Genomic DNA, 101012 nt, shown 5'->3' on the forward strand with positions numbered 1-101012 from the left:
ATCGTTTTGGAAGGTCCTTCGCACACTCAAAAGATGTTCTCTGGCTGTTCAAAATGCTTTAAAATGTTCTCCTACATGAACAGTGTTCTATCATTTTTTTATTCACTATGTTCCACAATGTTCTAGACAGGTGCTCATTTTAACATGGTTCTAACATGTTCCCTTTCTGTTTACAATGACTTCCCCTTTTCACACCACTCTAGAATAGTTCCTTACTCAAGCTGCACTTGAGTAAAAACACAGGTTCATTTGATCTGTCAGTTCTCAGTGTAAAATTCACTGGCAGCTTGTTGGCGTTTGTTAGCAATTGTTGGTTCAATACGGCATCGCCTTCACAGAGATTAATGCCTGGTCTTTTAAAAGCCTTAAGTGATGAAATAACAGAATTGTTGTAGAAGGTGCTACATATCAAACATACATTCAAAACATCTAAACAGTTATGGACATGCCCTTAATCCTGATATAATGATGTGCATACTGTATTTCTATGGGATTTGGCCAAAACATTCAACTTCAAAAGCACTTCTGCTGTTTTACCATTTTTGAGAAAGACTTTCTGTGTACTACTGCTTTGACCATGATGTTAATCACGGGAATTTTCTTTGAATCCAAAGGTGCTAGAAGCTCCCTCTCCAGGAGAGCAGGCAGTGAACTGTATAAAATATGCTTGCTTTTTAAGGTTAAGTTGCTAAGTGGGTTAACTTAGCTGTGGTTTACTGCTCACATTATGTGTTTCTAATCATTTCAACATATGTGCGATCATATCGGTCACTTTATCAAAGGGCTGGCCCAGATGTGAGATTACAAGATTGTTTGATTATTACACTGTTTTTTTGTTTGTTTGTTTCTTTCTTTCATTGATATTCAGCCACCTTTTAAAGCCACAAACATTGCAGTCTCATATACAGTGTAGTTGCAAATTCATTTTACATAGATCTTAAAGACTCTTAGATTTGAAAGATTCTTAATTATTTTTTATTTTTTGGTGTAACCCCTAATATTTACAGAATTCTCTCCCTTATTATTAGTCATGTTCTATTCCACTCATTTAGTGAGTGTTCCCCTGATTGCGCATGGTGCCACAAGCCTCTGGAAGGTGTAGGCAAACGCTTCCTGCAAGAATCAGATTTAATGTCACCGAACAGTATAGCGTGTCAGAGGATAAGGCAAACTGCCCAGATCTGTCACATCAGCTGATAGACACTCGTGCTTGCTAGAACTCCTGTAGATGAGGGGAGTGGTGAGGTCCATCTTATCCACACAGGGAGTAGGACCTCTCTAGGATTTTTGGTCTCGGACAGATTAAGTATCACCTGCATTCGAACCTGTGGTCTCAGGTGATGGGGCCATAGCCCCTAAAGTGATGCTTATTTAAGCACTACCTTGAAGACTAGGCTTGCATCTGATCTGTATTTTCACCAGTATACACTACTAATAAATAAGTGCAATTCTGGGATGGATTTGTACTTAATGGACCTGCACCTGATTAAAAACTAAAGTAAAAATTACAGTAAAAAATCATTCATTTATCAAAATACAAAGTGTACAGATGACACAGCAGATACAATATACACTGAGTAATGAATCATAAAGACATGCAATTCAAATTAACAATAAATCCAAATATAGATTAGTTACAGAAAGAGCAATCAAAGGAAGCTGCTGGAAATACAATAAAACAAAACTACTGTCACCTTAAATGATGCAGTGGTTATATTTAGTTTAGCTTGAAGAAACAAAAAAGGAAATCAGTGGTTTTAATTTAAGTGAGACCCACATACACACACACACACACACACATTCACATTCAAACATTACATGAGTTGTTAGTATTCATTCAGAAATACCAAGTATACAAAGTATGTAAAGTGTGTAAAATGCCAGCCAGCCCTACATTTTATAGATTGTGACCTGTTCCATTACAGAGTACATTACAAATGTGCTGTAACAAAGTATAATTTCATTTCCCATAATCAACCTAGCCTTCTTGTTTCATATCTTCTTTTTGTATTTTTTGCATGATTCTATTTTAATTATTTTGTTTGTTTGTTTTTTAATCAAGCATTTGTTGTGTATAAAATGTATTATAATGTAAATTCATTTAAGTATTTCAAAGAAGTGTTCAAACAGATTTTGACTGACAGTATCTTTTCTACATGTACATCCCCCGATTAACTGCAGCGATTGCTGTGGCCTAATATCATTGGACATAGCATGGATGATGTTATATTGACAAATGAAATGTTTTGCAATTGTTAAACATTAAGACAGCTGGACTGCCTTACACAGTAGTCCCATATAATCACTTTGATTTTTGTGCAACCAGATGTTTCTGACTATTGTTGACTTATGTGGAACCCAATGGCCAAACTTTCTGCTCCAGCAAGTAGCGGGTGAACTTTGAACTGTATCTAAAAGAGCAATAAGTTATTTTCCTTAATCATTCCTCTTCACTTTATGAGACAGCTGTTATAATGACATCTAGTGCTCTGGATGTATCACTAAACAAATTTTGTGTATGGCTGCCCACTTATGTGCTAAAAATGAACACTTTTTTATATGACTACTGAAATAAAATAAAAAATTTAAATGACATAAAAATTGGAGAATGTTTGAATTTCAATTACAATTATGTTACTTACACATATACACAAAAGCTTTTAGACATTTGTACCCTTAATATTAAATTAATAATCATTAAATATTATTGGTTAATTCTTGGTGGGAAAAATGACTTATTGCTCCTTTAATTGTAGTCTAGCTCAGACTATATTGGTATAAATTTAGACACAATCCACAGAAAGGGACGACCAACATAAGACACACTGATGCCTTTTATTGAATTTTATTACATTTATGTTTACCCAAATCTAGTAAAACTCATGCTCATTTAGACGTATGAAAATGCACATTTCTACAAATTTTTATTTATGGCTTTCATCTGTGTAGTCAGCACTGAGATATATCCAAGCCACAGTTAATCACGCACATACTGTAGATGAATGCACTCACTCACTTACTTTAGTTAGGCCATGCTATCTCAGCTATTACATAATGCTACTGAAAATGACTTTTAAAAAAAAAAAACATTGACTTCATACTTTGAAAAGTTGCTATGCAATTCATGGTCCGATTTTGTTGCTTTTGATTTTCAACTGCTTCTATTTTTGTTGTTGTTCTGTATACTGTAAACACTGGTTTTATGATCATCCTGAATGCATTTCGCACCTCAACTAATGTACATATGTATTTGCATCAAAATATGGATGATTTTGGGGAATGGTCAGTGTTAATAAATTCTATGTACTGTATCTATTCATAATCTACACACTGTAGATGTCTTCTATAAAAAAGAACAATAATAAAAGTGTGTCTTTCAGTAAATGGACTGCTGCTTATGGAATACATTAGAAATGCAGATTCAGATATTGTGAGGTTTTCACATTGTGGGGTTTCTCAAGTAAAGCAGTTTTCATGAGCTGAAAGTGTTCTGATATCTGCCCAACACTGGCCCACTGACGATGCTTTGTCCATAGAGAATTGTTCAATCAGTGTAACATTTTTAAACATCATGTAAATTTTCCCACAAATCTCTATCTCTCCCACAACCTAAAACCTAACCCCAAGCCAATCTCAAACCAAGAACCAGCCTTAAATCCAGAAACTTAATATAAATATAAATCATACATATAATTTAACTCTAACCGGCCTCACAAACCAAAACCACTCTTTAATCAAATGAGAACTTAAACCTAACCCAACACTTGATCCTAGTCTTAAACTCAACGTAAAATCTGGGTCTGAAAATAATTCTTAAACCTAACACTCATATTAACTTACATTTAGTCTAAATAATGTTTATACAATACAATACAAGTCCCTAATTATCCTCCTGGCACTCTCCTTGTATTTAATGCTCATGTTAATGCTCATGTTTTTTTTCAGCCTTTGCTTTTTCCAGTGTCACATGTTTCACCAATGGGTTTTGACCTCCTTCAGGATGCTCCGTTTTATTATTATTCAGAGAGCTTAGCACATTTTTTCTGTACAGTCAGGAGACAACGACTTTTGCACTTGACCTTAACGGTATTTAAATCTGCTCCGACCGCTTATAGATTAGTCTCAGAGTTTTAAATTTTATTTTAATTTAGATCATTTGTTTCACTTGGTTATATCTGAACATGCTGTGAGTGGAAAATGCTTCAGTTAAATCACAAAAACCAGCCCGAGAAACACTTCACTTTTATCTAGAGTTTACTAAGGTTTATGCTAATCAACCAAAGTACAGATTTTTTTTTTGCCTTATGTGTGAATCTTATAGGTGGTTAGGGGAGAAAGGGGAGCGCTTGTTTACACTTTTTTTTTTTTTTGCATTAAACAGGTGCAACAGCAAGCCCGCAAACAGCAAACAAAGGAGATGCCAAGTTGGCGTGCTCAGAAACAAATAACCTCTAATCTGAGCCTGGCTTTATATGCAGCACTGCACAGCTGAAGCTGGTTGGTGCTGATTGTTACTGAGGGTTCTGGGAATTTGAGTCCTGAGACCCAGATCCTCCTGCTCTTCCCCTGCGCCGGCCAGGCCCCTAGCTGGTGGCTGGCTGCATTGACCGGACTCTCACAACAATAATGTTACCAACTTTGTCAAAATGTATGAGACCTTACCTGACTTTTGAAATTCTTCAGTGTGTGCTTCTGTGTGGGTAGACTGGTCTTCTCCCCTCCCCTCCACTGTGCACTGCTAGTCACACTATAAACTTCATAAGTAAGCTTAAGAGACTGGCCGATTAGTGTTCTCCTCAAACACACTGAGCTGCACAATGATGTTGATTTAGCAGCAGTTCGAAAAGAAACAGTGGCGCTTCATGTCATTGAGGAAGCATGTGCTGTTAACTCTCCCAGGGTTCCTGGCTAATGGCTGATATTTGCAATAATAAAACTGGGGAGACATTAAAAAATGCAATATAGAACAGAGATTTGTTCTATGCCTTGAATTGTAGTGTAAATATCATCAGTAAATAGTTAAAATCACAAAGGCATTAATGTTAACATTTGCACAAAATGAAAGATGCTTTTTGTTTCTATTCACTGACTTTGGAAAACATATTGCTTTAATGAACTATTGCACAACAAGTATTTGCTGAAGGTCTCAGCAATGAGCATCTCCCTTGTGTGTTCAGGACAGAAAGAGGTCAGTTTCTGGTAAGTCATGTGACTTCTGTTGAAGTAAAGCATTGCCAAAGTTTTGTTTTTTTTTTCAAATTGAAGAACCTCTGAGGGAAAACAGCTCATTTTGCTGAAGCTGTGGAGTAAGACCTGCAGAAGAGCCTAACCTCTGCTGGAATGAATCTTTTTTAATCTTTCAGAAAGACTCAGCATATATCAACATGATGTTAACCCTGTTTTTTGGGACTTTAATTCTTTTGGCAGCGGAGGCCCAGAAACCAATGTGAGTAACTCGATTTAATAATATCAGGAGGGGCATCTTCATACTATTGTAAAACATCATCGAACAATATGTCAAATGTATTTATGGGCAGTTAGACTGATTCTGACTTTTATTTATTTGTTCACCCTTGATTCAAATGACAAATTCTAACCGTAGTAAAAACTACAACACAATTCTCTCAATAGAAAATTCACATGCATGCTTTCATGAACTCCCACTGTTTGTTTACTGAACTGAACATGCTGTATACACTGCAAATTTATTCCAATATGTTAAACTCAGCAATAGTGAAACTTCCAGAATCAAAGTCCAAAGTGTTCCTCAAAGTGGACATGTTGAAATCCTGTACACATCTCTTATTCCACTCACCCTCCAGATGTCTCATAACTGCTCCAAACATCATCCATCTGGGGGTGGAGGAGACTGTGACTGTCCAACTGCATGGAGCCACTGATGAAGTCCATGTGAATCTGTACTTCCAACACATACGTGGTCAAGTGCTATCAGAAAAGAGAAGAGTGAGATTGGACAGCAGTAACCAGTACCAAGCCATAGTGACCCTTAAGGCATGTACAAGCATCCACGAGCAAAGGAGCAATAAATAATTTTCAGCAACAAAAACAGCAACATCTCTGATATATCCATATGTTCCACAAGGGCGGCACATTAGTGTTGCTATCACAAAGTTGAAGGGGACTTGGATTTGTGGGTTCGAGCCCCGCTCCGAATGATTGTTTGTGAGGAGTTGTTTGTGTGGTGTGTTCTCACTGTGTCTGCAAGGGTTTACTTCAGGTGCTACAGTTTCCTCCCACAGTCCAAAAACACAAGTTTGTAGGTGGATTGGTGACTCAAAAGTGTCCATAGTTGTGAGTGAATGCATGTGTGTGTGTCACCCTGTGAAGGATTGGCGCCCTCTACAGGGTGTGTTTCCACCTTGTGCCCAGTGATTCTGGGTAGGCCTCGAACCCACTGTGACCCTGAATTTGATATGTGGTTACAGATGATGAATGAATGTCCCACAATATTATTAATGATTAAATAGTACTCATGCATGATATTTTGCAAGTATTTTGAGCAAGGGTTTGATTTATTCTGTACACTTTCATGTAGCAAATCCAGCCTCCATATAAAATGATTCTCTGCCCCTGCAGGCTAACCTACCCGAGCAAAGAGACTTACGAAAGAATTTTGGAGATTTCTTACAACTTGTTGCTGAGAGTAATGTGTTTAAACATAAGAAGATGGCCAACATCCTTGTGTCCACCAGAAAGGGGTATATATTCATCCAAACAGACAAACCCATCTATAATCCAGGAGAATACGGTAAGAATGCTGTTCTGTAAGAGTGGTATGAAGTTTGTTGCATTATCTAATGCTTTTTAATCATGTAATATACTTTTTTTCAGTAAAATACAGGGTCTTCACTCTTGACAACTACATGCTGCCTGTAGATGAACTAATACAACTACAGATATTTGTGAGTATTGGGAATATAAAGGTGGTCAAGGATTATTCACAGTCAAGGTGGCCACTAAGCACAACGTTCAGAAGGTTTTAATATATTTTTACCAGATTTTGAGTAAGTGTGTGCATCCCAAGCCCCTAAAAGCTGGACAGAGGGGGTTTGCAGCATTTGCGCTGCCACACACTGGGGTCCCCAATTGGACTCCTAACAACCCGTCAAGATCTAGCACCATCGGATAAACAGATAATAAAGCAATCAGAGAGATTGGAGATAATTCCAGCCATATTTCAAACCAAAAATTCTTGTTTGTGTACATCCTTCCACTGTGAGGAGCTCCATACTATGGGTATGAAAAGACATGGAAGATTCAAGAAGCTCTTCCTGAAAAAGGAAAATAGCAAAAAATATAAAATATTGAAAATAAAGAACTTAATTTTTTTTTAGAAGCTGAAAGAAAGAAAAAATAATTTCCTAAATAAATTCTTGCAGATATCATTGGAAAACTGAAAATAAGTCTCCAGATGAGAGTAAGGCTGTAGTAAAGCCAAAGTGTGGAGGCGTTGTATGCTACATTTTTTTGATACTATATTAGTTGTTGATTATTCAGTGTAATTCACAGATAAATATGCTTTTGGATTTGCCTTATACTTATATATTATTCTATTTCATTAAATTATAATTAATTACTTTTTGACCAGGTTGACTGAAAGACTAAATAAATGAAGGGTTATTTTTAACCATTGCACAGTACAATGTAATGCTATATTAGTACATTGGTTGAAGAATAACTGATATTTTTCTACAGAACTCCAAAGGTCTTCAGGTTTACAGTCATACAATAAAATCAGACCAAATCCTGGAAAGGGGTATCACTATTCCAGATGTTGAGATGTAAGTGAGTTATTCATTTTAATGAGATTTAAACATTTTAGGCTAGATAAAAGTGTTTTTTTTTCCCCAAAGGACAACTTTACAAGAGAGGGTTTCTTATATACATTCTTATATATAGTTATATATTTTTAATTAATTTATTATAAAATATATTTAAATTAAGGGCAGCACGGTGGTGCAGCAGGTAGTGTCGCAGTCACAGCTCCAGGGTGACTGTCTGTGTGGGGTGTGGTGTGTTCTCCCTGTGTCTGCGTGGGTTTCCTCCGGGTGACTGTCTGTGTGGGGTGTGGTGTGTTCTCCCTGTGTCTGCGTGGGTTTCCTCCAGGTGACTGTCTGTGTGGGGTGTGGTGTGTTCTCCCTGTGTCTGCGTGGGTTTCCTCCGGGTGACTGTCTGTGAGGAGTGTGGTGTGTTCTCCCTGTGTCTGCATGGGTTTCCTCCGGGTGACTGTCTGTGAGGAGTGTGGTGTGTTCTCCCCTGACTGTGTGGGTTTCCTCCGGGTTCTCTGGTTTCCTCCCACGGACCAAAAACACATGTTGGTAGGTGGACTGACTACTCCAAAGTGTCCATAGGTGTGAGTGTGTGTCACCCTGTGAAGGACGTGTAGGGTCTGTTCCCACCTTGCACCCAGTGATTCCGGGTAGGCTCTGGAACCCACCCCGACCCTGAACTGCATAAGTGCTTACAGACAATAGATGAATGTTTAACATTTTTTATCAGTTTCTATTCATTCCTACATTGTGGAATTCTCACACAGTACAAACAGAACTGGTTCCCACAGTAGCAAATTATTTTTTTATATTTACACATTTACGGCTGTACCATAAATTGCTGTTGAATTTTCCACAAGCTCAAAATAGTGTCATTATAAATTAAAGAATGAATGATTTGGCTTTAATTATGAAGTGAATTCCATGTGTTTTTCAGGGCTGGCCACTGGAAAATTACTGCTTCATTTCCTAACTTTGCAAAGTCTGAAACTTCAGTGGAATTTGAGATCCGAGAATATGGTGAGTGTCATAAATATGAAGTGGATTGCAAAATACTAGGACACTTTCATTCAAGAAAGTCATATTTGTTGTGTAATTAAAATAAAAGACAGCTGAGTGTTTAAAACCATTGCCAGTTTCAAATATTACTTTTTATATAATTCTAGGAGGATTTGGCCAATTCCTTGAGCCTTAAAAAAAATCTTTGAGTCTTAATCAATTATAGCAGCATTGTGAATCTCTCATAGCAGCACAACACAGAATAAATCAACACCACCACAGTTGTGTAAACACTGCTGTGGTCAGTGGGACTGCAGATGTGCATAGTTCTGCAGTTTAAGTTTAGAAAAATATTGCTCATGTAATGTTTAGATGAAAAGTATTCAACCTGCTTGTCATTCACTCACACACACATGCATTCACTCACTCACTCAAATTTTATTATATGCTCCAAAGGGGGATTATTAGGTGCTTTTTACAGTGACATTGTGGGTCTTTGTTTCAAAATAGCATATCAGGTAGCATATCAACTGCCTTGTAATTAAACCTTAAATCTCCAATTCAGTTTTTTTTTTGTCTTTTTGTTTGGGAAAATTTTGGAAACTTAATTTAAAAACATTGTTTGTCCCTCTCCCATAAAATGCATGCTTTTTGTGTATTTTTTATTATTTTTTTTGACATTAGTGCAATGATACTATGTTCAGTTGATTTCTTTCACTTATTTCATACAAGAAACAAATAATTACTTCTCTCATTTTTACAATATAATGAAAAAAACAAAAAAAAACAAAAATGTAAATTATGTTCCAAATTATATTAAATGTGTCACTAACTAACCTCCCCATGTCTTCAGTTCTACCTTTGTTTGAGGTCAATATCGAGGCATCCAAACCTTACCACACTGTGAGCCATGATATATTTTCTTTCAGTATCTCTGCCAGGTAAGATTCTGTATTCTACCACATAGAAACTAATATCATCAGTTAGTAGTTAGCAGGCCATGTGAGTTATATATGCTTGGTATCCACAGATACACATACGGTAAAGGTGTGAGCGGTGTAGCATATGTGAGATTTGGACTGATTAATGAACAAGGAGAAAGGACATACCTACCTGGGATAGAAAAACAGGTTACAGTAAGTAAGACATCTCAATTTACACAAATAGAATATTTTATGATGTAATGTCAGTATTATTTTACATACAAATACAATCTTACAACTGCTTAATTCATTTTTTTAATTTATACTCTTTTCCTATTCAGTGTACTTCTTCATCTGATACCAGAACTGCAGATACTTGACCTTAACCCTATCCCTAACTTCAAAGACAATATAGAGTTTGATAACAGTATCAATATTATAATAGATAACATATCACTATAATGGAGTGTTTTTTTATTATTATTAAAGCATAAATAATATTCTTTAATGTACAGTTACACTACGTGCCCAAAAGTTTGTGAACACCCCTTAAATTAGCTAATTTAATTAGGGTTAAAGTGAATCTATTGCTGTCATTGGCATTGAACTGTACACACAGTTATATAAGTTGAATTGGATTGTTTTGGACTGTATTTTAGGTTGATGATGGCCATGCAGACCTTATCCTCTTTACTACAGAGTTACAGAGTGCTGCAGCGAATCAGAGCAAGGATAATATAGAGGGACATTACCTTTACATCGCTGTAACTGTTCTGGAAAAAGCAAGTGAGTTGCATTCTCTCCTGCAAGAAGATGATCATTTAATCATGCTTATTACTCTCACTAAACAATCTGTGGCCTTTAGGATGTTAATTGATAATGATTAGAAGGCACACAGACCTGCTATAACACTATGATCACCTTCTTGTCTCTACACTCATTATCCATCCATTATTTCAGCTGCTCTGGCATGTAGCTCTACAATAAAAATAATATCATTCACCACACACCAATCACTCACACACAAGCACCCCTCAATATGTGACCTGAAACACACAAACAACTTAAAACAGCCAAAAAAGTAGTTGCTAGGCCTTCTGGGAGCTTTCCTGAGTGTTCCCTGCACCACCTAGAGGCAGGTGTTGCCACAATATTATTATTTTATTAAACGTTTTGAGATTTTTCAACTTTGTCCATGATTCCAAATGTTTGAATTGCACTGTACACACACTACACTCTGAACTAGAAGCAAACACTATAATTTCTAGATATACTAGTTATCTACTGATATTTATCCCTTGGTTTACTGCAGGCGGAGATCTGGAAGAAGCTGAAAGCTCCTCAGTGAAGATTGTGGCCACTCCATATAGTGTTGATTTAGCAAAAACAAAGATATATTTCACTCCTGGAGGAACCTTCTCCATCCTGGTAAGTGTTCAGATCAGGTTTTATGAGGCTACATTGAGAGCACCGGAAGCCAAGAGAAACATTATTTTTACTTCTCTTCTTTCACCACTGGTTTAAGCTTAGTCTTGGATGAAAGAAAATGTAGCCCAGAAATTAACCTAATCTCTGCCGGGAAAAAACAACCCATAAAGTAAATGTTGTTACATTCTCCTAGTGCTTTTTCTTTTCAGTAAGTACTGTGAATATGAACTCAGGAAACTCCCTGAATATCCGCCTCTGTATTATTATTCTACAGGGCACCACCACCTACCCAGACGGCTCCAGAGTCCCACACTTACGAACAAATGCCACAATCATCATAAACCCAGCTGGACCAGCAAGCAGTTCTCTGACTGAGGAGAGCAGAGGGAACGATATGGGAGACATTGCCATCAGTTTTCCAGTGCCAAAAGAAGCTAAAACTATGTCTATAACGGTAAATTCGCTCATAATAACCAGGGATGGGGGAAAGGTACACATAACCTATACTTAAATAAAGTGTGGGCACTGTGTCAAGTCCTTGAATGTAGATCAAACAGGTCTCCTCTCAATCCTTGATCTATTTTTTAATCCAGATATTTACTCCTAGTTGTTTTGTTCTTACACTTTGCTGTTTTTATGAAGCAGGATGAAGATTTCTATTTACTCTTCAATTTACTCTTTTGGCAGGTTTCTGTTGAGGGAGGAGACGAGGAACTCATTGTTAGCAGTGCTAACATAATCTCCACTGCTATCATACATGTAGACGGCAGTTACCTGAGCGTGGAGGTTCAGCATCAAGTCCTGCAGCCTGGACAAAACCTGCGAGTCACACTCAGAGACATAACCACACCTGGGAAAACACGGCCTTCACACATCTATTACATGGTAATTCCTTGGGTATCTGTCCGATTTAACACATGTAAACAGGTGTTTCTCTTGTATATGTATTTACAATGCATATATATATATATATATATATATATATATATATATATATATATATATATATATATATAGATATAGATACAATGCACCAGATTTGACCTGATGTCAAAGCATATTTTGAATTAAAACTAAAGAATATTCTAAATTAAGCACGGGACATTACTGACCACAAGAGGGAGCTTTGCAGACAACTTGTAGTCCATGGCCCATTGGTTGAGAATTTCAGGTTTAGAGCTCTGACTGCTGTTATCATCTCTTTATGCAGGTTGTGAGCAAAGGGAGAGTGCTGGATGTCGGCAGAGTCCAGAGGACTGACCTGACCTCCCTAAGCCTGCCCTTCTCAGCAGACATGGTGCCCTCTTTCCGCCTGGTGGCCTACTACTACAATGGCGACAAAATAGTGGCCGACTCTGTGTGGGTGGATGTGAAAGATGTCTGCAAAGAAAGAGTACAGACAGACTACACAACATCCTTCAAAACTCCATATGATATGTTTTGCCATAATTCATCTCCAGAAATGATATTGTCAATAATGTCAATAATGACATTATTGGTCGTGTGTTTGTTTATGTTTTAGATAGAAATAGCTCCTTTCAATGAGCTGAGACCTGCGGAGCATTTTGAGGTGTCTGTCACAACTGAATTGGACAGCAAGGTGGCGCTGTCTGCAGTGGACTCAGCTGTGTACATCCTCAACAAAAAGAACAAACTGAGCCCTCAGAAGGTAACACCATAATAATACGGTTACTAGATGCTAATGTGGAAAATTACTTCAGTAAACACATAACATGAAGTCATTTTTTAGGAAATTTGACTCTCTTTACTGTAGTTACAGCTTCTTTTATGTAGTAGGTGCTTGGATATTTCTGTAAGGATTTGACGGCAGTCAGCCACACAGATATTTGATCCTGGTGTTGGATGATTAGTTGATCACAAATATTACTCCAGTTCTTCCCAGAGGTATTAGATGTAGGTGACTGCAGAGCATGCAGTTCCAGAGGCTCCACAGCCCTCTTTTATGTTTATTCCCTTTTGAGCTATGCTTTACATTGAATATAGTGTACTTACGGTCATGTGCAGCCGCTCTGTAGCTTTTCATTTCAGTCCATGCTTATGTAAGGAAACCGCACAAGCTATGGACAATGCAGCCCTGGTCTCAAATTAGGAATGAGGATCTGAAACCATTTATTGTTGTATGCTCCCTGGAAATCAGGAGTGGACAGTGCTTTACCATGCCTTTGCATGTCAAAGAATGTGATCATTGAATTGAACTGACATCGGAGTAACCTTTCCACAGATGTTTGAGATGATGAACTCGTATGATCTGGCCTGCTCTGTGGGTGGAGGAGAAGACTCTCTGTCCGTTCTTGAAATGGCAGGACTCACATTGATCTGCAGCTGTGAAGAAGAAACACATACTCCACCAGGTCTCATCTCTGAGTATTTTCAAAATCTAATATTACACACACTCAAGTAAATATTTGGGCTCACATAAACATTCAGACCTTCACTTTGAATCATTTCCCCCAAAAGGATTGGAAAACTCAGTATGAAGTATTCTACGGTAGTTCTAGAAGTGACTCAGTGCTAAGCACAAGTGGTTTTTCATCTGCACATTGATGCATGTTGTTTTGGGAAACTACTTTTAATTTTGAGTATGTATTTTACCAAAGTAACTAAACTAAAGGTTACCTGAGTATAGATTTAGACTTATCCTGCCACCTCTGCTAAAACCCAGCAGTAATTAACATGCTCAGTGTGATCAAGTCATTCTTTTTCTTCCTCCTGATTAGACCATAAGTGTTACAAAGAGTCAAGCCGGCATAAGAGGGATGTGGAGTTCAGCAAACTGGGTAAGGTCTGGATCTGCTATGGAAAGAAATGAAAATATTCTTGCGTATATATTTTATAAAAATAAACATGTGGCTGTGCTATTTGCAGTCAACAGCTTCAGGCATTCCGCCCGGAAGTGCTGTGAGGATGGAATGAAGCGGGGGTTGATGTTACATTCTTGTGAAGAGAGACTGAAGCAGACAAAACACCAGCCGGAGGACTGCAGACAAGCTTTTAAAAAGTGCTGCGAGGCTGCTACACTCCGGAGGAAGAAAGACAAACTGCAGGGCAGGAAACGCATGCTGGGAAGAAGTAAATATCTATTCCACGGTGTTAAAATAGGGCCGAATGTTTTGAAGAACTAAAAAACTGGATCTATAATTAAGAGAGAAAATGTGCAAATTGAGAACAGTGTCACATATGTCAAGAGTTTAAAAATGACTTTCACATTTAATTGCAGTCAGTCAGAAGTGTATTAGTGAGTGTTAGCTGCTGGTGTTGGATGGCAAGTGAAACATTAACACCACTCCAGCTCGTCCTAAATGCACTGAATGAGCACCAGCACTCCAGAGAATCAAGTCACCCTGCTCCACAGCCAAATGCTGGGGGACCTTATACTCCTTCAGCCAAGTTTGGTGATTTTAGTCTCACATGAGCATGTTCTACAGTATTACTTTAGACTCCTAATTGAAACATCTGAGCTCAGATTTACAAAGTTCTTGTTAAACTGAGTTGGAAACAGTAAAGTTTATAAAAGCAGGCATTATGAAAATTTATCGTGACTAGGCTTTTTTCTTATGTGAGCTTATGTAAGCTGTGTTTACCCGTCTTTCCTGATTTACGTCAATAATATTTTGCTGTAGTTTTACCCACAGACAGTGTGTGATTGCTATTATCTGAGCTGAAATGGAGATAAAGGGGAACTCATCAATTTGACAGATGTTCTTGTTTCACTTTCCTCCCTCGCTCCGTGCAGCATTCAGCGGCATTGAGGAGGAGGAGGATCTGTTCCAAGAAGATTCTATCCACCTCCGTAGCTATTTTCCTCAGTCATGGATGTGGGTTCTGTTAAAGCCAAACATCTCGGGAAATGTCAGGTACCACTCACCTTTGAGAAGACTTTAGGAAATATGACATTATAAATCAGTATTTCATCAGTGGGTTTGTGGTTGAGTTTAGTGCCATCAGTGGGTGGGAATTCACTCTGTGGAGTGATCATTTTAGTAGTGCATGTACTCATTTCTGGAGATTGAAAACTGTAGGATGAGTTAGTAGAAAAAGAAAAACTGTACATATATCAAGTAACAATGTAGTTGCAGTCTGCTTTGCCATGAAAGGTATTACATTATTTTTAATTACTATTTATGTTGGACCTTTTATTCTATAGTGTTACCAAAAAGGCTTAATGTTGTGTTCAAGAGGGAAGGGTCTCTGGTGCAAACCCTATAGTGTACATTTATAGCAGTTTGGGTCTCAAACATTTCCAGGTATTCCACTGTTGCTCCTGACTCTATCACCACGTGGGAGGTCCAAGCGGTGGGCATTTCTCCCACAAAAGGTACCCAGCCTGAGCTCAGTCACAACTCTAGCCATTATCTTTGAACTTTTGGAAATTCATTTCAGTGTTATATCCTTTCAGGTTTTTGCGTGGCGGATCCCAAGCCTCTAAGAGTCTTCCAAGATTTTTTTGTGTCTGTTAAACTGCCATATTCTGTCAAGAGGAACGAGCAGATTGAGGTTAAAGCTGTCATCTATAACTACAAGCAGCAGGATTTAGAAGTAAGGCCCTTCGTGATCTCTGATGACTAATGGTTCTCCATGTGCAACTAGAGGGTTCTGACCGTGCCTTCAACATGGTGGTAGAGAATATAAGGAATGCCAGACATCCAAAATATTTAATGAATGTAGGAATGAGTGACACATAAAAAAGAAGAACAGGCAAAATATGGGGTGGTGAAGGTTGTGGGGTGCCCGAGATTTAGCCCAACAAACAATGTCAATTATGTCAGTTGTGTAATAACTTTATATAGTGATGCTATTGTTTGATTGATCACATTATGAATCTACAACACCTTTAGTTTCAGTAAGCCCATGATGAAATTATTCTAGAGTAAATTGTGTGAGTGTGTGAGTGACTGAATGATACTGTAAAATTGTAGTTTGGTGTCCACCTCTTGGTAATGTAATAACAAAGCCTGTTAACATATAATGGCAACTACATCATGCTCATTTATTTAACCATTTAAACGCTCACCTGAAAACTAAGTCTCTGATACTGACACTGTTCTCCTCCAGGTGAAGGTGAAGATGCGGAAGGCTGAGGGTCTGTGCAGTGCTGGTGAAGGTGATGTGGTGCAGGATGTCTCAGTACCAGCAAAGTCTGCAGTGGCGGTTTATTTCACAGTGGTGCCTTTAATCATCGCCAAAATCCCCATCTCCATTGTGGCTTACGCCTCACCCAGCATCCGAGACATGATACAGAAAGAGCTCAGAGTCGTGGTACTGTAACTTACCTGTGATTTAACTGACTGTGACAATCATTCAAGTAGATGTAATGAAATTTTAAAAAAGCATTTTGCCGAATGAACTGTGTATTTGATTTTCAAATTAGGGGGAAGGTGAACTGGTCTCTATCCACACAGAGCATAACATTGAAGCAAAGAGTAAGACTTTTTTCTATCCACTGTTTATGACTATACAGAGACTATATTTGACACAACAAAGACCACTATTACTATTACTAACACAATAACCATTGCAATCAGAACTAGGAGAATAATGTTAGTAAACTAATTTTCTACAGGAGACAAACTGGAATTTGAAATTCCAGCCCCTGAAGATGAGGTCCCTGGGCAGGATTCCACAACCTTAATGAGCTTTAAAGGTGAGCTGGTATGGAAGCTGAAGGCATGAAGAAACAGACAATGTATCTTTCCTGTTTTATCCTGTGATGAGTAAGGTCGTAGACAGGAAGGTATGCCATCCAGACACTTTGTTTGGTCTGAATGAAATTACGGCAATTTATACAAAATTATAATCTTTTTTTTATGCCATCAGAGCATTTATTTACTTCTAATCTGATTGCTATTTGAATGTAAAGAGTGTTTTAAGGAATATTAGAAAAACTGTTTTTCAAGAAGGCGGCAAGGTTGCTCAGCAGGTAGGTGTCGCAGTCACACAGCTCCAGGGGCTTGGAGGTTGTATGTTCAATTCCCGCTCCGTGTGACTGTCTGTGAGGAGTGTGGTGTGTTCTCCCTGTGTCAGCGTGGGTTTCCTCCGGGTGACCGTCCTGTGAGTAGTGTGGTGTGTTCTCCCCGTGTCCGCGTGGGTTTCCTCCGGGTGCTCCGGTTTCCTCCCACAGTCCCATAAACACACATTGGTAGGTAGATTGGTGACTCAAAAGTGTCCGTAGGGGTGTGTGTGTGTCTGTGTTGCCCTGTGAAGGACTGGAGCCCCCTCCAGGGTGTATTCCCGCCTTGCGCCCAATGACTCCAGGTAGGCTCTGGACCCACTGCGACTGAACTGGATAAGGGTTACAGACAATGAATAAATGAATTAATTAATATTTTTCAAGAAATCACCTACTCAAGCTACAAGGAAGCTCAAGTATTTTAAGCTTTCCAGTGTGTTTGTGTTAGCAGCTGTTCATAACTAGTCAGTTCATAGATAAAAAGGCGGTGATAAGTTTTTTTCAGACCTCTACTCTATTGAACTGAGAGAGGGTTTCAACTTCTGGTGACCACACAGGACTCCTGGTGAATTAATCAGTCTCCTGTCTCGGTAACTAAAACAGAGATGTCTTGGATGTCTAAGAAGAGCTTCTTCTCATAGTTTGTCCAAAATAAGCTCAGTTTTTTATCAGAAGGGGTTTGTGGAAAATTTTTTTTAAATATTGTCTTTGCTGTCCAAGTTGCTCTCAAATCTTCACTAGAACAAAATATTCAAACATGTCTGTATTTCATGTCCCAATTACTGTGTTGTCTGGTTTTCACATTCAGAAAACTTCCAGGCACCACATCCTGGGGAAAAAAAAATCTGTGCCCACAATTGGCAGGTTTGGTTCAATTAAAAGGAACCCCTTCTGCGGTTTCTCCATTAGTGAAGTTCATTAGAGTAACAGTGAAGGCCTCAGCTAAGACCTCTGTGCCAGGAGCGAGCCTGACATATGTAGAACTCCAGGCAGTACAGCTTGGAAAATGAAAGTCAATCAGTTCCCTTCAGATTCACCTCACAGTGGTCAGAAAAACACATTGCATTTGCTTTTATTACCGTAAAGTGTCTGGTGTATGGTTCCAGGTGGAGTGATGGGGGAGTCTGTGGATAACTGTTTGAACCTGAAGGGAGTAGACAACCTCATCCAGCTGCCCACGGGCTGTGCAGAGCAGACCATGGTCAAGATGTCGCCGGCCATTAATGCCATAAGGTACCTGGACGCCACGCACCAGTGGCTGTCCCTGAAGGCTGAACGCAGGGAGGAGGCCCAGGCCATGGTCCTCGCTGGTGAGTGTCATGAAAGAGTTAAATAACAGAGTTTGCTACCACTGAATGGATCTTATAAGTAACACGCCCTTTACACAACAGGATACAACCGGGTTCTCACCTACAAGAAAGATGACGGATCCTATGGGGCCTTCCTAAAAACACCCAGCAGCAACTGGTGATTATTTTTACTTTGTTTAATCACTAATCAAACTATATAAAGGAGCACTTGAAAGGATTTTTTTTAACTCAAAAATACAGCTGATTGTGATGCTCCACTGACCTGTAATAGGGAGGATAGAGCCTCTGTTGCTGTTACTCTGGGTTCAGCACTGCAGAAACTGCATTATGTAACTTTCAGTAACCTCTCCCCATTTCAGGACAGTGCTGTTAAAGTGAATTACACTCTGTGTCCAGGATTTCACATCTAGGCTAGGTCCATAAAGGGTGACCTCATGTAGGATCCACAGTGTCTCTCTTCATACTGTGCTTCTATGATTATAGAATTGTATGTATAACAAGTCAAACATGTCTATGTCCAGAAGTGTCTACACAGTGGACATATTGTATTAACTCGTTTCTGACTGACCGCTCCAGGTTAACAGCCTTTATAGCTAAGGAGCTGACCAGAGCAAGGGACATTATTGCTGTAAGAGACCAATACATTCAGGAGGCTATGACCTACCTGATGTCCAAACAGAAAGCGAATGGAGCATGGGATGATCCAAATCCACTCTATGACAAAGGGATGAAGGTAGGAGAAAGTACTGAGAAAATCACATAAAATCATACGTTATTTTTTGACTATTCTCAATGCAGTAATAAAACCAGCTTTTACACACTGTGTCCTCAGGGTGGAGTTGGACAGGAGAAAGATGATGCATCTTTGACTGCTTACATCCTCTTGACAATGAAATATGCCAAGGAAGTGTATGAGATTGGAACAGACACAGAACTGGTAGTTTATGCAATTTTTTTGTAGTGTTCTCCCGGTGTTTGAGTAGGTTTCCTCCTGGTTGGTATGTGTGAGATTGTGAGTGACTGGGTGTGAATGAATGAATGAATGAATGAATTAATCTCTACTGTATGGTCAAATGTTTATAGACACCTGCTTATCCATAATTTCTTATGAAATGTATGGTATCAAAATATACATTTCACCTGCTTTTCTATGGTAACATCTAATCTACTTTACTGAGAAAGACTATATCAGCGGTTCCCAAAATGGGGGGCACAGAGCTATTGCCACGGGCTACATAATGTAACAATGCAATGAGGATTTCATTGCATTCAACCTTAAGAATAGCAGTGAAGGTAGGTGCAGGTACAGTTAATCCCATGCTTATCAATGAAGATTATAAAAGCTTTGTGCACCTTAAAGAAGCTGAAGTCACCAACTATAAGAAGTGTCCACAAACCACGGGGCATGTAGGTCTGTGTTGCATTGTAGTGGTGCAAAGATTTATTGTATTCGGAATTCCTAATCTCTTGCCCTTGTTTCTATATCCCTCTCTACCAGATAATGGCTATGAACAAGGCACGGTCCTATCTGGTGCAGAGCATAGACGGACTGGGCAAACTGAGTCCATACGCTGTGGCCATCACGGCGTATGCGCTGTCTCTGAATGAACCTCAGAACTCTGACTCCCGGAGAGCTCACAGGGTTCTGATGGAGGCTGCTAAGTGTGATACCAGTTACGGTTGCCATCTCTGAAATTTATAAACACTCTGCTGAACAGACATTCACAATACTCCAAAGTCCTGGCCCTTAAATATTGCAGTAGTGTTCCTGCTCTGTTATCTACGGTATCCGTTAGTAACAGGCTTCTTATAATTCTGTGATGCCTCAGTCGGCCAAGGCCAGGAGTGACACAGTGTGGTGCTAATCAACACATGCATTAGTGCTCCTTCAAGCGTGTTGAGCTATCAAAAAGATATTGTGTTGCCAGTAGTTTTAAGAGAAGCACAAGTTTACATCTGCTTTTCCTTACTGCCATAGGTTGTGAGTATATGACTCCGAGAAACAATACACATGGGGTCCACAGTGCCCCCAGCTGAGCAAAAAACACAACATTAAGGCTGAATTTACTTTATGTTTCATAGTGGACAGTGGAATATGAACTAATTAGATGTAATGCTACTGCTACTTTCTATGAGGCTAAATCTTGTGTCACTCTTTAGAGCGGTGTTTCTGGGACGTGAGTGGGACAGTGAAGGACATGGACAGTAAAGCAGATGCTATCTCTATAGAGGCCACTGCGTATGGTCTGCTGCAGGCCCTGACCATGCAGGACAAGGGCAAATCTATTCGCATCACCACCTGGCTGACCCAACAGCGCAAATTTGGAGGAGGATTCCGCTCCACTCAGGTATCTACAGCTGTAATTAAACCAGGGTTTCCTACTTTCATCTTCACTGAGAACACTTAGGAAATCTGGACATCAAACCCCTCATAAGAACAGATCTTACTTAGACAGGACTAGTGTGAGTCAGTTTGGTGACTCAGTAGTGTCCCTAGGTGTGAGTGAATGTGTGGGTGTGTGTCGCCCTTTGAAGGACTGGCACCCACTCCCGGGGGGGTTCCTGTCTTGTGCCCAGTGATACCGGGTAGGTTCTGGACCCACCGCGACCCTAAACTGGGTAAGGGTTATAGATAATGACTGAATGTATGAATAATTCAGATCAATAGCTTCCACAACCACCACATGCTCCAGACCCTGATCAGGATTACAGAAGATAATAATCCTCAAAAATAAATAATTTACAGATAAAATAATGGAGAGTGGGTCTTTGGAGTCAGTGTTTGATTTAAATAATGTCTTTTTTTTTTAAATCCTCTGCTCTGTAGGACACGGTGGTAGCCCTTGAGGCTCTGTCAGAGTTCAGCATTCAGGAAAACGATGTGGAGGACCTGGACCTGACGGTGGAAATGTGTCTGAATGGCGGGAAAACACAGAACATGCATTTAAACATGCACAACGCTCTGACCCAAAAAGCCGTTCAGGTCATTTATAGGACAACCTCTGCCCCAAGTAGAGGATTTGAATGTTTGCATCAATGCATAAAAAGATTTTTTATTTTTTTTTTCTAAACAACTTCTAAAGATCTAATAACTCACTCAACAGGTCAAAGATGTAGGCAAAGTAGCACTCAACGTAAGGGGACGAGGCAAGGGGACGCTATCAGTAAATAATCTCTACATCTACATCATTTACATCTATGTTTTCTTGATCCCATATTTAACATATTGTTTTTTATATATGTATTGTTTTTTTCCCACTTTGAACAGGTTCTACAAATCTACAGATCTCTGAGAAAGGACGAGTCGCACTGTGACCTTTTCGACCTCAGTGTTATAGTGGAAGGGGAGCTTGTGCTCAGTAAGTATCCAGGTTTTGAAAAATGTAAGTGCAATTTGTAACACAGAGATAAGTGCAACAGTGACATCTCTGAAAGTGTCAGAGAACTTACTGAAAATATCAAGATAAAAACTGTAAATTTAGTCATTTCATATGTTAAGGTACACCCTATAATCATCAATGTATAGCATGTTATTGGTGGGTTAATTCATTAAATGGTTAAATTTATTTACAAATATTTGCTGGAGCTGACAAGGTTAATTTTGACTGATGGAAGAGATAACATGAGGTCAATATCTGGCAAAATCTGAGGTTTAACAGTAGATGGATGTAGGTTCACTATTTGGCAACTAGTTGCCCTTTCTTACTTTTGTGTTATATCTGATTAACTAATAGATTTTTAACACTTATAAAAGTGTAGCCTTATACTGAAGTGGTACCACAGATGTTCCTTTAGCAACTGCAGAAGCCAATTACGCGCTCGTACATTTCCCACCACGCATGACTGGGGAATCATCAGGGATTTAACTTAATGGGCTTATGAGCTTAATGGGAGTTTGGATGTTTATGACATAAGCATAAATAATGGACAGTGATGTAAAGAAATTCTTTTTTTTTGGTTCTTCAAATATGGCAGTGTACATCTCCCCAACATTTTGCAATGTGAATTTCTCCTCAGGGTTATTCAAGAAACAATTATGAATAATGTCCAATAGCTATTAAACTAGACTGTAATTTAAAGGAACACTAGTATTTCTACCTTAAAATTACTGTTTCTAAATGATTGTGATGTGACACGCATCTGTAGAGGGAGAATAGAGCCTTTGTGGCTGCTATGCTGGGGCCTCTACTGGTTTACTGCTCTCAGCAACTTCTGAAACGTCTGAGGCGGCGGACCAGGCACATGCACAGATAGACACCTAGTGGTGCTCAAGCACCTGCCCCTTTCTGCTAGGGCCCTTTTTTCCCCATTCATCATCATTTACAAATAAAAATTACCCTCGCTGTCATAAATTCCCCCCAAATGTGTTTAGATATCTGACTGGCATTTATTTGAGTTCTTGTGAGAACTCTGCGTCACACCCACTGAAAAGCTTGCAATTTCATACAAAGAGCATCCATGCAAGTTAAATATCCTGTTTCCATGTGTTGCGGTGTTAGTTAGTGATAAGTTTTGTTGATAAAAGTGTTATAATCAGTTTTTGAGAGTTACTGAGCAGTGAGCCAGGGTTTGTGGCTACTAACTTTAGCTGGATTAGCTAGCCAACTTTCTCGCATTAGACATCAATTCTAGTAATAAGTGCTTTTTGCCAGTTGTGGATTAAATGACTAAAGTTACACTTTGTGTCGGTGCTTTGTTGAGGACAGTGTTATAAGATTTGAGAGTTACTGATGAACGAGGGCAAGTGGTAGCACCTCCTTACTTTAGCCGGGTTAGCTCAGATTTTGTGTTGGAAATTGATTATTTTTTGGTCGGTTGCTGTGGTTATAATGGCTAGCTCAACATCAGCAGAAGCCCAGAGAGCTGTTTGCGACTTATGTAAACATCACTCGATGAATGAGTGAGTGAGTCAGAGAGAGAGAGAGAGAGAGATTAAGACAGGGGTGTGTGTGTTTTTCTGTGAGTAAGAGACAGGGAGAGTGTGTGTTAGCAGAAGTTAGAAGAAGCGAGTGATAGAAAGGGAGAGAGAGAGATGTGTGTGAAACTTGATTTCACGACAGTACTCTAAATGTGAATTACACTCAGGTAGGGGGTGGTCATGAGACAAAAACCTTTTTACATTGTATTCCTTTAAGTCATTGTGATTGGCAAAGAATAGAAAATGCAGTCTACACTTTAACTTTGTGACATTCTGCAGAAACCACTGATGAGGAGGAGCAGTTGGATGATTATTACAACTACGAAACTTATGAATCGCTAGAGAGGAGAGATGAGCCCATCAGTCATGGAGACTGGTTTGATCTTCGCTCTCGTAGAAAGAGATATGCTCCGGAGCAGCCCAAGAAAGAGAACACACTGGTTTATACTGTGTGCTTGGGGTGAGCAGGAGTTCACATAAAACAGCACATACACATTTCAATAACTGACTTTCTTAAAGGCTAATCTTAATACTTAGAGATTACCACTTTCACTGAAAAGTGAAAAAAAAATTAGTTGGTAAATTTTGCTGGAGAAGTCGGTGGTGAAAATTTGGAAATGAAAAATGTGGTCAGTAGATGTTAGTGTGGGGCAGCATGGTGGTGCAGCTGGTAATGTTGCTGGGGTTGTGGGTTTGAGTCCCACTCTGGGTGACTGTCTGTGAGGAGTTTCAACTTTGCACAAAAAATGATCCTTTATTGCCCTCATTAGAAAATTCATTAAGATCATTCTTCAACTTCGGGAACAGGTAAAATCTCTGTAGGGTGGAGGGCTAATGTCTTTGAATCTACAGCGCGATAATCACATTTCTTCAACACACTTGTGTTACTCGGAATGGACTAGTTTCCATAGCAACTGCAACAAAACTAATGGTTTAATTAATGAGCTAATGTTTTCTTAATATCCCTCAGAAAGAGTCACTTCCTAGGACCTTTATAAAATTACCTTGAGCCCATAAACACCTATAATAACCGGATCCACTCCTCCTCCACTTGTAAAAACTGACCTGTGCTAATGCAGACCTATCCAAAGTGTCAAGCAAATGTTAAGGGAAAAGTTCACATGATGATTGGCAACAATACAACTTCTGTTCAGTTGCAGAACTATTTTGGAGCCAAAAATATTATATCATATTATTAGACAAAGAAACAAATAATAATCTAATAAATTCTGCTTGTACAAATGCATAAAAGCAATATCACCTTGAAACCATTGTTGCAGGTTGAAATCTGCAAATTCCAGCGGCATGGTCGTGGTGGACATCTCTCTCCTGAGTGGACTCACACCAAATATCCAGGATCTGGAAGACGTATGTTATTCTTACAGATAACTGGTGAGAGAGTCTATAAAGCAGTGTTGCAACCTATATTTGTTTTCTCTCCGTAGAACGTAAAGGGAACTGAGAAGTACATCGATCATTATGATGTCCATCACAACAAAGTTTTTCTGTATTTTAATAAGGTAATGTTTGGCTATTTACTGTTTTAGGGTATTATTTCTCCATTGTATTACTATAAATTACATGTTATCTACATAGTTTGGTGTTAGTACACAAGTTGAATCTGTTTACATGTATGGAGGGCAATACCATTTTTTTTACTATTATACCTTCTGCTTCTTCTCTACAGCTGACCGAAGAAAGGAATTGTGTCCGGTTCCGTGCAGACCAGATTATCCCTGTGGGACTTGTCCAGCCAGCAGCTGCGGTCATTTATGACTACTACAGTCCAGGTAATCGGCCAGTTCACTGCTTCAATAAAGATAGCGTAATCAGTGTTCACTCAGTGTTTTCTTCACAGACAGGAGATGCAGTGTGTTCTACACAGCGCCCAAGAGCAGCTCCATGCTGTCCAAACTGTGCGAAGCGGATGTGTGTACCTGTGCTGAAGGTGAGTGTGGCGTCCATCCGAGTCGGCATAAGGATCTTAGCTGCACAACCTGAATTTAAATAGCATTAAAACTTTCAGCAGTGAGAGGAACACATTTCTAAGCTGACCATATTAGTCCTGCTACTCTACACCTTCCTGACCACCCACAATTTACTTCACTGCAGGTGGCTGTCCACAAATGAAAGTGACTTTTAGCAAGAATATGAAAAAGTACACTCGCAGAGGTTATGCATGCTTTTCTCTTGTTGTGAATTACGGTAAGGACATTTCGTATATCAAATGATACTCCAGCATATGGTTTATTAACTGAGAAACAATGAAGGAATTCCCTTCTACAGCTTACAAGGTCAAGATTCTCAACTCCAGTGATGATGGCGTCTTTACAACATATTCCACATTAATCACTAGTGTCCTTCAGATAGGTGAGACTCTTACAATTACACTATATGTACACACAAAAATGTCACTGGACTTACATTCTCTAAACTAACACAAACAACAGGCAAGGATGCTATGATCCAGAGAGGTGCCTATCGAGAGATGGTCCAGCGAGCGACCTGTGTTGATGTGGACCTGAAGAATGATGCAGAATATCTGATCATGGGAAGAGATGACAGCATCACTGAAGGGAAAAACAAGTAGGTTATGTTCACTGCAGTGAGGAAATGATCATGTTACCATCTTTTTTTTTTTGTTGCTAATATTATTCAGCTTGCTTTTGAAAGATACTTGTGAATGACCTGTGTCTGATTGGTTGCTAGTTACTGTGCCTTGTTCATAAAGTGGTGGAGGCACTCATTAACTCTAGCATCATTTAGGGCTGGACAATAATTCAATATCAATGTATAATCGCAATATAAAATGTTTCAATAACAATTATATCATTTTTATACACATTTTCAATATTTCAGTGTACATTATTACATCTGCCACTGACTCACGTACTTTACAGAGCTCTGCCATCAGTTAATTACATTCAATATTAAAGTTAGTATAAAAATATTAAGATCACACAGTGGGCAGGGTGCCAGTCCATCACAGGTCATCTCACACTCACCCAGTCACTCACACAAGTTTTTGGACTGCAGTGGAAACCCACATAAACACCGGGAGAACACTGAACTCCTCACAGACAGTGTTCTGAGATGGGGATTGACCACAGGACCCGGAGATCCTGGATCTGTGTGACTCTGTGCTAAGTTTTTAAAGTGGGAAATAATGCATGCATTCACATTCACATAGAAGACCTTTGAGATAATGTGGTGTTTGTGTTTTTCAGGTTTAAGTACATTTTGAACAATAAAATGTGGATTGAGGAGGTGCCGCCAGAAAAGAAATGCAAGGCCTCCAGAAACCGGGTGGCGTGTCAAGATCTGAAGGACTTCATGGACCAACACGTTTTACAGCAGTGTTCGCAGTAGACGTCAGAGCAGAACAGGACAAATAGAGTGAGTGCGGGATATGAACAAAACCACTGGGAGGACAACACTTGGCTGAGTAAATCGTGTGCTTTTATTTTCAGTGCATATGACAAAGAAAAAAAAAGCGGTTTGTGGAACAGCACAGTTCAAAGTTCAGCAGAAGCATGGCATAGCTTTGTCGATGTTCGTGTTTGTCAATGTTGAGCACAAATAGGACCTTTCATATCTAAAAAGTAAATCTAGAGACTATAACTTCTGGAATGAACTTTTAGTCTTTGATGTTACGTCATAATGCATTACCTAACAAAGATTATAGCACAATGATATGTAGACACATGTGAGATTAACCACCGAGTCCCTGCATTGTTTTGACTGAAGCATTAAAAGTTTATATATGTCACAAGAAATGTCTTGAAAAGTTTTCCATGAACGAGCAGTACTGAGACTACGGCGTCAAATTTAAGTTGAAACTGAAAATAAATACGGTCTATTGAAATGTCTGCCATTAACGTTAGCCTGAGTAAAGATGTTATTTCTTATAAAGAACATTAAAATACAAAAAGCTTTTTCGGAATTCCAGTCCAGGTTTGGGTAGGGACCAGTGGTTTCAATGGCTTTTTGTAGGGTTAATCTAGGCTTAGGTCAACTACATTTGACTTCAAAAATTAAGCAACATACAGAGCATTTGAAGATTAGCTAAAAATCATAAGAAGTAGAACTATTTACACTTCTAATGACCTTTATTGTGGATCAAATTATTAGCAGATTGTTGGCACAAATCATGAGATTACTTTCTTACAAGAATGGTACCAATTAACCACAAATTTCTACTTGCTTGTTTTGTTGCTTTTCTCCTTTAAGATCACCAGAATGGGCAATGTCGTCTAACTCACAGAATCCCATTCATACTCATGCATCCAGTAGGCATATGGACATTACACATCTCAATTGGGGGGGGGTTAAGACATCAAATATGTCTCAACTCATCAGCTACATTTGGTAAACTATGTAAATTTAATATCCGTTCACTTCTTTGAAAGTAGAAGGCGCTGTACATTTCTTTTGTCACGTCATTCACATTTTGGATATGTTTTTGAGCGCTACGCTGAAGCGTTCCATGCATGAGCATCTACTGTGTCTATGTGAAGGCATTGGTTTTGCAAAATTGTAAAGGAATTAGAAAAATAACCCGTAAATAATAACAATGTGTACAAAATTGAAAATAAATTAACATATTTCCTCCTCTTCAGAAAGAGCACGCAACATACTTGAAAATTTGTGCTATTGTGGTGTGTGATTATGGCTAACACATTTTTCAGAAATAAGCAGAGCTTTTCAAGGCGGATGCCTGCTAAAACTAGAAGCTGCTCGTCCTCTACATGTGCATTAACAGCTAAGAACACTGGAATTCTAGGCGTGACCCTACAGAAAGAGTGCGGCTTTCCAAATGCATATACAGCAAAAAAAATCCCAAAAAACTGTCAAATGTACATCCGATATGATACAAATGCAGCAAAATATACAGCAGCAAGTCAATGCACATATAGTTTGATAGCTTTGATACGAAATGGCTTGCTTTCACAGTACATTTATAAGATAGATCACTGATAGGTTGTGAAATGTTGTTTCCATACCACTGAAAATTTCAATTTAGGTTAGTTCACACCAAGAGGGTTGATATTTTAGCTAAACCAACACATTCATAAAATACTTTAAATGGCGATAAAGTACTTTAAAAACTCAAAGAGTAGCTGCCCTCACAGGCACTGCTGTGAGTACTGTGACTATTATTACTCACTCATATTCCGCGATGTGATCTGGCCTGGACTTCAGTCAGAAATTCACAATCAATCCAAACCAGTGCAATAAGGATGTGTGATAAATACAGAGCTCCTGTCCAATTAGCATCAATTCAGCTCAGTTTAAAAGAGTTTGTTTGTTGTATCTTCTCCTTACAAGGTTACTTCAGTGGCTGAGACCTCTCCCATGTGCAAAATAAAACTAAATGCTAAAGATCATTGCACCTGTACATTTGCTGGGTCTTCCTTCTCTGGCACTAGCATCTGTTTCCTACTGCAAGTAGCGGTACACTTTGAAACAGTGGTTCCCAGAGTCTGCCACAGCAACGTGACCATCAGAGGTGAGTGCTAGTCCCTGGGGGCCATACAGAGGGTCCGCTGTTGTGTTGATGTATGACAGGAAGGATCCTGAGCTGTCAAACACCTGCAGAAAACATACAGTGTAGATCTTAAAGGCTGAGACACAGTCACCAATGCAGAGAGTAATGTGGTAGAACGTTACACATACTACAGTCATTTATCATTTTTAATAGAAATAACTAGCCTTTTTGGTAAGAGTTAGTGAGTGAGAGATTTAGTAACAGGCCTGTTTCCTCTCATACCTGTATCCTACTGTTCCCCCAGTCTGCAACAATGATGTTTCCATTGCCGTCCACTGCCACTCCTGTGGGAGCATTGAACTGACCGTTCCCTTCTCCATGAGAACCAAATTTAAACAGGAACTCCCCATCTGCGTTATAGACCTGAGCAGAGGAATCAGATTTGAAATGGCAGATCAAAAACCTAGGTCTGCAAAAGATTATTAATAAGCCAGCGAATGAAAAATATTCTTAATGAACACTAGATATGTCACAGTATAATCCACAGATTAATATGGCATAATAACCATAGGAGCAATAAACAAAAAGAGGTTGTTTTCCAACTCAGAGCTTAATGCTAACACCCAGTGACATGTGGAACAGCTGAAATAACAGACAGAGACAGCCATAGTTTACCTTAACAGAATGATTATGGAAATCTGTCACAATAATTTCATTCTTGTTGTTCACAGCCACAAAATGGGGACCTAAAGATAAAGTGAGGGGAGAAGTGAAGAGAGGAATGGAGAGAGAGAAATTGTAAATAAAATGTACGTTCCAGAATGCTACACAGGTCAAAAAGCAGCTGCTCTATTCTTTACATTCAGCTTTTTTTGGACGGGTTTCCTGGATTATAGAGATTCAACATTAAAAAGACTTATTAGCTACGGCTTAAGCTTAATCTGGATCCTGGAAACCTGTAATAAGCCTGCAGTATTTCCTTAAGCTTCTTTAGCAAAGACATTCATAGTGTACTTACTGAAGGCAGGGCCGGATTTACTGACTTTAGGCTCTGTTGGAGTGTTTGGAGCACTTTTGTCTGGAAAGAACATAATGAAGAATGTTACCAGATGATAATTCTCCATCATAGGAAACATCAGAGTTATCATAAAGAGATTGAATTGGCCAAATACAGGCACAGGCATCGTACTTTACCACAGTGTGGTAAATGTTAGGCTAAAGCTGTGTGAGTACGTGAGTGAGTGAGATTCAAGCCAGTTTCATGAGGTGCTTCATAGCAAAACATGAATTATACTCTCAAGCTGCCCTCCTACACCCTGCCCTCTCAGCAACTGCACCTGAACTGTGTTCATTTTGCTTAAGGTGACATGCCATATTCTGTGAATTTAGCGGTAAATAACCGGGCATTAGTTTTATTCTTTCTCAGGTTTAATTTTCTTTAAAAAAAGGCTATGACTAGGGCACTATGTTTAAACAAAACACCACTTAGACAGAAGGGCACTAGAGAGTGATCTTAGTTCAAAAATAGAGATGAGCATATATTTATATATAAATACACAACAGAAATCAACTCTACAGGACTCTGTATACATCTATGTGGTGTGCGTGCCTGTTGACTTCCAGTGATTACAACATTAACTTCATAACTCCACCGCTAAAATAAAGAACGCAGGCAGTTTTTGGACACTAACATTTCTTGCCTAACCAACTTCGTTTAGGATAAAAGGCAAAAGTGTAAATTAGTGAAATTCAGGAGAGAAAAATGTGCTCTCGCACTAAAACATGCTAAAACATCAAATCAGACTCCTGCTACATTGGTCCAGCAGATGATTTATGAGCATTTTACAGAACACTCCTGAAAAATTGAAGCACCTGTAAACTGCCGGTCTAACGTTCCCTTTGCTCCAAATTTTGTGACCAGTTTGCCGTTGGACTGGAAGATGAAGACGCAGCAGGCTTTGTTGTCTGCGGCGATGATGTGACCGTTCTTATCCACAGCGACTCCTTTAGGCCCCATCAGTCGGCCGGCCCCTATTTTACTCTAAAGGAGAAACAGAAGATACAATTCAAAAGCATTTTTGCAATTCTGGTAGTTAATATTTTAATAAAACGATTGTTGCTGATGAGGAAATGTGTTTTTGTAAGGTTTATGGACTAATTTCCAGTTAAAATGCCTATGACCAGAGGAAAGTGACATTAAACAGGTGGGTTGTTATAATTAAGTGACGTTTGGTGCAGCTGCATGAAGAGACTTGTAGAACTTGTAGATAAATGGACAGAGAAAGAGGGCCCTAGTAATGACCACAATGCACTAATAATCACTCACTTTAAACTTGCCATCAGAAGAGAAAATAGTGATCCATCGGTTGTCGTAGTCAGCTACGATGATGTCTCCATTCATGTCCACTGTGACTCCAGTGGGACGCTGCAGCTGACCTGGAGAACGACCTCTGACACCGAACCGCAGCTTAAACTGACCGTCATTAGAGAATACCTGCAGCAAAAGCACATAAACAAATATAGTATTGTTATGTAAAATATACAACTCAGATAACAACGTGTCCTGACACTTTCACTATAAACCCACTGTATAGAAAACAAAGTGAGATATATTGTGTTGAACCTGAATGCACTGGTTATTACTGTCGGCAACCACGATGCGACCGTTGCTGGAAGTGGAGATTCCCTGAAGGTTGGAGAATTCGCCCCTCTCTCGCCCTCTTGTACCTGAGACACACACATAACAAACACTTCTTTACATTGACCTGTGAATGTGTGTCGCCCTGCAAAGGACTGTCTCCCCCTTCAGGGTGTGTTCCTACCTAAATTTAATAATCCTTTCATTCATTCATCTTCTGCAACCCTTTCATCCAAACCAGTGACGTAATGGATCCAGAGCCTACCCGGAATTACTGGATGCAGGGAAGGAACACACCCCGGACAGGGTGCTAGTCCATCAAAGGGCATTAAAACACAAACACGACTTATTGAAATATATATATCTTGTATAAAATAATAAACATGGCTAAGTTGGAAAGTCATTCCAGTTTGGGTTGGGTAAGTGGTGGACATATATGAATAAGCACAACTAATATTTCACTCTGGGTTTGTTTCCTAATACAATAAGGAATGCTAATGTGTTGACACTTGCCCACTCTGTAGATGAGCTCATCTTCAATGGGGTTCTCCTTCTTCTTGGTGGTGCTATACATACTGGAGGGCCGGCGCACTGCCTTCTGTCTGACGTGGCCCCCTCCTCCTCCTCCTCCAGGGGACTTCACACGCCTCTTAACGTCATCTGGGGACTGAGGGGCATCACAGGGTTTAACAGCCCTCAGACGGTAGGGGCTGCCCCGGACGGGCTGACCATACAGCAGCAGAGAGAAGGAGAACTCCCCCTCGCTTCGTAGTGTGTAGCCCACGTCATATGTCCCATTCTTATTATCCGTCACCTCAGCCTCTGTGACCGAGCCGTCAGGTCCAGCGATCTTAGCCTTTAGAGCAGCGTTCCCTGTCTTCACCAGTTCGCCAGCCTTATCCTGGGTAGATAGAAACAGATATAAACGACCTGACTGGTACCTATCCTGTATACATATATATTTAAAATGTGATTTTTAAGGTGTAATATGGCATAAACAATACTTTACAATAACTGGCATAACTATTGTGTAGTTATAATTACGTTTATGTTAAGTTATAGTGACCCAGCTGCAGTCCAGATGGTCAGTAAACCTCACCTTAGTGGTGACAGTAACAGTGGTGGTCTGTCCCACGACAGCATGTCGGAGCCCCTCTCCTGTGGCCACGCTAGTGTGTCCAACCGCGCTCGTGGTCAGGAGGACCCCCAAATTCTGGATGGAGCGTCGCAGCCCTTCTGTCTCCACCAGGCACTGCAGGTGCCCGTTCTCATGCGGCTGCTCTGGGAAGGCGTGGCGTTCTAGAGCCCCCATCCTCTCGCCCATCTGCTTCTGTACCAGCAGCACCTCGGTGGCACTGCCGTGACTCAGAGCCTGCTCAGAGAAGCTGCAGCTGCTCAGGATGTTCTCCTTCCCCTGCAGCAGAGTAGCCAGCTGAGCCTGGAGCACCTACAAACCCATCAGACACAAATATTCAAAGTTTTACAACACTTACTTACTAGAATTTATTTGGGGGTTTAATACTGCTGCAGATGTGTTTATGCAATATACACACTGTGTGTGTGTGTGTGTTAAATGCAAAACGAATGAAGGTGGTTAAGCACAATTGTTTTTGGACTGTGAAGTGCTGGGAACTGGAGCACCAGAATCCAGGAAAGCTGGAGAAAACCCCTTGCAAACACATGGAAATCACCCCAAACTCAACACAGACCAAAGGCCAGGACTGATTCCAGATCTCAGAGACCCTGGAGCTTAATCTCCCACATTCCTTGTAATGTTCCTGTACCTTCTGTTTGGTGCTGCAGATGTTCTCCAGGTCAGTGATGAGTGTATTTTTGCGCTGATGCAGCGCTCGCTCCAGCTCCTCGAAGGTGCTGCTGATTTCAGTGATGGCTTCACTCTTCCTTTCAGCCAGCTGCCTGGAGATATCGTTCACCAGGTCGATAGCTGCAGTTAGCTGAGGGAGCCTGGAGCAGGAGGAAGATAAGGGATGAAGCACAGGCCTTTTCCCAAACTTCTGAGTTACTGCTGCAGTTAAAAGGCCATGGGGATTTGTTTTGCAGACATAAGTGGGCGTGCAATGAAGAACGATTTTCTTTTTTTTTTGCTGCCGCAACAACATTAGGACCAAATTATTCCGGTTATTACAGAGTGGATAATTAGCTTGGAAATTGCATGTTGTCTTGTGAGCAACATTTTATTGGTTTTCAAATATTGTGGTCACACTGGGTATCACAGCAGGTCTCAAAACACACATTAAACAGCTATTTGTCTATGCTCAAATGGCTTTTTACTCTTAGTAATTGCATTATGACACAGGAAGAGCAATATAGTACAGATTGAATTTTGTCTCAATGCAAAATTAAACTCTGAGGAAATGATGCACAAAGATGTTTCAGGTCAAAATTTGATGTGGAAATTTGTTTGTGTGTGTAGTTTTAAAGGATGTGTGTCTGCTTACATAGAGCAAAACCTCTTACTTCCAAAATGATACATTTAAAGCAGATGTAGAAAGAATAGCTTAATTTAAAGGAAAGGGATTTTTTCTGAAGCTAATGCAAGTATTTCAAGCATAAAATATTAATTCCAAGACTTTTTGGTAGAACACATTCTACAGAAACAGTTTGTCTTAGGCACGTTCTTGCATTTCCTCAGTGGTCAGCTTCTGACCACAGAGCCACTCCTGGCTGGATATTATTTGGGTGATGAGCCACTCTCTACTTGGCTCATCAACATAGCTGAGCCTGTGGTAACTGTTGCACAAACACTACTATGCCAGTGTTATTACTGTGCTGAGAAAAATGCACCTCCCATATAATATCAGGTCAAGAGCAGTTCTGTGGGCAGAAGCTGATCAGTGAAGACTGTGAGTGAGAGGGACTGACAAATTATGCTCTGTATATAGGTGCTAGTAAATGGAAGTTTATACATGTTAAGATATAGTGGATGGGGGAAATATAGTCTGGTTTAGGTTTTTATATTTATGTAACGATTTACCGTTATTATTACAGCAAAAAATATATCTTGTGACTGTGCTTTACATTTTATAAATCGTGTATATTATTAAGGTCCTGACCTGTTCCGAATGGTGTCCAACTGGTTCTTCAGCGCTGCTTTGTGCTGCTCTAGAACATCCCTCAGAGGAACAGTCACATGTTCCCTGTGTTCCCCCTCTGTACACTCCAGACACATTGCTGTCTCACATGACTCGCAGTAAAACTCCATCACCTGCAGAGGGCGCAGAAGAGCACCCTCAGGGAGTGGACAAACATAACCACACCAAACCAAATTCACTGCAAACCATGTGACAGATGTTATTAGAACAAGTGTAGTGGCTGTTACACAATTGATCAAAGCTTGAAGAATTTGTTTCCCTTTTTTTTATTCCAAGAGTCAATTTCTAGAATATTGTCCAAAATCTTAAATTGTTGATTTCAAATTTTGTATGAAAGCTAACATGCACTTCATTTGCTAATCCAGCTTCTTCATTCCACACTGTGTTGGTGTGTGTGTGTGTGTGTGCCGACCTTGCCCTCATGGTTGGGGCAGGAGAGCGGCTGGGCCGAGGTGGCTGCACTAGCCGACTCCAGGACATTACAGGCCTCCGGCTGAGAGCACTCTGACTCCCTCTGTAACACCTCCATCAGGTTAGTGATGAAGAAGTTGTTCTGCAGTGCTGCCACGCCCTTCTCAGGCAGAATTGACGTCTGTCTACATACTGGGCAGGACAGGGTCAGAGACTGAGGGGGGATGTAGTTCTGGAGGCATCTGCAGAAAACAGGGATGGAAAAGGATTTTTAATACAGAATTTGAATTTCATAGCATTAAAGTAAAGAACACAATTATCAGACATTTAGACAAACAAAATAATAAAAAAAAAACAATACTAACTTTTTAAGTGACTGTGTCTTTAATAATGTAAACATTTTATGCACTTTAAAATAAATGTACAGACCTCAAGACTACATCAACCTTAATGCTAAGACTTACATCAACCTTAAAGCTAAGCACTCAGTATCTACACCTAATGCTGCAGGTTCATGTGGTTTTGGTGAAAACCCACTCAACACAAACTGTGTTTATTCGCTGCCAATACTGAAAACACTTGGGCTGATAACTAATCCAATTCTCCTAGGATATTTGACTGATGTTTGTGGAGGGTAAGGCAAGGAAAAGACGAGTATCCCTGTTAGAGCTCGGTCACAGTATGCGGTGGTGGTGATGTCATAACGCAGCAATGCTGAGACTAAACCCACTGTCTGGAATTCAGCTCGCTCAGAAGGCTGGGCCACTTCTGCTTTAAATCAGGCTCTGTTTCTCAAGCTCCCCAACACTGGTAAACAGTTGCAGTTTAGCACTGAGAAAAAACTCTACGTCCATACAACACTTCACTGCATTTCTCACACACGCCACCCACTGAAATACAATATGTAAATATTCCTCTGGTAAATGTTGTGTAGAATTAAAAAAAGAAATATTATTTTATTATAATAAAACAAGAAATATTAAGTAATAATAATATGCTAAATTTAAGGTAACATTGAGTTTTGATTTAGATGATTTAAAAATGGTGATTTCACTTTTGGACACAATATTATCCCCAAGAACAGAACAAAACAATGCTTTTACAGCGCTTTTTCCTTGATAAAACATGAGGAATAAATTCTTCTTATCATGTTCAGACTAAACTTTCAGGTTGTGTTTTGGTGAATAAAATGATCATTTTAATACTATTCAACAGTTACCATAAAATCACAAAAGTGGACGGAAACTGTTGATAAAAACAAAATTTAAAAAAACTGTCAAATATTGTTGTACACTTTTCAGTTTTGTAACGTCACAAAACCAAAGATTTCAAATTATTTTTATTTGCAGTTAAACATCCACATATCTTCTATTTCAGACTCTTTTATTTGCTTTTTCAAGTTAATTCCACATAAAATGGTACATACAGTTGTATATTTATATATGAACGGACTCCCAGACAAACGTATCAGGATCAGGATTTCCAGACCATGTACCTTTCACAGAAGGTGTGCAAGCAGGGCAGGACTTTAGGGTTGTGGTAGTGCTCCAGACAGATGCTGCAGACCAGAAACTGTTTGTCTATCTGACGCACCACTGGACTGGTGCTGCCCGTCTCTCTCTTGGCCATGGTGAGAGGCATTCACAATGAGAGGTGGAGGAGGCACGCACACCTCTTAACCTACTGAGAGAGACAGAGAGGTCGTTGTTAGATGTACTGACACATTGAATATTGCAAAATATATGTATCCAAAGAACAGAGTTTATTGTATTGTCTACTTTGATTCCCTTCAGCATTAAGAACAAAGCTGGTGAGATCATAAACATTGATGAGATGCAAATACAAAAAACTATTGTCTCATCATGAAATCACAACTCAACTAAGATTAATGTGAGAACGTCTCTCCAGTCATACGTCTGTAACTATTACATCCAGCAGATACTCCACATAAACAGGTTGGGTTGATCACTGGATTGGATCATATTATGTGATGCTCTGCAAATTACTGCTCTACATCAAACGTTGTCTGGCATTGTTGATGAATCCTGCACAAGACATTTACTTTGTCCTAGTTCTTAGGTCCTAGTAATACATGAAGCGCTCCATGTGGGATTCTGAATGCCTTGAAACAAGACTACTACCTCCATAATGACCCTTCTTCCTCTGTTGCTAAGCCTATAAATAGGTGCCGTAAACTTCCAGCGGGAAACATGAGGCAATATCCAACAGTTCCTGCCTTTACTGTGAAAAATGGAAAAGGTCAGAGGTTGGGGTAGGACACAGTCAGGCGAAACATTACTTCCCCTTGCTTCACTTTAACCAAACAACTTACTTGACTCAAATAAAACCTGTTACATTTAATGTGCTCATTGCCATAAAGACCTTTGAAACACTCGCCACAATGATTCAGCATCCTACCACCAATCTCAGCACAAAATGCTTTCAGTTCTGCTAAGATGTCTGGTCAGGAGATAATAAATGCCTTTAAATCGAACCTATAGCCATTCTATTTGAGTTATTAAAATAAACTATAGTGTACATTAGTGCTGGACGATATGAGCGCAAATCAATATCACGATTAATTGTATATTTTACCACGATTACGATTATGAACGATTATTTTGTTTTTGTATTTTTGACCCTCATAGTTCAGGGACGAGGCTTGTACTGTAAATATGCTTTTTGTACAGTGTCATCTTATAATAGTCAAAACACAGCATGTCCAAATCACAGACGCTTTGTTTTTTTTTTTTTTTGGTACGAGCTGCTCGAGTCGCTTTGCCTCTGTGTTTAGGTTGCTTCCATGTGGCAGATAGGGGCACAATTACGTGACTACAGCTTGGTAGTGTGGTTTTAAAAAGACAGTACATGAACACACAGTGGGGACATAAAAGAATAAAATAATTCATAAGCAGAATCGCTAACTCATATGTAATCTCTAACTCTCACACCAGCCCACACCAAATGCATTCTCAGAATTCAGACTTTATTCACTGAATATTCTGACTTTATTCAGACATCTAACTCCATTTCTAATAGTACAACCCATCTCCCCACCTTGCCAACTGGTTACTACTAGCTTCCACATATGGTCAGGTTACACCTTTAATTTTTTCTCAACAATTCAGAATATGAACAAGTGAACATCTGTCATACAGATAGATATTGAATTTCCTCTACTGCAAGTTCGGTCTCAGGGTGGCTGTACAGCCTAAAGCAGTAGGCTGAGCTCCAAAGTAAAAGAGCAGAAGTATGACAGATCAAAAAAGGCAATACAATCTCTCTTTCCTACACACAGAAACAAATACAGGCCAGTCCAATAGAAACATCTCAAAAGATAAACAACGACTGTGTTTTTTTTTAAACTTCTGACTTTCAGATCAATCACATTAAAGGCTAAAAGAGCTTAAACAGATGAGAGAATAGTGATTATCTCTTGATTATTCCTCTTAATGGTTTATTTTAATATAGTCCTGAAGACAGATCTAGTTTAATTAGCATGCAGTTGTTTGCGTGCATTTATCTGATAACAAATGCTGTTTGCCATTTACAGGAATGTCTACTGAATTTTGCAAAAGACAAATCTGATGTATTATGAAATGTATTATGCATGCTAATGAAAAGGCCTAAGTATTAATGGTGCTATTACCTCCATTAAAACAGCAAAGGCATAAATGCTACATGAGTGAAAGGCATCTTTCACAGTTAAGCCCACTTCTTGGAGCTTGTGTGTTTTTATCAGGCTTGTGTTCCCTGTGGTGGCATGGAGACGCGCCACTGATCGGGGCTCATCATTGTGACACGGGCCACGTGCCAGCAGCCTTTTTGAGGGCTATTTTAGACCTAGAACACAGACAGGAACCATGCAATAAATACAGAAACCACTGCTGCTACATTGCCTTTTCAGACTGCCTGTAATGACCAGTTTAGCATGGTGATTAACAATGAACTGAAATTTGGATTTGAATTTATGTCTTCCATTCATTGTCCGTAGCCGCTTATCCAGTACAGGGTCGCGGTGGGTCCGGAGACTACCCGCAATCACTGGGCGCAAGGCGGGATTATACCCTATACCTCAGAGGGCAACACACACACACACACACACACACACACACACACACACACACACACACACACACACACAAACACACAAACCTACTGACACTTTTCAGTCGCCAATCCACCTTCCAATGTGTGTTTCTGGATCGTGGGCAGAAACCGGACAACCCAGAGGAAACCCACGTAGACACGTGGAGAACACACCACAGACAGTCACCTGGAGTGGGACTAGAACCCACAGTCTCCAGGTCCCTGGAATTGTGTGACTGCAACACTACCTGCTGAGCCACAGTGCTGCCCGAATGTGTCTGTGTGTGCCAGGAATATTTCACATTGGGTACTAAACTCTGATTATGGGGTCTTCCACAATGGTCTGCACAATGTATTGTACAGATATGCGGCAATTGTTTTTTGTTTCTTTAAGTTTTTATTATTTTACAAGTATAATTATGAACAAATATGTCCTTAAATGAGCTCTGCACCCACCACGACCCTGAACTGGATAAGCAGTTACAGATAATGAATGAATGAATGAATCTATACACTCTTATGAGGGTCATAAATCAATATTAAAGACTGAGGCTTCACGTAAGTAAAAAAAATAGTTTACCCCTCTTTTGAATACACATTTATTTAACACTTGACCAAACATCTCCATGTCACAGGAAGCTAGCAAACATATGCAGGGATCCTAGTGTGTATAGTTTTCAATTTAAGACATGGCTACAGATTATGAACAGAATAAATTTGGCCAAAACTGTTATTTGAAGACATGCGACAGACAAATTTTGATTGCTTATAAAAGTTGTGGTTAGTGCTCACAGCTATAAGGTTTTTACATTTATTTACATCCAACAAACGCATGGGAAATATGCAAATCAAAAAGTAGAATAATTATACATATTACGGCACATGAAAAGTCTTGTAAAATGTTTAGTACCTACAGAGGGCAGCAGAGAGTAATGTTTGTATACTTGAACAGTGTTTACGTTCTGTCAGAAGCTACACAGTAATAAAAGCTAAGAAGCAAAATCAGTCCGGCAACTTGAAGCTTAACAAAAAGAAAACAAAACAGGTAACTTTTTTAAATTACAAAACAAAACTAGTAAATAAAAATAAATAAATACATAAAAACAAAGCATGCAGATTACAAGCCAGACCGTTAATTTGCTTTGTGTCTAAAACGTACTCACTCCCAGAGACGTAATTATTCCCAGTCACAATATCAATAGAGCCAGCAGTAGACAATTTTTCCTTTGTTGTATTGGCTGCTTTGCTTCAGATACAGTTAAGTGGGGGTGACTGGGAGATTGGCAGGTCATTTGAATCTCCCATTTCATATCTAGTGTCTCTATTTGCTTTTGCTGTACACTGACGCTACACAAACTGAGCAAAGTGATCAGAAAGAGCAAGATACTACGGTACTTGGGACTAATACACTAATACTTTTAGCAAATTGAATCAGAGGAAAACTACAAATATTCATAATTATAATAATATAAATATTAAAATAATTCAATCTACTCTAGAGACGTATATTGTTGAAATAAAGATAATATTAAATAAAGATAACAAAATACAGCTTAAATTAATTAAAGCCACTTATTAATGAAACTAACTTCTATATAACCATATAAATTCCATTATGGAAACATTGAAGATGAACCAAGTGGAGGGCATCGGACAGCATGAATGACGATTATCTCTAAATACAGATTTGCCCAGGCCCCATCAGTTAGGGCAGAGGTTCCTAAACATTTTGAGCAAATGATCCAAGTACTCATTAGGAATATTTTCTGACACAAACCTTTTCACCCTATAAACAGTAATAAAAATCAAAGATTCCAGTGGACACTTGCATAAAGCTTCCTTAAGAGGACATTTATTTAGGGGCATGTTTGAGTTTGAGGTGAAATTAATTGCTAAACATATTAAGTAATCAGGGTTTGGAGCCTGTGTTTACATATGAACAATTTACATAAAAATGTGAGGCCTTAAATTCATCCCTTAAGCCTTTAACATGGAATAGATACTACAGCGGTGTAGCTAAGGAAGTGGTGCCCAATTTATAATTTTGGACCTTTTAAATATTTAGTAATCGGACCTAATATTAGTAACATCACTGTCCAATAAATCACATGTACCTCCACCATGGTTACTTCACAGGAGAAGACAAAAACATTCAGGAATTTGAATGGAACATAATGGAAAGAGGCTATAAAGCTGCTAATGTGTTTAAAGGGTGAAATATGAAAAATTAGGAAAACAAAATTGGTATATGTGCAGTAGCCTGAATTACCACTGACTTATTAGCCTAGTAATATGTAATCTCCCTGGATCAGAGCATCTGATTAATGCTGTAATGTAAATTTACTTGTAAATAAATGATTAATTATTAAAAGAAAAGTGGAGACTGATAGATTCCCCAAGGGACCCCTAGTTTGGAAATCCCAGCGTGAGTCTTTACTTGAACGTGCACTACCCATATTTTTAAAACAACATTTTCCTACAAGAAAAATCTGATAGCATTGCGACAGCAGGCCTTGCTTCAAACACCGTGTTAGACTCATTTTTCATTGGACTCCCAACCCAGAATCCCTCTGGGAAAGCAGGTGGTTTTTGAAGAGAAAACTAATACAAAAGGAAAACAAAGACTCTAAATCTTGTCATAAAGCTCCACAGACGTACGGCACTTGAAACAACAGCTATAGTAGTGTACTCCAATCTGTATTAATGATTGGGTACAAAGGTAATACAGGATATAAATATAATATATATATATATATATAAAAAGGTAAAACAGGATTGTGTATAAAGGTAATACCATGGCTAGTGTCATCACAGTAACTCCAGACAATATTGAAGTAACATTGCAAAATATTATTAAACTACTTTTACAACTTGATTGTAAATATTTGACTTGTTTTAAGTGACTGTATCTAGGCAAATTAGGAGACAATTGGGTCTGGTTTAAGAAAATATGCCTATACACTGTTAGACACTCTTTATAATGAGTGAATTCAACACCTCACTGTGCACGCAGCCCACACCTAGTTTTATAACCTCCACAGACAAGCGTGAAACTAACTGGGAGGTTCTAGAGCAGCTGCACATGAGTCAAAGGTCACAACGATTGATGCCAAGTAGCAAGAGGTAAAACATACATATGTTATTCTGAAAACTGCCAAACCACACTTTCTGTTGGTGTATTCTTGTTATGTCAAGTGGACACACCCTTGATATCCTGCCTGCATTACTAATGGCCACATCACTAACACTGCACTCGCATCACATATATAAACACGCACACAGTCTTCCACAAGAAACAGGCTCCGAGCTGAGGAGGAAAAATGCAGACTCACCGTGGTCTTAGCATGAGCTTAACCACTCCCCCGTCCACACTCTCAGTTCCTCTGGCTCACAGAGCTCCTGTGAAACTGCTTTGTTGAAGCATAAGGTAAACTGATCTTTTAATTATTGCTTTTCCACGGAGCAGTAGCAGCAGACTGCAACAGCCGGGACCACTCACACTGCAGCATAGTGGGCGAGTCTCCCTCTCTCTCTGTGCTCTTTAGCTCTTTTTCTTTGGCTCTCTCTCTTCTTCCATCTCTCCCTCCTTTCTCTCTCTGTATCTACCTGTCTACTTGTTTCTCTCCACTATCCTCACTGTCATTCTGTGTCTCTTTCTCTCATTCTCCTACTTACTCCTGCTCTCTATTACTCTCTCTCTGGTCTGTAATCTCCTAGTTCTCTCTCTCTTCCTCTATGTTGCTATGCGAGGGAGGGCAGTAATAAAGAGGAAGCCTTAAAATGGCACTTCCCCAAAATCCTCCCAGTTCCTTCCTCTGGGTCCAGCTGCTCTAGAGAGAGAGAGAGAGAGAGAGAGAGAGAGACAGCACCTGTCTGTGTGTGTATGTGAACTGGGGAACTGTAATCTGTGATATAACTCTTCCAGCAGCTGTCCCCCCACCCCGCCCTCAGAGAAAATTAAATGGAAGAAAATAAGAGACATTCTTATACTTAGACTTGTGAGCCAAGTATAATACTGCTAGCTCTCCACCTCACACACATACACACACGTGCTCACACACTATAAAAGGTAGACTCAGAGGCCACTTCACACAATTGACGAGTTTTGCATTTTCTTAGACAAACCACATTTTTGGTCTCCTGCCCACACCGACCAATAACTTAACCCACACTGCATCAGGCGCTCTCTCTCTCTCCTCCCCCTCTTGTGCCTCACATGCCTTCTGAATAGGAGCAGCTGAACACTGTCATGACATCAGACACAGGAAGCCTAAACCCAACGCCTTCAGGTTCGTTCTCTCTCTCTCTCTCTCTCTCTCTCTCTCTCTCTCTCTCTCTCTCTCTCTCTCTCTCTCTCTCTCTCTCTCTCTCTCTCTCTCTCTCTCTCTCTCTCTCTCTCTCTCTCTCTCTCTCTCTCTCTCTCTCTCTCTCTCTCTCTCTCTCTCTCTCTCTCTCTCTCTCTCTCTCTCTCTCTCTCTCTCTCTCTCTCTCTCTCTCTCGTACGTGTACAGTGCTTTATAATTGCTTTCTCCTGGCATGTTCCTGTCAAGCGGACACACCTCATGAGACCCTGGCTGCATTACTAACGGCCCCATAAATAATTATTAGTCAGACAGACCAACATCTGCACATACACTCTCAGAAAATCTGCCATTGTGGTGGTACCCTCAAGTTATAAGAAGATACATATTCAGTACTACTTTGTTTGTGGACAAAGGTTTATAAAACCAAACACCTAGGCATGCAGTCTGCTTCTACAAGCATTTGTGAACAAATGAGTCACCCTCAGGAGCTCTGTGAATTCCAGCGTGGTACCATTTTAGGATGCCACCTGTGCAACAAGTCTGGTTGTGAACTCGCCTCACTACTAAATATTCCACAGCAAATAGGAACAACAGCAACTCAGCCACAAAGTGTTAGGCTGCATAAAATGACAGAGCAGGGTTAGCGAGTGCACATAGTGTGCAGAGGACACCAACTTTCTGCACGGTCCATCATTACACACCTTCAAACTTCATGTGTCCTTCAGATTAGCTTAAGAACTGTGCACAGAGAGCTTCATGGAATGGGCTTTCATGGCGGAGCAGGTGCATCCAAGCGTCACATCAAGTGCAATGCAAAGTGGCGGATGCAGTGGTGTAAAACACGCCACCACTGGACTCTAGAACAGTAGAGATGTGTTCTCTGGAGTGACTAATCACTCTTCACTGTCTGCTAATCCAGTGGATGAGTCCAGGTTTGGTGGCTGTCAGGAGAATGATTCTTGTCTGACTGCATTGTGCTAAGTGTAAAGTTTGGTGGAGGGGTTGGTTTTCAGAGGTTGGGCTCTGCCCCTTAAAGCCAGTGAAAGGAATTTTTAATGCTTCAGTATACCAAGAGATTTAGGACAATATCATGCTCCCAGCTTTGTGGAAACACCTTGGTGATGGCCCCTTCTTGTTCCAACATGACTGTGCACCAGTGCACAAAGCAAGGTCCATTAAGACATGTATAAGTGAGTTTGGTGTGGAAGTACTTGATCGATCTGCACCAGTCCTGACCTCAACCCAACAGAACACCTTTGGGATGACTAAGAGTGGAGACTATGAGCCAGGCCTTATCTCATCCTGACCTGTCTGACCTCACAAATGCCTAAACCTTGTGGAAAGCCTTCTAATTCTAATTCTAATTCTGGTCTGAAGAAATCCAGAAATATACATCAGAACATAGGAGACTTCTGTAAAACAGAAGCAATGACACAGAATGCCCACTCAGCCTCCCCCCAAGCAAACAGCATGGCTCAACAGCTGGGTGTTATCCTGGGTTCTAAGTAGAATAATTCAAGGATGTCAAGTCATAACGTTATATTAAAGGGCACATACAGCAAAGTACTGTTACCTTTACTGTGGTACCTGGGTTTACTGTCACTGGTCTATAACTGAAGTCAACCATAAGAAGGAACAACCCGTAACCACTGCAACTGAAAGAGAGAGAGAGGGAGGGAGAGTGAGAGAGCGAGAGAGAGAGAGAAAAAGATAATTAAAATGAACCTAGTTCAATCACCGCTGGCCCCTGGACAATCAGGTCATTCAGAGGTTGCTTTCAGAGATGTTATAAAGTCCTAGAACATTATGCTCAATATAACGGTGCTAAATAAAGTTAACTCAGCTTTTCTAAGCTGCTCTGGTTTTTCAGCCACAGCGGAGAGGAAAAGGCCTTTGGTATCTGTGTGGGTGACAGTTCTGAGGGAAGAACTTTTTATAACAGACTGAATGAATTCTAGTGAACTCCAAACAGACAAGCCTTAAGCTACTTTTCTTCTACTACTGTATTTCTGTGACTGTGTCCACAATAAACTCTAACTCTGTTACTCATTTAATAAAGTGCTTTGATGAAATTGACCATACCAATAAATCTGTAGAAGGCAATGTGTTTGATGCTAATGCCTACTGCTCCTGATGGACACACTCAAGTACATCAGTCCTTCTACTATTTAAAAACAATACTGTGTCATGGGTCTGAAAGGGTGTGGCACTATCAAGAAAATATTATATAGATTTGTTATTTCTTCCAATCAAATATTCTACTGAATTTATTTAAAATTATATTGTCATTAGATTTTCTTTTCCCAAAAACACATGTACTCTTGTTAGATTACAAACTTAACGTTCATTTTCATTATAAACAATAGTAGCCATTATTTACCTTTATTGAATAAACATTGTATTAAAGGTTTGGCCAATTGGCCGCTCCATACATTTTCTGCTCCACTCATTTCTCACACTGTTGGTCAGCTTAATGAACCCCCATGGTTAAAGCCTCGCTAAACCGTCTGGATCAAACACACACACACACACACTGAACATGACATCATCACAACACACACTCCACCCAAACACTCGTGCCTTCCAAGTCGCTGCACCTTCTGAACCACAGACACCTTGTAAACCGCCTTTAACTAAATGAGATCTCAAACCCAAGCTTGTTATTTCCCTCTAGCTGCACAGGAGTGAAAGAAAAGCCAGCAGATGGCAACCGACGTGTACGATCTCTCATAAAGAGAAGGTGCTTTTCAACCAATTAGATCCCACTCCTCTTCATTCTGAAGTAAGAGCAGTTGACAGACATCCTTTGAGATCTTCTGCTGAGATATTCAAACCTCAAAAATCTATGTAAGACAACAATGTTTCTAATTACACCATGTACATTTCATCTCAAATAAAAGAGGTACCAATAGTTTCTCCTCGTTTGATGCAGCAAAAGCTTCCATTGATTTTAGCGCAGCTATTGGAACGCCGCCGTGAGGATTTGAAAAAATTCAGCCAGAAAAGTGTTAGTGAGACAGGGTCTGTGTGATTTCACGGTAAAATTAGAATCATTTTATCGCCCACTGTGCTTGCATACACAGGAATTCGTTCTCCGCATATAACCCAATCACCATGATAATGAACACCAAGGGGCAGTGAGCACACATGCCCGGCGCGGTGGGTAACCCTAGCCACGGTACATGAGGAGCAGATGGGAGTTAGGTGACTTGCTCAAGTGCACTTCAGTCATGACCTGCAACCTTCCGGTTACAAGCCCAGTTCCCTAACCACCAGGCCACGGCTGCCCCATAGTGAGATTTGGAACCACACTGGAGATTCTGAAGACTGGGGGGTGAGCTAATGAACTGTAACTGATGCTGATTGTCTTGTAAAAACTTAGGTGTGGCTGTAAAAATGTACTGATGTTACCATTTGTCTAACCATATGCCTCCCATATCAGTACTTTCTGAACTTCTCAGTACATATTGTAATATCACTGCTGTTATATCAGCAGCTAACGGACATGCTGGTTAGGACTGCATGTGCTGCAGTGCAGGGACATGTAGCAGAGATATAGAGCACTGCTACTTCATACACAGCAGATATCCAGAACACTGCTGGGTGGACACATAATTTTGCAGCATCCGCAACTCCAGCCTCTTAACGACAAGTGAGAACAAAAAAAGCAACACCCATATTATATTCAGCTCTGTAGGGCTCCTATTCCGTTTATGAATGTCTTGAGAACATACAGGCAGTTGTGGAAATTTATAAAGGCTTCTTGGCTTTTGAGGGAAAAGGAGGCATCATAATAAATGTGTTCGCCCTTGGTATGGTGTTTAATGGGATTGCCATGCAGGTTTACGTTCATGAAAATCATGAGGCTGGGGGTAATTTAGCACGGAATAACCACCGTTATCTGTAGCCCACTTACTCCCACCAACACCATGTCTGCCTGAGCTGATAGGGGCTATGGTGCTCGGATTACATCATTTGCATGGATTCAATTTAGCCCAATTGTCCAGCCTGGCAATATAAAAAGATTTATTGCCTAGTACTCAGCGCTAACTGGCTGTGCATTTGTTGGAGGCACACAAGACACAAATGCATACACAAAGAGTCCAGCTTTCAGAATCAACAGAGATGCTGAAACCTAGATATATCTTTCTCATAATTCTGATTCTACAGAAAGATGTCTGAAGCCTCAGCATGGATTTGTCTCATGCAGCCTAGTTCAATTCCTCACACAGAGCTTTATGTAAGCTGCATTTAGAGGCCAGGAGTGTGCAGACACACGGTGGTCCAGTCTGCCGTGACTCACACAAGCTGCTGCTGCCATATACACCAATATACAGCCTAACCAAAAATGTGTGGACAACTACCCAACCAACATGTCTTTGAAATACATGGAATTAATAGTGAGTTTGTCCAATTTTGCTGCACTATTGACTGAACCCAAGTAACGATGCCAAATCATGACAGATCATGTTCCTGCCACTCCAACTCATCTTAGGTATGCGATAAAGCCACATCACCCCAGAGAAAACAGTTCCTAAGTGATGGGGGCCTTAATATCCCTCAAGTCCAGGCTTGACTGACTGTTGGTGACTGTAGGGTCATGTGCAGCTGCTCCAGAGCATCTTGTTTAACTGAATAACTGACAGCTATAGATGCGCCTTAGAGTTGCTGAATTCGTTTATTAAATATAGTTGTATATTCATTCATTTATTCATTATCTGTAAGCACTTATCCAGTTCAGGGTCGCGGTGGGTCCAGAGCCTACCTGGAATCATTGGGTGCAAGGCGGGAATACACCCTGTAGGGGGCGCCAGTCCTTCACAGGGCAACACAGACACACACACACATTCACTCACACCTACGGACACTTTTGAGTCGCCAATCCACCTACCAACGTGTGTTTTTGGACTGTGGGAGGAAACCGGAGCACCCGGAGGAAACCCACGCGGACACAGGGAGAACACACCACACTCCTCACAGACAGTCACCCGGAGGAAACCCACACGGACACAGGGAGAACACACCACACTCCTCACAGACAGTCACCCGGAGCGAGAATCGAACACACAACCTCCAGGTCTAAACATCGAATAAACAAATGCATAAAAATGGGACAATCATACGTTTAAAATGGTCTACTCCAGCTTTCACTTGCTGTAATTATCGCAAACCTAAGGCAGCAGATCTCAAAAGCCTTGGCCAATCGCATCCAGTGGAGCAGCGAGTGTCCACTAAGATGAATGAGATAATGTTCTTTAGTCTTTTCAGAAATAAAAATTCTTCAGAGGAGGAACGCAGCAATCATATCATGTCTCTAAGCAACTGAGCTCCTCCAGGCCTACTGAGTGTGGAAATAAAGCAATATGGAGGTCATGGTCAGCTTTAATTCAATTACAGAGGCACAAGAACCACTAAAATGGAATGATCTTGGGATACCAATATGAAAACAAATGTGTGTTACATACAAGCACAGTAACCCAGATTTTTTCCCCCCTTTACCTGGAGGTGCTGTATGTGTGAACATTTGTACTGGACATTACCCAGTCTCTGTCCTGCTAGCGCCCAAGTACAATGTCTGCGTAATGTCTAATGCCTCTTTCACACATGAATTCCAGAGAATTTCTAGAGAAACTCTCTCTGGTGATGTCTCAGAACAGTTGTTCACACCTTCAGCACAGAGGAGGAGGTTTTCTACCTCAGGCGCGGGAGATGGAACACATGGCACAGCGCTTGTGCAGCGCATGAAGGAGAACTCCGGAACATTTCCTGTGCTGTTCTGACATGCACTGACTCAGACTTCACCCGTAGATTTGACTAGGGCGCAAGGAGGAAGTGAGTGAATATTGTGGGTGGTCAAGTTCACACATACAAACACCTCCCGGTAAACTTTGGAACATTCCTGGATTACCATGCATGTGTGAAAGGGGTATAAGTGAGTGATGCATGTGTGAACAGAGCTGGTAATGTTCTAGAGAATCAGGCCATGCCTCATAGGTGTCGCTACACATGCACCACCCCATTCCTTTTTAAAGGCCAAGCTTTTTCTCCATGTCCTACAGTTTATGCCTCCTCATCTGAGTATATCAAATCACCTCACTCCTCACTCCTGGGATCTCACGCTGAACTGAGCTGTGGCTCATTCTCATTTAATGGAACTGGGCATTCTGAACAGTGCTGTTTAAACAGGGGGAAAATAGTACTTGGTGTTTGATCCATGTGGTATTTTGTCCAAATCATGTCACAGACATTTCATTAAGACCCTAGAACTGTGTTTACTAGTTGAAAATGGGTAGAATATGTCCCCTTTAAAACTCTGCAATGCATTTTTTGTTAACCCTTATTGTCATACTGGGTTTTGTGGCAGAAGACTGCAGTATGTGAATACTCTAATCCATCACAGGGTTTTTACTGTGTAGAAATGCTAGAATGTGGGGGGTGAGAGAGCATGTGACTCACTATTGGGGTGGTGCCCAACCTCATTTTAACTAGTTTCAAAAGACCTCCACTCTAGACTGGCGCATGAATACTGATGGGACTTTCATATTTCAAACCAAATCAGTTCACATTTCAAGCCTCATTAAATCAATTTAGAAATTTAGCTCAAATCCGATTCAGTGATCCTGATGATTCACATTCATAATTTCATGTTAATACAGCTTTGCTCTGAGATTGAGACGCTGTATGTGTTTGTGCATGACATGTTAAAGCATGAGCTCCAAGCTCGCACCCAAAACACACAGTATTTATCTGCAAGGTCAAACAGTTGGATATCGTCCAGTTCCTGCTGTCAACTGTGAGCGTCCTGCAGCAGAAGCTGCCACTCAAACAAAGGTGTGTCCATCGATTTACCTGCAGCAAGCCTGTCACACTGCCCGCACACATCTACACACGTCAGGCTTGGATTTAATGTAAGTGGCACAGTAATTTTCCAGCCTGACTAAAGGATTCTCTCTGCTGCCCCACTGCCCAGTGCCATGATGATTAATAACAGAGCACAACCACTGAGACCTAGTGACTCAAGCACATGTGCCCTTGGACTAGAGGTTGAGTTTCATTAAAGTCAACCTGAAATGGACCTTATTTAACATTTAGCTCATGTCCTTGCTCATATTAAGTGTGATTTATTATACGAAGCTCTCTTTCATCTATCGCTTTAACATCTTTTCATATTTTCATTATGACAATATTTAAGGTAGAAGGACTGGCATCCCCCGCCAGGGTGTATTCCTGCCTTGCGCCCAATGATTCCAGGTAGGCTCTGGACACACTGAGACCCTGAACTGGGTAATAATGAATGAATGAATGAGTGAATATTTACGTAGCCAGTAACATTGTGTATTTCATCTGGCAAAACCTACACAGCTTCCAAAGGTTTGTAACCACTTTCAGCTACGTTAAGGTAGACTTTAAGGCAGATTTAAAGTGGATTTAAGGTGAATTGTGGACATAGGCTTTCAGCTGGGCAAACAATATTTGCAGACACCCCATAGAAATATATAAAAAATTGAAATGGGACACGTTGGAGCAGATGCGCATAAGTTTAACGTCACGTTTCCAATGGCAAGCATCAGCTAGTGGGATATAAAGCCCACCCATTTTAAGCTGTTCTCTGGAGTGATGGAGCACCAAATGTGATCAAAATCCTTTGGGATAATTTGGAGTATCTTTGGTGATCCAAAGATAGACAGCAAAGAGATTAATCTCTGGACCCTCTGGACAGCTGTTCAGTGCTACAGAGCACTTACCATCAGCTAAGGTTCTCCTCCATATCTCCTTTCACCATGCAGGGTCAGACCTCCAGGCCTGCTGATCACCCTTTATTCATGATTTAACATGTACACAGCTGCTGCATCAGCACAGCATGAATTTGTGGGTGATTTGCCGCTTGGTGGACTTGACTCATGATTTCTTTAAAAGGCTTGTGGCACCTTCAGACCATCCCAGATACCAATGACTGTTTTGCCCACATCTGCAGTTTTCTTAAGGCCCACATTTGGCCTGGGATGAAGATGCTGGGTAAGAGGGAGTCTGGCTGCTTCAAGTCGGCCACAGTTCCACCTTATGTCCAGATGTCAGGTGTATTATGGACCAAATCTGGGCCTAATCAATTTGGTCTGAACAACAACACACCATAATTAAGCCCAGATGTATGTGCTTTCCTGGATTTTGCCTTTTCTTGTCAGCATTTATGCATAACCCACATTATAAACTCCAAGCTAGGGTGGTCTGATTTGCTTATGTGGTTTCTGACACTATATAACTATGCTACATACAAAGCAGAATAAAATTCCAATTCTCCAATTCTCATTGAAATAATTCACATGAAGACTGCATTCCTACTATGTTTAGTTCATGAAGAGAGCAACACGTGGGTGAATAACACATGAGAACACAAATGGAGATGGACCTTCAGTATTGTGTGTAGTAAATCACCGGCTGGCTTGTGTCAAAACAGTTATTCCACTTTTTAGCTGACAGGAATAGAGATCTGTAAATGGAGAAGTTTGGGCATTGGCTGGCAGCCTAAAAGTCCATTCAGTGTCTGATGGCAAAAAAAAAATGGTATCTCAACCTAGAGTGTTTCCACATCCGGGAGAGGTCAGACACTGCCAATCGATTTCTCTGCAGCAGTGACTTGGTTCTCATCTTGTACATTTTCCAGGTCCTATAAAGTCAATGTGTCCTTCCTGATGCTGGGAGTCCAGCATGCTAATGCTTTTGCTGGTCAGTTTAGTGTCGTGCTTGACCTAAAGAAGGCCTTCTCAGCTTTTTTCAGGGTGAGTGGTGAACTGTGCATACCCATAGCTTTCAGAATCTTTTCAGAAACACATGAAAAGAAATGGGATGGTGTTAAATAACTTCACATGCATTTAAGGTCAGTATATTCAATGGCAAGTACCCCCCACCCCCCAACATTTGGCTGTCAAGCAGAGGAATTTAAATAATGCAGTGATGAAACATCTTTCAGCTGATCGTGTAATACAGAACTAAACATCTAACCTCAGCACCTGACATCTCTCATGCTCTTGTGGCTGAATGCCATAAAATCTTCACAGAATTGTCTCAATACCATGTAAATCCTGCCTAGAATAGAAAAGAATAATGAACAGAAGCTGTTATGGCACCAAACAATAGAAAAAACACCACATTAAAACCATCATTATCAGGAGAAATATTGAACAGAAGTCCACAAACTTTTGTCCATACGGCGTATCTCTATCAGAATGTTAATTGCATATCTGGCTATGGTGCTATGATGACTGCCAAAGCTCATCTGTCACTCACAATCAGAGAGAACATTCCTGGAGGACATTTTCTTTCTAGGTATTTATATTTATTTCTATGGCATCTCATCTCCCTGTCAGACACTGTCTGAGTATTGTAGCATAAACAAGACATGAGTACATTCTAATTGGGTCAGTTGCAAATCACAAAATCCTAGAGTAATGAGTTTTATATCAAAATCATTCATTCATTCATTCATTCATTCATTCATCATCTGTAACCGCTTATCCAGTTCAGGGTCGCGGTGGGTCCAGAGCCTACCTGGAATCATTGGGCACAAGGCAGGAATACACCCTGGAGGGGGCGCCAGTCCTTCACAGGGCAACACACACACTCACACATTCACTCACACACTCGGACACTTTTGAGTCGCCAATCCACCTACCATCGTGTGTTTTTGGACTGTAGGAGGAAACCGGAGCACCCGGAGGAAACCCACGCAGACACAGGGAGAACACACCACACTCCTCACAGACAGTCACCCAGAGCAGGAATCAAACCCAGAACCTCCAGGTCCCTGGAGCTGTGTGACTGCGACACCTACCTGCTGCACCACCGTAGCTCAACCTATCAGAAGCAACCAAACACTCATGTTCCATGGCATCATAACCATTACTAACTGTCAGTTTGTAATACGTTTCAAGAATTAATGTGGATAACTAGACAGCAAATTTTAATTATTACAGTTTCTCAGACACAATATTAATCTGAAAATCATAATTAAATGTTTCCCCAAATCATTTCCCCCTACAGCTTAAAAATTCCCTGGCAGTTAAAAACAACAATGGTCTTGACCGATTAATTTGCTGCATCACTTAAGAATTCATTAAGATTAATGCATTACTAGCCTTGCCAATCAGTTTATGAAACGTGGACGTCTTATCATCTAGTTCAGCTGTGACTAGCTATCTGTGCATTCCTCTTTCCTTGCTATGTCAGAAAAAGAGCCAAGAATAACGTCTTGACTAAAGATTGCTTAATCTCCATAAATTTATATTAATAATATAAATATTTATATTAAACTTACAATTATTTATATTTAAAAATTATTTAATTAGAAATGGGTCTCAGACCTTTTTCATTCAATTTAGTTTTATAGCACCTTATGTGTTAATGTGTCAAAAAATGCCTTGATACACAGTGTATTGTGAAAGTGATTTTAAATATTTTGGTATATGCTTGTCATGTTCCCCACGTCTATAGGTATTGATTATTTTCAGAAATATTGCTTACAATGTACAGTGTATTTTTCCAAAATATATAACATTAACACCAGAACTTGAACCCAGCCCTAGTTCTGAACCGAATCCCAAGCTGAGTGATTAGTTAGCAAAAGATTGTTTCAATATGAAAATGTCTTTGTTCAGGGCAATTCAAATCGATGCCAGCTTAGAGCACTCAAAACTGATCAACGGATGTCATCAATCTACAACAGATCAACAGCTGTCTAATCACTATCAAAAATATCCATAAAAATGCTCACCAATTTTCATTTAACGCCACTCAAAACAATCTATAAAATCTATGCAATGTATAAAAAGCCACATTAAAATAAAGATTGCAAAAAAAAATGGCAGGTTGTACCTTCCCCAACCTCAAAAAAATGATGAAAGAATATATACTTACTGTCGTCCAGCATTGATGATGACATTCCACACAATTTGTCATTTTTCACCACATTGCACTCGTACAATAACACTGTTTCAGGAACAGCTGAGCATTTGCTTGCCCCCCATTTAGTGCCAGTTGTTTCCAAGCTGGTGGAGCCCACTGACTGGGCCAAAACACCATTATACTAATGTGAATATGTGAATGCCCTAACACTTGATTTGGTCTGTTTTTCTATGATTTAAGAACTCATAATGATCTCAGAAATATGAGGCAGGATTATTCTGAGAAAGAAAAAAAAAAGATAACAAGATGCTAAGTAATATGAGAAAAGATCATTTTATTATGAGAAGTATAATGAGGTAGCGAGGCATATTAAGTCATAATTATGCTAACTTTTTAAAACTTCCAGAAATCTAATGACAGAAACAGGCTTCCATAGCATCAGGCCTTACTGGTCCCGCTGAGGTTCTGCCTGACTGCAGACTGCATAGAGCTGGTGTTGCAGATGGAGCAGTTGGGAGCCTCATTGAAATGTACGGAGGGAACGGAAGATAGATAGGAATGAACTGCATTCTTAAAGCATTATTTGACCCGAACCACAGCTTCAAGACATAGAGGAGGAAACAGACAACGCGTACATTAAGCTTGTGTTTTAGTAAGTGCCCCGTTACCGCAAAACGCACAATAGACCAGCGTTTTCCACGCAGAGAGACATATTTAACGGCATTTACATGAAACAGCAGGGCTTTAGCTGTAGCTTAGCCCACTCTGGCACAAATGTCAGACGACATTCAATGAATTATTCATCTTTTCTCCTTGAAGAATGGGAGGAATACACGTTCAAACGGCTCAGCGGTTCCACTTAGGCAAGCGCAGGAGAAAAAACGAGGAAGAAAAACCCTCAACTCACATGAAACTTTGTCAGGAATTAAAGTATAGCCAACATCCCGAGAAGGACACAGTCCTATCCGCTGCTTAATAATCCGCTCTGAAAGAAAACAAAGCCTTTTTTCAGTGATAAACGGTAATCCTTTCTCTCTATGGGAGACCCGGGGAGGAACACTAGACTGAGATTGAGGGAGTGGTTAAAGGCGTGGCTACGTGAAATAACGCCACGTGATTGGAGAACAGATCACAGGGAAGAGTTACACGGTCCAATAAGGTGGATGGGTTTTCAATATGGAAACGCATGCAGGGCAGGGCTTTTTCCGGACGTTGCTGCAGAGGCATGGACCTTGAATTCAACCAGGGATGAGCGATCATTCTGTAACGATCCAATATCAAGCGGCCAATACCGATAATATTTTCCTTCGGCAAGTGGATTTTCATTTCTACCCAGAACTCACACCAACATGTGGATATTAAAGATGCACTAGGTCATTTAGTTTTCTGTTCTAACTAGTACAAATTAAATATAAAATATGATAAGCATGATATTAATTTATTTTTTAATTTATAATTTATATTATAAATATAATTTATATATTAATTTGCCTTATTTTTTTCATTTTCTTTTCTCCTGCTTGGCCACTGGAGTTCATCTTGGCTAAAGTACTTGTAGCGGTTTTGCAACGTGCAACCTAATTTGTTGAACTAAATAGATAAATGACAATAAGCCCCTCCCATCAGATAATGAATGAATGAATCACACTGAAAAAAATAGCTGATTTCTAAAATGAAAAGTAGTAAAATAACATAAAACCCCATTTAATTTAAAAACTCATAAAACCATAATAAACATTTTTGTGTAAATAAATGAGGCTTCTGTAAAGAAATGTGGACATTAGTATTTTTATTTGAATATATTTAATCTTTATACATTAGTGTTGTATAAAAGGGAACTTTTAGGTCTAGTTTGAAAACTAATAAAACCATGGACAGGATCATTTTGGTGAACAGCTTATGAAATTTATTTAAGCAGCAGTAAAACTTTACTTAAATATAATAAGCTACTTTCCAGTAAGCATCTGTTGTTGTTGTTTTTTTTTAATACAAAACAGTTGAATTATGTGAAAAATAAAAAGTCTGTTCCCGATTCCTTTTTTCAATGTCAGATGTTGATAATGTAATATTTAATATTTACTATTTACACATATGCACAGTGTAATCCTCCAACGAAGACAAGACCCTGAAATAGCAGCATTGAAATGCAAATTAAGTGTGTCTGTCCATTTTTAAAATGCACTTTAAAACCAGAGTCTGTAATAGTCATCATTCATCACATGCCCTTAGAGGTCAGGGAACCAATGAGTCACTGCACTGGGTGGAGTGGCAAGGATAAATAAAGGAATCAAAAGGAAAGAGGGAAAGTAAGAAGCGAATGCTGAAACAGTAATCAGCTGGCAGAGTCTGAGGGTCAGGCTTTGTTTACAGTGTCGGGTGGGGGAGGTAAAGACAGGCATCTTCGCCTTTCAGTGAAAAGGAGGTGGTTGCTATGGAGACTGCATCCAGCCAGATGGTAAGAGCTGGCCGTCTCCCTCGGCCACGTCAGCAGATATTACAACCATGACACAGAATGACCGCCAGTGGACAGTGCACACCCACATATCATCAGAACTTTAGGAGAGGACGGCTGATATATGTGTTTATGAAGGAACAACTGTCTCTGCACATAGCTTCATATGACAATATACTGTATTTGAAACAATGAAGAAAGTGGACACTTGTTGTGCGCAACTGAATTATACATTTGCTTAAATTTGATCTTAAATTATATTTAAAAGAACATGAAATATTATGGGACATTCTCTCTTCAACAGTTTCATAGGCTCCTGGCAATACTGACCATACATAGTAGCGTTTTGCAGGATTAGTTGCTAAAGACAACATACTATGACATTCATTGTCTAGAATCTACAGCGACCCATATATTTGACTGTAATTCTGGCTCTCCCCACCCAATCTCTCCCCCCGCCACTCTCTTTCTCTTTCCCTTTCTCTCCCTCACTCTCTCTCCTCTATATCCTCCCCGAGGGACCCCCTGGTGGTCCCCGGCTGTTATAGGGCTTCAAGCCCATGCGCTAATCTGCCGCATTGGCTATGCCGGATCACACCACATTTTCAGGGATCTGCAAGTGCTCTCTCTGCAACTCTCTCTCTCAGACTAAGCTCTTGGTCAAAGATACACTCTCCTTTATCCGCCATTAAATTCAATTGCTGGGCCTGACATTTGCCAGATACTCTGGGGCAGCAGCTGAAATTTATATCTATTTTGTTCATTGTTGAATAGAAACATCGTATCTACAAAGTAGTACCTTTAAAGGAGAAATAATAAACATTCTTTACTCTCAATTCAAGTTAGCATTAAAAAAAATTGGGCTTATTCGATTTGTGGATTCATTGTGAAATTTTCACACAATTTAAAGATAGCTGTTTTCAAACTAGGCTGCAAATAAAAATCAACAAAATGGAGGTGCAAAGTTTTGTCACAATAGTGACAATATACTCCCCTTCAAATGCATTGAGAAATAAACATGGCAACAGTAAAACTGTGGAAAAGCAGCATAAAAAATTCAGTGGAACTATACTTTCCCAAAGTGGTGTCAGGTGATTTTTAAATTCATAAGATAAAATTAATAATTAAAGTTAATAATCCCAAACGTCTTTTGGCACTCTGTATTAAAATAATGTCTTACAAACATGATGTAGCTTGTTTTGCTTTTTTCTAAAGGGGACTTTTAAAAATTTCTGCATAATTAAACCTTTAATGAATATAGTCCTTATGTGCTCCAATCTAAAACGTGTTTTTTTTTTTTTTTTTTTTTTTTTATTCATTCATAGCCAAAAAGTACACACTGGGTGAAAACAGTAGGGGTAATAGTGGTAAAAATCTCAAAGAAATTATGAGGAAATTTAGAAAAATCTTGAGATTTTTTCCCCTGCATAAACCACTGCTTTTTTTTTCAAACAGGAAGTAAGCACCTCTGTCAAACAGTGCATCCCAGTGGAACAGCTGTCAAACTGCAGCACAGCGACACCTTCAGGTCATGGTTATAACTTAAATCCCATAAAAGCTGCCCTCTATCTGGATTGTTTTACTATTTATGCATGTTCATGCCATACACGTTTTAAAAACTGTGCACCTCAGGTATGCACAGTTTATCACAATGAGTGCTCTTAGTGTTCTCAAAGGGAAATATTATGGGTCGACACTGCTGGTTTCCACTTCTCTGTTTGTTTTCCCTAGTTCACCCAAGCGCCTGAAGAAAGATATGAATCTAGAGGTTTCTTTGATTGGCTTCTGGGGGACTTTAATTGTACTTGAACTTTCCTCAGTCTTTTTTGTCTCCTCCACTTTGTTTAACTGATTCACATCTTTGGAGTTGTTGGTTGTAGCATTAGCTGGCATCTTGCTGGATGCATTGTTGGGTATATTTTCAAGCTTCTCTGAGCTGGTTTTTGCTTTTGTGGAAAGCAGGTATCCGTCCACAGATTTCATCTTTCCAATATTTCCCAGAGACATGATCTGCCCTCCTTTATTTCCATTCACTGCACTGCTGGGGATAAACATGTCCTCCACAGGGTCATTGCTTTGGGAAACTGCTGGTGGTAGGCAAATAGTGTTTCGACGACTGATGGTACCTGGGCTTTTCTGGATCAAATCTAATGGACTTTTTGGAGATTTAGGGGCATCCTCAACTGTGGAAACAGACATTAGTTTCTCTGTGTCCTCCTGAAACGTCCTTCTGCGTGGAGAATTCACCGGCGAAAGGTACTCTCCTGAAGACATGCTGCTTCGGCTGGACTGGTAACGGAGAACTTTCTGGGACACTTCTCTCAGTTTCTGTGCCTCCTCCTTGGACTGGCTTTCATCCTCGTTTTCCGCAAATGTCAGTGATGCTCGGTTACCTGTGGAAGTGCTGTTAGTACACTTTTTCCATGGTGGACTTGAAATTTTGCTCTCTGTCTTTTTAGATGCTTCCACATTCTCCTTATCCACATAAACAGGCGACAAATTAAAGGTCCAGTTGGGCTTTTTGGAGTCCTTGGCTGGGCAATTCCCCTGTGAGGTGATCTCGGAGAGGCCAATTCCAGTGGGCGAGGGGGTCCTGGCTCTCCGGTTAGAACCACGGTTTGTGAGGAACCTCTGAAGAACCGACTCCAGAGCCACCCCTTCCATGTCTTTATCCCTCATGGAGCAAGTGGCAGTGGAGCGTCGTTTGGCTGCAGACTGAAGCCTCTCGCGCTGTCTCCGCTTCATCTCTGCCAAATCACGCTCCATGTTTTCCTGAGGAGAGAGGTTTATGCATTTTTACAAACTACAAAAAATTTGAAAATATTATGAACATTTAATAGTAAACTGACCATTTTCAAAACCAAGTTAATCACAGTGAAACAGGTCTGTAAGACAGGTCACATTTGTGACAACTGTGATAAATATTACTGCTCTCAAACACATGGCATTCTTTGATTACAGGGGACATATTATGAAAAAACTGTCCCAGCACCTCATCTGTGTATCTCCAATCAGACCCACGTTTAAGTGATTAGCGCAAAGCCAAAGTTCAATGCAGAAAAACAAACACAACAAGCACAGAGAAATAAGAGTACTGAGTAAAAAGGGAGAAAGTAAGAACAGAGAAGAAACAGATCTGTCTTAAAAACCAGAGCTTCGGCTCCTTGCTTCTCACTCCTGGGCTCTCACACTGATCTGAGCTGTAGCTCATTCTCGTTTAAGGGACAGGCACTGAAACTGGCTGCTCTGAAACGAGCTGTTTAGGCTGACATTAATTTAAACATGAACATTTAAAATCTTGTAATTCTAGCTTATGTTTTAAGTAAAATATTCTAAATATCCCCTGTGAGTTTCTACGTTGTACTTTGTCTGACTTTTAAGAAAATTAATTTCTTTTACAACTCTCAGTTTGCCTGCCACTTTGTACCCTAGTGCACTAGTGTGTGTGTGTGTGTGTGTGTGTGTGTGTGTGTGTGTGTGTGTTTTCACTGCCACGGATGGGTTAAATGCAGTTTTATTATCCTTCTCCAATAAAGTTTTCTGCTACAACATGGGATTACACGCCCCCATTTGAAATGTTTTCCAGGTGCTGTGAAGCTGAATGCCTTTACCTGTTGGGCTCGTTTGAACCTTTCACAGAAGGAGTGGAAGATTGAGCAGCACTCGTCTAGCTTGAAGTCACTGGGCTCCTCACAGAAATATTCAGCCACAGATTCAGTGACTGCATTCAGTGTCTGGAAGGAAGCTTTTGTTTCTGCTATCCTGGCCTCAGCGTTCTGAAGGTGACAAACAACAGGTCATGTGATGTGTGGTCAGCTGCAGAGTGCCATGAAAAACATTCTTAATGTCATTTTAGCATAAACTTAACAAATATCAAAGTAATATAGTCACAATTAATGACACCAAATGTCAGCGATTTCAAACTGGAATAAATTTAAGATGGAAATGTTTGTGTCACCAATGTATTTTTGATTTAGTAAGAAGTCCCTTGTGTATAATGAGAAACCTGTGCTGCATTAAATATAATTTCTACTAATTACAATGCATAATGAAACAGCTAGAAGAGCTAGAACAGTGTAGAAGAGCTACATGCTCGGTTCCCAAGAATGCATACATTTTATATATATCCCAGTTTTACTATAATTAACTTTACTTAAAAATGTAAAGAAAACTCTCCATTAGTTTCTTTCAACTAAAAAATAAAAGATTGCTTAGATCTCAGTGATTGAATAATAACTACTAGTAATAACTACTAATAATAACTCGAACTCACCAGAAAAAAATCTTTCAACTGTTCTGCAAGGTCAGTTTGATTATCAGCAGACTTCTTTGCTTCATGGACTTCGTTCACTTTTCTTTGGAAGTCAGATTCGATTTCCTGTTTGTGTATTCTGCAGCAGAGTGGACAAACATTTTGAGGTGCTCAATAATTCTTTTTTTTTCTTTTTTATGGAACACAATGTTTTTCTGTTTTTCAATCATAGATGTATGTTGTAAATAAAATAACTACATAATATATGGTAGGTGGATTGGTGACTCAAAAGTGTCCGTAGGTGTGAATGTGTGTGTGTGTGTGTGTTGCCCTGTGAAGGACTGGTGCCCCCTCCAGGGTGTATTCCCGCTTTGCGACCAATGATTCCAGGTAGGCTCTGGACCCACCGCGACCCTGAATTGGATAAGCAGTTACAGATAATGAATGAATGAAAGAATATATGACAATATAATTCATTTTTATTACATAATACAAATCATTCATTATCTGTAACTGTAGTCTGTAACACACACACATATTCACTCACGCACTCACACCTACGGACACTTTTGACTCACCAATCCACCTACCAACATGTGTTTTTGGACTGTGTGAGGAAACCGGAGCACCCGGAGGAAACCCACGCGGACACAGGGAGAACACACCACACTCCTCACAGACAGTCACTCGGAGCGGGAATTAATACAAATCATTTGAGATGAAAAATCAAACTGTTTTTGTAGTCCTTGAATAAACATGTCTACGCACCACAGAGCATGGTAAAAACAGGTGGACTACAAAACCTCTTGAAACATCCTGGCCACTAGTTGTCAGGATAATTGTTGTGTCATGACATAGAGAAAGATTCCAGGAGATAAACGACTTTGACTGTTTACCTTGATGCTTCTCCAATGTGTGGGAGTTGTTCATGAAACTGCAGCAGAGCGGCATCACTCTTCTGAGCTTGCTGCCAAGAATGTGGAGATGCAATGTTAGTGAAAAATGAAGTGTGCAAGTCACCGCCTTTGATATTTACTGCTTATGAGTAGGTTTTTATAGAAGTTTACCATCACAACATAGTGCATGAGGTTCATTCCTGGCTTGTTGGCTTTAGTATCAGCCAGTTTCAGAAGAGAGGTCATCCGGAAGGCCACAGCACTGCCAGCATAGCCATCCTGTGAAAAGAGGCATGATGCTGTCATATTCAAAATACTTCTTGTGAAATTTAATTAGTGTGAATTTAATTAAATTACTTAATTAGTCTCAAAGCACTGGCATCAGACCCAGGGGGGGAGTGATACCAAAAATGATACCAAGCGTTCTAAACACACAGCAAGTTAACATTAGTTTGTCCCAGACTGCTGCACTGATTAGTATGTAAAAAATAATATACCACCCTTAGCAGTGCTTTCTATAGTGCAGTATGTAAAGTACCATAGTATGTTGTTTGGGACACAGCCTCACTGCCTAAAGTTAAAGTTAATCAAATGCTGTTCCACATCATTATTCACATAGGAATCAGCTTATAGTTGGCTAATATTTTGGCTTTGGGGTGAGTGTTGACTCAGCAAATATGTCCCCCTAATATCAGACTCACTCCTATGCACATGTCTCAAAGAATACTCCAGAAATCTAATACTTTCTCTACAGGGAATAAACATAGCTTGGGATATTCCTGCAAATTTGTTTATTATTATATATTTTCGAGTTTAACATTAAATAATTAAACCATTTTTGCACAGGCCACTTTTTAGGCTTTTTCCACTTAATTGAGCAATTTAACACTAAGTGTTCAAAGGTATTGTTTTGTGTAAATGATGTGTATTTACTCTCATTTTGAATAGGATCAAAACTTTTCATCTGACCTGAGGTACATTTGCATACAACTCAATCAGTGCCGTTATGAAACATGAAACCAGCAGCAATTCCAACTTGATTTGGCTTGGTCTTACAAAATGTGAAAAAATACTTACAGCATTCATGTAATTTCCAGTCTTCAGCACCAGGCGGATAACAGAATGAAGATCAAGACAATCCAAGAGTTCTAAAAGAAGGAGGCAGAATAGAACGTCAGTACAACGTTAAACCTGTAAATCCAGCTTTTTTTCCTTTTGTGTTTAACATCAAAACTGAAAATAGCCTGAGGTGATTTGTTATAATCACTATTACAGTGCAAATACAAATGATATAAACAAGACATGCGGTTTTATTAATTATCTCAAGGACTTATCTTTTATATTATAAAGTTTTTAAATGTTTAAATGTTAGAATTTTTAAATATACTGTAACTGACATTTTTTTTTACAGTAATTTCTTATAAAAATGTATTAGAATTGACATTTTACAGCAGCATAACAGAATCATTTAATATAAAGAGAGGGAACAAAATACTTCTATAAAACAAACCAATATATATATATATATATCACCACCTTAACAGGTAACAGTATTGTAAAGTCAGTGGTGCATGTGAACCTTCTATAAATGAGGCCCCACAAATGGGAAAATGTGTTTTAACAGACAATATAAAAGGCACATCCACAAAGAAGGGTCACAAACTATGATGTCTGGGTGAATTGGCTGTGGTCTATTGTGACAAAATAAAAAAAAAAAACCAAGGGTGGGACATTACCTTTCCCAGCAGCCGTCATGATGGCGATACAGTGATTCACCTCGTCCATGAAATGGGGAAATTCTTCTTTGAGAACTAAACTTTTCAGCCGTTCCTCATAGCTGATGGAGGTATAAAAAGGAAGCTATAATGAATCACATTGTGCGCAAAACCAGTTTTGAGTTTACTAATTTAATTTAGCTGCAGAGGCAGTTGAATACAGAAATATATTTCTGAGTTAAAATTATATTAACCTAATAAAAATTTTTTTTCTCTGCATTTGGCAATAAAAATATTTTCAGAAATATTATTATAGTTAAACCAGCTCCGTTGGCTCTGATGCCGTGTACATTTTGTACACAGGAACACTGTGGATCTCAATGGAAAAAAGCTAACACAAACTGCACTCAATGGAATTTATCTGCTATAACGAGAACAAATATTCATAAGCCCTCAAAGACTGTACAAACAATGACTTACCAGGGAACATTCATGAGTTTCACCATGAACAGATCAGCCTCAGAGAGAGTGGAAAAGTCTCCTTTAAAAGCAAGAAGATCCTTCACCTGAAACCATAAACAAACCCATCAAATCAAACTGAATGTTTAACTTGTGAAAGACTCCTGCAACCAAGATTAATGACAATGCCATTAAAGAACATCAGAGTAAATATTATCATGTGATTGTTCTTGATCATTTGATCACTTTAGTTTAAATCATTCACTATGTCTGTTACTATAAGGACAGACACAAAATGCATTCACTGACGATGATGAATCTCCCTCTAGTAACTTTAGGAGTTGGAGTAGTGTTTTTGATCTACAATTAATCATCCACCATCAGCGTCTGTCCTTACTAATGTCCTCGCATCTGAATGCAATCAGATCTTCACAGGTAGTTTGCAGAAGCTAAAGACTTCCTAGAAGAGTTACTGCAAGAAAAGATGATTAAATACTTACAGATACCCTTCAATGTATTCAGCATGTCCACCATCCTATGATCACACAAAGTATCTTAGATCTTAGGACTACAAAATAAATAATTAATATTACCTCTCCAGAATCAGGCATTAGTTTGATCAGCTCCTCTAGTTTCCCTGAGCCAAATCCTTCACTTCTGCCACTGCGAATGTCCTCAATAATTTCTTCCACCGACCTGCAGGGAGTAAAGTGAGTTGTATCTAAACTGTATATACTGTATACACTATTTATTGAACTGGTGTTGTGTAAAGTATAATATACCCAAGGGTTCCATATCATTTCTAGTTGAGATACAGCCTTTAAAAGACAACCATGTGACCTTAATCAACGAAGCATTTGCCATATCACTTTCTATGTAAGAAGTAATTCACCACTAGTTTATACAATATAAAGTCTCTCAAAGCCATTAACGACACCACAAATTTTTTTTGCCATATTTGAAAACACATAAATATAATCTATCTCAGATATCAGGCAGAATTCTCATAACCATTTCATTTAGTATCTTTTCAATAACTGCTAATCCAGTTCAGGGTCTGTAGCCTAGAACACACCCTGGAGGGGGCGCCAGTCTTTCGCAGGGTGACGCACACTCACACACTCACTCACAAACTCACATCTATGAACCCTTTTGAGTAAAAGTGTGGGAGGAAACCGGAGAACCCAGAGGAAACCCACGCAGACACAGGGAGAACACACAAAACTTCTCACAGACAGTTATCCGGAGCAGGGCTTGAACCCACATCCACAGGACCCTGGAGCTGTGCGCCAGCATTTCACATTTCATACCTGAATAGTGCAAAGTCATGTTTAATTGTTTTACCAAATGAGTCAATACACAGTCTGCCTTAAAATTTACTTTTATACACAATAAGGCGTTAAACATCATACTCAGTACAAAATAACCTTGAAATAAGATAAAGCTGGATACAAAAGTCAGTGCTGATAGTTTAAAAATATATATAACAAAAATACACAACTAGTGTAATTACTGCTGCTGATGATTCAATATAATCAATAAAACCATAGTCAATAAGTGAAAAAAAACATGCTTGTATCATCATTGCTCAGCAGTACAGCGGAATCTGACCTCCAGTGTGTGTTAGGTGTGTTAGTAGGTTAAGGTTAGGATTAGGTGCCTTGCTCAGCTGTGGATTTGAGGAAGGAGAAAGCACAGTTCCTATTTTTCCTATTATTATCAAATGGGTGACCTTTCAGTCCCAAGCTTACTTCTCTTACTTTTAGGCCATGACTGGCCCCAAAAACAGTATGTAACTGAACACAGTCCTGTCAAGAAAAGGCCTGAACATGTAGAATTACTTCCCTCCCATGTAGATAAGGTGGGACATGTTTAATATAAAAGTTAGTCATTCTTCACAAAGTGGTGGTTTTATACCCTGGTCCTGGAGCTCCACGGTCTGCATGTTGCAGCATTCCCTCTCTAACACACCCAGTTCAGCTAAGGGTTTATTAGTTCAGGAGTGGTAGCATGGTGTCTGACAAAGATTGAGAGCCATAGTTTTGATGAATCACATGCCTAAGTCACAAAAATTCAATCCAGTTTCTAGTGTTTAGGAAATATTCAATGCCTGGGTGGTGCAGCAGGTAGGGGTCGCAGTCCAAAAGCTCCAGGGACGTGGGGGTTGTGGGTTCTAGTCCCGCTCCAGGTGACTGTCTGTGAGGAGTTTGGTGTGTTCTCCCTCTGTCCGCGTGGGTTTATTCTGGTTTCCTCCCACTTTCCAAAAAGATACGATGGTAGGTGAATTGGCAGCTCAAGTGTCCGTAGGTGTGAGTGAATGTGTGTGTGTGTGTGTGTGTGTGTGTGTCGCCCTGTGAAGGACTGGTGCCCCCTCCAGGGTGTGTTCCTGCCTTGCACCCCATGATTTAAAGTAGTAGTTTGAAAATGGTAACAGAGCTATTTGTCACTGCATCATTATGAGCTCCATCAAGAAAAACTGTATCCAAAAGTGTGTGTTTTGGTTTAGATGATTTAAAGATGGTAATATCAGTGTTAGCGATTGTATTAATGTTTACACTTTAGGTTAGTTCTTGTTCAATACACAAATTTGTGTTACCATAAAATGACACAAAGGAGCAGGGGAATGTTTGAATTTTGAATTACAATTATGTGATTCATTCATTCATTCATTCATTGTCTTTAAAAGCTTATCCAGTTCAGGGTCAAGGTGGGTTACTAAAAAACATTATATTTAAATAGAACTGTTCTCAGAAATAAAGGACTGGCGCCCCCTCCAGGGTGTATTCCCGCCTTGCGCCCAATGATTCCAGGTAGGCTCTGGACCCACCGCGACCCTGACTTGGATAACCGGTTACAGATAATGAATGAATGAATGTTCTCAGAAATATGTCTTGGGGAATGAGGTAACAGTTTGGATCAAATTTAGACCAAAATTCCAATCTCTAATAAAGCCAGCCTATCACGAGGCTATTTCAACAAGCCTTCTTGTTGGTTCACAAACGCTTAGGTGGAATTCCAAGGTATTAAAATGCAATTCGAATGACATTTAGCTGTATTAAAGTCCATTGGTGTCTCAATAGAAGTATTGCATTTCAATAACCAAGTACTACATTTTTCCTGTGTGTATGAATGGAGCGCTGAAGTCGACTCTGGTTTACAGTGAAATTGTGCCAACTCCAGGTATCACTACAGAAGTTACACAGTGTGAAACTGTCAACAAGAGGAAGTGGAAAAGCTACTGATTTCCACATTGTTTTTGTTGTAGTCACAGAGAGTAGCTTAGCTGAGGTTGGACTTTGTCCTCATTGCTCAAAGCGCTTTGCATCAACCTGCTTAGTAAAGCACAGAAAACATCTTTACACACAACAAGCCTCAGCCTGCTATCACTTATGCACACACACACACACATTTGTATCACATACACACACAGATACAATTGGTATCTTTAAATATTCTGGTATTTAGACATTGATCGATTCACCTATCAGAGTTAATCTATCAGTCTGTTCTAGGCCTGAGCTAATCCATCACAACACAGGAGGACGAAGGGGAAAGCTGTTGCTAATGATTAGCCCCCTCTTATCTCCGTAGTCATGCCCTGGAAGTCATATTTCAGCTCACAGTCGTGAAGCAAGTTGCAGATGCCTTACTTGCAGAGACTTGTGGAAGCTCAGAGGTGTGACTCAATTGGGAATTCTGTCCAGGACCTGACAGGAAGTGCATCAACAGGTTTTGTGCGTCATGTCTGGAGGTACTCACCGCTTGAACTGCTTCAAGAAAATGCTGACGTTCATACTCTTCTTGGAATTAAGAATGGATACCTGGTGGGAAGACACACAAAGGCTCATTAGTTGTATTGATTATCTGACCACTGGACATGAAAGACCCTGATGAACTTGAGTTGCAAACAAGGTTCTTTAGCCATGCTTTAGCCTAGCATTGCCCATCGACAAGGTTTATTATTTGTGACCAATTTTATTTTCTTACATCACAAGGTCGTGGTTAAAGAAATAGGCCTTTCTATAGCCTGCCCTGGTCCCTATTGTTGCTCATACAACACACCCAAGTGCCACGTAACAATAAAGATCAAGTTGTTATTCAAATAAATGTGACCACATTACAGCATTTGTTGAAAGTAAACAATTCAAAAAGAACATATCAACCTTATGCAGACAACTGCCAATTAAGGGCCATGACTCCACCCATAGATCAAAGAGATGACAAATATAAACCCTAGACTTCAAAATAGGCTAATCTGTCATGATTATAAACGTGTAGGAGATAAACAGCCATAAAAATAATCAAAATTACAAGTGTATTTGCAGTTTTGTAGGAAGATTTCAAATACAAACCTAAGCTGGTCAAATCGGCTGATTAGATTTTTGCTTCCTAGCTATCGATACTTGGTAGGCCCTAACTTATGACAAACACTGGTCAAAATAACAATCATGCTCATTTTCATGGGTTTATTAACAGACACCAAGTAAACAAACATTACTTACTACTGCCCTCTAAAGGTTTTATATCAACCTTTTTTAATTTAGAAATGTTGTTCTTTGCACAAGACCCTTCAGTGTGTACATGCATTTGCTTGAAACTGACAAATAATTGAACATGGCCTGTTCACATTATCTTAATATCTACATTGTGAGCATATTATTAAAATATACAACCATGGCAACATCAGCTTATGCAACGTTAAGAAACGTTATGAAACCAGGTTCCCCCACATTCCATAGCACACAACACATTAAAGTTACATCACCGTACACCACATGTACAAGACAACTTGTACAGCTTTAAAATCTGGTAGAAAGCTAATTCAAACCACCTTAAAAAAATTCTTCAGAAATCTCTACATCTGAGAAGACCAAGTTGAGTCATGTCCACAAATCTGTTTCAGATAGGGTAAGGAATTTGACTTTTTTTTCTCTTCACTGGATCTGTGAGTCATAGAATCGCTAAAAAAGAGAAAGTGCAACATTTGCATTGAAAAGTGTAAAGCAAATGTATTCTCTTTGTTTCTAAAAGTGATCAGGGCATTAGCAAATGGCAGTTCATGAAATGAAATATTAAGTCCACTATGTACAGCTTCTGGCCTAATATTTACACTCAGAGAATTACTACTGTCCACTATATAAAATACAAAAGACCATAAGGTCAACGGTTTATGCAAAGTCAGTATACAGCGATCCTGTGATATTCAAGATAAGTGGGCCGTATGAAAATGTGGCAAACTTACGCTTGCTATCAGTCATCCAGTCAACTCCAAGCATTATGGACCACATATGCTTCATGTACAAGACTTTTAAGATTTGCAAGTTGAACCTTAGTTTGCAGTAGTTTTAGGACCCTATGCTATCTATACTATGGTCTACTGCCCCTGTGGCAGTGAACATATGCATACACACACACACAATAATGCACTAAGGACATGGTGGGCAGCTATCCCAGGGCCTGAGGAGCAGCTGAAATTAGGTGCCGTGTTCAAAGTCACTTTAGCTGTGGATGGAAGGGAGGAGACAGCCCCTATTTTTCCTGCCGGTTAAGGGGATCAAATCTGCATCCTTTCTGTCCCAAGTCTGCCTTAAAAACCGTTTGACTTCTTTATGAGGAACTGAATCTACGTTTTATCTTTTACTCGTTAACATGTAGTTCCTAAAAATTCTACTAATCCTACTACTTCTGATGTTTTTCATTTTGCTTTATTGTATAAAAAAGAGAACAATACAGCCTAATAAACTAGGATCCTGTGGAGATACTGGAGGTTGTAGAAAGTTCCACTTCAGTTCAGTAAGAAACTACTCCATTATCAAATTCCTCCATAATTCAATCATTAAGATGTAAACAGACATATTCAGAGTGGTTTGTTGTGAGTCAAAACTGTTCACAGAGATTGTGGACAAGAAGCTGGAGCCATGTAAATTCTTTAAAAAGGTCCCTATTATATAAAATATATATATATAATTTTAATTAATGAGAAACCGCACACACCAAGATGCCCTTCACTCACTCACAAGCATTCTGTGCTTCACATTAACTGTCCTTGCTTTTTAGATATTCTACTAATTTACTTTCAACATAAGACATGCCTAAGTTCACATTTTGTATAGTAAAAAAAAAAAGCTATATTGTATAGAAAACCGACACCTATTTCTCTTACTCTTCTTCAAACTACTTTGATGAAATCCAGTTAGAGTAAATGGGACCCTGAATCATTATTTACAATTAACAAACAATACATTTACTTTAGTATGTGTTCAGACTATTGAATATACCAAATGTAAACAAAGACAACTGACCACTTCTGCTCCTTGGATCTTCTGACCCTTGCTCTGGGATCCTCGTACACTCCGCCTCATGGACACGGGAGCCTTGCTGTCCTGTTGATCAGTGCGACTGAACAGTTCCTCCATATGCTTGGTGTCCAGCTCATACTCTTTCTTCTTCTCTGCGGTCCATATGTTATGTTTGCCCATCACAGTATGGTGGGGGATGGCCTCCCAGTTGAAGTTTCTCATCCTGGAACTCCGTCTGGACCCTCTGGACAGGGGCTTTCCTCCAGAGATCAGCCCTGGGGGGGCAGGAGGTGGTGGTGGAGGAGGAGGAGGAGGTGGTGGTGGAGGTGGAGGTGGTTCGGCCATTGGTTATGGCTCTTGGACACTATCTATAGAACTCGATGTCTTTGTGCATGGTGGAACCTCCTGAAGATTTATAGAGGGTAACACAGGTCTTCAAACTAAAGAGAAAATAGAGCAAGACTACACAATTTGAATCTTGAAAAAAAAACTAACACATTTTACCCACTAATATATATGTTTCCTTAAAAGTACCATCAGGTATTATATTGCACACTACATTCACTTGCCCAAGACATCGAGACTTAGTTAAAACAACTTACTTTTATTAAAAAAAGAAAGAAAGAATAAAAAGAAAAAGTTAAGATACGTTAAGGGTGTTTCCTCAACCACAGATAAACATATGAGTGAAAAGACTTTTAACACAGCCATAGTGAAGGGTGACAATGTAGATTTATATATATATATAAAATATGTAATAACCTATAGTGTCTACATTCACCATGGCTCTGTTCAAAATATAATAATATAATCTATATTTTGAACACAGCCTTAAGGCAGTAAGACTAATATATAAAAAAACATTTATGTTATCAATATTTTCAGTAACTGAGAATCTAAGTGCTCCGTATCTAGATTAATTTCTTATTAAAAAGATATATAAATCCCACTGCTGGAAAGTAAAAGTCACTTACCGGTTTTAGATGAAACATTAAGGTAGAACCGTTTCCTAAATAATTTTAACAGAGAAAAAGCAGCTTTTCCGCACTTCTACTGTGAGACTAAAGCGTTGAAGTGTTCCGTTGCCCGAGTAGAGAGGAGTGTGTCGTTTGAAATGAACTAATCACTCCCAGCTCCACCCTTTAACTTCGTCACACACACAAATTTGTTTTTTGTGCATTGTGGGGACATCAAAGCGACATCCTTTACTTTCATCATTACCTTAGGCATGAGTAATGCCCTACCCCCAAGCCTTACACTAACTTTAAAAATGACTTCACCTTGAAATGGTTGATTTGTGGGCCCCAAGAAAAAATACTCCACGATGTGGGTGGGTAAACTGGTTTAGTCCCCACAGTGTGATACATTCCTGATACACACACATATCTCACGGATTTTAAGGTGTCTAACATATACCTTGGAAGTAGCCGTTACCTCAGAGTTTAGTAGCGGTGAGAAAAGGAAAGAAGAAATGAGAAAGAAAAGCAAAAAATATCGCTTTTTTTGTCTTCAGCTTTTGTTTTTTGGTTTCCACACAATATATATGACTAGTTTGAACTCTCCGTAAGCTCACATGGCTATACAAATTGTATTTTTCCATATTTCAAGCTGACCTGAGGCACGAAAACAACGTTCAGTGTAACATCTGACATCTACCTCCTTTTTTTCACTGGCTTCCTGTAATACAGCTGTTACAAATTAAAAACAGAAATTTCACATATTTGTCTCAAGGCTAATTCAATGTATTTCCGAGTGCTTTGTTGTGAAATAGTTCATTAGAAGCTGACAAAAAATGTGCTGTGTTAGTAAACCATGGGTTAGAAAATGAAGTGTCATCATATGCTCTTGGATCATGACACATCATCTGCGCCTATAGAGTTCAGCTCTGACCATAGGAAATATCTGATATAGAAGTTGCACAATTTGGTTAATCTTTTAAGCAATAGCACAATATATTCCAGCTTTAAAAAAAAATAAAAAAAATATAATTACCACTTAAGGACACAAAGTGTCATTGCTGCAAAGCACAATATCACCCCCTTGTGGAGAGGTCCTTAAACACTTTTAAGAGCCCCTTTTAGTCACTTCCTGTGAGTGAGTGAGTATGTGAGAGGGTGAGTTTTAAGCCAGTTTCACATGGTGCTTCACATCTTAAACGTGTAGATAGAAGCCTGCCTTCAAATCTAGAGTTAAACTAACTTTACTTTACTGTTTTACAATGCAAAAGACATGTTACTGTTTATTGATTATTAGAATTTTATTTAACGCAACAATACTTTCAATTTAAGGCAACCTGGTAACTGACATTTTAAAGTGAAAACAATTAAATTTTTATTAGTGTTGGAATGGGGAAAAAAAGACTTACCTTTCTCATCGGAGTCCCAATAGATTCATTAAGAACAAACTAAAGACTAAGCAATCTCTTCAAACAGTTTAATTAGATTTATGAGATTTTACACTGTATTTTACACAATAATATACATTAATTACGTTTTTATAACATGTACTGTAAACAATTTTCCATCACATGCCCCCATTCCAGTGTCCCATATTCGCAAACACACACACGACCACAATGCTTCTTTCTCGTTCTAAAATAAAAGTGATTAAAATAAATTCCCTAGAAGGTGCCTTTCATACACAGAACAAATATGTGATTATGTTACACGTCTTGTGACAAACAATATCCAAAATAACCTCGAGAATCTCCAGAGAGAGGAGAAGAGAAAGGATTTCTCCACTCATTCATCAAAATAAAGTCTGGCTTCAAACAGAGCAGATCTGTTTTCATGATGCAGTAACACTGTGAAATCTCATCCATTCATCCATATATCCCTCTGTCAACAGATCCGTACATCAGTCTGTCCACCTGCTGGCCTTTTTCTAAGAGGCTAGTGGCTGAATCACTGTTCCTCGAGCCACGAGGGCTTGTCTGAGCCTGGGGGCTTCAACTTAACACTGAACTGCCTGAGAGTCTGTTCCAGCTGCTGCTGGTTTCCAGCAAAGTAAGCTGAGATTGCATTATGGAAGAGGAGGAGCTGCTTGTGCATCACCTTCACCTGTGGATAAGGAATGGCACAGGAAACTGGTTACCTTTTAAAAAGATCTGTAATTACAGAATATAACAAAATATTAAGGTTCTTTATAATAAAAAATAAATAAATAAAAATAAAAGGCCATGATTTAAATACCCAGATTAAATCATGGGTGGCGCATCCCTTTCCTAGCCACATAAAATAGAAAATTCATTAGTTCATTCCTTGTCTGAAACTCCCTATCCAGTTCAGGGTCGCTGTAGGTCCGGAGCTTACCTGGAATCATTGAGCGCAAGGCAGGAACACACCCTGGAGGGGGCGCCAGTCCTTCGCAGGGTGACACACACACACACACACACACACACTCACGGACACTTTTGAGTCGCCAATCCACCTATCAACGTGTGTTTTTGGACCATGGGAGGAAACCGGGGCACCCGGAGGAAACCCACGCGGACACAGGGAGAACACACCATACTCCTCACAGACAGTCACCCGGAGCAGGACTTGAACCCACAACCTCCAGGTCCCTGGAGCTGTGTGACTGTGACACCTACCTGCTGCACCACGGTGCCACCCTAAAAAATTCACATTAGATCCATATAATGCAGTCAATAAAAAAAGAGATGCCTGAAAACACTCATATATTCTCATATAATCTTAAACAAGAAATAGCAGCATGTATGCAATTTGGATTGAATTTGAACACATCAAGGATACATATATGTTGTGGCCACACGCAATTCGGATTTAAATCTGATGTCTCATATTTGTACAGAAGCAGTTAAAGTAGTGATGGCAGTTCTACCTTATTCTCCTCCAGGAACTTGAGCTTAATGGTGACGTCGCTGCGCAAGCGTTCGTATTTGTCTTTGTGGATCTGATATTCCTGCTGCGCCACCTCAATTCGGACCATAGTCGCAGCATCCCGAGGTCCAGCGCTCAGCTCCTCCAGATCTGTCCTGTAGGCATCAAACTCCAACCTACACACACACAAACACACACACATGGACACAACCCACACTAATGGTGCTTTCTCCCACTCAGAACTAAAAACATCTATAAAACATCAGCTGCTTTTGTTCCTTAAGGCACTCGCTCAGGTAACAAAGAAAATATTATAAAAAGTATTTTAGTTTATAGTATAGTGTATTTGAAACAAAGCAAAACAAAAAGTACAGACTATTGCAAATATATTTAAATATAAACCCCTTATGTGGCTTAATATGGGTCCTGCATGTTTTTGGAATGTACCTTGCATTCTCGTACAACTTGATGGTCATTAGTGTGTCCTCCATGGTTTTGTTGACCAGCGTGTTGATGCTCGACACAAAGAAATTGATGGCACCCAGAAGTGTCTCTCCATTCTTGCACAGAAGTCTTTGTGTCTCTGCATTGTAACCAAACTCATCCTGAAGAACAGCAAATACATCTTAATTACTTCCTTACACTGGTCATTCAAATGGGGCTAATATATTATGGGGCTATATATAGTAGAGATACACCATATGCATGAGTAATACCCTATGCCCAAGCTGTAGCTTGCTTTGCAAATCTCAGATAAAGCATGTGTTATTCTGCATTTTCTCAACTCTGCAGCATTGTTTGATTGAGGAAGAACCAATTAATGAGTGAAACTGGCAATGGCTTGAGTTTGAGAGACAAACAATTTAATAATAAAGCTGTATGGGCGCAAGGCACACCCTAGAGTGGGCGCCAGGTCAAAACAAACTGACGCATTCACTCTCACACTTACACCTATTGACACTTTTGAGTCACCAATCCACCCAACAACGTGTGTTTTATTTTTGAACCGTGGTAATAAACCGGAGAACTCAGAGGAAACCCACACAGACACAGGGAGAACACACCAAACTCCTCACAGTCAGAGTGAGATAAGCACTATTCCTTCAAGCAATGTGAAGCCAATTTCTGCTTCTTATCAAATTGTTGCTTATACAATGCCACTACACCACTTGGAGGTGAATGCTAAATGTTCTAATCGATTATTCCAACTAACAGACACCTGGTTGTGCTGTGCTTGTGACGACGTGAAAGGGAGGGACATCCCTTCCTTGGATTCCTGGCCTCGGATGGCTAAAACTTCACCAGGGACAGAACCAAAGTTCTCCCAGCGATAGGAACAACACTTGGAGCACTAAGGATCCCAGCAGTCAGGCACAAAAGAGTTTCTTATTCCACAGGGACACAAAGCTGTTACCTGTAGTTCAGGAGACTTCTGGCTCAGGTCAGCGAATGTGTCTCCGAGGGCTTGCTGCGTCTGCACCATGTTGTAGAAGTGGTTGGTGAGGGCCTGAGCCAATCTCAGAATGTGCTCATACTTCAGCTTAGTCTCACGCAGAACATCAATCTGAGCCTCCAGCTCCAGATCTACCGTCCTCGTCCCACGGCCAAAACGCTCTGAGAACATCTGCTTTGTGCACTGCAAAGAGGGAGAGAGAGAGAGAGAAAGAGAGAGAGAGAGAGAGAGAGAGAGAGAGAGAGAAAAAGGGGTGAAATAAAAAATGAGGGCAGCTCATCTGATCCACTCGTACGAGCACAAGACACTAGCATCACCATTAAGTCAGTGTCAGTGTCAATTTTATGGCTGAAAAACTAAGCTTATGATGGAGTTTTACATTTTAAATATATTTTATTTTGCTCAGAACTTGATGAGATTCTTAAATATCATAATACTTAATTCATATACATTCTAACATTTTAAATCTAAATTTTAAGCCTCCTGGGCTGAAAATGTGAAGAAAGGGTGTATTAATGCCTCTGGAAATTATGCTGGATGTTGAAGGATCTGCACCTTGTAAGTGTTGATGCTCCATTTCTTCACGCTGTCAAACTTCTCCACGGCAATCCCTCGTGTGGCCTCTTCTGACGTCATGGCTGGGTGACTGTTGCTGTGGTGCATGCTGGGAGCTGGGGGGAATGTTGAAAACTAGATAAAGTCAAGATCAGGGATAGGGAAAAATATCCCAGCATAGTTTGTAATTTAATAGAAGAAAATTGACACAGACTGAGCAGAGGAACTGAGGTGTAGTGGAGATGACTGGACAGGTGTAAAATGAGGGGATTCGAAAGTGAACGAGAAAAGACAGTGGTGACCAGCCCATGTGTGATACCTTGCTGGTGGTCTGGAGGGCGAGCTATCCTGCAGGCCACTGACTGACTGTGGGGAATGCCCCTAGACTTGGAACGGAGGTCTGAAATGAGTAGACAAGGGTGAGGATGAATGGGGGGATGGGGGATGGGAGTGAGACACAATGAGACACAATGTCTGGACCAGATTGAAAAGATTTTAAAGTTTTTAACCTTTAGCAGTCTTGGCTATCAACACTACAAAGTAGAAAAGCATGTATTTTTATATTTAATTTGATTGAAGTCAAACTAAAGTAAAAAGTGCAGATTATAAGTCGTTGTGCTACAGGTAGTCGATACAGTGTTTAATTATGAGCTAAATAAGAACTGCCAAATTACTGTTCAATGGCAAAATGTTTTCAGTAGCACAAATTTGCCAATATTTTTTTGAGAATATATATCTAATCATAATGTAATCCATCAATTACGAACATACTCATTGTTCTGAAACTTAATTTCAACTTATTGTTCTGAAACTTGTACAATAACAATAAAAGCTAGACTTCTACAGGTTAAAAACAGGGCAGAGATGTGTTACCCATGCTGTAAGAACTGAACCGTCAGAGTAATGCAATGAGGACAATGAAAACAGTTTTAGAAAAGGAAGGGATTAACAGCAGAAGTGTTGATACATTTCAACTTTCTTCAGTTAAATGCAATCAGAGGTTAATCAGAACAATGTGTACTGAAACAGCAAGGCTAGAACAACATCAATAGCATGATTCAAATAAAAAGGAAGAACAAGAAGTGTCTGCTCAGCATTGCAGGTCCATCGCACTGAAAATAAGCATATTGCCACACTGCCATTAGTGCTGTTACAGTCTCACTGTTTCATTGCAAACACTGTATAGATTGTTCTTGAACAGTTTCCTAATCTCAAACTTAAATATATATTGAAAAATTAGTAATTACAAATACCGTTTTCACCCAAAAGTCAAGGTAAATGAATAAATGTAATAGAAAACTAAAAGCTTTAACTTTCTGTAACACTTTTACAAGGCAGCACTGATGTGTCTGTCATCAGAAGTAAGATCAATTGTAATCACTTACAATTATGAAACTTTAAAAGGCCTATATTCTACATTTTCACATTTTTGTCTAATAATGTGATACTGCATCATACAACCATGATATTTGAATTCTACCATGAAAACATTAAACCATAACAGCCCTAACAGCCATGTGACTGAATAAAGCATTAATCAGGGTTATTCTGCACGACAATCTTAAAACTGACGTATGTGTACATACCACAGAACATTCCACTGCTCTAAGAAAAACACATGAGCAAAACACATTCTGGTTAGTTAAGTTTGAATGTTTTACACCAGCATGCAGCCGGCATGTCTTCTTTACAGCATGTAGAAAAGGAGAAGACACCTTCTGTTAACATTCAACACAGTGTTAAACAATAAGAAATGACCCGTGCAGTTCAGAGGAAGAACTGGAAAAATGACTTAAAAACAAGACAAGTAGAGATGCACCAAAATATTGGCCGACAAAAATGGTCTAAATCTTTGTTTAGGTCAAAATATATAAAGCAGCAGCAGAAACTATTTCGCTGTGTTTAACAGAAAGATCAGAGGCAAAAATAATAATCATTCTTCATGTGAGTTAGTAGATTTCCATAATAAATTTAGCTGCCAAAATCCAACTGCTGCTCCAATTTTGATTCATTTCAAGGGTATCCATTTTAGTGCATCACTAAATCTTATAAAAGTTTATAAGAGTGCATAAAGACACCTGGCTTAGGGACGTTACCACAGCGTCTCTCCAAATACTCTTTGTTGAAAAGTATAGCTGGCCCTAAAAAATATGTTAGTGAAAAATAAAAATGTCTGTATTTTGAGTACACTTTCTTCCACAGTGCGTAGAAATCACTAAGAGTAAAAGTCAGAGTAAAAGGGATTTGCAGTCTTGTCAGCTGATAGGAGTTACCCACCTTTAATGGAGCTGGTGGGAATGATGCCCTCGGCAGCTCCTCCGTAGCCCCCGGAAACGATGCTAGTTTCGTTCAGATTGGGCCCTGACACCATCACCTGCTGCAGATCCTGAAGAAGATAAAAAAAGGAATAGTTCAGATAAGTCTTCCAGTTCAGTTTAACTCTTTACTGGGTGTTTGGGTGTTTCTATAATAATATTCCTACCTAAGGGAGCTTATGAAAATCAGAACCCAGCTTTATTTTCCCAGTCAACATGGCTTTGACTTGCTCATGAAAGTGGATCATCATGTACTTAATCTATACAGTAATATCTCTTGAAAAATGAACACCATTGGCCTAATGGCTGTTTTGATTGGGAAAAAAATGTAAAAAATGAAGCCTGGTCTCTGATTTTTGCACTGCACTCCACCTTGAGAGTAGCAACCCAGCACTTATATTGATCACGAATGTATCTACAATCTGTGTATGGCTTAAAGCCATTACAATAATATTAAATACAGCAAAATAATAAATAACTGTATACATATGATATGTATAACATCGCTAGGTTTGGTTTCTAATGTGGTAGAGTGGAAGGGGAGATGCTAGTGACGTGAGGTGAGGATTTGAGGGACGATACTGGACACTGTAGTCTACACAGGACACAGGGTGTGCAGCAGAGGTGCAAACTTCTGTGTCTTCAATGTTCACATTTTCTTTCCTCTGATGAAGCACTTGATATTTCTCATTACTGAAAGTCTTGAAAGCACGCTAATGAAGACTGATGAAGCAGGGAACACTCCTCCACTCCTGCAGTTTGATGACCTCACTTAAAATAGGGGTGGTTTAGTTAATATATTCTATATTAGAACAGCTTAGAACAGTCTAGCAGCTATATTGCCTGCCTTTGTTAAACATGGCAGAGGTGTTTTTGTGATGGTTAATAGACATGTTGCTGATTTGGCGTTGGCCAAAATCCCTGGGGGCAATGTCTAAGGGCCAAAAATATCAATTAACCAGTTACTGATTGGTAAACATTATATTTTCACACTTTCATTTGGATACTTCAATTAAATAACCTTATTCCCACCAGTGGATATTTGTTATTTGCTACTAAATAAATGCTAATACATTAAAACAGTAATCTCCTTATTACATGAAATACTTATGTATTTCATATTTAATACTTAATACATACTTAAATACTTAACATTGTACTGTACTGTAACAATTGAACCAATGCATTAAGTATTGGCTAAGGGTGTAGGAACATTATGGGGGTCCAAATTAAACAAAACAGACTAGCTATGGCCAGCAGACAGCCAAAACATGTTTCCATGTGTGTGCTCAAACACTATTGCATTGTATCCAACATTAAAGGCAGAATGAGCTGCTTTTAAACAGGTTCAAAGCTTTACAACATTTTTATGACCCAAGAATAAATTACTGAATACATTATCTAGTAGCTATTGTATAATAAGCCTTAAGGTGTAAAAAGACTGTAATATATTAAAAGCCTGGAAATGCTTGTTGCCTCAGTGTAGTTAAAGAGCCTGACACAGTAATTACAGTATATTTTCACTGGCCTTTGGGTAAAATGTGTCTGAACCAGTGCCATTAAACACATCATTTTTAATAATAATAATAATGATAATAATAATAATAATAATGGACAAAAGTAATGAACTGAAAAACATGGAAACGGATTTGAATGTTATATCAGCTTGACATCAGCACAGGCCAAGACGCCTACTAGAATAAGACTTCATAAATATTCATGTAGGTGTATATCAGTTATTATGAAGGCTTATGTAGGTGTTATGTGGCCTTATGATGGCTGCTAAACAGCAGTGTTTGACGTTGTACCAAAAAGGGCCTTCTTGCACACCAGAAAAAGCATGGGGTACACTTCTGTGTTATTAAATTAATGGCAATTTTTTAAATAATTCCTCCTAAATATATTTTAAATGTCTACCTTAAAATTCAGCTTCAGCAAAACACTATGCTTCCCTGACAGAATCAATGCCACCACCTACTTTCCCAACAGACTTCTTTGTTTACGCACACCCACAAGACCACCAAAGTGTAAACTTACAAAGATGCCAAACTCACACTGCTCCCTCGTTTTAAACTCACACCACTCCTTCATTTTAAACTCACACAGCTCCATGCAGCTTAGTGGATTAGCAGTGATTTTTGCTTATCCTCTGTCTTTTGTCCACAAAACAAGCACAGGCCTTTGGATAATTCAGGCCCTGGGCTGTGTGTTAAATTGTAAACACAACAAACCCAAACTAATTCACAGGGATAAATAAGACTCTAATCTAAGGACGCAGTGCCAAGTTCTCCTTCATCAGCACAGCCGAAAGACTCCCTACCTTCCGCTCTAAGCTCCAATCAATCTGTGCAGCCTGCGCAGAACGAGACATAAAGACAAAACATGACATGTTTGAGTGTACAGTCACAAATCATAGCGAATGGAAATGAGAAATGCAACAATGATGATGAGACAGACTGTGTGAACTGGGAAGGTTTACAGTAAAAACCATCATACCGGGGAAATTCACATGTGTGGGATTTGGTAGACGTTTTTGTCCACAGCAACAATGTTATAATGTTAATCATGTTACAGATGTGGCACATTTAGTAATAGGAGAACTACACAATGACTCTAAATGGTATAACCTAGTGTTCTTAATTTTTTTTGATCATGAATGTTTTTAATGCTGTATGTCTGTTTTGACACTGCCATACAGGAATAGAATAATCAACTATAACAAAATATGTAAGAGAATAATGGAATGGTTCATTCCTGAGCCTAAGTGGAAGGTGGGATAATTTTAGTAATGACTGACCTGTTCAAAACCATCATCTTCAGCCGTTCTTGTGTCTCCATTGCTGTTGATGGGGATTTCCATTGTGGCAGCTTTGCTCATGATGCTGTCCGCCATAGTGGACCTAGAGAAAACACACGGAGATGGAAGAAAACATTTTCACACAATAATGAATTATTTATTTGGATCACAAGATAAAGAAAACTTCTAAAACTGATCTTTGGAGCTGTTGGAAAATTAAATACTGAACACAAGACTCATACAGAGAGGTTGTAAATGGTCATCTACTGATGGATTAGGACTCTTCCTATACAAGAAATCTGTGTAATATTCAAGCCAAACCCCTATAGTTTGGTCATTCAGCTTATGTGATGGCCTTTGGCCCACAAAGTTACTGGATGGTGATCCATCACTCCAGAGAACACAGTTTTACCTTTTCCATGGCTTAGTGCCAGTGGATTTATACTCCTCGAACCCAGTGTTTGGCATTGAGCACAGTGCCATAGAGCATTCATTTCATGCTTTTCTACAGAGATTATATCTTACACGTGTGGCTGCATAACTGGATATCTGTAGCACCTTAAAGTAGCTGACTTCCCTAATTATAAAGAGTATCTACAAACTTTTGGTTATATGTTGTATCAATGCAGCTTCAGTCCTGCTCAATAGCTGAGGGGCTACGGCTTTTCTAAGGCATACTATGGACACTCAGGCCTGTCTGTTGCTATCTAGCAGTTCTGGCTGACCATTAAATAACCCACTGTACTCATTCATTCAACTATAATACATCATCATAAAGCAGCATCAGCATTAGATAAATGACCCATAACATTTAGTATTCAATGGCCTGAATGGTCATTTCTGCAGTCCATATACAAAGGCCACCCACCAGTGACCTCAGCCAGGAGGATGATGATGGGGATGGGGATGAAGATGTCCTTGCTGCTTACCTGTATTCTGAGTCCAAATGAGTCTTTATCATCGAAGTCTGCTTTTCCAGGTGCACCTTCAGTGCAGTATAACAGAAATGCAGGCGGTGGTTTGTGTTTATAAAGCAGTGCTGATCACATCATTCCCGCAGCCTCTTTTCTCAATCCTCTTCGCTCCTAATGCAGGCTGCATTATTTTTTTCCCCACACGCTTTCCGTCGAAACAACGCCAATAGGCTGACTGGACCTGAGTATACGTTCCCAGCCAATCACAGAGCCGAAGACAGATTCCTATAGCCAATCATAAATCGGGATGCGGGTTTTTACAGCCAATCACGGCACAGGAAGGAGGGGTATTCCTGAAAACTGGTGGCATAAAAAATAAGACACGCAGACGGAACTGACGACAGAGGAGTCGTCACCGTCCAGCTGGCTTTAAAGCTTTATGGTTTAGGATTAACTAGTGACTGTCCAGAGAATGGCTCTCTCTCAATTCACCCCCTTAGACCAAACGTACTTTCTGAAGTACCCACTTTTAGTGGCGCGGGAGCTTTAAACGGGAACGCCCAGCTCATCACTTTTAACTGTGTAATTAACATCAGCAAGGCTTAAGATTCCGTTTCCTCTGAATGCGTTGTTTCCCTTTTCAAAACTTAAAATAAATGAATAATTAAATGTAAAACATTTCAAAAGATATTTTAAAACTAATTTGAATGTCAAATGTACATATCGCGTTCCCATTCCATAATCATTTCCGTGCTTTAAACGTACCAATAATTTGTTCACATTCCTTAAATTGTTCTGAAGGGACAGGATCACAGACAAGGCTCCCTGATATCCTAAGAGTGAATAAAAAATTAAAAAAAAAACAAATATATATAATATATATAAGTTGTGTTAAAATCTCTTAAATGTGATGCTTAAACCCTGCCATGTGGTGTCGCTATAACCCAATACATCCCAGCATTCAGCAGCTTCATAGATTCATAGAAACTGAGCTTTGTAAACTTACAGGAATGGTGGGAGTCAGACTGATACAGACTGTTAGAGAGCTCTTGATGCTGCTTAGGTTTAAAAAGTGATCATGCCCCTGAACAGAGAAGGAGCAAAAGGTACATGAATATTTAACCAACACTTCAGTCACTTCAGTTACAAGAACCTTGTGAGCAATCAACAACAGTAAAGGTTGTGGGTTCAAGTCCCGCTCCGGGTGACTGTCCTGTGAGGAGTGTGGTGTGTTCTCCCTGTGTCTGCGTGGGTTTCCTCTGGGTGACTGTCTGTGAGGAGTGTGGTGTGTTCTCCACGTGTCTGCGTGGGTTTCCTCCGGGTGCTCCGGTTTCCTCCCACAGTCCAAAAACATACGTTGGTAGATGGATTGAAGTCTCAAAAGTGTCCACAGGTGTGAGTGAATGTGTTTGTGTCTGTGTTGCCCTGTGAAGGACTAGTGCCCCCTCCAGGGTGTATTCCTGCCTTGCGCTCAATGACTCTGGGTAGGCTCCGGGCCCACCGCTACCCTGAACTCGATAAGCGGTGACAGATAATGAATAAATAGGCCTCAATTGGGGCGGTATGGTGGCACAGAAAGTAGTGTTGCAGTCACATAGCTGTGAAATGAGAAATATTACCTTCTGATGATGTATGTTGAAGGCAGAAGGACATGTTTGGAAAACTGCACCTAGCTTGGAAATGAAACTTGAGAATATACAGTTTGAGAGCAAATATCACTGCTAGGAAACCGAGTACCACATCTCTTTTGGTTTGCCTATGCATCTTTGACAACACAAGCAATCAGGATTCCATTGTCACTGTGTGGTATGATGTATGATGTATTGTGAAATGCATTCTGGCTATTGTAGTAAGAGAACTGTGATGAATGAAACCCAAGCAGGATATAACTGACTTTCATTCACCATTGAGGCTTAGGGTGCGATGTAGCTCTAAAGAATGCTGCATAAATAGGAAAATCAACTTAGAAATGCTTAGGTCTGTGTGTAGATATGTCATTAAGTAACTGACAATACTAGAACTGTATACAGTATGTAGTATTTGCATTGATATTTAGCATAGGTTTCCTTCCCCTTCAAAAAACTGCAAATCACTTATTCATTAATCCCTGACTCATTTGGCCACCATCGAATCTCCTTAAAATTTATATTCAGGCCAAAACAGCAGAAACCGCATAATTACACTAGTGTTAAAGTTCAGACAGAGGTAAGAGACATGCTTCATTGTAAACTCAATAGGCTTATGCATGTTCATGTGTTACTTTTGGCCCAAACATATATCACTCTGGAAGGTGACCATGATCTCTATATGGATCATAAACCAGCAGGCTCCGACTTATATTCATCAATATTAATGCATTTGATATCTCATATTTTCAAAGACTCATGAGAGCTCTCATTTCAAAGCAGCAACTGATATATAAATCCATTAAATAATTTCCATCAATATAAACACCCTTATCTGGACTTTAAAAGCCATTCATCAAACTTTCTGTCCTGTTTTAGTCCAGTTAAATTTATGCAACATAATAATATAACCATATTCATTTCAAAGACTCTGAGGTCACTCAGTGGTCTCAGGCCTGAGGAAAGAGGCGTGTTACAATAAGCTTTGAAGGCTAATATGCGTCAAGCTTAAAGAGGAAGTGCAAAATCTGAAGTGTGTTTCTGCTTGACTGTTGCAGCAAAGGGCAGTGGCTATGTCCTTCAGCCTGCAACCCTCGACCTGTGCATTATTCATACCCCTTAAGCGACTTGGTCACATGTAAAAAGCAGTCGCAGAGCCATAAATGGTGTGGGAAATGACTGACGTCTGAGGAGTCTCTTTTATTTTGCAGTCTGACCAAAGGTGGTACAAATGTTTGACAGTTTCCTGCCGTTCTGAAAGAAATGAAGGGATTGAACGAAATAGACATGAACTACATAATGACCCCTGAGCATGTATCAGTCTCAAACTGGGCAGGAACACAGTGGAATCCAACTCTATTGTTGTTTCCCAACAGGGAAGAAATCTGAGCGAGAATGCTACAGGTCATCACTGGGGCATGAGAGGAGGACAGCACAGGCACTGGCATCATGTATTAGCAGCCTATATTCACAGAAATATATTAACAGAATAATAACTACAAAAACTTTAAAAAATTAAATCAGACTCTGCTAGTGAGCAATAAGGAGAAGGGTGAGAACACTCTCCTGAGAAAAAACCATGCCACATCACTCTGTATTTGAAGAGTCTTGTCCAGATTGTTATCGGTGTCATGTGGGGTGCTTACCCGAGTAGGGAGCTGAACCCAACAGTGAGGGTGTCTAAATAATTGCAGGCAAGGTGCCTGCACAAGCGACCAAAGAAACCCCCAATTGTCAGTATCCTCTCCTTTAAAACAATGATAACCATGTAGTTTTCTTTAAAAAATTCTTTATAACATAAAATATTGCTAGTATTATGCTGATATATCTTTAGTTAGCTGGTTAATTTCCAGTTCCACCTTAAATGATGAAGCAATTACCTTATAGTCGCTGATGCTACTGCATTATTTAAGGTGGAACATTCTAACATTCAGCGTCATATCAGAGAACAGTTAGGAATGAGTGATGATATATGATTGTCGAATGCTTCTGAAGGATTATGATGCACTACAATTAAATAAAGTCACGCAACACTCTTTTGATATCACTGCAGACTGGCAGAGCTGCCTACAGAGCAATGCTAATCGCTTGGGAATGAAGCACTGATGGCGCAAGATTTTATTAAATGTTTTGAAACTCAATTCCAAGGGGCAATACGACAAGGGTGTAGAGGTAAAAATAAAAAAATTGGATTCACCCTAATCTGCTTTGTATTAATTAGCAGATTTATTCACTTCATTGTAACAAGAAATGACACATTTCCAATAAAATGCAAGGTAATGAGACAAAATAAGATAAAAATGTTTTCAGATTGGTGATTGGTGCTTAAATTTGCCTAAAGGTTTATATTTGTGTACCACTGAGGAGAGTTTCTGTCTCACATTCAGAAAGAATGGTGTCTAGTCACCTTGTAGCTTTAAATGCTGGTTTGGTGTATGCACAGTAAAAGTCAAAGGAGGACATGTTACTTTATAGTCTGTGACTGAAACATTTAGTGCTTAAATTTGACGTTCTAGTACACAGGAAAGGCACAAAAAGAAAATATCTTTGGATGGAAGTTTACTGGCACTCATAAACCATTCAAATTTGAAACTTCCATGTGTGCAGTACTGGCAGGGTCTTAAATTAGAGAATGACTCTCAAACTACATGATGTAGTGAACCAAAAACAACAGAAGTACAAGACAAAACTCAGGCTTCAGGACATCTGCTACTGTTTTAAGCTATGTCAACACTATGTTACATTCTGTCAGAAAGCTACTAGGGAAGATATTAAAACTGCTTGCATATCAGTACCGTTTTCTGAGCATATAATGGATGTCTTGCCATACTATAGACCATAGCTGAATGTATCGTAGGTCAGTGCAGTGACTGTGTATAGTCATGTCTGCTCCAAGAACCAATTGTCCTTCTTCTGCTCTCTCCTTTCCATGAATTGAAAACACTGAACTCTATGTGAAGATTCCACTGCGTCAAAAATCGCATCCATTTTTGTGTGTGTGAATAGGCCTTTATCCTCGAAGCTCCAAAATAAAACTGAAGAAATAAAACTTCAGACGCCGGTCGTGCCTTGGCTGATCAAGGACACTCAGGGGAAAATTGCGTACATTTGATTTTTTGCCAAACTAGCACTTTAAGTGTGCTTCCAGATGCTGGTGGGGTCGACTCCTCCTCACTCTTCAACAGAAATCAGAGCACAGAGACAATAGCGGTGCAGAAAAAAAATATGGCAGCCCACCACAGCCTAAGATTTCTTACTCTCTGTGTCACTAATCCAGTGGAGAACAATTACAAAGCCCACTCCTTTGTTTACAATCTAAAGCATATGGACCTGATCCCTTTGTAGTTCTTCTGTAATGTGCAATTTCAGACAACTGTCAACTGTTTTTTTGTTTGTGTTTTTTTGTTTTTATATCCTCGTGCCTGCAATTCAATCAGAGAAAGAGAAATACCTCATTATTATGGATTCACAATATGCGTGACTTAGTCTTGAATTTGAGACCTTGGCTGGAAAAGAAACAAGTCGTGTCACATTAAGAGACAATGAAAACGTTGTATTGGTTCATTTGTCTCACTCTGCTGCCAGTAACACTCATCCCTTGTCCCAGAAAATGTCCCCTGTGTCGTTAGCCTCAAATGTCATGGTCTTATAAATTAAGTCTTTTATGGACATAAAAATGTAGACACTGCTTGTAATTATTGAATTAAGACACATTAAATGAACCTTGGGGAAGATTTGGTGTTTTGACTCTTGGGCTCCCCCTGCTGTTGCAGAGTGTAATTGATTTTTACAGCACTGTCTGGGGTTGGGGTGTTTTCTACCCTCCTCCAAAAGTTACAGAGTGCAGTTGCTACAGTGCTGAGCCCAGAGCAACAAGGACAGAGGCTCTGTTTTCCCTTTTACAGGAAAGTGAAACATCAAAATGATTTCTTATTATATAGAAATACTACTTAGTGTTCTGTTAAGACGCAGTCATTGTAGACACTAACACTGAACTGTGTACATAGAGTTTTTATAATCTGTGACTTATACAACAGGAGTTGACATCACCATGCTCAAAGTGTCATGTGCTGTGGAGAATGTAAACTGTAAAGATGTAAATCATCCACATCAGTACCTGACTTCCGTAATGCTGAATGGCATCACATTCTCACAGCCACATTCCAACAACTAGTGTAAACCTTTCCCAAATTTCAATATAAATCTTTGGTATTAAAATGTATACATTTCCATAGCAATATAGTGTTTACTTTAAAAAATGGAAATGAAATTCATATTGGCAAAGGTGAAGAGGAGAGATTATTTACTTAACCTTTTTCACTTTTCCTTCCTCCTCCAGCAGATCTAACACAGCAATAGGGTCGCACTCCCTCAGCCACAGCTCCCTAAAGGGGCCAGAGCACAGATGAAAGTCTTCAGGATCCTCACTGCTGACTGGTAAATGCTGTTACAGCATTAAAGCAGTGAATGGAACAGTTCTTTACTGTCGTTTTTGTGTGGGATCAGAGAGACAAAGAGGCGTTTGACACTGAAAATTATCCTGTTTGATCACACTGTGTTAGACTTGGTGCAGACACTGTGGAGCAAGTCCTTAGTCTTTGTTGTTTCAGAACAGATTTGTCACTTAGACTGTACTGTAGCTGTATCACAGTTTAAACTTCCCCAAGCACCAGTTAACACACACGCACACACACACATATACAAATGTACCACTTTACCAGGCTTCTCCCTATGAGTCATGGAACTTTAACTGTTTAACATTCTTAGACTTGCCAATGAGCCCAGACTCCTATTACTCACTCTTATTACTAAATAGTAAATCATTTTACACTGATATTGAAACACTCTTTGAAAAAGGTGATTTGTAAAGACAATGGTCAGATAGATACACTGTATAACCAAATGACTGTGGACACATGCTTATCCAGTCTTTATTCAGAATCCAGGGTAGATATTAGATAGTTTTCACTTCCTTTTGCTGCAGTAATAGCCTCTTCACTTCTGTGCAGTCTTTAGAGTAAATGTTAGAATATATCTCATTTCATCTCTTAGATCGGATACATATCTGATTCATAGGCATGCGATATGAATGTGAATGGTTAGATTAGATTTGATGTATCTTTTCTGCCTGTATGCCTCCAACACTGGCAGCATGGCATAACAACAGAGAAGGAGAGGCTTGACCTGCATCCCAAATAGCACCATGTCTCCTACAGATAATAAAATTACTACATCCAGACAGGGTTTTATAGTTCAACATACAATGCACTGTGTGTACAGAGACTGTTACTTTATGACCTATATTGTGCACTACATTGGGTGGTGGGGTGGCATTTGGGATTCAACCTATCTCTTGGAGCAACAGTAAAAGCAAATGGCTGTTTTTTTTTTTCTTCTCGTCCTAGTCGTGAACAGTCAAAAAGCTATTTGCTGTACTCCTAAGAAATATGTGATGCATACATGAGTTAATATGTTATTGCATATTATTTCTTTTAATATTCAGCCATTTTCCTAGTTTTAATCCACTGAGTCAGTGAAGCAACATGCATAAAGCCCATAAGCGATATGAACACAACATTAGATGACTAGCCTCTAGGAAATGAAGAAATCACAAAACATACCAGATGGTGGACATGGTTCTTATTAAACTGAACACTGTATTATCTGTAAACCACCACTCTTAAGCACTCCACTTTCTCAAACTTTCTCAAACCGATTCCCTATGTTCCAGTGTTGTTGGGGTGTTTGTCTGGCTTTTACAAGGTGGTTCCTGTGGTGTTCCAGGTAGTTGCTAGACTGTGTCTAGGAAGTTTCCATGGTATCTTAGGTGGTCACTAAGGTTACTATTATTGACTGCTCACTCTGTCTCTGAGGTACTACATGGCTTTCCACATCATGCTCACGTCCTTCCCATACCAGTGGCAGCAACACATCAGCAGAGAACTAAGAGATTATAACTTCGAAAGCTGGATAACAGTAGTGTTCACCAATCAATAATAAACAAAGTAATGTGTCTTATCTGAGAATGAGAGGAATAAGTTTCATTTTAATTTTAAAGCCTGCCTTGGCCAGATTTGACCCTTGTGAATTTTGTGAGAGCAGAGCGGCCTGTTAAACACAGCAGTGAAAGAGTAAACAGCACAGGGAGCACAGGAGCTGCAGAAACCCAGCAGGAACACACTCTCCCTCCCTGTAAAGTCACCTGTGTAATCGGCAGGACAACTATAGACAGCCCGCAAATAAACATAAAGAGCTATTGAGGTGTCTTAAATCCCTTAAGGGGCAGTTAACATTTTTTATCTAGTACTCATTTAACCTTTTTTTATTTGTCAGTGCTACCTGCGGTCGGATCAGAAAGCCGAGCAAAACATGGCTGTGCACGCAATGGTGAAAATGGGGAATTTAAATGAGCTCTTCCTGTGAAGTTACAGGCAGGGCTTTAATGCTGTGATCCGCTGCTTTTCATCTGTGGACTGTGAGAACATATTCCAGAGCTTTAGTGTTAAAATTAGACTTCTGCCCAAAATCAAATGTACCTTAAATGTAGTTACTTTTTCAAGACATATGTCTGATGTTTGTTCCCTTTAGTTCTGCAGTGGAGCCACCCAAGTAAAGGGATATTCAAAAAAGGGATGTTTATTCAGTCAGATGCAGTGGAGGGCTCCAAAGTTCTGGAATTGTGGGTCCAGACCCCATCTCCGCAGACTGTCTGTGCGGAGTTTGGCATAATCTCGCTATGTCTGTGTGGGTTTCCTCTGGGTGCTCCAGTTTTCTCTCACAAACCAAAAAGAAAGAAAGAAAATAAAACATGCTAGTAGATGGACTGTCTATCCTAAAGTGTACAAAGGTGTGAGTGTGTGAGTGTATGATGCCTTGTGATGGACTGGCACCCCGTCCAGGGTGTGTTCCATACTGGGTAGGCTCTGGACCCACCATGTCTCTGAGTAGGATACAGAGGTTATAGAAAATGGATGATGGAGTTAAGTTCATTATGTTCTATATACCATGTTTTTTTTACATTTTAGAAGAAGAAGCAGAGAAAGGAAACACATTCTAGAAGAATCATTCAAAATAAACAAAAAGTAAGTGGTAGCATGACACACCGCTAAACAGAGACCGATTGATGGTTAGAGATATTACTAAGATGCTGGATAACTACAAACCACCATTACATTTTCAGTTCACCTTCATATCAATTCCACATATCTCTGAAACTATTCAGGGGAGAAAACTGTTCTTCCACAAGATATTCTGTCAATTGATGTTATTGATGGTATTGCTGGTACCTGAGCGCAAGTAAACATTGCCTGACTAAAATGGCGCCAGACCATTTGAGTCTTATTTGACTGCAAGATGCAATTTACAAAACCATGGCTCACGCTTTCGCATTGTATTGAACGCAGCCCAGCCACAACCAAACAGGCTCTGCATACTATGAATATGTGAATGCGCCGTTGGTCACTCAGCCGGACCAACTTTGATTGTTTAATGATTGATGATGTGTGCAAAGATTGACAAATTTACACCCACATTATCCACTGTAACAACCAAACAGTGGCTTTAGAAACCATGCACCTCAGCTTAAAGGGCAAAAGACCACATGGGGTGGCTAAAGAGACATTGATTCAACTTTGTGGATAAGGATGTGAAACACACCAACTTGGTGATAATTCCCAAGACACACGAAGATGGTAAGAAAAAAGAAGGATCACTCCTTCATCGCTATTCTATCAGGTTTTGTCTATTTTGGCTGAGAGTATTCCATTAAATGTATGATCTTTATTGCACTGAAAAAAGTGAAACTTTGAATGTACATTTTTATGTCAATGGTTTGGATGTATTAATACTTGAATTATATCTCTGGAGGTAGATGATTTGATTTCATGCAAGATTCGGATGTAAAAAATTAATAAAAAGTAAATTCAAAGTAAAATTTTTACAGTCTGTTTCTGTTTTTACGACCAAAGTATTTTCTCAGACAAATGGAAAACAGACATATAGTTTCATAGACTTAACAGCTCTATAAGTGATTAAACTACTTGTTTATTTTTCCCTAGTTCTATATTAACCTAACCTTAAACTCAGTGGAAAAATGGATGATGCAAACTTCAGACACCAACCTTGTCTTGTCCCATCAATTTATTTCAAGGCAAAGGGGGAAAATTGTGTAAATTTGATCCAAACCCCTTTAAGGACATTGAATGCTCTGATCCCACGCAACATTTATCTTAAAAATAAATAAATAAAGAAGAACACTATCCTTCATACTGTGTAACATTACCTTGACAGCAGACAATATAAATCTGACCCTCCTTGGACTAACACGACTACAATGTGCCAGAAATTCATCTGTTGTCAGGTGCAAGGAGAAGATTTAACCTTCAGTTTGGTCGCCATAATCCCTTAAGATGCAAATATATGGTAAGATATGCCATGCTCCTGTCCTGCTGCCCTTTGGAGAATGCCAAAGTTGCTCTAACAAGACAGGAACTGTCAGGAGCATGGCAACAGCTGCACACCACAGCTGGGCTCAAGAGGATTAACCAGCAACTAACTTCCAGCATCCAGGAGTTCAGGTTTACCTATCATTCTGTTTCTGTGCTCAGTTCCTGACGAAAACAGTCTATAGATTTGTGTGCTGTGGTTTATTTGTAGACATCAGTCTTAAATAACAGCCAAATAGGGGAAACAAATCGCATCTTACTCTTCATATTCCCCAGCTTTAAAATTAATTTCCAACTTAACTGACTGACTGATGGACTACAACTTGAAGCCCACTGTGTAATGTATTTTTGAGATGCTACAATGTTTTAAGCCTCTTATCTCTTAGTTACAATATTTCCTTTTATTATTTCAGTACAGATGCAAGTTGCTTTTTATATTATCCTGTGCAAAGTTAAGAGGAGAAAGCTGATCATGTTAAATTATTTTCAAAATCATGCAGATTTACAATCACTAAACAAGCTCCCAGCACTGTTTGTACCTGAGGGAGAACTACAGAAACTGCTGCAAACTGTTGTTACACAGATAGAAATCTGGCTGCTAAGGTTTTGAAGCTTTTAGGTTAGCTTTAGGTTAGCTTTTAGATTAGCATCAATTAAGAGTTAAGTTTATGGTTTGGGTGAAGTTTAGGGTAAGTATAAGGCTTGTAGTTATGGTTAGGGGCAGAGCGAAAGCTAACTTATTATGGTGTGTATAACAAATCAGCCTGTACATCCAATAAGGATGATCTATGTAAAAATCTTGTAGCCAGATATGTACAAAAATCATACTGACACCTTGCTGCACTTAATATGTGGCAATAAAGTGGCAGTAAATTGAACATTTTTTTCTTTAAAATTTCTTATCTGTAGGGAATATGGCAATAAAAGTTATAATTATTCAGAATATATTACATGGTTTATTATTTAGTAAGTAATATTCAACATAAGGCCAGGCTTAATATGAAATTTGTTAGTCAGTTTATTATTCAGTAATTTGTACCTTACAAATGAGTTAGTCAAACTTAAATTAGATGTTCACAATTTTAATCAAATTTTATAAAATTCAGAGAATGTTTATTTGCATACTAGAAAAAGTCCAGTGTTTGTACGCAAATCCTGGCCATGTAAATGAGAAACACACTAACTGTTTAGTGTATTTTAGGGCTAATTATTTAGTAAATTCATTTAGACTTAAAAATACATTTATACAAATATATTTAAATCTTATTATTTGGTAAGGAATGCTTAATATAAGCCTTATATTTCAATATGTAAGGCTTTTTTATAATATTTACTATTCAAAAAATATTTATATATGAATCTAAAATTGTTTATATTCATTCATTATCTGTAAGCGCTTATCCAGTTCAGGGTCACGGTGGGTCCAGAGCCTACCTGGAATCATTGGGCGCAAGGCGGGAACACACCCTGGAGGGGGCACCAGTCCTTCACAGGGCAACACAGACACACACACACACACATATTCACACCTACGGACACTTTTGAGTTGCCTGTCCACCTACCAACGTGTGTTTTTGGACCGTGGGAGGAAACCGGAGCACCCGGAGGAAACCCACGTGGACACAGGGAGAACACACCAAACTCCTCACAGTCACCCGGAGCGGGGCTCGAACCCCCAACCTCCAGGTCCCTGGAGCTGTGTGACTGGGACACTACCTGCTGCGCCACCATGCCACCCCAAGTTGTTTATATTTAGTTTAAATTTACATTATAGAGGTCTAGGTCCACTGGCATATCTGTGTCTTCTATATTTTGCATAATATATTTTGAGCTTCATATACTGTATGTTGGAAATGGGTGCAAGTCAGTTTAACTAGTGCTCTCTAACAGATGGCATTACTCCCCAACCACCCCTCAAACCCCCTCCCCAACACACACTCATACATACACTGTGCTCATGTCCTCTGTGTCTACATATTCACTGGAACACATAAATTGCTCTATATGTTAAATCTGACTGTTTAATCTGACCTCGTTCTTGCCCTCCTCATTAACCAAGACCATGCTTAATCTTCAGAACCTGCCGTCCAGCTCTCTCTGTATGGCCTTCACACCTGCACCTCTGAACCTGTTCCTAAATCATAGCCAGAGGCCAGATGTATTGTCCTGGCCTGAGATTTGTTCTCGAAGAGCAGCTTCCTCCTGTGTCTGACCTTCAGACCTTTGACTTCTCCAGGTGCACCAGTTCAGGAATGCCATTTTTTTTCAATGCCATGTTTTATAGGATTTTTACACCATGTCAGTCCACTGACAATAATCAGCCAACAAGACAACATTTTGTCGCCCACCATACACAGTGTGACAAAAGGGGTCTTATAAGATTAATGCATGTCATGCTTTCAGAGATGAGGCAGGCGTAATCCTGACTGTGTTTTCTGAAAAACTGATCTCATGTGAGCCAAAGACATGCTCCTCAGTAAGGGTTTTTTTAGACAAACAGTGTAAAAAACTGATGATGTTCTGCTGATAACTCAGTCTGTGGTTTCTGTCCACAGCAGTATTATTCAAACTTTATACTTTATAACTTTGTACTGAGACTCTGGAACCCCCAATTTTATAATACTATTTCTGCGGTAAAATGTCTCAGTATAATTCCTTCCATTAGAAATTGCTTATTTGACCACAATGTTGCCTCTACCTTCCAAGGCTAGGGTTCCCAGTTTGGCAATACACTCTCTGGCTGGGAAGGATGGCTCTCCTTCTCTTCCCCTTGCTCAGCAAGATGCTCTGAATGTCTGTTAGCTAACGGATCTGGGCAGTTAATGTTTTCCTCCAAGCATGTGGGCATGTGTGTGGCATTGTGTTTGCAGCAGTTTGAAAAGAAGCAGTGGCTGGTTTCATATATTTCAGAGGAAGTACAGACTTTTTTTTGCCACCATTGTATATATTATGAAAAATATTTTACATTGTATATATGCTGAATAACAGGAATGTGCCATAGCTTGTGTGAGAGAAGGGTTATGGTCATCTTATGGAGAGGAATGCAGTGTACACACACACACAGACACACACACATCTGTGTGACAGCCTCAAAAACAGCTGTCCGGAAGAAGCTAACTGCTACATTAAAGGTCATGACCCAGGAGTGACAGTTATTTTGAAGCTCAACAGTCTGTCTCACATTAGCATGCTCACCTTCAGCTGCAGAGAGAAAGAGTGCATTTAAGAGTCTTCCCATTCTGAAAGCATTCAACTCATAATGAACCCTTCACATTAACATAATAAAAGACCTGACGTAAGGGTGCTGTTAATTTCAGAAATGAAATCCATGGCTCCAGAAACTTGTCTAGTGATTCCAATAAGACCTGGCCTAAAAGCTTTGCTCACCATTGTCCTGGAGTTATTGATTTAGCTTTCTGTGTACAGCATTTACAAATGCCCAGCAATGATATCTACAGAGGGCTGTAGGTCTCTCCCTTTCTATTTGTGGACAGAATTGTGAGAACTGGAACAAAGAAAGAAGAGAATGGAGCAAAAATGGCTAAAAAAACAGAGCTTCTGTCCCTTACTCTTTGCTGCTGTGAGCTCAAGTTGGAGAGAACAGTGGCTCATCAAAAGGTGCTGAAAAAACTGGTCTGAACAGTGCTGTTTAGACAGGGGGCGATAATTTGACCAAAACATCTCAAATCTAATTAAGACCCCAGAACCATGTCCATTTGTGGAAAATGAGTAGAATATGTAATGCAAGCTTTTTGTATTTTACAAGCTTTAATAAATGGTAGAATGTCTTTTACAAGCTTTTAATTGATAAGAGGCAAAATTTCCATGTGCATTTCCATTCTAACAACAACAGGTATCCTATCAAAAATGAGCATCACCATAGAATTTGTATTTATTTATTTTTTTTTACTTTAAGTTTCAATTAACACTATGGCATTGCACTATACTGGGACACAAAGGTCTTTCTGAAAACTAGGCCCATGAGTGTAAGTGAAAATATGTGATTTTAATAAATTGACATGTCCTGTACAGGTACTGGAAACAAATCAAACTGGTGAGAGTATCAAAAACATAGATTTTAGCCAAACTCAAATCCCCCCACTACCCCTTTTATGTACCAGCTGCTAGCAAAAAAGTTCCATTCCTGTCTGGTCTTTTTAAGGTTGCTGATGATGATAAAGTGCTCAGGACCTGTGAAACCTCCAGCTATTTTTCATAGATGACTTTAACAAGCCAAACACAGGTTCTAGTGTTGGCCCATGCTTTATGGTCCACTACCTGGTCTAGTGGAGACGTGGAGAGGCTTGTATAGCCCTTTCCTCTTTGTCTTCTCTTACCTCTTGCTGTCCAACAGAGTCTCACCTATTCTCTTCTCAGCTTTTATAGAAGAGTTCTCTGGGCCAAGCTATAATTTTCATCAGGAAATCTTTCATTTCCATCCTTCCATAGGGTTCCCACAGCACCCTGCAGCAGACAGGCTGTTTTAATCGAAGCGTCTGGGCCGGGAAGGAGCAGACATGAGTCTTCCTCCCCCTCTGTCACCCCTATGCGATTTACATCTCCCTGCACTGTTGTGCTTGGCACTCGAGCATGAGATTCAAAAGAGCCACTCGAAGCACACAGAAAGATAAAAGAGTAGTTATTCCCTTTTTCAAAGCAGCGGAACACATTTAGACGCTTTGTCTTTGCCATGAAGTTCCTCAGAGTTGATTTGCCCTGCGCATCCATTTCAATGCTCTCCCTCTTATGTAAATGAGGCTGAGCTGCTGCTCGATTTGTAGAACTGTTCTTCAAAAAAGTTTCTTGACCCTGAGATGCACTCACATATAATTAAGGTATAAGATAAAAAATGTTACCATGAGGTTATGAAGGGGTTAAAAAGCTATGGCCAAAGTTTTTCTCAACTATTATTTCATCTGAAATTAATGGTATCAATCTGGTTTGGCCCTGTTTGCTGCAGTAAAGGCATATTCCCTTGTCTGAAGGCTTTACAGTAGATGTTGGAACACGTCTGTGAGCAGTCGACCTCGTCCAGCCACATACATAGATGCTAGTTCTTGATCACAAACATCAGTCCAGTTCATCTTTAAGATGATGCTCCATCACTCCAGAAAGCACAGGCTGTTTCTCAACAGCAAGAATGTGAAAAAGGAATTGCAATGAGGTACAATATGAAGAAATATGGGCCGTCATCATCAGGGAAATTTAAGAAGACATAAGGACACATAACAATGCATATTAATAAACAGCCACAGTTACATTGGTCCATTGATCAGCCCTACAGAGATGGTACCCTGCTGAATGACATTTGGCCTTGGACATGACCCATGTGCAACTGCTTCAGAGCACCCAGTATGAAAATTATTAAGAACCATAAACATTTTTGCACATGAATATTACATTGATGTAACGGATTTTGGGGAGAAAATAATGAAATTCCACTTTAACAGACTAACTCCAAATGGCATTTTTGAAGTTTGTGTCTGGAGTATAACAACTAAGGAAATGACATGCATAGAAATATTGTAAAGAAGTTTACATCAGCACGTATGTCTTGCGCAAAATAAGCCACGCATTTCTTAGACAAATGTCTGCAGGTATGACCCAGGGTCAGCATCATTTATTTCTCATTTCTGCAGAGACTGAAATAATGCTTTAAATCATTGCTGCTCTGGCATTCTTCAATATGATTCACGTTAGATACAGTGAAGCTCATTCATGGTGATTCTTTGTATTTCTGTGGCTCTGACAAGAAACGACAGTTTGACCAATGAAAAGTAATATCAGGAATATTAAGTTATCTCTTTCTCTAGAGAAATTACAAGTTCTCTTACTGGACTTGCATTTTCTTGGCCAAGAAACGTAGTGTGATGTTTGTTTTTAAAATATGAAACGTGCTTTGGAAGGAGGGAAGCGTGATATCAAAAATAACAGAATTTGTTTCAACTTGGATCTCAACCAGGACTGAAGGTGTCAGGTTGTATAAGCAAGGAGCTGGACCCAAACTGAGATTTGTAGGTGTTTACATAGTTGCCACACACATACATGGTCAGAAACGGTTGCCAGGGGTTTACCATGGATTAAACTCAAGGTGCTAGGCTTGAAACGTGTGAAACGCAAAGCCGAAGCCTGTTGACTCGCTTGACATTCGAGTGAGGCTTTGAGAACCGATAATTGCCGGCTACGCTGAGTGATTGCCAAGTCATGCAAAAATAGGGCTTCACAAGAGCAAACATCTAGGAGACACGTTTTTTTTTCGACACCCTCCGGGCCTGCCGCCATCGCTGGGAGCCGTTTACAAAGGCAGCTGCCATTGTCAGTTGGTTGGGGAGTGTTTGAAGGAACCAAAACTTTCTGATCTCTACCCACCACACAGCTTCCATCTGGGTGTGCTGCACTTTTTCTGAGTGGGGCATGCTGAATTCCATTCACGGAGGCCGGCAGCTAAATCAGTTTAGCCTTTCTGTGTAAAAAGAGAGAGAAAAGAATCAATTACTCGCAATGGGTGATGTCTGGCACAAGCTGGGGAGACAAGAGGACCCTTTTTTAAAGCATCTTTTCTCAATACAACAAAGGAAGATGGCAAATCCAGTGGGATCCATCAATGAGTTCTGCTCTAAGCTCTGGGACTGTGCAATAGCGGTGGAAACGAGGGGCACCCCTGCCATGTGGGGCGATAAATTTCCTCCACGCGCATTGCTGCTTTATGGGCCTTAGTGATCTTTGGCCTGGTGCCCTCAGTCACTCGGATGTTCTGTGCATTCTCCACGACGGCAATATCCAGAGTTCGAGTCAAACGATATGAAGCACATTTGGCTTTCTTCAGCATGGTCTAGGCTGCCAGATGCCTATCACGCCAATCAAATATGCTCCTACAACCCCTAAAACACACACACACCAAGACTGCTAGCTACCCAGAGAGGACCACCTGGGAGCTGACACACTGGTATGAAAGGAATAACGGCCTGATATATGGACTTTAAGGATAATAGCATATCTGGACTTCTCACACTGTTGCAATCAGCTAAATGCTCTCTTTTATTGACAGTGACAGGTTCTGGCTTCACTTTTCAATAAAAAACAGTGCGTTAAGCACGTACAGCTTTAGGTGTAGAGGTGGGAGAGAGCTACAACAGCGCCTTGTTATGGATCACCCCTGAAATGATACAACAGAGGAACACATTAACCTTTCCTTCTCATTGCAGTTCCAGTTAGTTCCATTGTACCTGTGCCAACAGTTTAATCACTCTGTTACTATAATAACCCTTTCTGCAGTAGTAATCTCAGCAGGGAGCTATTATGATGGAAAGAGAATATAAAAAGAGCCACAAAAGGATACAAAAACAACAGACCCACAAAATATACACTCATAGCTGCTTTGGAGACACGGATTGGTTTGTTGATTTCTGTCCTTTTCCTTTAATTTAGAGGTTTAATCCTTTAGCTTAACTTAGAGGGCTGGATCTAACAAAGACAAACTCTTTTCCATAGAAAAAAAAAAAAAAAAAAAAGCTGCCTTCCACAATACTGCAATTTGACGTAATGAAACGCGCAAGTGGACCACCTGCGGACCAACAAATATGGAAACAAGCAAAGACACAACATGTTTTACAGCCCTACTTCACTGTGCTGTGTTCAGCAGCAAAGCCCAAAACGAAAACAACACAGAAGGGATGGGATAAGAAGTGAAAGCAGATGAGTCTGGGCTGTTTTTCATGTCAACTCCTTTGCTGTTGTCTACACACTGCTCCAGCTGGGTTTGTTCCAAACGCACTAAAAAACAGGCCACTTGACCTTCATCACCTAATTCATGATGGTTTTGAGTGCCAGTAACACTTATTTGAAACCTATCTATATATGTATAACACATGCATAAGCGCGCACACACACACACACACACACACACGCTATAAAATTAAAGCCACATCCTTGTTCTACACTTCTGCTCTTGTTGTCCACTATCCATTTTAACAACTACACTGTAACAGTAAACTGAACAAATAGGCCCACTGCTCTGGGTGTGTCTTTACTGCCCTTAATTTCTAGTGTGTACGTGTATGTGTACTTATGCATGAGTTATACATATATAGATAATAATTGTATAAGTTCACTGCTACATTTGGATTAAATACAAATGTCAAGTTTCATTGCATTGACAGTTAATCATGAATTTCACAAATTCAGCTTCAAAACAACTCATGGTTTTTCTTTACCATGGTCCACAGGCCTTAAGGAAATCATGATTAAACCTTTTCAATCAGCTATAATCCTTTCAGATTGGGCAGGAATACATCATTTTACAAAAAAAAGCAAGGCGTGAACAAGAAATCAATCAAAGCACAACAACTATCACAGCAGTGCTGTTAATTCTGACATCAAAAATTATATATTCTGTTTCAATAGAAACATTCAGGCCTTCATGTTTTTGTTTTATTTTCTGTCTGCTTGTCTTGATATGCCAAAAAAGCATTTATTAACTCTTATTTTCATTTCTCGGTTGAAGCCCCCACCCCTCTCTCCGGTTCACTGTTTTGTTAGGATGTCTGAATGTAAAATGATTTCCTTTATCAGGCAGTAGAAGAAGGAGTAGAAGGAGAAGAATGGCCTTTGAGTTGTCTGGATAGTTCACAAGCCTGGAGCTTCTTATGAAATATAAATATAAAGCCCTCCCATGCCCTCAAAGGCTGGGATGCTAAAGGCTGCAGATGTATGTCTT

At 39.6% G+C, this 101012-nt stretch overlaps 4 protein-coding genes across 11 annotated transcripts; 1 reads left to right on the forward strand and 3 right to left on the reverse strand.

Annotated features, from left to right (window-relative positions):
• The first annotated feature begins 5283 nt into the window (after window positions 1-5283).
• c4 (complement component 4) lies at window positions 5284-27150 on the forward strand. Its single transcript, XM_066660960.1, has 41 exons — window positions 5284-5446; window positions 5823-6012; window positions 6598-6769; window positions 6853-6923; window positions 7717-7802; window positions 8728-8810; window positions 9643-9730; window positions 9820-9925; window positions 10372-10498; window positions 11025-11140; window positions 11415-11594; window positions 11828-12025; window positions 12351-12533; window positions 12663-12809; window positions 13383-13512; window positions 13879-13938; window positions 14027-14230; window positions 14895-15015; window positions 15406-15476; window positions 15558-15697; window positions 16214-16417; window positions 16530-16581; window positions 16722-16802; window positions 18215-18418; window positions 18500-18575; window positions 18995-19151; window positions 19251-19355; window positions 19917-20091; window positions 20579-20766; window positions 21246-21401; window positions 21523-21582; window positions 21687-21777; window positions 23616-23796; window positions 24617-24704; window positions 24782-24856; window positions 25024-25126; window positions 25195-25284; window positions 25449-25541; window positions 25623-25706; window positions 25787-25922; window positions 26564-27150. Exons 1-41 carry the CDS (start codon window positions 5385-5387, stop codon window positions 26703-26705), a joined length of 5076 nt encoding a protein of 1691 aa, XP_066517057.1. The 5' UTR covers window positions 5284-5384; the 3' UTR covers window positions 26706-27150.
• Window positions 27151-27559: 409 nt separating this feature from the next.
• trim3a (tripartite motif containing 3a) lies at window positions 27560-55315 on the reverse strand. Of its 5 annotated transcripts, XM_066661005.1 has the most exons (15): window positions 53050-53197; window positions 52380-52463; window positions 36482-36669; window positions 34988-35228; window positions 34537-34688; window positions 33247-33427; window positions 32562-32909; window positions 31976-32363; window positions 31448-31551; window positions 31151-31318; window positions 30697-30865; window positions 29843-29902; window positions 29500-29570; window positions 29107-29247; window positions 27560-28928 (listed from the first exon to the last, which is right to left on the reverse strand). In XM_066661005.1, the coding sequence occupies exons 3-15, from the start codon at window positions 36625-36627 to the stop codon at window positions 28776-28778; spliced, it is 2322 nt and encodes a 773-aa protein (XP_066517102.1). In that variant the 5' UTR covers window positions 36628-36669; window positions 52380-52463; window positions 53050-53197; the 3' UTR covers window positions 27560-28775. The 5 variants fall into 5 exon arrangements, with proteins under 5 accessions (XP_066517102.1, XP_066517077.1, XP_066517086.1 ...); XM_066660980.1 differs by lacking the exons at window positions 52380-52463; window positions 53050-53197 and adding an exon at window positions 55186-55315; XM_066660989.1 differs by lacking the exons at window positions 52380-52463; window positions 53050-53197 and adding an exon at window positions 55186-55312 and having other exon boundaries at window positions 36482-36666.
• An 846-nt stretch (window positions 55316-56161) lies between these two features.
• Window positions 56162-71452, reverse strand: fhdc4 (FH2 domain containing 4). Its single transcript, XM_066678051.1, has 12 exons — window positions 71326-71452; window positions 70355-70791; window positions 67812-67873; window positions 64646-64748; window positions 64074-64159; window positions 63615-63715; window positions 62956-63026; window positions 62050-62157; window positions 61879-61949; window positions 61004-61121; window positions 60342-60506; window positions 56162-59502 (listed from the first exon to the last, which is right to left on the reverse strand). Exons 2-12 carry the CDS (start codon window positions 70694-70696, stop codon window positions 58414-58416), a joined length of 2316 nt encoding a protein of 771 aa, XP_066534148.1. The 5' UTR covers window positions 70697-70791; window positions 71326-71452; the 3' UTR covers window positions 56162-58413.
• Window positions 71453-72779: 1327 nt separating this feature from the next.
• Window positions 72780-82412, reverse strand: arfip2a (ADP-ribosylation factor interacting protein 2a). Of its 4 annotated transcripts, XM_066678111.1 has the most exons (10): window positions 82243-82412; window positions 81314-81416; window positions 80837-80869; window positions 78479-78587; window positions 76521-76601; window positions 76202-76317; window positions 75608-75829; window positions 74641-74798; window positions 74195-74369; window positions 72780-73410 (listed from the first exon to the last, which is right to left on the reverse strand). In XM_066678111.1, the coding sequence occupies exons 1-10, from the start codon at window positions 82272-82274 to the stop codon at window positions 73255-73257; spliced, it is 1185 nt and encodes a 394-aa protein (XP_066534208.1). In that variant the 5' UTR covers window positions 82275-82412; the 3' UTR covers window positions 72780-73254. The 4 variants fall into 4 exon arrangements, with proteins under 4 accessions (XP_066534208.1, XP_066534209.1, XP_066534210.1 ...); XM_066678112.1 differs by lacking the exon at window positions 80837-80869; XM_066678113.1 differs by lacking the exon at window positions 76521-76601.
• Window positions 82413-101012: the final 18600 nt, after the last annotated feature.

Source organism: Hoplias malabaricus, chromosome 1 (assembly GCF_029633855.1).
Source record: "Hoplias malabaricus isolate fHopMal1 chromosome 1, fHopMal1.hap1, whole genome shotgun sequence".
NCBI classification, from domain to species: Eukaryota; Metazoa; Chordata; class Actinopteri; order Characiformes; family Erythrinidae; genus Hoplias; species Hoplias malabaricus.

Excerpts from the sequence above, each read along its gene's own strand:
- arfip2a (XM_066678111.1), bottom strand. The coding sequence starts at position 82,274 with ATGATAAAGACTCATTTGGACTCAGAATACAG. Across the intron at positions 81,417-82,242 it reads CATTTGGACTCAGAATACAG|GTCCACTATGGCGGACAGCA; the intron begins GTAAGCAGCAAG and ends TGTTTTCTCTAG. Across the intron at positions 80,870-81,313 it reads AAGATGATGGTTTTGAACAG|GCTGCACAGATTGATTGGAG; the intron begins GTCAGTCATTAC and ends CGTTCTGCGCAG.
- trim3a (XM_066660980.1), bottom strand. The coding sequence starts at position 36,627 with ATGCCTCTCACCATGGCCAAGAGAGAGACGGGCAGCACCAGTCCAGTG. Across the intron at positions 33,428-34,536 it reads TTGGACACCATTCGGAACAG|GCTCCCTCAGCTAACTGCAG; the intron begins GTCAGGACCTTA and ends CTCCTGCTCCAG. Across the intron at positions 28,929-29,106 it reads GGGGGAACAGTAGGATACAG|GTGTTTGACAGCTCAGGATC; the intron begins GTATGAGAGGAA and ends TGTTTTCTGCAG.
- fhdc4 (XM_066678051.1), bottom strand. The coding sequence starts at position 70,696 with ATGGCCGAACCACCTCCACCTCCACCACCACCTCCTCCTCCTCCTCCA. Across the intron at positions 64,749-67,811 it reads TTCTTGAAGCAGTTCAAGCG|GTCGGTGGAAGAAATTATTG; the intron begins GTGAGTACCTCC and ends TACTCCCTGCAG. Across the intron at positions 63,716-64,073 it reads AAACTCATGAATGTTCCCTG|CTATGAGGAACGGCTGAAAA; the intron begins GTAAGTCATTGT and ends TACCTCCATCAG.
- c4 (XM_066660960.1), top strand. The coding sequence starts at position 5,385 with ATGATGTTAACCCTGTTTTTTGGGACTTTAATTCTTTTGGCAGCGGAG. Across the intron at positions 15,477-15,557 it reads GGGCATTTCTCCCACAAAAG|GTTTTTGCGTGGCGGATCCC; the intron begins GTACCCAGCCTG and ends ATATCCTTTCAG. Across the intron at positions 15,698-16,213 it reads ACAAGCAGCAGGATTTAGAA|GTGAAGGTGAAGATGCGGAA; the intron begins GTAAGGCCCTTC and ends GTTCTCCTCCAG.